Source organism: Terrapene carolina, unplaced genomic scaffold (genome assembly GCF_002925995.2).
Source record: "Terrapene carolina triunguis isolate 2854851 unplaced genomic scaffold, T_m_triunguis-2.0 Scaffold211, whole genome shotgun sequence".
Lineage (NCBI taxonomy): Eukaryota > Metazoa > Chordata > Testudines > Emydidae > Terrapene > Terrapene triunguis.
The window spans coordinates 39,525,626-39,669,804 of record NW_020664562.1 but is presented as its reverse complement, the minus strand read 5'-3'; the positions used below and the strand labels follow the sequence as shown (position 1 = coordinate 39,669,804).

Genomic DNA, 144,179 nt, shown 5'->3' with positions numbered 1-144,179 from the left:
CGCCCTAGGCAGCGGAAGGTTCCACCCCTGAAATACCGCCCCCGACAGAGGCGGCGGAAGGTCCCGCCCCCAAAATACCGACGACGATCGGGGGGGCCGAAGATCCGGCCGCCGCGGTCGCCGCCCCCCAAATGTTCGCGCCCTAGGCGACCGCCTCGGTTGCCTAATGGGTTGCGCTGGCCCTGGGACCAGCAGCAGCAGGAGATGGGGGAACACCACAGCTGCCTGTTCCATGGCATCAGCCAGAGCAGCAGCTGCCCTGCACTGCCTGGCTCCAGCTACCTGCCTCTGACCTGGCCAGGGGGCTGAGAAGCAGGTTTGCTGTCTCCTGGAGTCATCTGAATCATGGTTGTAGAGTGCTCACCCATGGGAAGTGAAAAGCGAAAGCTGTTCACTAATGCGTGGCCTTTACTAGCCAATGTAGAAAGGCATTTCTGAGCTCCACATTTTTACATGGCTCCTTTACATGGCCCACAGAGAGTAAAATATGTTGCAGGAATACAGACAGTGTCTAGAAGAGAAGGGGAAATACTTTATTGGAGACAAGGCATATAAACAGAGAACTTAAAAGAATGGATTGAGTTGACGCCCTCTGTACTTCTATGTTTCACTGAGAAAGTAAATCATCCTTGAACTTAGCTTCACCTTACATTTCACCTTTCATGTCATTGGTTTCATCTAAAGTATTAAATTCCTATGTGTTCTCTACTCTACTACTGTATGTGAATTGCCCACATAGAGATGGTAGTTGAATTTGTGTTTGTGGGTGAGATTACCCAGATATAAGGTGTAGAGGGAGAAGGAGACGTTAGAATTTGTGGGGGCAGAAAGATTAAAATGAGGGCCAGATTTGCTCGCTCCAATGAGAAATAAACAAAAAAACCCAGAGATATGGGGGAGAACGAAAAGAAAAATTGAGATCTCCATTCAGTAGCTTCCAACAGATTGGTCCTTTGGGAGGTTAGGGTTATTTTGCTCTACAGGATGAGTAGGAGTTTCAGCCTCATGGATGCTTGTATCTCTGGGATTCACCAAAGATCAGGGCCTTCGGTTAGATTGCCTTTGCTTCGTACCAGCTCTGATGCCCCATTTGTGTCCCTAAGGCCTTCCTAACAGCTCTGGGGCACCATTATGTCCCCCTGATGTGGTCCCTTCATCTGCTGTTGACCTTGGAACCCGGCCTCTCTCCACCCACAATGCAGGAACATGAACAAAACTTAATATAGTATGAGGCCCCAGGGTAATCTGGCCTTAAATTAGAATAAAAGTGTTGTGCTGTATCCTTGCAGAAAATTGGTGGTCCTCTTACATTTTCTTCATGAATCTGTGATTTGAATGTAATTTGAGTTCAATTTATAAAGGACTTAAAATATTTTTAAAATCTTTTATGAAGTTTTGATTGTAAAAAGTAGCCATTTTTCGTAACATACTCAGTATTTGTTGTGTAATAAGTAAAGATGTTGTTTAGCAGTCTGACCCCTTGCTGACATTTTCTTGCATCCTGACTTTCAGGTTGTAGCCGACACCAATATCAGTGCCATAGCTAGCCAATTAGAGAGCATGTCTGCTGGATGTAATCTTAACTCGCCTACTCTTGATTGTCATTCTGAAGATCCAGAGTAAGTATGCACTCTTTGATGTTGGAGTACTCTAGTTCAGAGTACTGGCTAAAGGATACTCAAACATTTCCGTTCCCTCGCACAGGCATGGACAGTGTGTTTGCTCTCTTCTCTTGTCATTTCAACTAATTTTTCAGCACCTTTAAAATGCTCACTATTGTCCTCTACTGGTGAGGAGTGGAACCATACCTGCCTTCATCTGGTAATTCAAGTGTGAATCTTCATGCTTTTGTTTTTGATAGATTTCCAAAAAGCACATCTCCGTAGATTTTCCAGTTGATGTGTTGTCATGATGGTTCTGCTCCTGTTTCGCAGCTTCCTCTTTGAAATGAGTTATGACAACTGCAGTTCAAAATAATCCATCATCTCGGGGATTAAACAAGAAGAGGTTTTCCGAAAGCAGGGGGATTGATATAAAAGTTCCAAATGTGCATGTATTTTGCTGAGCTTGAAGATATTCATTTATATTAAAGGGATTCTGTCTTCCATTAGCTTTTTTCATTGTATTGTTCCTTTAGTCAATAATAATAATGCTTAGCGCTAACTGTGGAAAAACAAAAAAATCACAAATATTATCTCAAATTGTTGCATGAATGAGATTTGTTCATGCCCCTCTTGTGTTCTCTTTCCATGAATGTACATCCAGCCAATCTGAACTCTCACAAATATTTGAAAAAAGGGAGTTTTCATTTGAAGTTAAGAAGTTGTGGGAACTATTTTAAGCTTGCACATGCTAATATTTGCATTGAGTGCTTGTGCACTTCTCCAGTCAAAGAGCACAAATCAGATTGTTTTGACCAACTCAGATTAGCAAAATATCAAATACTCTCAGTCCATAAAGTTTAAAAAAAAAAGTCAGATACGGAAAAAAATATTGAATATTTTTCCAAACCGTGAATCAATCTAAGAAACTGGCTTCCTGCTCACTGATATTAAGCAAGTGGAAAAACTAAATCTGTCAAATAATTTTTTCATTGTAAACTATTTATTCAGCTCCACTATTTACAAAGTGTGTTACGTCTGTAAATTACCTTGTGCTCATGAACTAGTAATGCTTCAAAACACTGGTGAGATAGAGAAGAAAACCCCATTTTTCATATGGGGAAACTGAGATATGAATGATTATGGGCCCAATACTGCATGTTACTCCGGGTTGGTGGACTTCTGAACCTGCACAGAGAAACTTTCAAAACTGGGGCCTTTGTGACTTTTTGGTCCATGCTATAAGGCTGTGATTGAGCTGAAATTAGCACTCAGGAGTTCCTGACTTCCAGTTTTATGTTCTGTCCACTAGACAACATTGCCTCTGAAGTCAGGTGATGATGTTGTGTTGCTATGAAATGATGTTGCAAATTCACTTCTCCTAAACTGGGGCAGAAGATGGACTGTCAGGGAGCAAATCTTATTTAAAAACACATAGCAATTGTGTGGGCCTTACTCCTGAATCACAGTCTGCTATTGGGGAATAATGTGCTCTTTTTGAGTCCTATTAAAGGAAGTATATAAAAAGTGAAGTCAATGGGACTCTACTTAGATTCATGGGTCCATGTTAGTGCATTCCAACATGGGATCAGAGCCATGGTTTGTGAAATTATGACAAACATCTTAAAAGGAAAATGGGTGTATCTATTTGAATCTATTTGAAAGTCTGAATCTATTTGAAAGTGTTCCTTCTACAAAAAGACTCTCACTTGATATATATTGTTCTTCTAAGTGGTATTCATTGTTTTTTCAGGGCTCCTCAGCCTAAGATTATTGCTTTGGAGAAAGGTTCTGATGGCCTGGGTTTTAGTATTGTAGGGGGATATGGAAGTCCCCATGGAGACCTGCCCATTTATGTCAAGACTATATTTGCTAAGGTATCTTTTTTTTCCTTTTTGCATATATCTTTTAAAAACCCTAAAATTAAGAACAGATAACAAGTTTAATGCAAAAGAATTGTGTCCCAAACTCATTGTCTGGGTATGTGTGATTTGATCATCACTGCCGGGACCCAAAGCTCACTATCCGCTAGCAAGGATGAGGGAAAAGCTGCTATTTTATTATACTGACATGTGGAAAGAGAGACCTTATCTGAGTAAATACATGTTACTCTGTGTATTTGGGAAATGTCTTTAAAATAATCTGTATAAGGCTTTATTTATCCGTAGGTCTCAAAGTGCTGTGCACCATAGGCGCCAACTTTTCCTGGCACCGGTGGGTGCTTGCACCCCCTCATCCTCGGCCCCGCCCCGACTCCACCTCTTCCCTGTCCTCTCCCGCCCCCGCCCCACCCCCATTCCAACCCCTTCCCCAAAGTCCCTGTCCCGACTCCGCCCCCTCCTTGCCCCTATTGGACTCCTTCCCCAAATCCCCACCCCGTCCCCGCCTCTTCCCCGCCTCCTCCCCTGAGCTCACCACGTTCCCGCTCCTCCCCCCTCCCTCCCACAGGTTCTTACGCTGCAAAACAGCTGTTTCACGGCGGCAAGCACTGGGAGGAGAAGCGGGGACGGCATGCTCAGGGGAGGAGGCGGAGGTGAGCTGGGGCGGGGTTCAGGGTGGGGAGCTGCCAGTGGGTGCAGAGCACCCACCAATTTTTCCCCGTGGGTGCTCCAGCCCCAGAGCTGTATATGCTACTTATACACTTGTGCACAGCATAGGCGCCAATTCTGTGGGTGCTCCGAGGCTGGAGCACCCACAGAGTCGGCACCTATGCTGTGCACAAGTGTATAAGTAGCATTTTACATTTGGGAAACAGTTGCAGAGAGATTAAACGTCTTGCTAAGGTCACAAAGTTAGTTGCAAAGCCAGAAGTAAAACTCAGGTCTCTGTGGTCAGACGCTCCCTCACATCCATGTTGTGGCCAACTTGGATGAGAAAAGACTCTCTTGGATGAGAAAAGGGGAAGATGCTATCAGCCTGATTCTCCATTGCCCTGCGTGTTGTGAGGTCACTTACACCAGTGCAAACTGGGTATAAAATGCTACCATATCACAACAGTAGTGTTTCACACTTTGCACTGGTGTAGATGACTTCACGAGGGGCAGGGTAATGGGGAATCAGGCCCTACGGCTTTATTAATTTTTAACTTACCTGTTTCCAACTTGGGAAGTGCTCAGCACCACCACAGCCTCCCCCTTCTCTCCTTTTTTAACTTTCAAAGTTGTAGTTCAAAAGCTTTGAAAGTGGCTGTGGGGGTTTTACCTGCTGCGCTCAGCTCTTGTTCAAGAGGAGGATTCCTGCCTGCAGCCTGACAGTCTTGCTTTCTTACAGCTAAGGTCCTGTGTAAACATGGACCGAGCCGCAGAATTTGCATCGGGCTTCAAACTTCCCTAAAGATATGGCATGCATGAATCCAAGATCTTGGTTTGGCCCATTGTAAAAATAGGGACTAGTCATGAGGTGCAGATCCCCATCCTAATTTCCCCATCACTCACTGATGTCAAGATCTGGAATTCGGGCTCAACTGAATTCTAGCCCTATTGAATTAGGAATGCTTAACAGAAAGATGTGTTAGCATAAAGTCACTTTTATAGTACAGTCTCAATGAATTAGACCAAACAGAAAAAATGGTAGGGGACCGATGTAAGGCTGCATAAATATCTGGAGGATTCCACAAACATCTCGGGCCAGTGGTTTTGTAGAGTGTTCAGGGCACTTAGAATTGATTTTCTCTTCAGTGAATCCACAAATTTCAATAGAAGACTATGGGACTAGTATTTACGTTTCAGAATGCCTTTTTGTCTTTACCTTCAAATAACCTCTTGCGTAGACTCTCTGGGCATGTTTCTAATCACTGGTTTGCTTTATACTGACTCCAAGGCCCATCAGATGCAGCCCAGATGGAGAGAAGACTGCCTTTATAAGCTTTTGGCACAAGGCCAGAAGTTTAGTGTAATTTTCCTGTCCTAAAGCCATCAATGCATTCACGAACCTTGATGTGACATACCTACTGCACAATAATACAAATGATTATTAATAATAATAAAGCCTCCTGCCTTTTATGTCATTGGGAACCTTATGCCTTCCGCAATACATTTAGTTGTTTTAGTGGAACATCTTATAGTGTTTTGCTCTGTTTTATGTAACTTTACCTACATTTTTTTTTTTTTTTGGAGGGAAAATAAAGTCCACCCTTGGCACTGAGCAAAAAATAAATAAATAAAACTAAAAGCTTCCAGGTTTCTATAAATACTTTTCTCTTTGATCTTCTATACCAGTTCAGATGCTTGGGTTAGGATTCTTCCCAATACAGAACACAGAACAGTAAAGGCCTGGTTTTCATTTGCATGGTGGTCCTGCTAGACTACTTTTGGCAGTGTAAAGGGGCTTTAAAGTGAGTGTGTATAACGGGGCCATTGTGTAAATGAGAATCGGGATCTGTAACTTTGAGGGTGTCGCTTCCCACTCATATGAGAGTCAAGCCATCTCTCAGCTTTCAGCTGTTTCTCTCTCCAGCAGGCAAAGAATACTCCCCCTAGAAGGCTGCTGCTGGAGGAGAGCAGGCCTCTGAGGCAAAACAGAAGCCCTGTGGCACACACCCTGTGCAGCTGTCTTAACAGCACACATAAGGCCCTCAGTCCCTCATCCGGTGCCCCACCTCATTATCCCAGAAAAGAAACCAGGGCCAGGTGGGGCCATCCTCCAAATCAGCCACGCATTGCTAAATCCCAGGACCGGCTCCAGGGTTTTTGCCTCCCCAAGTGGCGGAAGGCGGCACTCCGGCAGCAGCTTCTTCAGCGGGAATTCGGCGGCAGGTGCTTCCCTCCAAGAGGGCTGTTCGGCCGAATTGCTGCCGAACAGCCAGACGGGCCGCCCCAAGCACCTGCTTGCTGGGCTGGTGCCTGGAGCCAGCCCTGCTAAACCCTTCCACCTAAGGGATGGCTCAGACTCAGAAGTGGTGAGTGGGAAGGGTCTCCATGCAGAGAGCCATGACAAGATAGAAAGTCCTAGAAAGGTCCCACTGTCCTTCAAAGGACTCTGCCCCATTAAAGGAGAAGGGGTTCAGGAGCTCCCAGCCAGATTCCTACACCGAGGATTGCAATGGCTCTAGCCATCAGACTAAGGAAGAAAGGAAGTACAGCCCTCCTTCTGCTTCAAAGACTTGACCCCTTCCTTGAGGAGGAACAGATGTCCCAGAAAAGGACACAAACAGGGCAGCAAATCCCCTGTGCCCCCACCCACCCACATGCATCAAGCCTCTGCCAAATACCATCAGCATTTGCCAGCACGATACTGAGTCATGGCTGCAGGAAAGAGTTGTGGTTTAAAGCTGGTAACAAAGAGAATTAATGTTGTTGAGCAGTGTCGTGCTGTATTTTTTTTAAAGAAATTTAGAATTAAATCACATCACATTGTTTGGTCATTTTTTGTTGTTTGCAGGGAGCAGCTGCGGATGATGGCAGATTGAAGCGCGGCGATCAGATTTTAGCAGTTAATGGAGAAGCTTTGGAAGGTGTTACTCATGAGCAAGCTGTAGCTATTCTGAAATGCCAGAAAGGATCTGTAACCTTAACAGTGTTATCATGAATCTCATTGCACATGTGGAGATGAATGCAATTATTTTAAAACAGCGTAGAGCTGCTATGATAATGTACAGTCCTGAGTGAGATGAAAAACAAACTCCAGATAAAATTAGTATATTCTAATCCTATTGCCTCTATTGTTTCATTTAGTCTTATAAATGAAGCTTATTGGTCAGTGATTTTTCTACTTCTTTAATATCTTGTGGCTTCTGTTTCCTCTCAACAAGGTTAACTTAGAAAACTTTAATGAACTATATGTGTTTTACTTTAGTTAAACATCAGTTTATCCCCACCAATGGGAAATCCCTGTTACAATTGCTGAAACTGGAATTAACGCGCACACACAAAAGAGAATTTAGATCATCATCTGATGATCAGAAATAAATGCTAAGTGATTTGTCATCTCACTCATTATTTACTTATGCTAATTGTCCTTTCAAGTATGTCAGAAAACATTAATAATGTAATTAAATTACCACAGTTCCAAATGACGAAATATCCGATTCTCCTCTGGGAAAGTGTTTGTGCTCTGCACAGTAAGTTTGACAGTCAATGCTAACTTTTCATATTTATCACTCTGGATAGGTCCATGCCAGTTAGTGATTATTATTATAAATAATAAATAAAATAAATTAATTAATGGAGATATCCTATCTCCTAGAACTGGAAGGGACCTTGAAAGGTCAGCGAGTCCAGCCCCCTGCCTTCACTAGCAGGACCAAGTACTGATTTTGCCACAGATCCCTAAGTGGCCCCCTCAAGGATTGAACTCACAACTCTGGGTTTAACAGGCCCATGCTCAAACCACTGAGCTATCCCTCCCCCCGCCCCCATCATTATTGTGATGAGTCAATTTGCAGCCTTTAACATTAAAAAAAAAAAACTGGGGGAGGGGCCTGTTTTTTCAGGTCTTTCAAAATCTCCGACAGTGTTTTAAGATCTAGATGTGGCATGAGCAACATGTCTTATTCTGTTCTAATTAATTTTTTATAGAAAAAGAAATGTTCTGAAATGACCAAGATGCTCAGTACATGCATTTGTAATTGTGCTGAATTGCAGTACTAGTGTCCACAGTTAGACTTCTAAGAAGGCCAGAGTTTGCCTCCATAATGTGGTACTATAATTCAGCTAATGTGAAAGCTAGTAAGTTGTGATTCCCACTAGAGCTAAGGGCTAAATGAAGGCAGATTGAACCATTTTGCAAGTTTCCAAAAGTCTGCATGGTGTCAGCTGGTGTGGGAAAGGGACCTTTACTTATCAGAAACTACCACCCATCCAGTATCCTGGGCTTCAGATTGCTAGAACCTAGTTTTGTGCAATGCCACTAAGAGATTTAGCAAGTGAACTTGTAAAGCAAATAAGTGGTAATGCAAGTCCATGCCGTTTAATCTTTCTAACTTTGTGGAGACTGGTGGCATGCAGAAAGCACCTCAGTATGATGTAGGGCTAAGAGGGCTAATTTTTAATGATGATAATGATACAGCAAGGAAAAGTGAATTAAAAAATAGGAAAAGTATTGAAATTGGCAGCTGATTTAATTATCAATTGTGTATGAGACCTTCCTATCGGTAAATGAAACCAGGCTTCCTTTCGAAATCCTATAATTACTGTTCTTCAGTATGTTTTAGCTAAAATGTGATATTATTCTCCTGACTGTATAAAGAAAAGTATATTGAAGTGAGGTTAAAAGTGATAAAGTAGTAAGCATAGAAGAGGTGATGAGCTCTCATTAAGAATGTTGTTTTCCTTATCTCATTTAAAAATTATCTCTAAATATAACAAATCACAAAGTGCATTAACTTGTTGGAATATTTTATGGGTATTCCATAAATAGTGCCTGAAAGAGACTTATGTTTTTGAATGGATTTCATTTCCATTGTGCTGGTTGATTTATTAATATGAAGTGTTAGAGGAATCTTGTTTACAGATGCACATCAAACGTCCAGAGGTACCGAATTGAAGAACTTTTAACTACCCACCTTTGGTTTCCAGAACATCCAAGTATGCAGAAGCTAAATGCACCTAGATAACCCTTTTAGATGCACCTTGATAAAACAATGTTGCAAGGTTATGACCAAAATCTAATGACTATTCTGATCAAATAACCATTACATGCATACTTGAAAATATTGCAACATTATTCTATTAAATTTTACATGGCCATTTGTCATCTCTTATGCACATATGGTTGATATAAAAAATATAGAATTTATGGGCTGAGATTTTGCACTTCTCATTGTTCAGATTTGAGATAATATTACTGCTTCTTGTAACTTGCACTTTTTCTGTGTGCTGAGTATGTTACTGCCAAAAATTGCATTGCAACTACTTGATAAACCAGTGAACATGTGGGGAAGGCAAGTACAGTATTTAAAGGACCAATTCTAGAATTAAATTTCAATTATGCTTGTCTGGGTCGAAGTGTTCTGGTTTGTTAAAATTGTTATCTACGTCTGTGCAAGGGAAAAAAACAATGAAACTTACTGATAGTATGTTTATGTATATCAGTAAAATAAGATGTTTTATTATTTCCAAAGATTCTAAATAAAGTTCAGTTACTAAGAAGTTGTGCATATTTTTTTTTAATTTTTTTGTACTTTTAAAGAATTTCGCTTCAAGTCCATATTATGGTAAATTTTATCCCAGGGTGTAATGTTTGCTATTGACAGTAATGAGCCTCACTTACTTTCCAGTAGGAGTATGAACGTCTGTACCTATGGGACTGATCAGAGAATGTTTTGACAGGCAGTTGAGTCCATCCCCCCCAGCCAGGGCCGGTGCAAGGAAGTTTCGCACCCTAGGCGAAACTTCCACCTTGCGCCCCCAGCCCTGCGGCAGCTCCCCGCCCCCCCCCGCCCTGTGGCGCCTCCCCCCTCCCCTGCGGCAGCTCCTCACCCCAGCTCACCTCTGCTCCGCCTCCTCCCCGAGCACTCCGCCCCCGCTCTAATTCTCCTCCCCTCCCAGGCTTGTGGCGCCAAACAGCTAATTGGCGCCGCAAGCCTGGGAGGCGGGAGAAGTGGAGCGGTGACCGCGCGCTCGGGGAGGGGACGTAGGAACGCTGTAAAAAAAAAATTGGGGGCACCGCTTTTTGGTGCCCCCAAATCTTGGCGCCCTAGGCAACCACCTAGTTTGCCTTAATGGTAGCACCGGCCCTGCCCCCAGCCAATCAGATCGCTTTTGGAGTGAAACTTTGGGAGCAAGATATCTTGTGCACATCCATACTCCTTTAAAACACTAATTCCTCTGATGCAAACTATTCTAGGATGTTAACCAATTCGTTTTAAGCAGGGAAGAACCAACAAAGCAATCAGGTTGGGAATACTGGGATCCAGAGTAGTTAACAGAGTTGGGAGGGAGGGAAGTGTGAATGGAAAACAGGGTGGCCATTGCGGCAGGATATGTCAGGGTCAAAGTGGTTGATCAGCAGAAGAGCAAATTTGGCTGCAGGAAGTCTGGTTGCAGGAATTTTGCAAAAGTTTTTGGTAGTACTGCTCCCCACAGCCCCAAACCAATCCAAGGTCTTCTCCAAAAGACCCATGGCTGTGGATTGAAGATCCTCATTTGTCATGTTTTTTATTTTCATAAACGTCATGGTTTATTCACAGTTCCCTCTATAGCTTCCCCAGGCAGCCAGAGGAGTTGTAGGAGGAATGGTAAATAAACTGTGATCTGCATGACACAATCAGTGGCAGTCAGTAATTCTATTTATACTTTCTAGACTATCACCACAAAGAAAAGGGCAAGAGACTGACTCTGTATTATAAATAAAGGCTAGGATCCTCCCTTATATTTCTACTTCCCCCAATCCAGGGCAGCTTGAGCTGTATGCTTGCCAGGCCCCAAAGGAGCAAAAGATCTTGGGCTCTATCCCCTTTGTAGTTGTCAATGCCTCTGTGACCCTACAGCTCAGTATAAAGTGATGTTCTTGCAACCACACACTCATGACACTAGTTTAAAGTCTACTTCCAGACACTAGGTTAACTGGGAATAATAAAAGGATTGTGTCAGATTATACTTATACTTGAGGAAGAGCTGTAATGCCACTAAATACCTCGTAATTAATCAAATGGTGATTACCACCATGGAAGTGTCACATATAGAGCCTATTGAGGTAATATGATTATGTTGAGATGGAGCAGTTGTTATACCTTTGCCTGAAAGGACTGGAATGAATTAATTTAACATTACACATGTATAAAACTGAGCATTGGTGTATAATTCCATGATCATCTTTCTCCACAGTTTCACACTTCGTATCCATAATTTAGCTGCATGTACACTTGATTTAAAACACGGTCTTAGTCATTGTTTTCTCAGTTAGGAATATTTTGTTCTCTGATATTATGGACAATCCTGTGATATCCAGATCCTTTAAGAGAAAGACAAATAAGATCTTTTCACTGTACTGTAATGCTCTAAGCGTAAAAGGAACAAGGATCTTTTTCACTGTCTTAGACCTTGTCTAAAGACACGAGTTCTACATATAGTTTTAATATAATGTAATACTGGTATATTATTAACTCTTTGTGTGATAACGCCGAAGAGCCCCCGTTATGGACAAGGACCCCTTTGTCCTCGGCATTGTGCAAACACAGAACAAAAAGACAGTCTCTGCCCCCAAAAACGTACCATCTAAATAGCTGCAGCAATATGAGCCTTACAGTGTACTACACCTCTACCTCGATATAACGCTGTCCTCGGGAGCCAAAAAATCTTACCGCGTTATAGGTGAAACCGCGTTATATCGAACTTGCTTTGATCCACTGGAGTGCGCAGCCCCGCCCCCCGGAGCACTGCTTTACTGCGTTATATCTGAATTCGTGTTCTATCGGGCCGCGTTATATCGAGGTAGAGGTGTACTATAAAAGTGTTTAATATCAGTATAGTTTATTCCCATGCAGGGAGGCACATTTATTATCGATACAATTGCCTCCACATGCAGGGTTTTACTGGTATAAATATATTGGTTAAAAAAAATCTCACACCCCTCCAAAATAGTTACACCAATCAAAATTTGTGTGTAAACCAATGCAACTCATCTAGAGGTGCATTAGGTAGAATAAAATACACACACAGACAGACCAGAGTTCACACTTTACACAGAAACCATATTTCTTACCAGAGCTGCGGTCACTTACATAGTCTCCTCAGCAAACTGCCACAGGGTGGAGCTGGAGAAGATCATTCTCATACAGTCTTATGATTTCCCCCTCGTCCCCCCCCGCCCCCGGGTTCCTAAAGGAAATTAACTCTTTTGTTTGCTCTGTGAATGCGTCATCCTTCCAATCCTGCAAAACTGTCTCTTAGTATCTTAGATTTCCTTTACTGCAGTTTGAGATGTACTGTATGAAAGGGTGTGTGTTGGAAATAAATGACAGCATGACAATGTGAAGCCCAAACTTTCTTCTGACATTGTGGGAAATCCTCCTTGGAGGGTGTTAGCTTGAACTATATAACATAAGATCCTTTATTAAAGGCAATAAATGTTAGAAATCACAAAACATAAAGTCACCCCTCTGGCCAGTGACAGCAGATCATGGGTTGGTTTCCGGCTGAAAGAGAATCAATTACATGGAGTCTGGGTATTTTCTTACTGTAACTCAGTTATTTACAATCTGAACAAAGATGTTCACAAACATCAGAGGTATACTCCTCCTTCTAAAATGTCATCCCAAACAGATAACAGGCCAGGCTACGGAATTGTCCCACCAGATCCATGTGCTGCTGGGCCCCTGTGGTTGTAGAGCTCTGCCCTCCTATGTAGAAAGAGGCTCTGGGTGTCTAAGATTCATGCTGGGGAAAGGAGCAGAGACTGGGCAGACTCCAGGGGGTTTACACATCATCTCCTGACAGCCAGCAGAAAACATTTCCTGAAACCCCATTTTCCAAGGCCTATGACCTGGGGCAGTTCCCTGAAATGCAGGTCCAATGGAGTGCCATCGTCTCAGACCTGGGGGAGTGAGATGAAGAACCCAGGCAAGGACCACTAAGAATTGTTAAAGATCCTATGGCCCTTTTTGCAAGGGTAGGGTTATCAACACTTGTGCCCTGGCCAAATTTCAAGACAAGTAATTATATGCCACTTTCCTAAAGTCCTCCTGCAGTCTTCAAAAGCGCAGAGCCTCCACTCGGCTAGCATTGGCCTTCCGTTGATCCGCCAGGCTCGGTGATGAGTCCAGTGGCTCATTTTGCAGGAGTCATTGATCCAGACCAAGGGATGTGCCAATGTGTTGTGACGTGACAATCCAGGCTCCAGACGTGATGGGACGTGCTCGACCACAGGCTGAGTCTGCCGCCCAGGAAGAGTTACCGTGAAGTTCAGCTTCTGATGTTGAACCACAATGATAACCCCATGGAAACACAAACTCGAGCTGTTCCCCACCCCACCTCGGCCAGGTATGTGAATGTTATTCATGCCTATTTTATAGATTGCAGAGAGGATCAGGGACAAATCCTATCCCTGCCCCCTTGGGTGTGGGGGGGCCTTCTGGCACATACCACTGCATGGAGGGAGGGCAAGTACCATGCCAAGTGTACAGCATGTGCTTCAAATACTCTGTGGATCCCTCCACTCAGCAGAGCACGCAGGCTGGAGGCTGCTGCAGCCAGTCTATGACCCGGAGGGGAGGTTTTCTTACCTTTCGCTACTCTGGCTTCCCAACACCAGCTTCTAGGGCTGAGCATTAGGGAGATGGATTTGTCCCTGAGTAACTTGCCAAAGGGTTTGCAGTAGGTCTGTGGCGGAGCAAAGGAAAGGATGGGTGTCCTGTCTCCCCGTCTGTTCTGCTCCGTTCTGTTCTTTCTGAGTTCCTCTACTGTACTATTTGAGCACCTTTGGCTCAGTCCATTACCATGCTGCTTCCATCTTCAAGTCGCCAGGCTTTAAGGGGTTAAGCTGCAGAGGTTAGAAGCAAGTTTAACACTGTCCTGATTCCCCTTCCCCCATTGCACAGCTGGACAGGTGCAATGAGGAGAGGAGTTGGCATCACCTTCCTCTGAACCATCCTATTTGGGGCACTCTGTAGCAATGGTCTGATAAGGTACATTCTCAAACACTTACATAGTCTCCTCAGCAAACAGATGGTGCAATTTCCAAACCAGTTCCAATTAATTTCCAAACCAGTTCCCTTCATTAGTGGCTGTTGAGGTCATGTAGAACAGGGAAGTAATGGCTCAAACGCTAGGGAAGTCTGTGGTTTGCAGCACGACCATGCCCCCAGCACTGTCAGTCTGTGACAGGTGTGTCATATACAATCCAGGCTGTATCCACATTTGAAAAACACCCCCTTAATGACGTTCTCCGTCCTGATCTCAGCAGCAGCTATTTTCCTCCCAAATCATTTAGTGAAATTCCTTTCTATCACATTGGCCTATTATCTTAAGCTTCCCATTGAAAAGCAATTTTATTCCATGAAACTAGTCAGGCGATCATGCCCATCTGAGATGGTTTTATCTGTCCTCATAGTTATATGCTTCAGTGTTCCTGCCAGATAAGCAGAAAATCAGTACATAACTCTCCTGTTATATTGTTCCCAGAGGTCTATTATCTTTCTTGGGAAGCAGCTAAAGCTGGATGTCCATTATTTTGTGGTCAAATGGACTTTAAAAATGCTGCTATTTCTTAAGCAGAGAATAGTTTATTGAGAGGGGCTTTTCCTTCCTTTTGGCAAAAAGAAATTAACCCTCTGCTTCTTAGAATCAGGACACCTGCCAGTAATGCCACAAGTTTGCAGTGTGACTGTCTTGTCTTAGCTTCTCCTCTGAAGGTATTCATAAGTGTAGAGACAGTCTTGCTGGTTCCTCCCACTGATGTCATCCTTGGAGTTCAAAGTCTGGAATGGCAGGCTTCTAGGGTCTCTCATTATTACATATGGGGATTTACCAGGGTCAACTCTCAGTAATATTAGTCAATGGGATAGCAAAACCCTACAGTGTCATGTGCTGTGTAAGGCATAAACTGTTCCCAATCACCCTGATATCTCCAATGCCCCTGAATATCTGGTATCCCTTATGAAAAAGACACACGATGATTGCATGTGCTGAGCAGTTTGGACTGTGAACCTTAATTTTGCTCAGTTTTCCAGTTGGCCCTCATCTCCTTAATGAGCTGCTGACCCAAAACCCAATATCTGAAATGTGGAGGGGAGTGAGATCCCTTGGCCCACGCCGCTTCCCACAGCCCCCATTGGCCTGGAACGGCGAACCGCGGCCAGTGGGCGCTGCAATCGTCCAAACCTGCAGATACTGCAGGTAAATAAACCGTCCCAGCACCCCAGCAGATTTCCCTGACGGGCCGCATGCCAAAGGTTGCCGATCCGTGGTCTAAGATATTACTAAGGATTATTATGTACTGTGTCTGATTTTCATCTCATCTAACACATTGTGTAAGTCAGGAGTAGCTCCATTGAATTCAAGGAGAGACATCTGTGTAAATGGGATTAAGTAAAGATGGAATCAAGCCCAAAGACATCTTGCAAAATTATAACTGACTGTTTGTCCAAACACAGTCTTCTCCAACAGATTAGTAGGAACAGCAAGTTTTCTGTCAAAATCCAGGCCTAGCTTTTAAAAACTTAGGTTAAAAAAAGCTGACTACGCGGAAGCTACAGTGAGTTTGTCCAATATTAATGTTGTGGTCCCATGGCTTTTTCTACTGAAATTTCACTAGGTGGAGCAATAGACAAAATATTTCAGTTTTTACCTTCCATTCAATACCAGTTCTTTCTGATATATTTCCCTTTACATCTCTGTGCTCTGGGTTTGCTGTTAAAGCTCATTGATACTTCAGCTGTGTCTCTCCTAGTTGTGTAAAGGGGCTATGCAGAAAGATAGGTCATGTGATAGCTTTATCCCTTTAACCCTTTAGTTACTAGCTACAGCCCAGGTGGGAAACACCTGGGAACTGGCTAATTTCCCACAGCAAATGGCTAGCTACTGGGGTAGTGGGGTTCTCTGCCCTGGGAAGAGGAGAGGGAATCTTGCTTCTTGGAGGTGAAGTAGGATGGGAGTCTTAGGACAAAAAGCCATATACAGCCCAACTATCCTGTGCTGGGAACTCCTCCCTCCAGCCCTCACAGGAATAGGGAGGAGTAGCATAGAGAGGCAGTCATATGAAGCACTGGGGCTGACCCTGGCATGGAGACCAGGTGATTGTGTAGGGAGGCGGTGCCACAGAGGAGGCAGGTGGGATGGGGTGGGTGCTCAGCTGGTCAGATGTTGGGTAAGTGGATGGGGCATCATTTTTCCCCAGGGTGGGGAATGTAGGGGCTTCCTGTTCTTGAATGAGAGAGGCCAATGTCCTGGAACAAATTATACAGGCCGTATCCTGAGTGTGCCTAGGGTTAAGGTGCTGGGCATGGCAGACAAATCTAGCCCTGGTTGAGGCTCCTTGTTGAGATGGTTATTTGGATGCGCTGATTATGTGCATCTAGGCCACATTACAGTGCCAACTGGTGATGCTGTTGATCTCCATGATAGTCTGTCAGAGGCGCTTGCTCAGTTTAATTTCCCAGGCAAAAGATAAATCAATCCTTGCCCCTGACAGCCTAATCTCTTTCTAAACAATTAAGCTCTACTGACAGCCACAGAGCTGGGAAAATTCAGCCCGCAGATGAGACCATTTCTGCATGATAAACCACTAGGTATAAGTTTCTGCAATGCAGCTAACAGCAGCAGCAGTGGCAATGTTTTTTGGCAAACAATGGTGTGATGGATACCTGGGAGAGCTCTTGGTTTATACGAATAATGTTCACTCCTCTGTCTCCACGCCTTCACCTTATTAAAGTCAGTAGAGTCATCCCTTCCAGTGCCTGGTTCTCACACATGCATAGGGAGCTGGAAATGGAGCCCTGCCCATTGAAGTTAATGGAATGTTTCCTATTGATGTTAACGGGCTTTGGATCAGGCCCTTAGGTCCCCATACACAGGCCTTTACCAGCTGGATTCTTTACAAGGCAAGATTTTCTCCTTTTGCCTCTCCCAAGACACTTGAATCATCTAAAGGGCATCATTATTAGCAAATTATGTTCTTTCTCAATAAGGCTCTGTCTCTCTGCCAGGTTTAAGGTGACCAGAGGTCCAGATTTTATAGGGACAGTCCCGATTTTTGGGTCTTTTTCTTATATAGGTTCCTATTACCCCCCCCCCCCATCCCAATTTTTCACACTTGCTGTCTGGTTACCCTAGCCAGGTTCTCATCTCCCATTGCCAGGGTGGGGATTTATACAAAAATGGGAATTGCCTACATGAAGTTCCTAAATATAACTGAGGAGACGGTAGCTCCAGGTGTTTTTACGTTCTCACTTCCACACGTTCTTGGTGTTGGGCCAGGGTGTAATAATATGTTGTCTTTCTCAGTGCAGGCTGTTCTTAGTGATCATTTAGATGTAACCCATGGTTATTCAATGTCTCTCTACCCTCCACAAGTGTCTGGACACTAGATTTCTCACCCATGTGTATCAGCTACAGTCTTTGTACTAACAGAGCTGGTTCTTTTAACTCAAGCAATAGAGGCTTGTGGTTTTAGATCCAATAGGGTTGCCAGGTGTCCGGTTGAAAAGGGAACCTGGCAGCGACGGGTCAGCCGCAGTAACCGGTCTCCACCACTGCCAGAAGAGCAGCAGCTGCAGCTGGAGCCACATGGAGGAGCTGCTCTCTGCTCAGCTGCTGATGCCTGACTCAGAGCAGTGTCTGGCTTCCGGACCAGGCTCCAAGTGGCTAGTGCCGGAGCGGGTGGGAGGGGGGGAAATCCTGCCTGCCCCCCTTCTGCCCCAATTGCCCAGGCCCTGGCCCCTCGCTATGGGGAGGGGACTGATCCCTCTCTGCCCCCTTGCCATGGGGACCAACCCCCGTTGTATCTCACTGTGCCTCGGCTAGGGTTGCCAACTTTCTAATTTCACAAAACCTAACGCCCTAGCCCCACCCCCTTTCCCTCCTCTTCCCCGAGGCCCCGCCCCTGCTCACTACATTCCCCCTCCCTCAGTGGCTCGCTCTCCCCACCCTCACTCACTTTCACTGGGCTGGGGGAGGGGATTGGGGTGCAGGACGGGGTGAGGGCTCTAACTGGGGGTGTGGGCTCTGGGGTGGGTTCAGGGTGTAGGACGTGGCTCTGGGCTGGGAGTGCAGGCTCTGGGGTGGGGCTGGGGATGAGGGGTTCAGGGTGTGGGAGGTGGCTCTGGGCTGGGGCAGAGGGTTGGGGTGCGGTAGGGAGAGAAGGCTCTGGCTGGTGGTGCAGGCTCTGGGGTGGGGCCAGAAGGAGGGGTTTGCGGTGCAGGAGGAGGCTTGGGGGTGCTCAGGGCTGGGGCAAGGGGTTGGGGTGCGGGTTTACTTCGGATGGCTCCCAGTCAGTGGTGCAGCGGAGCTAAGGCAGGCTCCCTGCCTGTCCTGGGGCATTGCGCTGCACCCTGTAAGTGGCCAACAGGTCCAGCACCTAGGCAGGGGTGGGGGGACCAGGAGGCTCCGCACGCTGCTCTCGCCCACAGGCACCATCCCCTCAGCTCCCATTGGCCATGGTTCCCGTCCAGTGGGAGTGCGGAGCCGGTGCTCGGGGCTAGGGCAGCATGCAGAGCCCTGTGACCCCCCTGCCTAGGAGCTGGACCTGCTGGCTGCTTCCAGGGCGCAGTGTGGTGCCAGGACAGGTAGGGACTAGCCTGCCTTAAACCCGCAGCACCCCCAACCGGACTTTTAACGGCCCAGTCGCTGGTGCTGACCAGAGCCGCCAGGGTCCCTTTTTGACTGGGCATTCCGGTTGAAAATCAGACACCTGGTCATCCTAGCCTCGGCCCCACTTCCACCTCGCTGTGTCCTGATGGGGCAGGCTCCGCGTCAGCTCCTCCTGGCCCTGCAGGCAGCAGATGAGTCCCAGGAGAGGGGGAAGTGAGTGCGAGGGGCGGGGGGAGAAGAGTGAGTGACGGAGTGTGGGAGGAGAGGAGTGAGCGGGGGCAGGGCCTCAGGGGAAGAGGCGGGGCAGGGGACAGGGCAAGGGTGTTCAGTTTTCAGCAATTAGAAAGTTGGCAATTCTATATCCAGAGATCTGGCCTACAATCCCCGCTGCCACTGACCCTCCCAGATGCATCACTGTCTGTGAAGTTAGGGCCTGATTCTCCTCTCACACTGGTGTAAATGGTGGAGTGTAAGTTCTTTGAAGTCCATGGTGTTATGCTGTTGTGACACGAGAATCTGGACCTTTGCCTCTTGTTTTTAACTTTGACAAAAGTCCACAGTGTGGAAGCAGATGGAAAGTGCAGATTCTTTATTGGATAATGACAGCAAAGCCTTGTACGTGTAACAAGGCAAGTCGACAAGACTCTGAACGGGGAGTCGGGAGACCTGTATTCTATTCCCAGCTCTGCCTGCTGTGCGACTTTGGGAAAGTCACTTCACCTCTGGCTGCCTCTCTTTCCCCTCCCTTCCTTTGTCTGTCTAGTCTATTCAGCCTGTAAGCTCTTCAGGATAGAGAATGTCTCTCGCTACTTGTGTGTACAGCACCTAGCACTATGGCTGAGGCCTCTAAATACTACTGTTGTTATAGGCAGGGCTGGCAGGGTTGCCTAGTGTGCAGATTGCCCAACACTTCCTATTGTAAAATCCTGTTTTCAGTTGCTTATAACTTTGCCAAACTTTAACCGTCTGGGTTGAAATTTCCCACACCAGGTGTCTACCTCAGGCTGACTTTTTTTTTAATTATAGACAAAATGGTTCAGCTGTTTCTGAGAATGAGGTCAGAGAAAAATACATTGTTTTGCCCATGTTAAAAGATTCTAGGGACCTTCTATTTGAAAAGCTCTAGCATCCCTGTGCTTTGGAAGCAGGGACTTGGCATTTTATCAGGGAATGGCCTTTGTGCCAGGGATGTGCCTTTTGCAATCCCTCTGAAAATCCCCCCCAGATCTGGCCATGTGCTAAGCCTCTGAAAAATCTCAGTTTACATATGCCAAGAAGCGACTTCTTACAGTTTAATGGCTAAAATCTCAGAAGATTCCATCCTCACTAAGCATGCTCCAGCCCCTCACAGCTCCGAGTGCTGACTGGACTGTGCATACATCATCCCCACAGAGTTACTGAACATGCTCAAGCCCAGGGCTATGGGGATTCAGAAGGACTTTCCCTATAATGGCTGTTTAAAGCTGTCTTCCAGACCTGATCCCCATAGAAGATGACAATCTACTACTGCAAAAAGAACAGGAGTACTTGTGGCACCTTAGAGACTAACAAATTTATTAGAGCATAAGCTTTCGTGGGCTAAGCTTATGCTCTAATAAATTTGTTAGTCTCTAAGGTGCCACAAGTACTCCTGTTCTTTTTGCGGATACAGACTAACACGGCTGCTACTCTGAAACCTGTCAATCTACTACTGCTATCAGATACTCCGTTAGGTCAAGAGGCAGAAGTCTGTGTGGTGGAAAGTGAGTGACGGAGTGTGGGAGGAGAGGAGTGAGCGGGGGCGTGGCCTAGGGGGAAGAGGCGGGGCAGGGGAGGTCCCAACCCTGCTGACGACCCATGTGGGTGTCAATATGATGCCCCAAAATGGAATAGCTGTTTTGCCAGGTTTTTTTAAATTTACACACACAACCATGTTAAAAGAAGGCTGCAAAGTCAAGCACTCAAAAGTTAAGAAATCCAGCATAAAGGTTTCCTGTGTGTATGTGTTATGATACAGCCTTTAATTATACAATCACATACAGAAGTCTTTGAGTTCTCCTCCCTAGCTTCAGCCTCAGGCCAGTTCCTCAGCTGGTGAATTCCCAACAGCTCCATCAAAGTACTTGGAGCCACGCTGACTTCTATCTGCTGAGGATCTGCTTAAACAGCGATTTGAAAAGCTAAGAGGATATGGGAAGAGGTCACTTCAGGTGACCTTAGACTCATGTAGTAGATATTGCACTTAGGGTGACCAGATGTCCCGATTTTATAGGGGCAATCCCGAAATTTGGAGCTTTTTTCTTATATAGGCACCTATTACTTCCCACCCCCGTCCCGATTTTTCACACTTGCTATCTGGTCACCCTAAGTGCACTGAGGAATTTAAACTTGGATTATGGCTAATTCTACTCTTGATTACACCCAGAAAGCTAAGAGGGACTGCACAGGTGTAATTAGGGCAACAATTTGGAGAAGCAGTGCGGTCTAGTTGAGATAGTTGGTAATTGAGCTGTGGATTGGGACTCAGAAGACCTGGGGGTCTATTTCCTTTTCTTCCACTGATCTGCTATGTAACCTTGGGCAAGTCATTTCCCCTCCCATCCTTTGTCTGTCTTGTCAAGATAGATAATAAGCTCCGCAGGGCAGGGCAGGGACTATTTCTTCTGATACGTTTGTACAATCTCTGTCACCATGAAGCTTGGATCTCAACTGGAGCGTCTGGGCCCTATCCTAGTAATAATAATTACAAATCTTAGTCACTGGCAGAATTTGAACTCTCCTCCTGTCCTAATAAACATAGTTCTTCTTTGCAGAACGAAAAACTCTACAGAGAAATTAATTAAACGTTAATAGAAGTGAAATGTAATGTTTGAATTAGCCGAAGCAATGTTAGCAAATTGTTGCAAATTATTTCTTTCCCTTCGCTGCAACCTACAGTCTCTCATTGACAGTGAGGAATGTTGTTTGGTACCATGAAAAATGGGACTAGTTGTTTTGTTTATTTTCAAGTCTGAGGCCCACCATTCTTTGCATAATTTGCATTATTTTTTTAACATCCCGGGCCATTAGTTGGTGAGCACAATGCAGCCTTTTTCTGCCTTCTCTGATTCATGGAGACCGCACACGTAGACATGGACTGGAAGTTTTCATTCCTCACATATCTCCAAGATTATATCATGACAGCTCTGCAGAGCACAGCTCTTCCATTTGAATCCTCCCCCACCCTCCTTTTCTTTACTCAAAAGACCTCCTCTGCTTTTAGAGAGGGAGTCTTCTGTGATCACATTCCTGTTTGTTTCATAGACGGTGAAGATCTGGGATTATGGAGTGTATGTGTCTAAAAATTGTTCCATTCATCTCATTTATCACCTTATTACCAAAATATTAACATAATTCCAGCATGTCAGTGTCCTCAATTTGTTTGCAACTTGCAAGCAGTGAGAGGAACCATTAGTGATCATCTGTGTTTCTTCATTAAACAAGCTAGAGTAAAAACTGTGGGCCAATTCTCCCTTGCCCTGCATCTTGCGCAGATATTTGCACCAGTACAAAATCACCTAAAATGCTGCTGGATCAGAATAGGAATATCTTATAAAATTCTTACTCTGCACTGGTGTAAATGAATGCACTGGGGGACAGGGCAATGGAGAATCCAGCCCTATATGCTAGGAGATCGGACATAAAAACACCGCTCTGATGCCCAAGACAATGTCATCAATCACTTGATCTCTTAGTGCTTCCCTCGGTGGGGTTAGAACTTCAAGGGCATAAGCCTCCAATGGCCATTTTAGCAGCCACTTGGGCGGGTCTGAGGTCTGGGGGGTTGTGGGAAAGGGGATAACTGAGGAATGGGCTTGCCCCGGTGGCACCTTCTCAGCCCCAGACTCCAGGGACATCAGTGTATACTGCACCACAAATGGACTTTCTCCTCTGCTCTCGGACATCTGCTGGGGCTCACTAGTGCCCTCTGGACTGCAGCAGAGAGTGTGGGACAACCCTGGATCTTGCAGAGACATCCCACCCCCCCCTTCCTCCCCTCCCCCAGGAGCAGGGCCCCCAAGATGAGGCAGTTCTGGGTGTTGGGAGTGGTCTGGATTGTTTACAGGAAGTAATAATGCCAGCGGGGTTGGAAACTGTCTGCATAGAAAAGGCAGAAACAGGCAAACCAAATAATATCAAGGGAGTAGGCAGTGAGGCAAGGGTCACACACCTTTCGCAGGTGGGGGGATGTTCAGAGCGCACATGGGGGTATGGTGTGATAAGAAACATTTAAATAAACAAGTATCATTGGTTCAACACTGTCAAGGGAAGCCCAGTGTTAGTGCATAGGAGCACAAAGGATAATCTCTGTTACCTTCACCATCCCATCTCCTTTCACTCCTAGTGTCTGGAAACCCATGTGTTTTGTATGGTCTTTGATCACATTTTAAGCTCTGTTGGGCACATTTTCTTACATATTTACACAGCACCTAGCACAATGGGGTCCTGGACACGGTTGTGTCTGTTGCTTTTTCCACAAAAATAACAATACGAAGAGACCACACAGGCACAGCTAAGTCCTAAATAACCACATCTAGTCGATATACATAAACCTGCTGAGCCTAGCTAAGTACACGCTGCTGGTCTGACTAGTTTCAGGCAGCTTCTACCATGTGAAACACAGTCAGTGCAGCTAGAGGGCTCACAAACTATTTAAAGGCACACTACCCTGTTTCTATACACTATTACAGAGACTGTCACAATGGAAAAGGGCCAGACTGAACCCTTACTCTGAATTTTAGTGAGCACTCACTCTCACGAAACATCCCATTCATTTATATTCTTTAGATTTATAAAATAACAAGAAGAAGAGACATTGTTACTCTTGACGCATATGACATATACTTAGGAATGAACTAAACAAACCACAGAAAGAAACAGCAACCTCATAACATCTAATAACACTAAATAGCCAGGCAGCAATGGAAAAATTAACTAAATTCCTGTTTTTTCTCTATACATCAACTCTAAAAATATTTGCTTCCTCATAGCCCTCCTGAAAATATATGTTCCCTCCTAAGACAATAGCCTTAGTTGATCCACTCAGGTGAGTAAGTTCTCATGCAGCACGAGTAAAGATTCTACAATCTAGCACATAATAAACAACCCTAGAACAAGTTTCAGGCTATAGAGTCCAAGGGCCAGATTCTGGCACACATATCAACACCGAGTAGTACCTAATTCCATGTGTAGTCCCATTGATTTCAATGGGTCTGTTAGAGGAGTAGGGTATTACTCAATGTGCGTAAGGCTGTCAGAATCTGTCCTTCAGTTATTAGCATGTACTAGACACTAGTGAAACAGAGTAGCTCTGGTGAATACTAATAAATGTTTCAAAGGTCAAACTAATCCTTCACACATGAGAATGGCCAGAGGTTTCATGACAGAAGCAGTGCAAGCTCAAGTGAAATGTTTTATTAGAAACAGCATGGCTGTTTTTATTAGGCCAGACAGTAGCTGTGTTTGGTTAGGTGCAATTCGCGTGGGTGTGGGTCTAGAGGGTGCAGTGAATTATCACATTAGCTTTAAACATATGGAGACTGGTTTTAATCTCACACCAGATTGTGAGGTTTTGGTTATGGCACCAAGACACCTCAGAATTTGAAACAATTAAAAGTGGCTGGTAATATGTGCTCCAGACATGAATAGCATTGAGTCTGCAAGTCAGGATTGAGATGTATAAGCTGTGTGAGCTCAAGTCAAGCGGAGCGCCCCAGGGGTTGGTCCTGGGGCCAGTTTTGTTCAAAATCTTCATTAATGATCTGGATGATGGGATGGATTGCACCCTCAGCAAATTTGTGGATGATACTAAGCTGGGGGGAGAGGTAGATACACTGGAGGGTAGGGATAGGGTCCGGAGTGACCTAGACAAATTGGAGGATTGGGCCAAAAGAAATCTGATGAGGTTCAACAAGGACAAGTGCACATTCCTGCACTTAGGACAGAAGAGTCCCATGCACTGCAACAGGCTGGAGACTGACTGGCTAAGCAGCAATTCTGCAGAAAAAGGACCTGGGGATTACAGTGGATGAGAAGCTGGATATGAGTCAACAGTGTGCCCTTGTTACCAAGAAGGCTAATGGCATATTGCGCTGCATTAGTAGGAGCGTTGCCAGCAGATTGAGGGAAGTGATTATGCTCCTCTGTTCGGCACTGGTGAGGCCACATCTGGAGTATTGCGTCCAGTTTTGGACCCCCACTACAGAAAGGATGTGGACAAATTGGAGAGAGTCTGGCAGAGGGCAATGAAAATGATTAGGGGGCTGGAGCACATGACTTATGAGGAGAGGCTGAGGGAACTGGGCTTATTTAGTCTGCAGAAGAGAAGAGTGAGGGGGAATTTGATAGCAGCCTTCAACTACCTGAAGGGGGGTTGCAAAGAGGATGGAGCTAGGCTGTTCTCAGTAGTGGCAGATGACAGAACAAGGAGCAATGGTCTCAAGTTGCAGTGGGGGAAGTCTAGATTGGATATTAGGAAACACTATTTCACTAGGAAGGTGGTGAAGCACTGGAATGGGTTACCTAGGGAGGTGGTGGAATCTCCATCCTTAGAGGTTTTTAAGGCCTGGCTTTGGATGATTTAATTGGGGTTGGTCCTGCTTTGAGCAGGGAGTTGGACTAGATGACCTCCTGAGTTCTCTTCCAACCCTAATCTTCTATGGTTCTCCGATTCTATGATTCTAAGTCAATAATTCTATTTGTTCCTCACTGTCCTGGGCCCTAAATTCACCTGCATTGTTTTTTAAGGTATAGGTAAAGAAGAGAGTAACTAGAGAGCTTGTAGGTTTTATTATGCCATGGAGATTAATGTAGGCTTTAGTGAATAGACATGACAACATGATTTTATATGGTAGTGAAGGTGCACCTGATGAATCCACAGAACGTTATGCTCGGCTATTTGAAACCACGAGAAAGGATAGGCAGTGAGTAAATCATCTTAAAGATAGATGCATTATATACAGCTGAGTTACTTCTGTACCTTACCCTTTAGAGAAAATAAGCTCTTATATGATGGGGCCATAAATATCCTTAGATGAATTCCTTACTGTATCTTAATGGTCTCCATTTGTATTGTACAAAGCTTCTCTTCAGGGTATATTCTGTCTGTCTATGCTTAATGTAACCTATACTACACTCACCACCATGGTATTAGAGTTTATGAACCAAGGCTAACTCTTAGTTCCTTTGTGGAATTAAGATCTTTTAGGTGATTATCTATTTTAGGGTTTTGTACTGCCTACCATCCATCGTCACAGTAGCTAAGCATGAATGCATTGATTGGATGTTATCGGTATTCCAACTCTGTTTGGCTGAAGTGGGAGGGTTGTATGGTTTGGTTTATGGAATTGTGTTAAATAATCTTGACATAAGGTTTATCTAACATATTATGGTTCTGGCAATGATATGTTATCTATGTACTCCAATCAAATCTAGTAATCTAGTCTGATCTAGGCCTTTCTAATACACACATCACTGTGGTTTCTGGACACCAGATTTTAGAGTCTAGTAAATCTGTGTCCCAAAGACACTTGGCATGGAAGGGAATGATTCTTCTACTTTTTTCTCTTATATCTGTGATGATGTGGTTTGATACAGATGTTCTGAGACAGGACAATATCGTTGTCCGGGTATTGAGGATACATCATTTGCAGATCTCGTGCCCTACCTAAACCCACTTGCTTGTTTACGTATAGTGACCAAGTGATAAAATAACACCTCTGATGCATATATATTGTTGCCATTATTGTCCGTAGCCAGTCTGTTTGTATCCATAGGGACCTCCATGGGTTCTGGCTAAGGGAGGGTTCAGTGTTTTGCACAATCTAATCCTATTCAGAGGACAAAAGTGTCTCCCTGCCCTGGTCACTGGCGAGGAACTGCCTAATTTTTATAGCTATATATGGAAGTGGGCTGCCAGTAATGATGATGTCAGGGGAGTGAAATGAGCATATTTAGTCCACTGACATTTGCTTAAAGTAAAGGGCTCTTTGGCTCTCTCAGTCTAGACCATATGAGTGACCAGCCTGACTTCACTTTTTGCACCATCAGGGTGGCTGAAAGGAATTTGCTAAGCAATGCTAGTGACAGAACTATTGCACGGTAATGGGGATTTCAGCCTCCTTGCCCTGTGCTGATATAGCACAGCAAGTCATTGAAATAGCTTAGTAGGTAGGAGGAGACAATCATGACTTTAGGATATGGTGTCTGTCAATTGCACTTAAAACAAAAGTATGCTGCTTTTGTCAGTCAGTGACTGGTACCCAGTGGGGGTTCAGGAGACCGGTAGTACCTGGCTTCTTACACAGTGGCTTTGAAGCCTCAGCAGCCAGGCTGTCTCCCTAGCCACAGGGTGAAAGTAGCATTCAGCTTCTGGTTAACTCTGGCAAAAGGTGACCTAGAAATAACAGGTAAAAGATAAGCTGATATTCTGGTGAGGACAGGGCTGCCCTTGAAAAGCATTTTTGCTGTGCTTAGGGCCTGATCCCAAGCCCACTGAAGTCAACCGGTGTCTTTCCTTTGACTCAAGTAGGCTTTGGATCAGGCCCTTCATGAGGTGGATGAAAACCTGATCTTATATACCTTGGACCCTTGTGCAGTTAAATAAAGCTCTATCCAAAAATGGATTCCGGCTATTGCCTGCCCAGTGTTCACTCCTGCGCACCAGCAGAGCAATGTGCCCCAATACCGTGGCATGGGGAAGCCCTGCCTGCCTACAAACATACTGTACGACACACATTTACCAGAATATAATATGATGGCTGCCCAGCCTGGCAGCTGATCCATTATGTTGTCATCGGTATCTGGTTGCCTTTCATCAGTCACATCAGCTAATGCCCTGATGCAGCTCCACACAATTTTTCACAGTATGACATAACAAAAGAGAACTGATGGCAGAACAGAGCTTTGTCTCTGAGCGTCCCCTGGCTTAACTGATTTGCCTGTTCAAATGTGATTTTTCTAAGGAATGTTTTTAATCAATAATAATAATGGAACAGACCTGGTCCCTAATGGAAGAGAGCAAAATCTGTAACATTTTTGTGGTGAACTAGTGATGTGAGGATCAAAATAGCATTCTCAACACCCAGCTGATTTCAGCAGCAGCTTTGCCTGCATCAGGACTGCAGATGGAGCCTACGGTGAGAGTCTTCTCGCAGCTGTTCAAAGGTCACAGGCTAGACACCTCATGACTCTATTGTGAAGATTCCTTCAGTGGAAACAAGATTTAAAGAGGGGGCATTTTTATGACCAGATAGGATTTGATTCATTGCACTCTGAAGTCAATGGTAGCCTTTCCACGCATTTCAGTGGGCGATAGATCAGGTCCATAATGCAGAGAAGGCCCGGGGTTCTGTTTTAAGATACAAAGGTGGCACCATAAAGCTTTGGACCAATCCTAACCGCTACTACGAAAGCTTGGATTAAATTTCTTTTGATCATGAGACTAGTTACCTGGATGGCAAAGAAAAGCCTGTGTCACATGTGTTTGTAAGGGAGGGGCAGAGAGAAGTCGAAGCCACAAGAATTAACCCAGGCTGGTATTTCTATGATGATAAAAAACCCTGATTTTAATGAACACAACTACTTTGCAGACTGGAAGTTGGGATACAGAAACTGGCCCAACAGAACTTTCTTCTCCAAATTGTAGAAAGACCCGCGGAACAAGAAGTATATTTTAAATTTGGGGTGCCCAAGTCTGGTTGAAAAATGGTGACAAAAAGTGAAAATTTGAATCAAGATGTTAAAAATCCACGTTGCAGGCCGCTCTCCTGAGAAAGTAATTTATTATCATTAGAGAGAGAGAGAAGGGTGCAATGTGAGCACAGGCCTGGGAGCCAGGAACTCTTGCAAGCTAATCCTGGATCTGACTCCCTCTGAGGCATTGAGCATGTCACAACCTTCCTGCTTGCATTTCCCCAGCCATAAAATGAGTTGGAGGGATGTCTGAGGGGTTTGAAAGCCAAGGATGACACACTTAGGCCTTATCTAATCTTGTCAGGAAAACCATGCCCACTACAGCGCTCAAGGGACATGAAACTACAGATTTAACCATGTTTTCAAAACAGTGCCCAGATACAGCTGTGTGCATAATTGATTTTTCAGTGCACTGGCAATTCTGAAAAATAAACAAAAATCAGGTCAAACCGAACCAAAAACTTGTACAAAACTTCATCGAATTGAAAAAATCTGTTTTGGGTCAATTCACAGACACCTGGCTAGAGGCAGCCGCATTTCCTTTGTCTTTGAGAAACTGGTTTACACAAGGTTGTCTAGTAAACACATTTCAGACTTAATTTTCAACTTATGTTCATCACCTTACATATAAGGTTGCTACATACATTTCACCATCATATTAGTGACCGTCAAGTTATTAGTTTTCAAATGATACCTCAAAGGGCATATTTTCTACTAAGATTATTACAATAGTGGGTAGGGTGTGAATATAGGGGTGCATTTGGTCACAATGACAATGAATAGTCATTGGGCCCAGGAATGATTCCCAGCTAGGTGGTTAGGGCACACACCTAGTCTGTGGAAAACCCAAGTTCAAGTCCCTGCTCCAAGGCGTATGTAATTATTTATACAAAGTGGAATAGCTTCTGCAACAAAGATTGAGAGAGACCCACACCAGAATATTCCCACAGCCCAGTGGCCAGGGCGCTCTCCTGCAGCGTGGGACACCCAACTTCAAATCCCTTCTCCACATCCTGCAGAGGTGGGGAACTGAACCAGATTCCCAGAGTAGAGCTGCCCATTTGCAGATTTCCCTGCTGCCTGCAACAGAGAATCAATCATCTGGTGCTTAGTTGTTGCTCCCTGAGAGAGGAAGAGAGAGCAGGAAACAGTTGGAAGGAAGAGAAGAAACAGAAGGTAAAGGAATGAAAATAAACATGCATATTAAAGGAGCTAAAGTGCAAATCAGGAAAAAGTAAAGGTCAGTGGGGAGGGAGAGGGAGAGAGGAACAAAAATAAATAAGAAACCCAAGAGAAAACAGAGACTTGTAAAAGAAGAAAATAGCTTTAAATGGGAAAGAGATGAGAAAATCAACTGTGCGAGCACAGGAACTGCCATGCTGGCTCGGAGTGATAGTTCTATATAGGTTTTTATACTGCACTCATCATTGTAGTACCTGAATGCCTAGGTCCATATAGTTCTGTATCCTGATCTCTGAGCAGGACCGGATGGTTCAGTGAAGGGAAAGAAATAATATTTATGTACCCACCTCACCAGGTTTTGTGATGATTAAGGGCCTGATCCTGCAAAGTGCTTGAGGTTATTCAAGTTTGAAGCTGACAAGTGTTTCTAGAAGTGTATAGGATTATTATTATTATTATTATTAGAGCAACTTTCCCAAATAAATCCAAGTGCAGAAGCTGCAAAACATAATCTCTTCTATTTGGGCCCCAAAGAACATGAAGTGGGTGGTTTCAGAAACCTGTTGGGCTTGTGTAAGGGAAACGCTACATTTATTTTAAAAAGGGAACTGGATGCAGAAATGGCCTCTCACGCATGTTAATCTCTGTTCTTTTTGCAGAATGTTACCCCTATAGCCCTGTTAAAAGGCTCCTTGATGAGAGGCCATTTGGGCTTTTGGAAAATTTTGTGCCCTGAGAGTGTGGGGGGAGGGGGAATTTCCCCTGTTGCAGAACAGTAATGAAAGAAATGCTCAGTTCAAACCAGTCTCCAAGGTATGAAATACCAACTCCCGAGTACAAGGGAGGTTTAGGTGGCTGGGGTTGTTTCAGGATAAAGGGGAACAAATTACTTCTCCCTGGCCATGTAGTCAATCCACAGCCACTGCTGCACCCTGAAAGGTCTGGCAAGCTAAATGAGAGGCAGAGAGAGGTGTCCAGATACTCTGGTGAGGGGCAGGCAGTCTAAAAGCCTAAGCGAGGGAGAAATAGAGTGGAATGGGGAGTGTGAGAGAAGTATGAGGAAAGCTTCCACACAGAAAGATGGAGGAAAGGGGACAGAGATGTGGAAGAGAGGTGGTGGGAGAAGAGATGGAGAGTGGAGAAAAAAGAGAGACGTGTAAGAGTTGAAATATCCCATAAGATTCTTTTTCGTGGTTATGGACATGTAGCTCACATCACTATTGATAAGACCTGTCCTGGGATTGTACTGAGAGAAGATTCAACTTCCCGGGAACATATGGAACAATTCTTCTCACAAAGGGCGTCATATCTTTGTCAAAGTGACCCTACATTTTGCTGGAAAAAACCCCAGACATTGGTGGTGTCTACAGGAAGGCCTTTAAAATCTTATTACAGCTCGCAAACATTTCAACCTCATTTAAAAAGCAATGGTTATTGTCATATTCCCATTCTGATGCCATTTTGCAAGCCTTGCTTTGGAGTTTAGTGTGCGCTGAGATTATTATATATTTTGCCCCATGGGGGGGGCATCAAAAAGGAGAAGGTTTGCATTTGTGACTGCCCTTTCTCTTGCTCTGTGTGTGCATGTGTGAGAGAGAGTGTCTGTGTGTATTGAGGAAAGGAGGAACTTTTTTTCTTTTGTCAGCATTTGAATGTTTCTGTTTTCTTCATTGAAATTTCTAATTTAAAAACATTTAAATCAACTCTGCAGCTGGTCAAAAAGCAGGAAACATTTTTTTTTTTTAATGGTCACAAAAGTTTATTCCCATTTGTGGCAGAAATTTGAAATGAAAGGAACCAGCTCTCGTATAATTCTTCATTTGTTGTTATGAACGAGGTGGCCCACAATTAGGGATCCTGGATGCAACGCCAATCACAGAACCCACTCAGGTGAACGGCCATATACTAAAGCACTTTCCTTTGTGCCCACCAATAGGAGCACTCTAGGCCCTTTTGCAGTGCAAAGCAAGTCACATAAAGAAGTGGGGCTGACTCCTGGGGCCAAGTGTGGAGACACCACATGCAATCTGAGAGGCATTTTGGAGCTAACAGGCTTTTCCTAGGTTTCAAATTCCGTTGCTGGAACCAGACTGCATGCTGAGTAGTCAGTTCAAGTTTGGGGTGATCTGTGGAAGGAAGCAGTCTGCTTGGCTGTGAGGCTAAGAATATCTCCTTCTTTGGACAGGAGAGTGGTTCCTTATCTGGGATTCCTGCAAAAGGAGGTTGCCTGTGTGCAGCTTGTTCTTGCTGCTGTTCAGGGAGAGAGGACGGGTGCCATTTTGTAAATAAACAAATTACTCTAAGAAAATACTTGACTGGGTCACCAATTGCTGCTCCAACTGGGAAACTGACCTGCAGGGCCCTGAATTCTGGCTACCGCTCAGCCAAGGAAGAAACAGTTGTAATGGGTCAGTGGCATGAGAGAGACCAGATTCTCATCTCCCCCCACTCCCTGATTTCCATCATTTAGTGCCAGTTTCCCTAAAACAGCCTCCTTCCCCAAAGACTGTTCTGCCCGCCACCCACCCACAATTTCTCCCTCTCTCCTCACCTCTCCCCCACACCCAATACATTCTGTGCTGTTCTGGGTATGGAAAGTAACTGTAAACCATGCTTAATTAACCTGTAGGCTCTGGTTGCTATGCACTGCTCCCCAACAGGGTAAAGTAAGCCAGAATGTACTGGTGAATTTGGCCCTAAAAGTTAAAATATTTTAGGCTGATACTGCCTATCTTCAAAACATTAGAAATATCACACAGCAACATTCGCTTTGGGGTTTTTTTGTTCAGTGTTAAATCTATGACATTTAAAAAAAAATTTTAATAAGGAAATTCCCAGACAAAAAAATATATTAAAATGGAGTTAAGGTTGAAAGTACAACCTATTATTCAGGGAGAATACATGATGTTTATCCCAGAAGCAAACTTTGTAAACTGAGGAAGTACAGAATTAGTTAAAGTTACATTTTAAAATAAATTCCAACAGGTGAAGGTGTGGAAATGCACAGGTAGGGCATGCAAACAACCTTAACTCTGCCTTATATGGGCAGTGGAAAAAATATGAAAAAGAAACAAACCCTAACCACAAACACTAAAATACATAAATCGCAATTGTTTGTGTTTTGATGCTGTCACCACAGTGCTTTCCTCGCTGGGATGAACTGAGGTACAAGTGTACCACTAAAAACAAAAGAATTATAGGCTGAATTTGTACATGACACAACTCCGTTACTTTCAATGAAGTTGAGTCTTCTGACAATACTCTTGGGATGAATTTAATAAAGCAATAAAGCATTATAGTATATTTTTACTACTGTTAGCTAAATTCCTTTCTTTTATTCTCCCGTTACAGAATAATTTATTCAATGTAGTTATTGGGTAACCATACTGGGTAATACTTAATGGCAATATCTCAGGTTAAAGATAATTCAGTTCTTTGTACCCTTTCAGGTATCAGCCAGGCCTGCAAACCTCTTGGCGGTTACTCCGTCCCTTTGAGTAGTAAGCTCCAACAGTGAGGAGATAAAAAGCTTGTTTCTTGTTATTAATTAAGATTTAGGTCCTTCGGGGAGGTGACTCTTTAGTGCAGGGGTAGGCAACCTATGGCACACGTATAACAGTAACAATTCTAACTGCCTGTGTTTTGAAGAAATATCTAAAACAATGCATATTTTATGTAGCATATGTACTGAAACCTCTAGGTGCTGCAGCATGAGTTAAGGAGTTTGGCAGATTTCCCCCTGAATTCTTTTGTTTTTAGTGGTACACTCGTACCTCAGTTCATCCCAGCGAGGAGAGCATTGTGGTGATATAGTGGCAAAAGCCAATTAATTCCAGAATTTTGACTAAACCATTCAAATTCTGAAGAACTAAAGTACTTGGTTTGACACAAATGATTTACCAAATTTTATAGGCCAGTTTATATTTTTACATTAGCATTAGTTAGATTTTGGCTGCCTGACACTTTCTGTAGTTTTTTGCTAGAGGTTCAATCCAGATTTGAACTTTCCCAGAGTTCTGAGATATTCAGATGGAGGTTCAGGACCATTGTTCATTTATAACTTTGGGTTTGAATCTACTTACATATGCAGTAGCTTTTTCTTCTTTATCTATCTGCTCTTTCTTTCTAAAGCCTGACTGTGGCAGATAGATAAACTTGCCAGGCACTCGTATACTTCATACAGTGCTGTATAAATGAACAATATACCGCTACCTATTTGTTTGTGTTTGGTGGCCCTTTGTGTTCCTTTCTCATTACTCTTCTCAGTCTTTGGTGAGTTCCTATTGCAAGTCAAGGATACTCCTGTAACCTTCGCTTCTGAAAACCTCCTTTCATTTTGCTTTGGCTTCTATGGGTCTGCCTCATGGAGCATAACTGCTAGTGGTATTTGGACAACTCAGCTTATTTTTTAAATTGATTTTGTGTTTGTTTAAAACTTGAAGAGTTGGTGTAGTGTATTGATTACCTCTCAAATTCCAGGATTTGTGTTAGTAATCCTGGCATTGTTTAATCATTTTATAAGTTTCTCATCATATATCCACTGGAGACCTACTTGCCTCTAAAAAGGGACTCTGTCATTCCATTAAAATGTGTGGGAGATAATAGACTTAGAGGTTTTTCCTTGTATTCTGTAACCTATATCATTCAGTTTCCCTATCTAATTAAGACTAAAACTCACGTAAATACAAAGGGTTCACAAAAGGCCCCCTTGTACTTTAGTAAACATGGGTCTGATTCAACTCCCACTGGAGTCAAGAAGAATTTTTCCATTGACTGCAATGTGTGGTGAGGCAATGGGTGATTTCACCATAACTGCACCCCCATTTACTATCAAGAGAACTAGTTCACTAGTAAAATGTGTGATCTAATTTTCTGTCCCAGAAATGGAGAAGGAAAATAGGTATAAGAACAAATGCAGGTAAATTAAAATCTGACTTTTATTCACACATAGAGGAGATAAATTCATTTTGGGATACAGTAAAATGAGAGACAAATGTATGGGATGATGACCATACAGATTGCTTTTGATTAAGAACCATGAAAGAAATAACAAGAATTATACAGTAGATTTCAATGTGAAAACATCTGAATAATGACAAAGAACAAAGGACAGGATCCTCTTTTCCTTACTTCAACAAAACTCCCACCTAAGCCATTGAGAGTTTTGTTCGAATGAGGACAATGGGATCACGCTATCAGTCTTGGAAATGATTTTGATATGCATTGCAAATGCAAGGGAAGGGGATGGGGTGACTCAAATGAGATTTAATAATATGCTATAATGTGACTTACACATAAACCAAAAAAGATAAACCAGGATTAGGTTTTGTTTAGAAATAAAAACGAGGACGTTAGAAAAACAATACATTTTATTTGTAGTAAGTGCTACTGGATCCAGTCTCACTGACTTCATGCTGCACACAATTTGAATGGCTGTGTACAATCAGGGTCGGATTCCAGGCCCATTGAAGTCAATGGAAAGACTCTTCCAATGGAAGAAATGTAACAACAAGGCTTGTTAATTTTTTGTCTTAATGAGAATGGAAAGATGTTTGCAGGGATAGGGATTTATGACCCCATTCTGCTAGGTGCTGAGTAATTCTTGCGAGATGCTGAATTCAGTGGGAGTTGAAAATGCTCAGTATCTCACAGGATGTTCTCGGTACCCTGCAGGATGGCACCCTTTGGCTGTGACTTTCACAGAGGAAGGACCTCTGAGACATACCGTACCTGCTTTGAAAGAGGAAGGCAGATGATCTGTAATTGCTGTGCTTGGACCACTGGAATGTAGGAAAGATCTGCCTTATATATGCACTGCAGACAGTGCTGGATTCCCACCAGGGCCCAAAGGGCTGTATACTTCAAGGAGAAGCCCTAGCTCTCCTTGAGCAGGTCACTCAGACTACACAGGAAAAATCTGGCAGCTAAATTACTACACAGATTTAAATCTGCCCAGTTTGGGGGGTTCCAAAAGTTTAGCATGCTGGAAACTGAAGAACAGATGTTTGGCCAAAGGGCACTTTCTGGGTGGAACCTATTATCATCGGAAGTGGTTCTATGAATTTAAATATGCAACCTTTCAGACAGTATTAACCCATCCTTGCAGAGAAGGTTTATGCAATGATCAAGTAATTTGTCTCCTGTACTGTGTTTGGATAACCTGATACTTCACAATTGTACCTCAGCATCCTATAAATGATATATTGTATATGCCAGTGGGCCACGGTTCCTGCTTAAGTCAAATTTAATTAGAAAAAATGAGAGCCATATGGTAATTCTGAATACAAGAAAAACAATGTCTGTGTGTTTGGATCTGGCACACTCAAATATTTTCCTAGAGAATTAATTTTAATTCTTGCTTCTGAGCACATAACCACACATAAATAGGATTTGATATTTTTATATAATCCACCTGACTTGTATTTACTGCTATATATATTGAGTAAGCATTGCCTGCTAGTACATACAGAAGGTGTAATAATAAACAGTAAGATGTAAACTTGCAAGTTAAATGAGACACATTTTAAATAGTTGATTAAAAAGAACACCATTATCTAAAATTACAAAAAAAGTAAGTATTGCTTTTCTAATGTGCATTTGTTTTTTGTTCACCAACGTGACAAAATTATACTGTGAGGGGTAGATAGTGGAATTCAGTTTTAAGATCAAGATCAAGTGTGTTAATAAAAGGCAATACAATAATCTAACTCTCTGAAACAGTATTTGAGTCATTTATGGCACTATGCATGGGTTAGAACTATAAAAGCAGGCTTAATGAGGGGAATTATATATTAGGAATGTATGCAAATAGTTGACATAGTTCACTCCCTCAATAAGTATAGAAATCAGCAGTATCAGCTACAATCATTTCCATCTAAATTGGAAGCAGAGTTGTTAAAAGAATGAACCTTTTGTTATCCATTGCCCATTCCGACAAATGCTATTTTCCATTTCCTTTATTTAGCCAAAGACCGGCTCTGCTCTATGTGGGCTTGGAGGAGCTCTGCAATTTCCATGTGGGCAGATTTCAGAGCGACAGACAGAGCAGAATTACCACTCTACATGGGAAAAAAAGAAAATGAATTTACTATGCAAATCTTTCAAATAAAAATCTTACTGGACAGCTAAGGGTTAATGTCAGTGTTGAATGTGGAGAATTGCATGTGCCAGTTCTACTAATGGGAAAAGGGGTTGCATGCATTACAGTGACAAAATTGCCCATAACGTCAAAATGGCCTAATCCTTCATAGAGTCATATAGTCCAAGGCCAGAAGGATCACTAAATCATCTAGTTTGGCCTCCTATATATCACAGGCCACCAACACCACCCAGGACCCACACACTAAACCCAACAACTAAAATGAGACCAAAGCATTACAGCCCACAGGATACCAGCCTATTATGTGCCACAGGCAGAGAGTAGGAGGGACTGAAGAGGACAAGTGCTCAAGGCCCCAGCAATGACAGAGAAATGATTCAATGAGATATACTCAAATAATCCTGGCAAGCGACCCACACCCACATGTAGCAAAAGAAGGCAAAAAATAAAACCATGGTGACTGCCAATCTGACCTGGGGAAAATTCCTTCCTGACCCCATTTATGGCGAACAGTTAGGCCCTGAGCATGTGAGCAAGAACCAGCCAGCCAACCACCTGAGAGAGAGAGAATGCTCGGAGCCACCTCAGAGCCCTGGCCCTCCCTGCCCAATGTCCCATCTCCAGACGTGGTCATTCCTGATGCTTCCGAGGAAGGAGAAAATAGTATTCAAATGCCAGATGTTTCCCCCTTTTGTCTGTTTTCCTGAGAAAAGCATCGACTGTAAGGAGATGTATGTGAATCTGAACATAGTCTCTGATCACAGTATTTAGCAGGCTGCCAATCTTAGTTACCAGAGCAGCTGCTATGTACATTGGCCAAACCAGACAGTCTCTCCGCAAAAGAATAAATAGACACAAATCGGATGTCAAGAATTATAACGTTCAAAAACCAGTCGGAGAACACTTCAACCTCCCTGGACACTCAATAACAGACTTAAAAGTGGCAATTCTTCAACAACAAACATTCAAAAACAGACTCCGAGAAACTGCAGAACTGGAATTAATTTGCAAACTGGACATCGTCAAATTAGGCCTGAATAAAGACTGGAAGTGGATGAGTCACTATAAGAACTAAAAATTTTCTGCCTACTGTTACTTACACCATCTTGTCAACTGTTTGAAATGAGCCACCCTGATTACCACTACAAAAGTGATTTTTCGTTCTGTTGATAATAGCCCACTTTAATTGAATTGTCTCGACATCCCCCCACTTGGTAAGGCAACTCTCATCTTCTCATGTACTGTTATATATATCTTCCTACACTCCATGCATCTGATGAAGTGGGTTTTAGCCCATGAAAGCTTATGCCTAAATAAATTTTTTAGTCTCTAAGGTGCCACTAGTACTCCTCATTGTTTTTGTTTTTGCTGATACAGACTAAGATGGCTACCACTCTGAAACCTGCTTTATCTCAGTAGCTGACTACCCAAAATTAAGATGAGTTGTGGAGAGAGATTATAACAATCTCCACTTGTGTATGTTTATATTAAACAAAAGACATTATATTTGGTGTTCAGCTTATAGTCATGACACTGAGCTCTCCGTCCTGAAGTTGGTCAACTTGATTTATCAGCATAAGACAATTTTTGCCATCTTGCTAGGTCTAGTTAGTCTGTTTCTAATTAATTCATCATGGTAGTATCTTGCTCAGTTTTGGGTGCTGTCAGCAATGACTATTTCCCATTAAATAATGTCCAAAATAAAAAAAATTGCTGTTTATTTAGAGTGTGCTTGTATTTGTCTCCATTTGAGTGTATATGTGTAAACTACCTATTGCCACTGACTGTGCAGACACAGATTGAATACAGTCTACTGTACTAATCTCCGATAGCTAGCCCTGCCCGTACGTTCTTGTCTGCTCTTTCATCCTCCTCTGGCATCATCTTGAAACAATGCTGCTCTCTCTCTCTGAAGGCTGTGAAATTCATCCTGGATAATCAACAGTGGTTGTTGAAGAGACAGTGCATGATCCACCTCCTTACACACGAACAAAACCAATGCATACAACTACTGAGAAATTCCACACTTACAGCCACTGTATATAATTCCTCAGAAACTTCATCAGTTAGTTGGCAGCGTGGTGTGCTGCCAGCTTGCAACTGGTCTGGCTATTAAACATTTAATTGTCTTTATGTAAATAACATTGTTCAGTCCTTGTCACAGTACCGAAAGCTGTAAATGTATAAGCAATGCTTCTTTGGTGTTTCACATGAGAAATATGATAGCAAGGCACCTGGTACAAAAAAGCAGCTTTGTGATGGATTTGGATTGATTTGGGGTCTTCAGCAGGTGACTAGTTTCGCATCAACAGTCACCTTTCAGATTAAAACCTTCAAGTAACATTATAGTGCAGCACATCTTTATCCCTCACCAGCACAATCTGCTTTCTAATTAATTGCGTTAAACAGAGGGAAAGAAGCAGATACAAATCTGTAATCTTCTCGATTCCACAGGCATGGAGGAAGCTAAGTTATTGCCTCAAATGGTCTTCTTTTTTCTACGAAAATTTCCTCTACTGTTGTTTCAGTGGTTTTCACATTGCCAGATGTCCAGGTGAGATTATGATGTACACAAGCTGTAAATAACAATTTCTGCCCAGGAATTAACTGCCAGTTATTCACTCAATGGGGTTTTCAAATCTTCCTTAACTAAATAAGATAGTGATTCACATATTGTGCTGCTACTGAAGACTATACTCCCAAGGCTGAAATGAGATTTTTAAATGTGCTAATGTGATCTTTGCCAAGGCAGTAGTTTCCTTTCCAGCCAGATGAACTATCCAATTTATGAAGGGTGAAAAGGGAGGACTTGGACAATTTGATATATATTGCTGATAGGGCTTTCGTTGCAAGGCTCTCTCTTGTCAAGATCCTAAGAGCTCACTTCTGCCTTTCAGATGCATTGGTGCAACTCTCAGTCATTTAAATCAGTGTATCCAAAGGGCAGAACTGGGCCCTGATGTATTTTTCAAATCACTTCCTGTCTTGGTGACTGCTGTCTGGACATTCGTACTAAATGGCATGCTACGTGCTAGCCTATTTAAGGGATTAATGGAAAAACTCCCATTGACTTCAGTTGAGCCAGGGTTTCACCCTATATATTATTAACAGGTTTAAATACATCTTGGCAAAAATTTCAACAAGGTTGGCTTCCTGTTTATGGGTGCAACTTGCACCTACAAAATTTGTACCCATATTTTTGCACCCATAAGAGTAATCTGTGTATTTGTACCTCTAACTTGGCTGCAGGTGCACATCAGGTAGTTAGAACTGCAGCCACTCTGCAGCAGCAATGCATTGTGTTGGTTCAAAATCTCAGCTGAATATTTCACCTCTAAAAAAGCAAGGTGTGACCTATTCTCTATTAAAAATGTACCCCTTAGTGTCTGTAGGTGTGCTGTGCATAAATATTTCCCCATTGTGATTTTTTGACATGTTCATAATGCAGTGGTTCTTTCCGCTGGAGCTGAGAAGATCATTCAGAGGTACTCAACACCCACCCATTGACATCAATAGGAATTGAGAGTACTCGGGGCCACAAAGAATCAGGCCACAATGCCTAAATATTAGAGCTGATCAAAAAAAAGTAGAGAGTTTTTAATGGGAAGTGTTCATTTTGGGCAGAAATTTGAACACCAAAATATTCTGGCTGAGAACTGAAATATTTTTATTTGAAAATACTGCTCTCATGCCTTATGGGAGTTGTAGTTCAGGTGATTCAAGCTCCAATTCTTCTCTGTTGGCTGGGCTCCTTGGATGGACTACACCTCCCATGATAAATAACAGTCTACCTGCGTGGAGAGAAGTGGTGCAACATGGGACTCCCTGGCTGTGGTACGTCATGGAAGATTGTGAGGGACTAGTGTATGTCTGTATGTTAGGGTGACCAGATGTCCCGATTTTTGGAGCTTTTTCTTATATAGGCACCTATTACCCCCCACCCCTGTCCCAATTTTTCACACTTGTTATCTGGTCACCCAACTGTATGTTCCTATATCAGATTACAAACTTCATTTTGTTTTGTGAGTGCCATTTTGATTGGCTACACTTTTGCCTTTTACCCTCCATCTTCTGCTAAGACTTCCAGGGAGGTGTCATGAGAAATTCTTGCAGCTAGCAGAAGGTTAACAATCCAGGGTCATTTACTTAGATGGTCTCCCATTCAAATACATGCACCCCAAGACAATGACCTAGCTGCTGCCTGAGGAACCAGTTCAGCTAGGTGAGTTTGTAACCAAGCAATGGATCACCTGATGAGGGATTTGAAGTCACTGAGGAGACTGGGGGTGTGCGGGGACTGGAACCTTATAAAAGGAAAGCTCCCTCATTGGCTGTTACAAATGGCACGTCAGCATTCTGAGGAAGGAAATGAATTTTTCAGTTGTGACCCCCGGTAGTTAAATGGTGGGTACACTCAGTTAGTTGATTCTGATAGGTGCAGTTCTTTCAATGGCCCTGTCAAGTGGAGAATTGGACAACATTTGATTATGTGCCAAGTTTTTACATAAAACTATATGGTTATAATGAAGCTGTGGTCTATTAACATAATATTTTTCTGTGGTTTGAGCAGTGCATCATAATGCTGGAATAAAGCTCTAAGCCAGAGTGAATCTTCCTCATTATTTTCAAGATGTTTTTACACTTCTAATTATCTGGTATATGCCAATGGGGCATGTATTATCATTTGTAACCCGCTTGTTGTCTGTAACCCACAGTGACGAATGCAAAGGGCTGTATCCAGGCGTACTGAACATGTACAAAATAGGAAACATCTTGAGCTCCATGTTGCATGCGCGCAACCCAGGTGTTACTTATTATGGTATTTTAAAGAGATAAAGGCCTATGCTGGAATCATTCTCTCTCTCTCTCACGCTCTTTCATCTACCAAAACTACAGCACAGGATGCTGCTGTAGTTCAGTAGTGTTGAATGTACATGTTCACTGTATTGTACAGTGACCCCTGTCTTAAGCGAATGCTCAACAAAGTGAAAAAAGGTTTTTTTGCTTAATGGAAATGACCTCCTACAGATGCTGGAGTACAACTGTAGTTAGTACATTTGGGGATACTTCGGAGGTAGTCTATGAAGGCAGTAGCTTGTCTGGTAGGACAGGTTTCATTGCACTTCTAAGTATGCAATTGTGCAGCTTGGCTTGGAATTGAAAATTGAGTTAAAACGCGGGTTACTCATCCTCCAAATGCTTAAACTGATCCAGTCCCCTTTATTTGTGAGACAGGCAAGGCACAGAGCCAAAGCCCACTCACTAACATGTTTGATAAGGGAGATACTTTGGTTTCCAGGAGGTGTCTAGTGTCTGCTCCAGTTCTAAGGCAAGAAAGCCATATGGTTTCTTTAAATATTCACTAATTGGCTCCTGGCAGTGACTGTCTGAATATGTCTATTTTTTTTACAACCACCTGTTTCCCTTACCTTGTCCGTTAATGTAGTGTTACAACCAGGGTGAGCCAGAAGAAGCTTCGCAATCTCAGCATTGCCATGCTGACAGGCAACCATCAGTGCTGATGTTCCATTATCATCCTGCTGGTTTATGTCAGCCTTGCAAGACAACAAGGCTTTCACCATATCTCCCCTGTCATGGCTGACACCTAATATTAAGGCAGTCTGGCCTCCCTAGGAATATTGCAAGACAGACCAAACACAATGACATACCCATCAAAGAAATGTAACTTTATTTACACAATCTAAGCATTCAAATAGCATAGCAGTCTTGCTTGGAACACAGGTAGCCCTACAGCAGATGCTGTAACAAATCTGTGGCCATTTATAACTTCAGGGTTGACTGTTCTACATGTCATGGCTCCTCAGAACTTCACTGCGACAGTAAGGCTAAAACTCACATCTGATCTGCGTGCTCCAAAAGCAAAGGCCCTCTCATTGGAGCTATAGGAGATTATCCATTAGCTAGTAGCTGCATAGGGCTTATGATATGCAGGTCCAGTTCTGTCCTGTAGTCAGAGGCGATACACGTTTACACTAGCCAGCTCGGTATCATTTTGTCTGAGGTATGAAATTTGGAAGCAAATTACAATGGGAGCTCTCACCATGACTTGAGCGCTGTAGTGTGTCAAAAGCCCCTTGAAATCTGGCCCTGGCCAAACTGGCCATTTCTTTTGTTTTTATTGTCAGTGTAAATATAAAGCTATCGCTGTTTGTAACAGCAAAGTAAACTAGTGAAACCTAAAGTGAGAAGGGCCTGGTTGCCCTTTACATGAAGGTCCTTAGAATTACACTTATAACCACACGAACACTGCCTTTACACTGCCAGAGCAAAAAGAACACAAATGCCAGAGTTGTGTCAAGGAACCTTCGTGTAAACCAGAATCAGGCCCAGAAAAGTTTACACAACCATGACTAAATAATCATGTGTAGTGATATTGTTTCAAAAATAATTATTCTGTGGTGTCCTGATAGTTCACCCCTGAACAATTGCGCCTCCCCATAGTGGTTCACATTCTGGGTTTTTTTAGGTTAATTTAATTCACCTTCATTTCTGAGACTCTTATTTCAGATTTTAACCATTGTTTAGCAAGCAGTTGGGAGTCAGAAAAAGTGAATGTTTGCATCTGCAAAGTTCTGCATCCCAACTCCCACCCAATGGCAGCTGAGGGCACTTAGCTGCATGTGGCGGATGCTCAGTATAGTGAAGGATCAAGCCTTCTGAGTTTTCCTTCAAGTACTTTAATTAGCAACTGATTAATTGATTGATACTTGTACATAAAAGCATGGATTGAGAAGCAGCATTGGAACAGGCAAAGTCCAGAAGGTTTAATTCGTCACAGTGGACTGCACAGTTTGGCTGAATATGCTGCTTTAACTTTCTAAACTGGCAACTTCAATACAATACGGACACTAACACACATAATCTTGCTTCTCAATTTCATGAACATAAGAACAGCCATACTGGGTCAGACCAAAGGTCCGTCTAGCCCAGTATCCTGTCTTCCAACAGTGGCCAATGCCAGGTGCTCTAGAGGGAATGAACAGAACAGGTAATCATCAAGTGATCCATCCCGTGTCGCTAGTTCCCAGCTTCTGGCAAACAAAGGCTAGGGATATCATCCCTGCCCATCCTGGCTAATAGCCATTGATTGACCTATCCTCCATGAATTTATCCAGTTCTTTTTTGAACCCTGTTATAGTCTTGGCCTTCACAACATCCTCTGGCAAGGAATTCCACAAGTTGACTATGCGTTGTGTGAAAAAATACTTCCTTTTGTTTGTTTTAAACGTGCTGCCTATTAATTTCATTTAGTGGCCCCTAGTTCTTCTGTTATGAGAAGGAGTGAATAATACTTCCTTATTTACTTTCTCCACCCCAGTCATGATTTTATAGACCTCTATCATATCTCCCCTTAGTTGTCTCTTTTCCAAGCTGAAAAGTCCCAGTCTTATTAAACTCTCCTCAGACCGCAGCCGTTCCATACCCCTAATAATTTTTGTTGCCCTTTTCTGAACCTTTTCCAAGTCAAATGTATCTTTTTTGAGATGGGGTGACTACATCTGCACACAGTATTCAAGATGTGGGTGTACCATGGATTTATATAGAGGCAATATGATATTTTCTGTCTTATTATCCATCCCTTTCTTAATGATTCCCTACATTCTGTTCGCTTTTTTAACTGCCGCTGCACACCGAGTGGATGTTTTCAGAGAACTATCCACAATGACTCCAAGATATCTTTCTTGAGTGGTAACAGCTAATTTAGATCCCATCATTTTAGATGTATAGTTGGGATTATGTTTTCCAATGTGCATTAATTTACATTTTTCAACATTTAATTTCATTTGCCATTTTGTTGCCCAGTCACCCAGTTTTGAGAGATCCTTTTGTAGCTCTTCGCAGTCTTAACTATCTTGAGTAGTTTTGTATCATCTGCAAATTTTGCCACCTCACTGTTTACCCCTTTTTCCAGATCATTTATGAATATGTTGAATAGGACTGGGCCCAGAACAGACCCCTGGGGGGAAACCACTATTTACCTCTCTCCATTCTGAAAACTGACCATTTATTTCTACCCTTTGTCTCCTATATTTTAACCAGTTACCAATCCATGAGAGAACTTTCCCTCTTATCCCATGACTGCTTACTTTGCTTAAGAGCCTTTGGTGAGGGACCTTGTCAAAGGCTTTCTGAAAATCTAAATACACTATATCCACCAGATCCCCCTTGTCCACATGCTTGTTGACCTCCTCAAAGAATTCTAGTAGATTGGTGAGGCATGATTTCCCTTTACAAAAACTATGTTGACTATTCCCCAACAAATTATGTTCATCTATGTGTCTGAGAATTTTGTTCTTTACTATAGTTTCAAACAGTTTTCCCAGTACTGAAGTCAGGCTTACTGGCCTGTAATCGCTAGGGTCACCTCTGGAGCCCTTTTTAAAAATTGGCGTCACATTAGCTATCCTCTGGTCATTTGGTACAGAAGCTGATTTAAATGATAGGTTACAGACGACAGTTAGTAGTCCTGCAATTTCACATTTGAGTTCCTTCAGAACTCTTGGGTGAATACCATATGGTCCTGGTGACTTATTACTGTTTAGTTTATCAGTTTGTTCCAAAACCTCCTCTAATGACACCTCAATTTGGGACAGTTCCTCAGATTTGTCACCTAAAAAGAATGGCTCGGGTTTGGGAATCTCCCTCACATCCTCAACCGTGAAGACCGATGCAAAGAATTCATTTAGTTTCTCCGCAATAGCCTTATCTTCTTTGAGTGCTCCTTGAGCATCTCAATCATCAGTGGCCCGACTGATTGTTTAGCAGGCTTCCTGCTTCTGATGTACTTAAACATTTTTTTGCTATTACTTTTTTAATCTTTGGCTAGCTGTTCTTCAAATTCTTTTTTGGCCTTCCTAATGATATTTTTACACTTCATTTGCCGGAGTTTATGCTCCTTTCTATTTTCCTCATTAGGATTTAACTTCCACTTTTTAAAGGATGCCTTTTTGCCTCTCACTGCTTCTTTTAAATTGTTGTTTAGCCATGATGGCACTTTTTTGGTTCTCTTACTATGTTTTTTAATTTGGGGTATACTTTTAAGTTGAGCCTCTATTATGGTGTCTTTAAAAAGTTTCCATGCAGTTTGCAAGGATTTTACTTTTGGTGCTGTACCTTTTAATTTCTGTTTAACTAACCTCCTTGTTTTTGTGTAGTTCCCCTTTCAGAAATTAAATGCTACAGTGTTGGGCCGCTGTGGTGTTTTCCCCGCCACGGGGATGTTAAATTTAATATTATGGTCACTATTACCAAGCGCTCCAGCTATATTCACCTCTTGGATCTGATCCTGTGCTCCACTTAGGACTAAATCAAGAATTGCCTCTCCTCTTGTGGGTTACAGAACTAGCTGCTCCAAGAAGCAGTCATTTAAGGTGTCAAGAAACTTTATCTCTGCATCCCTTCCTGAGGTGATATGTACCCAGTCAGTATGGGGATAGCTGAAATCCCGCATTATTATTATTGAGTTTTTTATTTTAATAGCCTCTCTAATCACCCTGAGTATTTCACAGTCACTATCACCATCCTGGTCAGGTGGTCTGTAATATATCCCTACTACTGTATTCTTATTATTCAAGCATAGAATTACTATCCATAGAGATTCTATGGTACAGTTTGGTTCATTTAAGATTTTTACTTCATTTCTTTCACATATAGTGCCATTCCCCCAGCAGCACGACTTGTTCTGTCCTTCCAATATATTTTGTACCCTTGTATTACTGTGTTCCATGGATAATCCTCCATTCCACCAAGTTTCTGTGATGTCTATTATATCAATATCCTCATTTAATACGAGGCACTCTAGTTCGCCCATCTTATTATTTAGACTTCTAGCATTGGTATATAAGCACTTTAAAAACTTGTCACTTTTTAGCTTTTTATGCCATTACATGAGGTAATTGAATGGGCCTTTTTTTCTTTTGACTGTTTCTCATCAGATCTTACATGTATTTATCATCTTCCTTCCTCTCCTCCTTCATCATCTTCCTTCCTCTCCTCTCCTGCCTGCATTCTCTTTTTATTCCTGAAGCTTGTTCCTTTGTTGTTGTTTTGTTTTTATCAGGGGGTGTTTTGGGCTTTAAGTTTAAAGAAGTTTAAGGAATGTTAAGTGTATGTAGCCCCCCCCACACACACTCCCCCTGTAAACTCCCTCGCAAAACTCCCCTGTTCACTAGCTCCTCTGGTTGCTTAGGTGTGGGCTTTTTAAAGCCCTGGTCTTCCTGAGTAGCCCCGCCCCCTGATTAAGGGTTGATGGTGTAAGCATGTTGTAATGCTTGATTTATTCTCCCTATAAGGCTCTTTAAGGGGACATAATTATGAAGGAAATAAATTCTATCTGAGGATTATTAAACATGTTTAGTTACTCTGGCTGAATTAGCATCTAGAAGGTTCTACAATGCAGCATCTTTATAAGGCTAGCTCCCATATGCGCTGAGACTTAATTAATTACACAATAAATACATTTCAAAGTCATCTTGTTTAGCCAGATCTTTCACTCCTTTATTCAATCTGAACTCACACTGGGAGTAAGTAATAGGAATCGGACAGGTCTGATTATAATTAGGGTGGTATGAACCCTGCAGGGTTTGGCTTGTGAATGGGTTTGCCAAGTGAATCCTGTAGTTTGTGGTTGGAAGGGAACCTATCCCTATGGTTTCCATGCATCATCCAGTTCACAGATATATTCTGTATAAAAACTTAGAATCATAGAATTGTAGGACAAGAAGGGACCTCGAGAGATCATCTAGTCCAGTCCCCTGCACTCATGGTAGGACTAAGTACTATCTAGACCATCCCTGACAGGTGTTTGTCTAACCTGCTCTTAAAAATAACCGATGATGGAGATTCCACAACCTCCCTAGGCAATTTATTCCGGTGCTTAACCACCCTGACAGGAAGCTTTTCCTAGTGTCCAACCTAAACCAACCCTTGCTGCAACTTAATCCCATTGCTTCTTGTCCTATCCTCAGAGGTTCAGGAGAACAATTTTTCTCCTGCCTCCTTGTAACAACCTTTTATGTACTTGAAAACTGTTATCATGTCTCCTTTCTGTCATCTCGTCTCCAGATTAAACAAACAATTTTTTCAATCTTCCCTCATAGGTCATGTTTTCTAGACCTTTAATCATTTTTGTTGCTCTTCTCTGGACTCTCTCCAATTTGTCCACATCCTTCCTGAAATGTGGCACTCAGAACTGGACACAATACTCCAGTTGAGGCCTGATCAGCGCAGAGTAGAGCGAAAGAATTATGTCTTGTGGCTTGCTTACAACACTATTGCTAATACTCCTCCCAGAATGATGTTTGCTTTTTTTGCAATGGTGTTACACTGTTCACTCATATTTAGATTGTGATCCACTATGACCCCTAGATCCCTTTCCGCAGTACTCCTTCCTAGGCAGTCATTTCCCATTTTGTAAGTGTGCAGCTGATTGTTCCTTCTTAAGTGGAGTATTTTGCATTTGTCCTTATTGAATTTTATCCTATTTACTTCAGACCATTTCTCCTGTTTGTCCAGATCATTTTGAATGTTAATCCTATCCTCCAAAGCACTTGCAACCCCTCCCAGCTTGGTACCATCCGCAAACTTTATAAGTGCATTCTATGCCATTATCTAAATCATTGATGAAGACATTGAACAGAACTGGACCTAGAACTGATCCCTGCGGGACCCCACTCTATATGTCCTTCCAGCTTGACTGTGAATCACTGATAACTACTTTCTGGGAATGGTTTTTTCCAGCCAGTTATGCACCCACTGTATAGTAGCTCTGTCTGGGTTGTATTTCCCTAGTTTGTTTATGAGAAGGTCATGCAAGACAGCATCAAAAGCCTTACTAAAGTCAAGATACACCATATCTACCAGTTCCCCCCTATCCACAAGGCTTGTTACCCTGTCAAAGAAAGCTATTAGGTTGGTTTGACACAATTTGTTCTTGATAAATCCATGCTGACTCTTACTTATCACCTTCTTATCTTCTAGCTCTTTGCAAATTGATTGTTTAATTATTTGCTCCATTATCTTTTCAAGTCTATGTTCACTTGTACAAACAAACAGGGACTGTTGATGATTGTTATGTACCTGACTTGCCCGTATGTTTACGTTCCCTTCTTTCAACAGCTTTAAGACCACCTCCATGTCTTCATCACTTTCTGCTGATGCCAGTGGTGTGATCATCACTGCAGTATATCCAGCTTTATTTTGATGGTCCACATCACAAACACCTAAAGATGAGGGGGGAAAAGAGTCCTGAAAATCTACAGATAGTGCAGGGTTGAGTGACATAGCCAAAACACACTACACTATTTACACATGGATAATGGATACCTGTGAGGAAATTGTAGGCCATTTATGGCCAGTTGCATCATCACAGGAATCTGCTCTTTTTAACATTTTTTTTAAAACTGATCTCACATTAATATTGAGATCTGAAAGTGAGAGGCCTAGAAAGTTGAAGCTATAGCAAAGCCAGTGGTTGATGCTCACGATTTGAGATACTGATTTTTGCCCTGAGTTCAGTGGCAATCACTTTCAGGTGCATGCAAGTCAGGCAAAAAGTGCACTAAGGATCAGCTGTGGAAACTATGTGGATCACAGAGAAAATGCTAAACATCAGCTGGTCAGAAAAAAGGGAGGAAAGAGAGGAAGAATTTGAAGGAAAGAGAGAAGGAACCCAAAATGGTGGAGAAACTGAAAGTAGAGATAAAAGAGTAGTAAGAGAAACACTGGAAGAGAAGAAATAATCAAGTGGGGTATTGCAGAGCAGCGAAACAAGTGAATTAGGAGGAGACAAGCTGAGTAGAGAGAGAACGTAATTATAGCAATTATAGAAAATGTGACCATCAAAATAGAAGTGAGAGAAGTAAAAGAAAAGCAGAAAAAATAGAAAAGGAAAATATAGCAACTTGGAGATCAATCATTTTCCCGATGAAATTAATGGGAGCTTTTCTACTGTCTCCACTGAGAGCAGAACTAGGCCCTGAGAAGATCTGTAGAGAAGAAAAATGACTGTAGACTTGAAAAGGAGAGAGACCCACACTATCACGTGTGGAAGGGAAAAAAATAGAGTGCAGAGGTGGGGGAAAAGTCAGTAGATAACATGGACAAGCAAACTGAGCAAAACAGAAATAAAAAAGAGAAGCAGAGTATCAAATATGAAAAGATGTATTACTTGTAGCTAGCATTTAAGAGATGGATGCAGTAGTTCTTATTCAGGCAGGAATGACCAATGGCTTGATCAGTAGCCTAACAGAGGAGTTGTGTTTTGAGGCAAGTCTGTGAGTGACTTAGGAACTGCTCCTGCTCCCAGTGAAAAAAATGGCAAAAATCCTATTGATTTCAATGGGAGTTAAGCACCTAATTACCTTTGAGGATCTGAGCCCAAATGACTTGAAGACTGAGTAAGTTGGCTGTAAGTACAGAGTCGCTGGATGTTATGCATTGCTCCGAGCTACTTGGAATTTTGTTTCTAAGTTGGGTTATGATCATCAAGGTTATTCTGAACAAAATGGCACTCTGCCACTGCCATCATTGCTTTGTATGGGTGACATTTGCCCCAGTGCAGAGGGCCAGTTCCAGACCTATGAACCACTCGTTTAAGTTCTCAGAATAGGGCTTAAGTAGAGAAGTGAATTTCACCCAATGTGCATCCTAAATCTGATCTTCTTAGGTTGCTACTATAACCAAGTTTTACTAATGTTAGCATTACAGAGCTGATCTAGCTATGGAACAACAAGCTGGATTCTGACCCTCTTTGCTTGCACAATCTCAGGTAACTTGCCAGCAATGAATCTAGATTGTTAGTGATGAAGTGCTGACCTGAAAGAACACGGCTTGCTTTTAATATGATGTTTTAGGCTGAACTTGCAAGCGCAAGCGGTTGGAAAAATCTTCTTTTGATCTGTAAACTAAGCAGATTTGGGGTCTGATTCTGAGTTACACTGGCTCCTTCACATCACTTTGGCATAGGGTGACCAGATGTCCCAATATTAGGGGCTTTGTTTCATACAGGACCCTATTACCCACACCCGTAGGACCTTATCATCACCCTCACTAGCTGTCCCAATTTTTCACACTTGCTAACTAGTCACCCTACTTTGGCAGCCTGGGGTGTGAACACATTCAAGATAAATTTGTTTCAAAATGTGAATGAACATTCATAGTAAATATGTTTCAGTAGCTGATCTAAATAGAGATGCAGCATGCAATTTGGACTATTCTAATTCTGACACTTTTATGCACTTGACAAGTCTCCGTTCATTTTATACACAGCAAATAGGCTAATTCTATTTAGAAATGCATCAATCCTACTGTTCCAGTGTGTGCTGTTATACTCTCAGCCTTCTTATTTACTGTGCCTAAACATTTAAATATTCCCCTTTGAGCTTAGTCGCCCTGGGGTATTTTCTAAAAGAGCAGAACAAACTTCTCTCCATATTCTGGGGTTGCTTGGAAGTCTGTTAAACAATGGGTTTATAGATGTGTATGATAATATGCCATTTTCCTAACATTTAACAGATTGTCTTGCCAACCAAGAAAGGCAAAAAGCTTCATTATTCTGTCTGGAAAGTGCCTGCATTTTCTCTGATAAAATCTCAGCTGGAAGTTTAATTCTTTACAGTAGGAGCTAAAAGTTCAATAGATTAGAATGCGGTTCTTGCTGCTGAGCTAGAGATCACTATTACAATCAAAGGGTCTGATCTTGCAAACATGAACTGCGGAGCACAATGCTTACTCCTGTGATTAGTCCCACTGAAGTAAGCACTAAGGGCCAAATATTTAAATGTATTTAGGTGCCTGAAGATCCCCCCCCCCCCCAGTGGGATTTTCAAAAGCACCTAGGCACTTAATTCCGTTGAAATCCCACTAGATGTCTATCTGCATCTTCAGGCATCTAAATATCTTTAAAAATCTAGGGGCCCAATCCAACTCCTACTGAAGCCAATGGAAAGACTACCCCTGACTCCAATGTTGCTCGATCAGCCACATGCTGGGTAGTAAATTTTCCAGGATTGGGCCCTTAAATGGTGACCAGATTTTTAAATCTGAAAAAGACATTAAATGTGATTATATGAAATAATTGGCAAGTACCAACTTTTCCCTCCCACCCCAGACAAAAACAACAACAAAGCATTAGTTCCCACCTGTATCTAGTAGAAGCTTCACAATCAGAAAGTTGGAATGGGAAACACTGTAATGAAGAGCTGTATTCCCATTTCCATCCGCCAAGTTTATGATCATCTTCAGTAGCTGGGGATGAATTGCTTTGAATTCTTTGAGATAAGCTGCAACAACCTCAGGGCTGGAGGATTTCCTAGTAGAGACTCGGAACCACTCTTGGCAGACCGTGTTTAAGATGTGTCTCTAAAACACCAACATTTCACAGTCACTTTCAGGACCTTACTTTTTCAAAAAGTAATGATGCCAGTTCCCTTCGCTATTGCTCTACCCTAGGGTTGGTCCCTGGCTGGGGTTTTCACTTTGTGGCTGGCAAAGAAAACTTCACACTTATTGGCAGTGCAAAAGGGTGGTTTGTTTTAGCAAAGACAATACAAAAAAATCTTTAAAAACAGAGGTAGTTTCTCACTGGCTTTTGTTAGTTTGTTTTTAATTGAAAAATGGCCACCCTAAGGGAACTAAAGTGACTAGTTCTATATAGGAATACATGGAAAAATTTTCTCATGGGCAAGTTATCACTAGACTTTAATTCAAGCAGCATTCATATTTATTGATACATTAGTGGATACAAATAAATCTGAGCTCATCTCCTATATCCTGTTTTATGGGCCAACTAGAACAACTGTGTTATTTTTATATGATGTCATCAATCTAACAGCTTTATTAAAACATTTTACCAACTTCTCTTTACCTCCCTCCAATAAAATAATAATAATAATAATAATAATACAAATTTTATCCCAAGTACTCTATAAATCCAGGTCTAAACTGTAGCTTCTCTATTTGCCTCACGTAGGGGGAAGTGCATAACTCAACTAGCCCAGGCTGCCTGGGAAGTAAATTGTGATTCAGCCACAATCTGACTCCTGGATCCCACCGTCTCCAGGGTGGAATGTACTGTGCAGAAGTCCTATACCTAGCACTGTGTGTGTCTCCTCCATCTGGTGCAGCTGTGCGGTCCATCACGATTGGGGGGAGGGGGCTGTCCCAAGGTTCTGCACATTCCCCAACCGCTGCCTGCCCACCGGTGTGGGATGGGCTCTGTGGAGGCTACCTGCAATGCGTTGGCATAGGGCAGCAAGGGGAAGCCTTACTGACCTGTGCAGAACATAGGATGGGGCAAAATACTGGCCTCACCTATGTGTGTGTAGAACAATCAAACAGCAGCTAGAGTAGGTGAAGAAATTCTTTAGCGCTACATGTTTCTCCTCTAAGTGATTCAGCCTTTGTATGCAAAAAGGATTCAGCACTCAGTGTTCCCATTAGGCACGCTCCTGTAGAGCTTTTCTCTGTTCTACTCTTAAAAAATTACTAATAAGCAAAAGCTAATGAAGCATCATTGTCTTTCTCCTGACCAGCCCACAATCAATTAGTCAATTTGCTGTCTCTCTGAGGCTCTCGTTACAGACTATGTAGTCACATTTTTGCAAGGGATATGTGTGTCTTCTCACCCACCCACCCACCTGGAGATCTAGGGCCCTGCCTTTGCCATACCCTCAGTTGCTTGGCTACGGAAAGAGGAGGAGATGCTGGGCAAATTTTTCCCCTTCTCAGGTGCTCTGCTTGTTAAAGTTAGTACCAGATTCTCTTGCACTGAGATCTGCTTGATGCAGCAGAATGTGTGTGTACTGGGGGGGAATGCTGGAAGCCTGTTACAACTCCTGGTTCTATGCCCTGCACTGCTTCAGCCTATGCCCTGGCATAGGTTGGAGAAATGTAGTTGCCATATGTATTTTGGCAATGTTGAAGACTGCTTTGCTGCATGATCCAGCATGTGTTTAATATGCAGGATGGAGTTTTTGCATAGTTTTTGTTATTTTATTCCCCTTGCAGTCTAGAAGCAGGGAAAGATTATTTAAAGGGGGAAAGGAATTTTTATGTCAGTTTTAGTCTGGCCCAATTGAATAGAGGAAGCTTGGAAAGTTTTCTCCCTTTTTCTGTAGGTCATGAATCTAAAACCAAATCTTGGGCTGGTTTTCACTTTCAAAACCAAAACTGGACAACAGAAGTTACCTTGACCCACCTCTCCTTATAAAGCTGCCCATGGTTTGCTACAATAATTCTGCAAAGCATTGTCTGGATGGTCTAAACTCTAAATGGTTAAATGTAGCACAGACAGGGGGGTTGCATTTTAAATTCAACTGAAAAATACCAGTACCAAATGTTTGTCATTGGAGGTCCTTATTTCGGAAAGGTGTTTGCTCAATAACAGGCAGCCATCAAGGAAATCTTCTGAGGGTTTGCATCTAAAAAGGAAAACACTCTTATAAATCCATTGTAAGAGAGAACTAGTGCACTCTGAACTGGGAAGATAACTTGCAGGGTGTACCTTTAGGCCCCAATGCTGCAAACAAACAGTTATGCATATTGTTCCATTAACTTTGATAGGATTGTGGGCATAAAGTTAAGCATATGCATAAGTGTTCATAGATTGTACATGTTACATAGGCAACCAAATGTCTTTTATATTTACAAATCACCACTTTCACAAAAATTCATGCAAAAGCAATTTTATTCCTGGATCTTCCAGGAAATCCACTATAGTAACAATTAAATGTCTGTTAGGACAAAATTAGAAGATGAGAAACTTTGGATTCTGTACTAACCTGAAGAAAATATGTATCTGTTTAAAGCCGGATCAAGTGCTCACATAAGTCAATGGGAGTTTTTCCATTGACTTCAATTGACATTGCATCTGGCCCTAAACCAGTACAACATGACAGGTTGTGATGATGCGTGGATAGCTCTAGCCCCAAACCCCTTATGAAACACAAAGAGCAGAGTATGGTACAGAAATTCCCATTGATATACTGATTTTCACAATATGAATATTCTAATGTCTAGGCATGTGGTTTGAAAATTGGCATATATGGCAAATGCGCTATTGTAACATGCTTTGTGCAGAGAAAAATATAAGGACTGAAAGCCCTGTTTTAGTAATTTTAGTTTGAATTATTTCCCCATGAAAAGCACAGATCTCTCTAAAAAGTTTAATGAAATGAGAACTTAAGACAAAGCCATGGGTCCAGCAATATTATCCTACTGTATCTGCATCATTATGATAACCTAGCCACACAGGTACTGCATGACTCAGAATCAGTCATAAGAACATAAGAATGGCCATACTGGGTCAGACCAAAGGTCCATCCAGCCCAGTATCCTGTCTACCGACAGTGGCCAATGCCAGGTGCCCCAGAGGGAGTGAACCTAAAGGTAATGATCAAGTGATCTCTCTCCTGCCGACCATCACCACCCTCTGACAAACTTTGCTGCTAACAAAGTGGCTGCAGTCTTCCACTGAAACTTGGAACCAAAAATCACAATTTGCTATTGTTCATTAGTCAACATCACTAATATGTTGCATTAGTCTGTTTATCTGATTACCTGTCAGTCTTGGGTTGAATGCTAGCCATTGTTATTTCTTCCAGTTCCTGTGGCTCATTGTCTTCATGTCTAGTGCACTGGGAGACTCCAGATGAGGCATGTTTGTTTTCACGGGCAGCTTTCACCTGTCTGTGCTCTAAAGTGTCATACTTCCTCTCCATCTCGCTGTCAGAATTTCCTTCCGATGAGCTGTCTTCACAGCTAGTGTCTTCACTTGACGTTGTTTCGTAACTAATTGAGGACACCAGATATTATTCACTTTTCCTTCCCCCTCAGCAACTATAGGGCCTGTGCCAATACCCATTGAAGACACCCAATGACTCCAATGGGCTTGGATGAGGCTCATAGTGACATGCATGTTAGACACAGTAAAAATATGTCAATATAAAAGATTGGCACCAAACCAAAACCCTAGATCCAGACCCCAACTTTGAGGTTCAAATCTACTACACAGGAACTCTGGGTTCAATTTCTAGTCGTCTTGCTTCCCAGGCCAACGGGATTGCTATTGAAGCAATTTGCTGCTAAAATTAGGGATAGGGAATGTCACTCTATAGAGAATTCCCCCTGGCTAGTTTAAGAGCAGTGGTGTTAATATGTTACATGTATATGGTGCCTTTTACTCCAAAGGATCCCAAAATGTTTCACAGACTGAAGCTCAGATTCTGATATCTTTGCTTATATTGAGTGCCACCTTCCTCCACAAGTAGTTCCGTTGATTTTTATGACTACTTGTGAAATAGGTATTAGTCAGCATGAGCAAGGCTATCGGAATCTCAGTCACTGAACTGCAGTGACTTCTGGGGTAAACAACAGCACATATAAGTACAGGGAGAGAAACCCAGGATCAATTTCATAATGCATAAGTCCATGCCCATTGAGGGGAAAATATAAATCTTTCAGCATAAATAAAAATCAGCTGAAGAATTCTTCAACTGAGTCACTTCTATTGGCATTTTGTAACTGTTCCTTGGGTGATCCATTTTTTTAAATAATTATAATACTCAACTATCACTCACACACAAATAGGCATCTATTCATGGGCAAGACGTGAATTAGAACTCCTTGGTTTGTACACATATACATATTTTGTGGGTGCAACTTAACAAGCTATTTTTGAAAACTTGGCCCACGATGACATTATTAATGTATGGGACACTTTTAATTATAGTATATTCCATTTGCAGTTCATTTGGACAAATTATCCAATTATGTCTGCTGTTTGAAGCAAAAAACCTGAAGCAATATTAAGAACCGTTGGTAGACTTCAGCACATATCTGAAAAGAACACTTTCTCTTCGTAGTTTCATTCCGCTTTTCACTTATAAGCAGGGGTGAAAGTAGGTCCAGTGACTTACCGGTACGCTGGGGCCAGCTCTGGCCCCTGGAAGGGGTGGGGCCTAGGGAGGAAGAGGCGTGGCTGAGGGAGTCAGAGCCAGCCCCAGCCCACCCTGTAAGGTAAGTGCCCTCCCCCCCCTTCACAGGGATAGCAGCAGCAGCCCGGGGCTCCGGCGGGGCTCCCGCGTCTATTTAAAGGACCAGGGTGGCAGAGGCAGCTGGAGCCTCCCCCCCCCCCCAACCCCTGGGGTCCGAGGGCTATTTAAAGGGCCCAGAGCTCCCCTGCTTCTACCGCCCCAGCCCTTTAAATAGCCGCCGGAGCCCTACCCCAGGAGCCCTACCCCATGGCCGGAGTGGCGGTGGGGCTCCGGTGGCTATTTAAAGGGCTGGGGCAGTAGAAGCAGCGGGAGCCCCGGACTTTTTAAATAGCCCCCAGAGCCCCGCAGCCCTACCCCAGGGTTCCAGCAGTGGGGCTCTGGTGGCAATTTAAAGGGCCTGGGGCTCCTGCCCCTGCTGAGAGCCCCAGGCCCTTTAAATTGCCCCCGGGGAAGCCGGGCCGCCCTGGTTCGGCAAACCGGCTCTTGCCGGTACGCCGTACCGGGGTGTACTGGCTTACTTTCACCTCTGCTTATAAGGCTCATGAGATAACACTGCTATTAGATAAGGATTCATAACGGTACACATTCATGTATCAAATATATAACTTCATGATTTAAATCTTTAAGAGCATGGCTTTTGATGATTGTCTGTTTAAGCAGCAACTTTCCCCCATAACTGATCTTTAATTGATCCCAGTAAGGTGTCAATTTGCATGCAGGCAAATTTATATCTCTTCTAGAGCAAGCCCAAATGCAACCTACATTAATTTTATTCACTTAGAAAGGAGTGCTTACTTATACTTTCTTTTTAAGTGCTCCTGAAAGCTCCCAGAGTGTCGACACTGGAAACAGATGTCAATTAATCAGCAGAACAGGGGGCAAAGGGGTAAGATTCCATCGTGCTGCCCAAACAATGTGCCTCAGACCTTGCCCAGAAAGACCATTTCTAGGGTAAAATGCCATTTTGTCTCAATTCAATCCTTGGCCTCTCTGCTGAGACTCTCAACAAAGATGTTAATTCATACCAGCTTGAGCGGTATGGACTTTGGTCCACAAGAAATTCAGCTGAGTTCACGAATGCTTAACTCTTATGATGGTCATGGATTTTGCTCAGTGCAAATTAGATTAGATGTAACTGTGAAAAATTCCATATTGCAATTTCTATCTATCTTATATACTTACGGGCCCCCCGCCAACGTAGTATCAGAATGCCTCAGACTCTTTTAATGTAGTTAGCCTCACAATATCCCTGTGAGGTAGGGGAGTACTATCCCCATTTTGCAGTTGCAGAACTGAGGCAGAGAGAGACTAAGTGACTTGCCCAAGGTCACAAAGGAAACCTAAGACAGTGCAGAGAATTAAACCTGGATCCCCCAGGACCCAGGTGAATGCCTCAACAACTGGACCATCCTTCCTTTCAGTACCTGACTCATCTGCTAGTGTAGACCCTCATCCATCTCCCACTGCAATCAATTGAAGAACTTCCATTTACTTGAGCAGGAATTGGATCAGACTCTGAGTTTCCAAGTTGATGATAATGAATATATATTACATGTATTGGTCTCCGTTCAGTTCTTAGTGAACAAGTGTCCACATAATCCCCACTCCTATCACAGCACTGACTGGCACTTTTGTTGGCTGTCGTTATAGAGAGACCAAGGACTGAATAGGCATAGATAGAACTTCTTTTAGGCCAATACTGAGGCACTTTTGATGGCAGGGTGTGGCTGCCTGTGCAGTACAGACTTGATGCAAGGTCCATTGAAGTTAATGGAAAGATTCCCAATGACTTTGAGGTTTTGGATCAAGCCCTAAATGACCTGTGTGCAAAGGAATTCAGTCTTCAAGGATGTCAATCCAGTACCATTCATTATTGCTGTAAAGTGCCGACGTCCCAGTCTTTCCCATCTGGTTTTACTGCAAAGTTATTGATATTAGATTGAAGAAGGGATAAAAGAGATGACATTGCAAATGGCCTTTTAATTAAAGATTTGTGGGGAGGGGGAAATCATATTTCCTGAGAGAGACAGATGAGGATAATATTGTATGTGAAAAGGCAGTTTTATCTTCTTAACTGATGCTTACCCACCATTTACCCCAACAAACTGAAGATTCTTTTTGGTCCCATTACCTCCTGCATGGAAACCATAACCTTTCTTTTTCATGATTGATTTAAGACTTGTGGTTGGAGAGATTTCTAGCAAAATACAAAATCAGAGATTAAGAAAGTATCTATGTTGTCATAATTGTTAGTCTCAACTTTATTGTATGCCTGGAACAAACTACAGAGCATAAGCACAATTATGTCACACTTATCTAGGTATCTTGGGTTTATGTTACATGTTACCTTATGAAGGACCTTATATACCTTACAGAACTGCAGAGGCAGCTGTATATAGTCTAAATCTGGGCTGCCACCATTAAAACAAGGATGGAGATCTGACACACATCTATAAATGACTGGTAAGTATCTGCATCTTGTCCTAATATAAGTAGGCTTTACTGGTATAATAATGTTCTACTACAACTCCTTAATTAGGTCTTTTTGCACTTTGGATATTGATGTTGTCATTGAAATTCATGCATAGGGTCCTTGGTTACACTCTTAGTGTCAGCCTTCTATATAACACTATAGAAATGAATTACTGCACCTGAATTCACATCCTTTCATGTTATATTGCTTGAAACTAGAGGCCTTAGATTTAATTACACTAATACCCCCCTCTGGCAGTGTAGAGGAGACAATGTAAATGAGGATCAGGCCACAAAAGAATAAAATCTAATTTCACATGGAATATTTATTAGTTATTTATCTTAAAGGGCACAGGTCTTTTTAAATACCATGGTCCACATCCTGGTGTGAACTGGCTTAGCTCCACTGAAGTTAATGCTGATTTACACCAGATGAGGATCTGGCCCTGTGATCACTAATGAAGTGAAGAATCATAAAACCCAATTAAGAAAAGCGATGAGCAACTCTACCTGACGGACCAGTCCCTCTCAATAGCATAAGGGAACTTTGAAAAGTTCAGATTGTGTGTAAAACTTCAAGTAAAACGTCAAGTTTTACACCATGCTAAAAGATTACCTCTCTCATCTATACTTAAGGAAACACAAAGAGCCTGTTTCTGTTCTCACTGACACTGGCTCTACATTGATGTAAAACCATTGACTTCAACGGAGTTACTGCTAATTGATGCTGGTGCAAGTGAGAGGAGAATCGGCCCGGATGCGTTTAGACCTGTGCCGATGTTATTTACCCAATTGTTGATACTGCGTGTTCGAGTTCTCCTTATCTGATGGTGCTTGGGTAGAATAGGCAGATAACAGCAAGTTTAAGGAATTAACTATCTGATTCTGGATGGAACTAAGCTTCGATGCAGGGTGTTTAATAGCGCTTGCTAACTCTGGATAGCCATGCTCCAAGCACATCCACTGCTCTTGCAAAAGCTCCTGGATTTTTTTAACATATTGGCCTATGGGGTCATCTGCAGAGGAATCTTGTTGTTCTGTATGCTTTTCCTCCTCAATCAGATCTTGCTTTACATCCCCGGCAAAAACTGGTTTATTTCCACCTGGTTTATTTCCATTCGAGTCAGCTCTTCCTGTTCTTGAACAGCTTTCTCCAATCAGAGAGCTAGCAGCACAAGACTGTCTGTCATAGCTGTTTCTTTGATGTTGACAGTCATCATTGATCTGTTCATCTATCTTCAGCTCAGTGAAGCGTGGTGTAAAGACAGGAGGCTCAGTGTCAATTCCAGTTCCTTTCTGTTTGGCAAGAGATGCAGCCCCTTCCTCTCTGACACGAGTGTCAACATCTGCCAACCCCTGATCCGTATGAACAGGCATTCTTCTTAACTCCTTAGCCTGCAAGTTCACATTGTCCACTCCATAGGTACCACATCCTACAGATTCTGTAGCGACTGGAATATTAACATTGACACCCTTGTCATAGGCCTCCTTAAACGTGTTTGCTTGCATAAGTTCAGTGTTCACTGCAGCATCATGGTATTGCAGGACATTTCCATCCTGCTTGGACGGTTCAGTTTCTTTGGTGTTTTCCTGACAAAGTTTCTCTTCCAGTTGAGCTTTGGAGCTTGCCAGTATTTTAATGCTTCTCTCCTTTGCTTTGATCTCACTATCCTGCTGCTTCAGCACTACTTTGATCTGCTCAAGTTCCTCTATTTTGCTATTTAGTTGCTCCTCCAGAACAGTGATCTGTTGTTTCAGTGCTGTGATCCTGCTGGGTTCTACTGTGTCACAAAGCAAAGGTTCAAGATCTACGTTTTCCTCATTTGCTCTAGCCCAAACGCTTCTAACTTCAGTCTTCTCTGGTGCACATGGCATGATCTCACTTATGTTTAATTCTATTTCTTCACGGTTCTCATTTTCATGCATAAACTTGGGGGCATTTGATGAGATTGATTCATCCTTGACTAATTCAGGACATTTATTTGTCTCTGGTGCGTAGCATTCCTCTCCTCCACTCTCTGTAACCAGGAGCAGCTCTTGAGCTATGAAATGCTGGCTTTGATGTGGAGATTGGATTTGCATTCTCTCCCTCGGAAACTCGAAGGGTTGGGGATCCAGCTCGGGGATGGCTTTCACCTGTTGTCCCTCAGGCTGCTCATTTTTCTGGAACACCACTTTGATTTGCTCTTGCACATTCCTTGGCTCTTTGGGGAAATGTAATGTGACACGATCAGAATAGTGTGAATCCAGTAACTCCTTTGCAGGGCTAAAGGGAATTTCTGTGAAGCTCTTTCCATCACAAGGCTGAGACAGTGCAGAGGGCTGAGAAGGCTTGGAGCACTGACTTTCCTCTTCTGAACTTTTACTTGGTAGAAGTTTGGCTGGCATGCTGGAAGCCCTTAACAGCTGTGGCCTCCCTCTACAGCTGCCAGGCTCTTCTTCATGGTGGATGACCTCTGCTTGTCTGATTGTTTCTGCTAAAAGGGCCTTTTTTCTGTAACTTGGCTCCTCTGCAGTTAAAGATTGTGGTGAGTCATACGATGTGATAAGACAGGTGGTTTCTTCTGCCCCTAGTGATGCCTTCCTCTGTGCAAATGAACAGGTTGCAGTCCAGCTCTTATTGGGGGAGGAAGCGTATGCACGGGATCTATTCTCAGGCAGGCTGAAATTCCGAGGCAGTGTGCTGAACTTTGGCTGTTTGGCCTTCCTGTGAATGTGAACCCTTTTAATGGTATTTCCTTTTTCAATGTCATCCACGTATTTCAGAAAGTCCAGGTCTAAATGGAAGCCATATGGTGTTTCAACAGAATAAGGGAGACTTCTGGGTTGATCTTTATCCTCAGTGGGTTTTGATGGCTGATTGCCAGCTGAAATAAAATGAGACATTAAAATTTAAAAAATAAATTAATTAAAAAAAAATCTAACCAAGTTTGCAGCAGAAAAAAAGAGGTCAGCAATGATTTATTTTGTCTCAGCTTTATACCTCTCCCATTCATCTTCCGCTCCTCAGACCCAATCCTTGGCTGTGGCTGAGGAGACAGCATGGAGTGTGTGGACAGGGAGGGCTGGCTGTGCATTGATCCAGTCCTCTGGGGTAAGTTAGAGCAGTCTGAAGGCTGTTCTAATTTTCAGCAACTACCAATAGCCTGAAGGAGCCAAAAGGCAGCTGCAGCACAGCTGAGAATCAGGGATCTCATCAGTATGCACAAAATGCTGAAATGCCAGCCGGCTGCCTTCCTAAATCATTATGCAGTTAGCCTGCATCTACCAGGAAAGGGGAGAAGGAATGGTTTGTAGTTTGTCATTTGTAATGCTAATGTCGAGTCTGATTAGAGATATAGCCACAGAGCAACACGTGCAAATGTATAATCTTGTTTTCTGGAGCTGACTCATGTAATTGTTGCACTGGAATTTGCTAAATCATTATTTTAATTGGCAATTATGTAAATAGCAGGTTTGGTAGGCTGAGCTACAAATTTGTCTAAGTATTAAAAAGCTGCTGATGTATAATAAATCCTAATTCTAGTGTATAAGAAATCCAGCTACAAACCAGACGATAGAAACTATCCATGACAATTACATTTGGGGCTTTTTGCAAGTCAGGCAAAGAGACATTGGTTGGCCCTATGGACAAACATTGTCACCCTAGTTGTCCTTTGAAAACAAAGAATACCTCTAAAAGGCAGGGTGCTTGGCAAGTTGATAGAATGGATAGAACTAATAATAAAATCCACAGCCCGCAAAATTCATAGGCCCAAATTTTCAAACTAGTGCGGTTAAAGTTAAGCACCTAAATCCAAATTCAGGAAACAAAATAAGTGTCCTGATTTTCAAATGTGAACCCATGAAGTTGTGGTGAGTTAGGACTGCTAAGAATCTCTGAAAATCAGGCCATTGATTTAAATATGGGTATCGGTGCCTAACTGTAGTTACCCAAGACTGAAAATGTTTGAGCATTCTTCCCTTTGCCACTGCCCTTGTGAAGCAGTCTTGCAGGGGCTGATGAGAATTTGGCATAGATATAGACCCTTTCATCTCAAAGGTTTCCCAAGCCCTTTATACAAACAGCCAGGAGTGCCTCCAGCTTTTCTGCCGCCCTAGGCGGCGGAAGGTCCCACCCCGAAATGCTGCCCCCCACAGAGGCGGCGGAAGGTCCCACCACCGAAATACCGCCGCGGTCGCCGTCCCCCAAATTGTAGTGCCCTAGGCGACCGCCTAGGTCGCCTAATGGGTCGCGCCAGCCCTGCAAACAGCACCACTGAAATGCAGCCACCTCTGGGGAGGGAGCCAGCACACTGGAAATAGTGGAATGAGGAAGGAAAATTTTGTGTAAAGTGACACCAAGGCAAAGCCCTACTTCTCTTTTGAAAGGTAGAAGGGGATCATTAATGTCCATACAGAACACACAAGACCTTTGTCTTTATGATCTTATCTGAAAGCACCATACACAGTGCTTGAAACTCCACTGTAAACAATAGAACTATCATACTTATTCTCTGCTACAATAATCACAAATCAGAGCAAAACAAGAGTGCATCGTGTGTGTCTTGAACGATGCACAAACCTTGCATATTTTCATTGTTGGAAAACATGTCTCCATACAGTTAGAAGAGCATGAATTATTTACTGTATAAACAAAATACCTTGGTTTAATATTTTTTAAATGATAAAAGAGTTCCATTCAACAGTGTTTAAGTAAAAACACAACCTCCATACCATCTGCTTTCTCCATAATGTGGAATGTGGTCCAGGCTGTCAGTTAAACATCATCCAACGAGTCAATAAGACTTTGTGCACCTAAAAAAAATTAAAAGGACATTTAGACAAAGTCTCAGTGTTTATTTCAAAGCCCAAATACACCACACCCCATCCATGTGTAAGGTCTTCCATCTAGCTGTAAGAAACTCCAAAGTTAGCCAGAATGGCCACTGCTGAACAATGTGATTTTTTAAAAAACTTTTTGGTACAACAAAAGTCAGGACCTTCCGGGAGTACAGTTGACGTTAGTTACTGTTGTTGCAGTACCTTGCCTCTTACTTGAAGTATTCTGTAGCCAGATGGTGTACAGAAAACATTTTCAATAATATTTAAATCAATATTTTCTCTTCTAGTGGTAACAATTCCTGCTTCCTAGACACATCACAATGAGATGCTGCTTTAATTAGCTGTTAGCCTGAGATCTGTAATAGATGGTATATGAACTCTTTAGCCAAAATACATTGATTACTATGAGATATAGTCTGTAATTTATATACTGTGTGATATTTCATCTCCTGGTGAAAAGAGCCAGGGGTATATACAGCTACATAGAGTGGTGGCTTGTTTGGCATTTCTTTGCTTAAAGCAGCCAAAGATTCAAAACTGCTACTAAATATCTTTAACGCAAACCCCATTATTTCAGTGTGTGGTCGATCATATTAAAATAACCCTTCAGCTAAATGACTAAAACACAGTCGTGCTTCTTGCAGGAACATATAACTCCGTCTGTCTCTTCGACTCAGACTTGTCATTGTCTAGAACATGATCATCGTCCTTCAACACTCCCTCCCCCCTCATCGTCACCTGATTCTGAGTGATGGCGTATAGGACTCCAAGGATCTCAAGAGGACTGTGGATGTTGGGACTGAGGACACCCAAGCCAAGTCAGATGGGAAGCCCCTACTTCTTCTATGCCTGGTGGCTGGATTCTAACGAGGTCAAGGCAACTGGAGCTCATCAGGCAACCAAGCCCACTAGTGTATATACCAGACAGGAAAAGAAGGTCAGGGCCAGAATGGGAGGATGATTTCCCAGCTTACAGGAGGAGACTGTGGGTCCCTCGTGTTTTTTGAAGTGGGTTTGTAACCTCAAAGGGAGAACTTTCTTTAAGATCTGGGTTTGTCCCTGGAAAGAGAGGCAGGGAGGACCTGCCCAGTGCAGGCTGGAAATCCACCTTCCGCTGCTCCCAGGGCTGGAACCATGCTAGAACTATGAGAGTGCAGCCTTGCCCCCAATGCACCAAGTCTCTAATGGGGCTGAAGGCTTGAAGAGCCCTGACCTCAACTCTCATTCTGATCAACGTTGGAAAAACTCTGGTTTCAGCCTACTGCCCCGGGCCGGCCCCTCCCGAACCTCTCTGCAGCAGGCAGTCCCTCAGGGTGCCCAAACCTCTGATCTCTCACCCTTGCCTGTGCTCAAGAGAGCAGAAAAAAGGTGCATGAATTGCAAGGTCACAAGAGCCAGAAGGGAAGGAGGTAGACAACGCTGGAGAGCTGAACTACTGGGGAAATTCCCCCAGCCCCTGGCATAAGACAGACTAAGTTGTGTGGGAGAGCAAAGAGCTGCTCAATAATGTCCAGTTTCAGAAGCTGCTGAGGGTGGAGACTCACTGAATGCACACCCTAGACCAAGTGTGTGGGGGAAGGGCAGATAACTAGTCAAGAACCGCCCTCATCTCATTAGCCCTATTGGCAGAAGTGGGTGAGGAGAGGGAGATGCCGCCTGATTGTTTTCCATTTCCACAGCTGCCCTCTTCAGCACCATTGCCCAGGTATGCCCTGCCTCATTTCCCCCTCTATGTTTCCAGCTCCAGCAGTTCCTTACTCTGTGTCGGACTCCAGCATGCTCAGAATTCCACTGCCACCTGCTCAAAAGTACAAAGAAGTGCAATCAACTTAAACCCATTCCAAGCCAGCTCTGCTGACTATCCATTCATTCAGGAGCCAATTCAAATTGCTCTTCTTGGTCCACATTCCAAGCCCCTTGCTCACCTTTTAACTCTTACAGTTTCGCCTGAGGAAGGACTTCAGCATTTGGCCCATAGTATTAAAACCCTCCATGGACTTGCCCCAGCCACATTTATTGGCTTTTATCCCTCACTGTGTCAGTCATTCCACTTATCTAGTATTGATCTCTTCTCTGCCCCTCCACACAATCTCATCATGGTTGGTGCAAGAGACTTCTTCTCTGCAGCCTTCCTATGTCTGTCCACGTCTTCATTTAAAATAAAATGTTCATCTGAAACCATAGCTTGTCTTAATTCTCCATTCTTTATCCCTTAAATGCCTCTCTTCCTGTGAGATTGGTTTGAATTTTAACCTAATTTATTTCTGTTTTAATTTTTAGAAGAGCTGCCCAAAAATGGGACAGATGCTGCTGGTATGTATGTTTTAAAACATTGAAATGGAGTGCTTAAATTATAGAGCTTTCAAATAAAGACACTAGAGAAAATGAGATTAAACTGTGCTGTGTTGCCCATTTAAAATTATGAAAATATTTTTATGAAATCACAACTAACTGGTAAGAAACTTATTGCTGCATTAAACAAGTGTGGACTCTGCATCTGAGTGTGATGGAGTCTTCCAAAAGACATTACTATAAAGAAAACATTAATATGATCCCAAGGTTACTACCTTATACACAATTATAACTGAATAGTAACACAGACACCTGGCAGACTAGTAATTTGTTTACCCATCTTAATCCTGCAGAACCAGTCAAAACCACGTTTATGGTAGATTTCAACCAATACACTCCTAAGATATTCCCAGGCTAACTCCATTTTGTACATGAAAGACCGTTTCTCCTGCTTTTCCTCATGAATAAACAGCATGTGCCAAAATTAACATTAATCACTTTCTCCAATGTTTTTATTTTACTTTTCCAATTACAGTCAGTTGCACAGTGATTATGGATTCCAGCCACAATCTGACCAGTTTTATTTCACTCTTCTAGGTCATTTACAAAGAAAAAAAATCCAATCAATATGAGGTTTTTAATATCTAGATAATTAGACCTAATTGATTCATTTATGACTTGGCTTAGTTCCAACTTTCCAGTAATAAAATTGATATTATTACTTTTCTCTTTTGCCTAATCTATTTCAAAATAACCTCATAAAATGACTTCTGCATGTACCATACCAGCTTCTAGACGTACTTCAAGTGCCTCCAGTGTAGTTTGTACATGGTTTTGATGGCTAACTGCCAAAAATATGGGTCCTATTACCCCTAGTATCCAAACCAATATTCTTCCATGACTAGCTACCATGAAAACTAGATCAGAGTGAAGAATTTCATCAGAATACATGGACAAATTATCCAGTCATCTCTCACAAGAGCTTCAAACAGTCTCAAATTTGATTCTGCATTTTTTGTTTTTAACAATAAACCAAATAAGACAACACCAAAAAGATATTTAATTTTACTGAAGAAGGAACCAAACAGCAGGCAGGATGATAAAGTACAACAAGGTCTCACCACAGCCTAATGTTGTCTCTGATGGGAGACTATGGAATGAAAAATGACTCCCACATACCACTTTGATCCCTGCTCCGATACATAACTTCAGGGAAGCCTGAGTGTGAGGAGACAAAGCTGCCAGCTGGTGTGATCAGTTTTCAGATGTGCATTAGTGTTCTGGACGGAGCTCTGAGGCTTTGCAAGAGCCCGCCCAGCTATGCACAGTTCCATGGATCGCATTCTGCAGACATATCACACGTGTCCTCCTGATTCATCTTTGTCTTACACTACTAATATAACTCCACTGACTGCAGAAGAGCTACTTCTGATTTACACTGGTGCAAAAGGAGGATCTGCCCCTTAGTCTTTAAATTTAGAGAATTTAGTGCATCTGAAAGACAGGCCTGAACTCTCCTGGTTAAGACAGCTCATGCACCACAACATCAACGTGCTTGAGTCTTCACCTGGGGCCTGATTCATAGCCTACTGAAATCAATGGAAAGATTCCCATTCCATGGACTTCAAAGGGCTTTGGCTCAGGTCTCTAGAGGAGCCATTTCTGCGACTGACAAGCTAGTTTTTACTCCATCCCCACTCAGTCCTTGTCTTGTACTGTGAGCGACAAGCTCACCCCCACTCAGTGCTTGTCTCCTACTGCAACTTAGTGCTAATTTGCAGTGGATTCTTGTGTACTAGAAGCAGGAATATGCCACTGAACAGCCTTCAGATTGGTAAAGCCCTTCAGTTACTACCAACCTGGGACAGATTTGAACTAGTGCCCTAGGTCTGTATCCTGTTCTCCTCCTCTAAATCATCTAGCCCCTCATGAAAGAGTTTTCAAAGATTCTGTAAGGTTTTCTTCCCCTTTGGTAAATACCTTATCAAACACTGTCATTATGAGCCTTTAATATACACTGACAGAAAACACATTATGTATACGTTTGTTAAATTGACCCTGCCTCGGATTTTAATATTTGCAGACTTTCCCTATATCATACAATAATGGAAAACACTCAATTTTAATCCCCAGGCAGAGAGTATCTCAGCATATATAAAGCATCTTTGATTTTTAGTTTTACTACAAAGAATAGTGTTGAGGAGGATGAGTTCATATGTACATTAAAAAGACCTCTTATGAGACAAGAGCATATAGAGAAATAAACATAAAAAAGTCAAATATTTGACACAGCAACTTCCCTCCGTTCCCCCATTTGCAAGGACAATGTATTGTCTTTTTAAAAAGCCAAGTCTCAAGGAGTAATCCTTTACTGTCAGATTTAACTCTCCATTTTCTGACCCCCATTAGCAGAATAAAAAAACAACACCTAAGATCATCCTCCTGAAGGTTTTAACTTTAACTGAATTACAATAGGTGAAATTCACTCTAGGAAAGGAGTCTGCTACCACCAGTTTTACAAATGAGAAACATTTATCCCTGTGACTATAAACAAAGAGATAATTCATGCCTGGTAGATGACAGATTAACACAATCTCATTAACTATTTAAATAGATCACAACATTTATTTATTTTTTTGCCACTGGCTGTCATTTTCTCCTGCATTGCAGCAATTGCATTTAGCACTTCATTATGAAAGAAAAAGTATCATTAAAAAAGCACCTTGCCAGGTTACCTTCTCATCCTTCCATCTACAAAAAACAGAGCGGAAGAGCTTTTCCCATTCAGAAAGGTATCTTTTCACTGCTGCGAGTCAATACTTGTAGGTTCAGAGCAGCAAATGTGTGAGTTCCAGCTGTTAAAGAAGTTGGTCAGCTGATCAGTGACCTTGCTTAAAAAGCAAATACTAGTTTAACTAAACAGAGGGAGCAGAACAAAAGATGAATTCATTTTATAACAAGCTAGCACATAATTCTTACACATCCTTTCTGGAGAAAGTTAAACCCCAATCTTTAAAGTTAGTTACTTTTTCTGTAGACAGTGTATATTATCTCCCCATAAAAAACGAAATGCAAAATGTTTAGTCTACTGGGGAAATTTTTGAACAACATATGACCCTATCTGCCTTATCAAAAATAGGATTATTTAAAAGTCAGTCAATAATTAACTACACATTTCTCATTTCATCTGATGTTACTCATTAAAGAAATTCTTCCTGGCTGACATACACCTTCATTCTGAGCTTCAGTTCACATTCTGCAGCTTAGCAATTTTGAATACATTATTAATTCTGGTCAGCATTTCTCCCAACAAAAAATAAAAACAGTCCCCTTGATTAAAGGACAGAAGCTTTATTAGAAAACGCAACATGTTTCAATATTAATAATTAATTCTGCTTCAGTCCTACCATAGTGCAATGAGTTATATCAGAAATATCCTCTTAAGAATTCATGGTTTTGTCTGTGGCTCAGAGTCCTATAGTTACACCCATCAATCTGCTGTTCTGAGGAGCTGAAGATAAGGCAGCGAATCTATTTAACAGGACAAGAAAATCAGCAAAGCACCTTCTGTAATTACTGAACATGCCACTCTATTGATTCTACACTTCAATGAATTGCAGGTCATCATGTAGCAGTTGATAACTGCAGCACAGAAAGAGGACTTCTAGTACAACAAGCAGGGCCCTCTGTAGAATGCCCTGCTGATTGAAAGGAGACACATTTAAACTCTGATCACCCATCTCTTGTCGCATTTATTGTTAGTAGCAGCAGGATACAGTGGTAACAAAGGAAACTCGTAGCATTGCTGTTCCCATTGTGCTATGCTAACCAAAGGAAGGAAAGGAAGGGATCAATACGACAAGAGAAAAAGCAGTTTGTCTAAATGATGCAACATTTTACACTGGGTTTATCAATGCAAAAATAAAATTCAAACAAACATAAAACACCGACGGAATCAAATGGTCTCAAAGATAAAAGGCAAGCACAAATGAACCTCCAGGTTCTGAGGTACATTTGGAAACATTTCAAGTGAAAGGCTTGTTTCCTCACCAATCTTTGCAATGTTAAATATCACTTCTCAAGTTATAGGTAAATGGTAGTTTGTGAACTAACATAAAGCCCTGCAGTATGCAGTCATTCAGCTTCATATATTTTATGCCCAGGGCTACCACAGCTGTTGAACTGAAACCAGAAAATAGCTGCCCCTTAACACAGTAAAAATTGTGTCTTCTAGATTTTGATCTGTAGAAAACTGAAACTTCATTAGAGATTGAGCTTGCGAGTAGTTTTTAAATGGTAAATTGCCATTTTTTAATGTGCCATGCAATGATAGGGCACGGTTCCTATCACAAAAGCCCTACACAACACTTCGGGCATAGCTTATGAAATTCATCCACTTCCCAAAAGTGCCAAAACTCTTCCTGCTCTGCAAAGATAGAATTTAAAACTGTGCCAGAGAAATGAAGGGCTGGATTGTGATTTAACAATCTATGCTGAGGTGTGTAGCTGCACTGCCCCTCCAACACACCAGGGAACAAACTGTGATTCTCAGTTCATAATCTGGTTCCTCTTATTCCAGAAGGTAAATCTAGTCTATGCAAGCAGATCACGTCCCTGGCTCAGCTGTGCTGGCTGGCACAAGAAGAGTTAAGATTTCCACCTGCCCACCTGTGTGGGGAGTGGGAGTAGCAGGCCCACGCTGGGAGCCACAGTGTGTGTAGCCCACACAAGGGAGTTAGGGACACCTGACATTCCCTTGTTCCCCTGCATGATGATCTTGCCCTAAGCAAACAGAGAAGGTGGTGCTGGCTATGGCGGTTGATAATGGAACACAGAGCCTTTCACTGGTAGGTTTGAATCTATCCCATGTCAGAAATGACTGAAAGTTATGAGTGTCTGATCAACACTGAGGGATCTCTGTAAAGTAAGTTTGTGGCCTGAATCCAGGTCCTTGTTCACAAGTATTTACATCACCAAACTGGTATTAGAGCTGATGCTAATAGACCATCTCAGCAGAGAGACAAAGGATTGTTTAAGAGCGGAAACTGTATTCCTCCCTAGAGGTGAATTGCTGGGGCAGGGTTGGAAAGATTGCAATGCTGCCCACTATGCTGTACTTGGTTTGTGCCTATTCAGAGGGCTTCTTTTTCCAGAACTGTCAATCCAGCACTTTTCATAACCACAAAATTAACTAAAAAGACAGTGATAGAATAAACAGTGAACATTGCAAACAAAATGACCAGGATATTATCAGTGGCAAAGTAGATATGTTTGGGTCATAGTTTACCCAAGCAAAACTGGGCTAATTGTACTCCTTGAATTCTATTGGCATTCATGGAACATTTATAGTACTTTTGAAGGTTAGAGTGATTGCACACAGATCTTACAGATGCTGTCAGGTCAAATTTGGCTGAAAATTTAAGTTTTGTAAAAAATAAGATTACAAAAACTAAGGGCAAATATTTATATTAAATTATTCCATTATGTTAAAAATATATTTTGGATACAGTTTTAAGAAAACAAGGCAAATAAACATTCCCCTGAAGCATTTGCAACCCAAACATTGCACTTCTGCATGCGAACCAGCAACTGAAATTGTCTGGAAACAGAAACAAAAGTGAAACTTCACTGGTCCATTTGCATTGTCCAAGCAGTGAGATATGTTCACTGTTTGCACAATTAATTAAAAATAAACTAGCCACTTCAATGGCTTTGAAAATTTCACCTGTTACACTTTTCATCATTAAATCAGCACACACGATGACATTATGTTGTTGCATAGTGATAAAGTTAAGTCCTTGTATTTTTTTTTTTACAGTTCATTAATGTGGTCGGGTGTTCAAATATAACTTCTAACTGTTTGCTTATTTAATGATTACTGCAGGTTTGATGTGTCAGATTCTACTGGTTTGCTGTATTCATGTATCCTGTGATAGGGTATGCAAAGCCCACACTGAGGAAGGAGGAGTTAATAACTTTTGCGTTCAATCAGTCCTGATCTGCTGCACGTGCAGAAGTTATCTGGCCTGGCCGGAGATACCTAACAGGGCTGAACCTGGCTCAGTTGGGGTCTGATTGAGAAGGAGAGCAGATCTCTGGCTCTTATTCAAGGAGAGAGGTATGGCTGGATCTAGGAAGCTGAGGTGACCTCATGGCAGACAAGAGCCTCCTTAAAGGAAGCAAGGCAGGCCTGCAATAGGGAGCCCAAGGCAGTTGTAAAGGAAGGCAGGGGAAGTGAGTCTCCCTAGTATTCTCTGTGCTGGTGGAGAAGCTTGCCGGGAGCGGCGAAACTCCTTCAGGGTCAGGGACTGCCCTGTGAGAGGAGTAGAGAAAACTCCCCTACAGCAGAGCTAGCTGGATGATAGAAAGTACTAAGAAGCTCTGCAGGAGCCTGGAGAAAAGGCCTTGAGAATGTGATGCTGGTACATGGTATGCCCAGGAAGTGGCTGTGGGAAAGGCCTAAGATAGGGCAAGGTAGGAAGTAGTCCAGGGAGGCAGCCAGGGAGTCTGTGTACACAGGCCTTGGCCTTTTATTAAAGGGGCCCTGGACCAGATCCCAGAGGAGAGAGAGGGCCTGAGCTCCTTATTGGCCTGCTGGTGAAGGTGGTGTAGAAATTCCCCTGTCACCAGGGGTAAGGATTATTGAAATCCTCTGATACACGGAGTAAGGGCCAAAGGCCCAACATGAGGTTGGTGGGTTATTGTTTGGACTCTTTGTTAACCAGGAAGGGCCAGGAGTATACATGTACTGGCTGGAGGGCTGAGTCCCAAGAAGAGGTGGATCACCAGCAGGCCTAAATGGCCTTTTGGTGGTGGCAACTGAGGGGAAGGCCCTGCAACTCTGGGCTCGGGCCTGGCCACAAGGGAGTGCTCTAGAGGCGAGTCATACTCTTCCATAACTGTTCTGTATATAGTCATGCATTTGCCCTTTATATATGGTATATTTTCTATACTATATGTTTATATAAATAATTAATTCCAAGTATAATGTCAGACTGGGGAGGGCGGCGAGCCCGGCCGCGGCCCCGCTCTCCCCGGCCGGCCGGAGCGCCGGGGGGAGGGCGGAGAGCCCGGCCGCGGCCCCGCTCTCCCGGCCGGCCGGAGCGCCGGGAGGAGGGCGGAGAGCCCGGCCGCGGCCCCGCTCTCCCCGGCTGGCCGGAGCGCCGCCCCCCTCCAGGTGCCGCCCCAAGCATGGGCTTGGTCGGCTGGTGCCTGGAGCCGGCCCTGCTCCTATCTTCAGGAGACAGTGCTTTGATGAAGAGTGCTGGTTATTAGGGATGCATAGTAATGCAAACGCTAAGGGGAAGTGAGGATTTTTCTTGTATTGGCCATGAATATGTCTGCATAGGGAGACTGTGGCGGCATGAGATATAAATAGCTGATGTTAAAGAGAGACACTGACAGGATAGATAGATGGGAGAAATTATCCAGTGAGCTGTTCTGCAGATTTATCCCAAACAGTGCTATGGAGCACTAGAAGATCTTAGATCATCTGTCCATATATGTGGCAGCTACATGGGTTAAGGTGGCACCGGAGCAAATTTAATTCTCAGTCCTGAATGCTCTCTTTTGTGTTAGTGAGCTTGCACAGCTTGTTGGGTTAAGCCCACAGTTCTTAGCTTTTCCTACCCCATATTGGAGAAGGGAAAAGAAAGCGGCAAAATCAAATATTTCAAGGCTTTGAAGTAAGTGATGGGACCTTTACAGCTGGATTCAGTGGCAGGGGATGGCAATGAAAGGTCGGGGCGGGGGGGGGGGGGAGGGAATTTGTGGTGGCAGAAAGCCACTGCAACCTTTCCTTTGCCAAGGAATCCTAGGGGGCCCAGGAAATGGCTGGAGAAAGGAGTGGTCAGGAGTTATGCTGATTCAACACACCCACTGGAAGTCCTCCAAAGGAGCCCCATCAGTAAGTTAAACCTGCCTGCTTAATGGAGAGCAAGGAGTGGCAACACCAACTGTTCTCCCTCATAGTGAATTTCCCCTAGGGGAAGAGAGGGCCGGGCTGACACAGGGAGATGTAATTTGCACACCTCTGTGCCAAATATCTACAGGGAATCTAGCCCTTGCTGTTTAAAGTGTTACCAAAAATCTGCTCTATCCAGGCGGTCTGCTTGATTACACAATAGCCCAGCAGAGCTATTGTTACAAGTGGACATACCATGAACAAATATGGCCTCACAGGGAATATTTGTTACACGTATTTTCAATTCTGTTTGGATACACAGGAAGAAAAATAATGTGTTTTCAATCTGTTAGGTGCAGCAGAGCAAGAGAGAAGTCAGCTATGTAGTGATGGGCTCAGATGATCCAAAATATAAAACAACATGCAGTCTGGGAATGGGCAAGAACAGGTAGAGAGAGAGAGAAGAAAAGGCTTGAAATTTTAGTGTGATTAAGTAGAAAATGGCCTGGTTAAAACATATGTGGCTTGTGTGGCAGGATTTTTTGATGAAGTGAGACTTAAAGACTGGAAAATCTCTCCTGGTTCACCTATCAGTAAGTCGTCACCGTCATTATTATTACACAGCACTTTACAAAACAGGTGAGATGAGGGGATCCCCTAGTCCAAGAAGCTTACAACAATCTAAGGCCCTGATCTTGCAAATACTCATAAATGTGTCTTTACTACCATGTATAGCCCTATTGAAATCAATGGGATTACTCGGGGTAGTAGATTAAGCATGTGTTTGTGTCAGCCATATCTGGGCCCAACTAATACGATACACAGCACAACTTTCGCTGCAAGAAGGTCTGGGGAGATTAGCTTCCTAAAAGAATGAGGTAACTTCAGGGAGGTCCAGAGGCAGATTCTCCCTTTTAAAATTGCAGCAGCATAACATTGGCGCTCTGTGGCGTGCAGGAAAGCAAAGGTCCTCTTCTCTAAGTGCATGTACAGAATAAAAACATTTGCAATGAGAATCAAGTACATTACACCATCTTCCTTCTCTGGGTACTTAGTGAGACAATGTTGTCCACAGGTTAGAGGAAGGGAGTAGAACTCGGAATTCCTTGGTTCAATTCCCAATGGCTTTACTAACTTGCCAAGACCTTGGACAAATCACTTCCAGCCAGATTTTCAACAATGGGAACTCTGGTGCTCAGTCCCAATGAAAATCAGGCCCCTCTTTTCTCTGTGCCTCTGTTTAGCCATCTGCAAAGTGGCTATAACAATGTTTCCTCCATAAGGATGTTTTGAGGATGGATTGATGTTTGTAAAGTGCTTTGAGATCCTTGCATGAAAGGTGCTATGTAAGTGCAAATATTATTATGCTGATCCATTTAGAATGCTTTTTCTTCTCATTTTAAGAGCATGTTACTGGTCTATAGTTATAGTAGATAACAAGGAAAACCTTTGCAGTCTGGCTTTAAGCAAAGAGTGATGGTATGATATACTCCCCCTGTGTTAACCTATTGTATACATCATTTTCTTGACGTCAAATAGATATATAGATCTTGGGGAGCAAACTTAACTAGTTTTTTAAAAGAAAAAATCACAAAATTAGTGGATGGAGGTTGAGCAGTAGATGCAGTATATTTAAATTTTAGTTATATTTGATACAATGCCTCATGGAAGCTTACTCTCAAAATTGTGTCAAATCAACTTGGATATGAACACTGTGACTGAGAAAGAAGGAGCCATAACAAAGGGTAATTAATGCTAGATAGCAAAATATCATCTTAGGAGGTGATATCTACTGCAGAACCACAGGGGAATCTGTGTTAGGTCACTTTTACTTAATGTCTTCACTAATATTATAGGGTACAAACTGCACATTAATGGAACTTGCAGATGATACTAAATTGGAAGGAGCTGCAAACACCAGTGGAAAAAGAGAATACAGGACATGAGCCAAAGTCCATTGAAGTCAGTGGAAAGTTTCCTGTAGACTTCAGTGGGCTTTGGATCAAGCCCATAGGGAGATGAGAAATGTAGACAGAGAATAACAAATGAGATTCAATTTGAGAACATGCAAGCTGGGTAATGTTAATCCAAAGCGCACATTCAGAGGGAGGCAGAAACTCACTATCAGAAAGACAGTGGCCAATTGGAAGAATGACAAAAGTACTTGTGTGGCTGGCAGGAATGGCTTTCAAGAAAAAAAATAAAGAGTTAAATATGTCTAGATATGACAGAGGGGATAAAGTCTTGAAACTGCTTGGAAACTGAAGCTGGTACATAATGTAGCCCCTCACTTAGGCTGAAATTCACCCCTGTGCAGGGGACCAGCCCAAGAGCTATGCACTGGTTAAGTCACGCCCAATTTTAAGGATTGAATTGGTACATATTCCTTGTGCTAGACCTCTGCACGGAGTGAATTTCAGCCTAAGTCAGTGGGCTTTCACAATGAGGGCGAGGGCATCAGTGCTTTAGGAGTTGCTGGTTGCCTGTGAATTTAATCTTGAAAGGGTTTGGGATCTGATTACATCAGATACTGCCCCTCTCTCTATGAGCCACATATCCACAGTTGCAACCAGTGAAAAGGTCTGAGCTGGACTTCCCTAGTTACGAATGGGTGGGAGCTTCTGACTGAAGGCCCCTCAACTGTCATTCCCTTGCCCCCTTAGTGCACTAGCGCCTTGTTAACTTTCTATACATACTATGAGCTCATCTTTTTCTCCCGAGCACTCAGGGTATGTCTACGCTGCCATTAAAAACCCGGGGCTGGCCAGTGCCAGCTGACTTGGGCTCGCAGGGCTCAGGCTCCGGGGCTGTTTAATTGTAGCATATACGTTTGGGCTCAGGCTGAGACCAGGCTGCAGACTGAGCCCAAACATCTACACTGCAGTTAAATAGCCCTGTGGCGTGAGCAGCATGGGCCAGCTGTGGGTTTTTAATTGCCGTGTGGCCATACCCTAGGGACAGGCTGTCTGGGGATATGTTTTATCTGAAGCGTGGGGGTAGGGTGGGTGTTTACAGATGAGCGGTTCACTATTTATTGTGTTCATGGCATAAACACAGAAGTTAGATAAACATAAAATACTTGTTCTGGAAGATTGCAACGTAACACTGCTTTAGTTTGTAAAATCCAGAACCTAATACACAAGAGCCAAAAACGGAGAGACAAAGCAGGCTGCTCCCTAAGGCAGTGAGCCACAGCTCAACCTACCTTGCTCTAGGATGGCTTTTTGCAGGTTGACTGCTCCTGAATACTCAGCCTGCATGCTTCCCTACAGAGCCCCCTAGCACACAAGCAGGGCCAGGAAACACCTGCCAGCTTAAAGTGATAGCTTGTAACTTTAACACCGTTTTCAATACATCACATTAATCACTCTGCAATATTGACATTGTAAGCTCCTCTCACCACCAGTGCCAGACCATGGGATGGGGGCACCTGCTATGTAACATCCTTTAGACATTGAAAGAAATGATCTAATTAATATTTGAAGGGTGTGAACTCCAGGGAGATCTGGGAGTTCATTATAAAGGTATAACCAAGAGTGATGGAATGAAATTAAGAAAGGGAAACATTAGGCTGAGCTTTCTGACAGTGAGCTCAGTTAGTCCATTGATTAATCTTCATTCCACTTCATTGCCATGTTTAAAATTAGGCTGACTGTATTAGGGAATGTACAGCAGGGATAGGGTGACCAGACAGCAAGTGTGAAAAATCGGGACAGGGGGTGTGTGGGGGGGGTAATAGGAGCCTATATAAGAAAAAGACCCAAAAATCAGGACTCTCCCTATAAAATCGGGACATTTGGTCACCCTAAGCAGGGAACATACCCGCACAGTCAGGGAAAGTGGGCTACTTGTCCAAATAGGCCAAATTCAGCCCTGGTGCAAGAGGACACAGCTTCATCGCTTGAGGCTTCCCTGAGGTTCGTCTGTCTCACTCAGGCATCTGAACTGTCCTAGGAGCCTCAAGAATTGGAGAGAACAAATGTGGCAGTAAAGGCTCCTTGAGATCCTCAGTCAAGTGCAGCTCCGGCAGACTAAAGGACCTAGAGTCAAGGACTCGCAGAACCATTAGATTAGTAGCCAACTGTGTTGAACACCAGATGACTATTAGACCCCAATAAATGTGGCTTCAGTAGGTGTATGCACAAGAGACAGGAGCGGCGCCAGGGTTTGTGGCGCCCTAGGCGGGGGTCCTTCCGCGCTCCCAGTCGTCGTTGGCAATTCTGCGGCGGGGGGGGGGTCCTTCTGCGCTCCCGGTCTTCGGGGCACTTCGGTGGCGGATCCCGGAGCGAGTGAAGGATCCGCCGCAGAATTGCCGCCAAAATGCCGCCTCCTCCCAAATCCTGCTGCCCTAGGTGACCGCCTAGGTCGCCTAAATGGAAGCGCCGGCCCTGACAAGAGATAATGACTTGGCAAATTTAACTCAGACAAATCTGGCTGCTGAGTAACTACCCCAAAATTACTTAATCAATTAAAGGAATTGTTTTCAAAATAATGTGTCAAACTCTCAAGGAGTCTTTAAGTGTTTAAATAGCCATTTAATGAGATGGCAGTAAAAGTTATGCAGATATTAATTTTACTAAAACTGCTTATTGCTGTTTGTTAAATATAGTTAATGCTCTGTCAACATTTCCATTAAAAAGACAAGTTCAAGGCAAGACACATCCTATCTAGAGACTTCCCTTTTATGACTTGCCAGGGTAAGAAAAAATCATTCAGACTCTTCCTCTAAAACCTCTTTGACAAGTGACCGCTAATCTCTTCTGGCCATGAATCAGGTAGTGTTATAAAAGCAGGGTTGGCAATTCTTGTAATTTTTATTGAATCGGGCAATATGTGGTGTGTTCCTTAAAGTCCCAGCTCCTGGCTTCATGTGACTATATGAATCTCATGGTTGCAGAAAAAAGTTTGAACATGTGAACCTAAATACTTCAAAACCAGAAGGCAAATAAAAATAACCTAATGCTAATATTTCATTATTATTAAGCCAATCTCATGAGTTTTTGGAAGCCTGACTCATGGTTTTTGAACATTCAGACATGGCAATACAATGAAGCTAGAAGCGCCAGGTTATTCTTCATCTCTTCTGACTGCTTGCCTCTGTTTTTCTAGTTACTGTACATGCTGGAACAAAGATCCTCATCATGCAGGCTTTGGAGACTGGGCCTAGCACCATCTCAGTACAACCACCACCATCATCATTGACACACCCACTGCAAAGAAACCAAGTTGGTGGCTTCTCCAAGTACACAAGGTTGTCTGCAACTTGGCCAGACCTTAATGCTCCGAGGCCTTTCTGAGGAGGTTTCCATGCTCAGGTAAGAACACAGGATCAGGGGTTGTGCTGGAGTTTGTGGTGGAATGGAGTCTGTAGCTGCTGTTAAACAGGAAGGAGGTGAATCTAAGATACACCCTGAAGGGAGAGCCACTTTTGCCTGAGTTGATTTGGAAAGAGCCTGATGGCCCACCTTGAGGGATGGAAAGAAGTCTTGGAGCAGTGTCTAATTTCTTAAGAAACAACAGACACCCAGTGGATGCTGGACACCTAACTCCCCTCTGAGCCTTTGAAAATCTCCCACTCTGTGTCTCACCTGCTCTCTCTCTGCTGTCTCATTTGCTGGGTATAGGGCAACTAAGTTTTTTTTTCTCAGGCAGTAGCAGTGGTCAGGGAGCTGGTGTGATTCTCACACAGACCCTCCTGTGTGCCCCAGCTCTGGGCATGGAACTTGACAGATAGCCCACACCTTCGCTTGGGGGGCAAGCTTGCTGCAGAGAGACTTTGGAGGACAGGGAGCCCAGGCAATGGGAAGAGAAGAGGCGGAGGGAGGCACTTGGGACACCAAGAACTACTTATACTACCCCCTGGCAAAAGAGGCCCAAGGATTAATTGCAGGTAGAAGACAGGCAGAAACTAGGAAGATGTACGCTCTTCGCTAAGCTGCATGGGTGGAGTGAAGCCCTTTTGATGATTCCCTGGACCGCTATTTCTTTTACTTTTTTAACAACCCTATCACCCCTGCCTTCTCCCGTCTGCCACAGGAGTTAATGCTCATTTCAGTTCCCTCCAGCTCTCTGACCTTTAATAGCTTGCGGGTCTGTCTACACTAAGGAAACTCTATGTTGGCACAGCTACGCTGGCATAGCAAGAGTGTAGATGCAGCCTGCACTGACAGAGGGGGGTTTTCTATTGGCATAGTACCACTGCATCCCAGAACAAAGCACTCTTCTATTGATATAGCTGCATCTACGCTGGGGATCATATCAGTGTAGCTACGTCAGACTTTTCAGTGTAGATCTGCCCTTGGACATCCTCAGCAGTTGGGCGTGAGGGAGAGACAGCAAGGTACTGTGCTCAGACCCTCAGGGAACAGCCCCTTCATTCTTCCTGTGGGCTGGTCTGCACTTGAAAGTCATATCTGCATAGCTACGCCGAAATAACCCCCAGAGTAGGTGCAGCTGTGTCGACAGAAGAGTGCTTCCATCAGGGTAGCTAATGTCGTTCGAGGATGTGATGTTTCTGCATCTACAGAAAAACCCCTTCTGTCTGCATAGGCTCTGTCTACATTACGGGGCTCTGCTGGTATAGCCTCTGTAATGTAGACATACTCTGTGATTAAATAAGGGTTCCCAGCTCACTGGCCATTAGCAGTGCCCATCACCACAGCTAATGATTATAAAGGATCCTTTTGTGCAGAACAACCAAATTTTGGGGGGCTTTTGAACCTCCATCGACGTGCAATATCCAATGTGTTCCACTTTATTCCACAGTTGCATGAGGTGAAAAGAACAGGACTTGGCTCACTGTGTAAACCCTCTGCTCACAGTCCATACCACTTGCCTATATAAAAGCTTGCACACATAGCAAATTTTGCAATGTTGGAGGTCTGTGTTAGAATGTGATCATTCTCCCAGCTCTGATGGATCTGTTTGGTCTTGTCTGTGTAGATGGAACCTAACTATTTTCATAGCCCTGTAAAAACCTAGGACCTAACTCCAGGCTCAGTTACATCTAATGTTTTTCCCAAATTGTGATATGTGATAACGTTAGAATCATGGAGACACACACAACAGGTAATTTAATGCGAGAAGGTTTTAGAAATAAGGGCAGCTCCTCAGTTGTGAGTAGGCAGCAGGGTGAAAGTGGCAGGAATCCTGCTCTGCAAAGCTCAGGTTCTGCTCTGTTACACCATTGTAAAGCAGGTGTAACTTCATTTACTCCAGCTTTTTCACCAGTGTAACTGAGAGCAGGATTTAGCCACAAGCAGGCAGGCCTCTGACTGCTCACAAGAATAAGGGCTGGTCTACACCCAGCCGCTAGTTTGGCGGCTGGGGATCGAAGTTCTGGGTTCGACTTATCGCGTCTGGTCTGGACGCGATAAGTCGAACCAGGAAGTGCTCGCCGTCGACTGCGGTACTCCAGCTCGGCGAGAGGAGTACCGCGGAGTCGATGGGGAGCCTGCCTGCCGCGTGTGGACCGCGTCTGAACCGCGGTAAGTTCGAAGTAAGGTATGTCGACTTCAGCTACGTTATTCACGTAGCTGAAGTTGCGTACCTTACTTTGACTTGGGGGGTTAGTGTAGACCAGGCCTAAGACTGGCAAGGAGGTGTGCAAACTTCTCTAGTCAGCCATGCTCACAACTATCCTAGCTTAGTGAATGATGGGTGCTCACCTTCCTGCTGGGATTTTAACTCAGTTGTGACCCGCATCCTGGAGGGGAATTGTAGCTCTTTTTAAGGTACCAGGTGGACACTTTTGCTTTAAGCTTTATTTTTTGTAGTGGTAGTGTAGTTTTATAATACAACCTCTGAGCATCCTGAAAGGCTCACTACCCTTTCTTCCTCCTGCAGCGAAGAAGGCAAGAATGACTCTGCAGCACTGAGTTCTCACAAATTACTGACCATACAGGAGGTTTTACTACTTGCACCCATCCACTCTGCCATACAGTTCAGGGAAAAGGGAGCTGAATCAGATGGAGAATAAGAGCAGATGCATGTTTTCACCTGTTAGCTGAGACATCAAATGGGCCAGACAAGCAAATAAGAGGCATCACAATTCAGGCTTTTTGTGTTTTGATGGGACTTGCGTAACAAGTTGAGTTATGTAAACCCATGAGAAATTGTGACAGAAATGTCAGATCCTTCTGCTTACAACACAGATGTTGAGCTTTAGAAAAATTACATCTAGCTACGGAAAGGAATCTAGGATTGATAAGCATATAACAAGTGTAGTCTGAAAAGTTATCTCAGGACAGGCATAAGAGCCAGGAATTCTAATACTAGCCCTGACACTGACTGCCTGTTTGGCTGTGGGCAACTCACCTAACTACTCTGCTTCAGTTTCCCTATCTAAGAGGTGGCTGAGAGTACTTCCCTATTGTGCTTCCCAGGGATATTGCGAAGATTCATTAGCTAATGTTTATACAGTGTTTGTTCTAAGTCTTAGGCCTGGTCTACACTTGGGGGGGAATCGATCTAAGTTATGCAACTTCAGCTACGTGAATAACGTAGCTGAAGTCGACGTACTTCGATCTACTTACCACGGTGTCTTCACTGTGGTAGGTCGACTGCTGATATTCCCCCGTCGACTCCACCTACACTTCTCGCTCCGGTGGAGTACTGGAGTTGACGGGAGAGCGATCGGCAGTCGATTTATCGCGTCTTCACTAGACATGATAAATCGACCCCCGCTGGATCGATCACTCCGGAGGTAAGTGTAGACATGCCCACACTGTATATCAACAACTAAATAGTGACTTCTGTATAAAGGCTAACAGTGCCAGCCCACAGGGCTACCTGCCTCCCCATGACTATATAGCAGCATTTCTGCAATGAGCCATTTGGCACTGATTCCTAGGGTTTTGAAAAGTTTATGGATTCTGCCAATTTTACAAAATGAGATTTTTTCCCCCAAAATAAATCCCCTATTTACCAGAGGCGTGTCACAATTATTTCTTACTTCCATTTTTGCCCCTTTACCATCTCTTTGGGCTGACAGATACAAAAGCAGGGCGGTCACTACAGGGACGAGTCCTGAACTTGCTGAGCTGATGGCAAAGCTCTCGTTGACATCCAAGGGACTAGGATTTGGCAGACTTCCATCCCCAAAGCCACCTTGCAGTCTTACATTCAAAGTTGATAAAATAAAAAGCAACGTATTTAGTGTATTTAAAATGGGCAAAGTTATTTTTTTCTCCTTGTACTGGTATTTTTATTATTGCACAGCTGGGCTTGTAGCGTATGTCCAAGGACATCTCAGTCATGTGTTGTATGGCCTGACATTCCACTGGCTAAGGAAATGGCTTCTGGTGCTTTCATGGAATGTAGACTTTGTCCTTTTTATAAGGAGATCATCAGCACGCACCTTGTCGTTCATCTATGGCAATTTTTGAACCTGATTCTGCTCTCATAGTGGTGTAAATCAGAAGAACCTCCATTGAAGCCAATGGAATTACAGTGGTTTAAAATTGGTGTCAGATCAGAATGAGGCTCACGGACTCTAGTTGGTCTTGCACATTATTACACTGATTAATGGCCTAAGTCATTCAGAAATATGTGCAACATTCACTTTACACTGCAGTTTACAGATTGCCTTTTCAGAAGATGTGCACACTTTTCTGATTCATTAACTGCATTCAGTCCAGTACAGAACTGATTGCACTTCTCCATCATGTACCCAAAATGTGGACAAGTTCACAGTCTAGGTTAAAGATATCAGCTGCCATGTTTAACTGAGAGTTTAAAAGTTATACAGTATTTGCTGAAATCTGTATCATGCTGTTCAAGAACAATGAAGTGTCATAGCAACTATGCTGTCATATGGTGCGCTCAGTGGGGAAAAAACATTAACACAAAATGTCCACTTGGAACTTGTCAGGCCAAATTCATCCCTGGTGATTTTCCAAAGCCTTCCCTGCAGTCCTAGCAAACATGGATTTGGCCATAATGCTTTGAAATAAAATGTTACTTGAAAAATATTTGGTGGGCTTGTTCCAGGAGCATGACCTGAACTAGTAGCTTAGTGGTAAAGATTGAGTGAATGAGCTTTATTAATATAACATCATGCATTTTGTAGGATCCCGGTGTATTTTGTAAATTAAACAATATGCAGGGATCAAACGACCCATCAGTCAGATGTAACCATTTCTGGGAAAGCAGAGTCTGTTATATTATATTTCTGTCCTCAAATGTACATACTAGCATTAGACTCTATGGGCCATATTTTAAGTACCCACTCGTGGACCAAATTTTAAAAGTGCTTGACTTCCATATGAGCACTCAGCAGTTCCCAGTGTGATGCTGTTTTTTTTTTTTAAATCTGGCGGTGTATGTTTGCTGACTTTATTGAAGGAAGGATCACAGAGCAAAATGGAATAATTTTGCAACATACGGGCTCTATTATTTATTTTTATTATAGTGGGGCCTAGAAACCCTAACTGAGATCAGGGTTCCATTGTGCTAGGCACTATGTAGTAAAAGAAAATGCGTGCTCTGAAAAGCTTACAAGCCCAAGGTCCCCTGCCCCCCAATTCCTTTTGTGGAGGTGAATCAAGTCCCATGTAGTCAGAGTATCTATATTACAACACCTGATCTCTACTGCGAGCACTTCCACCTTCTTCTAATACAGCATGTATTCCCTATTTCTGGAGGCATCACAACAGAATGGATCAAACAGCGGTCTGCTCTGGTGTTGCAACACTGTTTGTACATTTTATTTCTAATGTCCAGATACCACTATAACTACCAATTGGCCTGGCAGAGAGATGGGGTATCGCTGACAGACCTCAGTTGTCAGGGGGCAGCATTGAACCTGAGATCTTTGGAGCTAAATGCATCAGCCTGAATTTCATGAGCTAAAAACTACCTGCCTATTAGCCAAGGCTATAGCAGACACATCAATCTCTAGATAAAAACAATGAGGAGATGCAGGCATAAATATTTATGTAATTTTCACTCCATGCATTTTAAGAAGTGGTTTTTTTACTCACAAAAGCTTATGCCCAAATAAATCTGTTAGTCTTTAGGTGCCACCGGACTCCTCGTTGTTTTTGTGGATACAGACTAACATGGCTACCCTCTGAATCTCTAGATGGTCTAAGCAGGGCTGCCCAGAGGATTCAGGGGGCCTGGGGGCAAAGCAATTTCAGGGGCCCCTTCCATAAAAAAAAGTTGCAATATTATAGAATACTATATTCTCGTGGGGGCCCCTCCGGGGCCAGGAGCCTGGGGCAAATTGCCCCACTTGCCCCCCCCCCTCTGGGCGGCCCTGGGTCTAAGTGCCTCTAGAGGGGGACAGAACACCACACCAAACAGGCATGGGTTACAGTGGCACTGAATGATATCCACTACAGTACGAGGGACTGAATCTGATTTCACTTACACCAGTTTACACTTTGTGACTCAAGTGACTTCAGTGGAGTACTGCAGGTTTACACCAGTGTATGTGAGATTGTATAATTTGGCAATCAGACCTGTATAAATTTTGCCTTAGTGCTGTAACAGGTCACAAATTGAAAGTCTTGTTTATAAGAAGGCAATTTACCACTGGGCTCACCAGCTCCTGGCAGGGCTGCGACTTGAGACCTATTACCAGTGAGAAAATGTAATAAATCTTGTGATGAGAGAAATTGCACTGTTCTCACTTTACTACAAAAAAACAAAACAAAACAAAAACCCACCACCCCGGGCATAAGTATTGCATAGTGACACAGAAGTAGGTCCATGAGCCGTGAGCTCCAAGCCCCAGTGCCCTGCAGGGCAGAAGCTAGGAGCCCCAGCGCCCCATGGAGCAGAAGCCCTGAACTCCGGCACCATGCGGGGATAACGGTGGGAGCCCGGAGCCCCAGACCCCTGTGGGGCTGAAATCCTGAGCTCCAGTGCCCTGCTGGGAGCCTGGAGCCCCAAAGCTGGGAGTCTGGAGCCCCAGGCCCCACGAGACTAAAGTCCAGAGCCCACGGAGAGGTAGAGCCCGGGTAAAGTTACACTCTGAGTACCTATGAGGATGGGTAGGGGTGTATTACATCCTGAGTACCCATGAGAGAGGTTTAGGGATGGAATCTTAAATTGTGCAGATACCATGAGCCCCAGTACCCCACGGGGCAGAAAGGTCAAGCCCCCCCACACATACCCTGCAGGGCTAAAGTTGGGAGTCCTGAGCCCCAGCACCTGATGGGGCAGAAGCTCCAAGCCCCACCACCCTGCAGGACTAAAGCTGGGAACCTGAGCCCCCGTGTAATGACCTGACACTGTCAGGTAATTAAGCCAAACTTCTAGGTTTTGTCATTTTGAAAATAGCAATAGCAATATTTTTCATTAATTTGTTTGCAACCCAAACACTGCAGCACTGTGCTGGTGCATGAGAACCTGAAAGTGAAATTGACTAGAAACAAAAATGAAAATGTCTAGTCTATTTTCCTTTTCCAAGATGAATGAAATTTTAAAAAGGAATCAGGAAAAAACATCAAAAACAAATTAAATGTTAAACTATTTTTACTGGGCACACAGGCCAGGGGAGATATTTCCCTTTTAAAAGTATATGTTTTAACCTGAGATGGCACTTTTATAATCTATGTAGTTTTCTTTACTCTTTGCAAATGTTACTAGTGTTGATTTGTTTAGTGCTCATACTGTTCTGGATGTTCTACCCCAGGGGTTCTCAATGTTTTTCTTTCTGAGGGCCCCGCAACATGCTATAAACATTCCAGTGCTGGAGGAGGCATAGAGACAGGGTTCCTGGATCCAGGTGCAGGGGGGGCTCCAGTCTCTGAGCTTCAATCTTAGGAGGGGGAGAGCCTGAGGGCTTCTTCTCCATGGGGCTGGAGGTCCAGAGCTTCTTTAGCCCCATTAGACTGGGGGACTTGGGGCTTCTGCAGCACCAGGTGCCAGAGTTTGGGGTTTGTGCCCCACGGGACACCACTGCTCAGGGCTCTCAGCTTTAGCCCTGCAGGGCAGAGGGGCTCGGAGCTCCAGGTTTTAGCCCTGCGGGGCTCTGGGCTCCTGGCATTAGCAGCTCAGGGCTTCTGCCCCTCTGGGCACTGGGGCTCAGGGCTCCTGGCTAGTACCCTGTGGGTGCTGGGCCTCAGGGCTTGTGGCACCCCTGAAATGGGGGGCTATGCCCCCCCCAGTTGAGAACTGCTATTCTATGGTATTATACAGTGCTTGATTCGCTGTGTAAATGAGGGAGTAACTCCGCTGAACCTAATGGGATAAAACCAGGATGAGTGGAAAATCAAGCCCATTCTCTGCCCCAAGAACTTGCAATGAATGTCACAAACAGTCGGGGGAGGGGGGGCATTTAGCGGGGTTTTTCCTTCTCTTCTCTCCCCCTGCTATTGATAGGTTCGTTTTTGTGGCCTTCCCAGCCTGAATGACTCTCACATGGAGCATGATAAGCAAAGTATTTGTAAGAGTTCACGTTCCTGGCCGGTTCCGCTCAGAAGATGAGTCTCCCCCAGCTAGCCTGGCTTCCTTGGAGTACAAGCACTAGACAGTCCAAGGGCGAGGAGTAACCCGATGTCACAAAGGGAGAATCTCCCCGGGAAACAAACCACCCTGGCTCAGCAAAAGCCCCCGGCCCAGCCGACTCCAGCCAGTTCCCGGCCATTTCAAAGGGAGAGCTGCGCCTTGTGGCTTGCAGCTGTCGGCAATCGCTTTTCCTGGCTGCCCCAGCCGGCTGTTGTTTCCAGCTGTGGTGGGGGTGGGGCAGATATTTACTCCCCCCCCCCCCCCCCGCCGCTGTAACAATAGATGGCAGAACTGCCTGCAGCAAACAGCTGGCGTCTAACTGCCTAGTCAAGCACGGGGCTGCTTGGCCCGGCTCGGCTCGGCTCGGCAGCTGCTATTATCCTAACCGTGCCTGATCTCGCCCCCAAACTGCAGCTCTGGGGCTGGGCCGTCCCGGGAAGGGCGATCAGGTCCCCGGGCGCTCTCCGGCCGGAGGGGCAGAGATGCTGATGGAGCCCTTGGGCTCTTTTGTCCCCCCCCGTCCGAGCCCCGGACTCCAGGAGAGATTGTGCTGGAGACAAAGGCGGCGCCACAGCTGGCGGCCGGGACGCAGCGGAGGGGGAAGCGCCGCGCTGACAAAGGAGCGAAGTTTCTTTACCTTGGGAGGTGTCTTTAGTTCCTGCCTGGCTCGTCCGAATCCATCAGCTGCTCTCAGGCCGCCTCTGGGCTGGCAGCACCTTCCCCCCGCACTGGGCTGCGTGTGCTGCAGCTCCCCGCCTCCAGCTGCCACTGCCCGGGGCTGAGTGAGGGGGGATGCCCCCGGAGACAGCCCTGGCTTCAGAGGCAAGGCTCGGTGCCTTCGCCAGGACTTTCTGAGCCTCCCTTGCTGTACGGAGAGCTGGCCGATCCGCACAGTGCCCACAATCCTCTGGCTGGTAGAAAGCTCTCCCACTGCTTTGCCTCTCGGGATTTCAGGGCGGCTTCAGCATTTCATGCGACCCTCTCGCTTATCTCAGTGCGTGTCAGTGTCAATGAAAGAAAATAGAAAAGAAAGGGCTTAAAATATTGGATTCGCTGCATAATGACTAGACTCCTAACACCTAGTAGTTACCTGGTGCTTTGCCGTCTCCAAGCCTTATGCTGCTCATCCATCAATCTTGTAACCCCCTTTATGGTTTATAAATGTATTAATAACAAGAAGACTGAAATCTATGGTCTGATTTCTACCAAATACTGGGGGGGGGGGGGCAGGAACTCCAGCACTTTCTGAGGTCTTTAAGGTCTACACAAGTGTTCTAATGCAGCACACGCCTTTTGATTAGATTCAGGGAGCCAAATTCTGCTTTCAGACTGGTTTAAAGTCATTCTGTTGAGGTCAGTGGAATGACTGTATTTGAATCTTTGTAATGGAGTATAGCATTGAGCTATGGCATTGAATTCAGCAGTCACAGAAGCAGTGGTGTATATTAATTTACACATGAGGTGTAAGAGGGTTAAAGTAATAATAATACTTCAGTCTTATACAGTACTGTGCTCTGTTCATCCATCCATCTCAAAGTGAACCCAAAGTTGAGCATCATTCGTTATCCACATTTTAGACAGGGATGCTGAGGTCTTACCTAATTTCACACAGAAGCTCAGTAGCAGAGGCAAGAACAGACCCTGGCTCTCCTAATTTCCAGACCAGTGTCTTATCCATGGGTCCCCACTACCACTTGCACCCCAATGCCATTCAGTGAGTGTGCGACAAAAATCAACAGAGGGTCCTGTGGCACCTTTAAGACTAACAGAAGTATTGGAGGATAAGCTTTCGTGGGTGAATGCCCACTTCATCAGACGTCTGATGAAGTGGACATTCACCCACGAAAGCTTATGCTTCAATACTTCTGTTAGTCTTAAAGGTGCCACAGGACCCTCTGTTGCTTTTTACAGATTCAGACTAACACGGCTACCCCTCTGATACTGCGACAAAAATGTAACTTACATACCAGGGGACAGAAGAGGAGTGTAGCAGGAAAAACAATGAATGGGGTTGGGAAGACCCAGGTGTAATAGCTGATTCCCCTCACATACACCTTACCAATGAAATTACACCAGTGATGAATATGGCCCCTGGTGTTAAATGATCTGGAGTAGGAAAAGATGGGTTATATATATATATATAGACAGACAGACATATCTCATAGAGCTGGAAGGGACCCTGAAGGTCATTGAGTTCAGCCCCCTGCCTTCACTAGCAGGACCAAGTACTGATTTTTGCCCCAGATCCCTAAGTGGCCCCCTCAAGGACTGAACTCACAACCCTGGGTTTAGCAGGCCAATGCTCAAACCACTAAGCTATCCCTCCCCTAGGTTAATAATAACCAACATCGTATAACTGACCTTTTTTCCCAAGGGTATGTCAAGCCTGAATGTCTACACTGCAGTTTTATAGCCCCTTCGCCCGAGCCCTGCGAGCCTGATTCAGCGGACATGGGCGAGCCATGGGCGTTTTATTGCACTGTGCAGACATTCCCCAGGTGACCCTTTAAAGTCCTGTACTGCAGTGTTGCACTACAGAGTGTAGTACATATTTCCAGCTATTGTTTGGTTTGGGTTTTAATTAGAATTACTAGGCTATACTGATGATAAATATAATCAACTAGCTAATATGTCAGAGAGGGAACATTCGAAATAAACGGTTATACTGTAGTTTTGTTACAGTTCTCTGGAAACACATCTAATCCTGTTTGCACATGTAAAAGCAAGGTGCCACTGGGAATGAATGTCCATGCCCACACTGGCTTGTTAGTTCCTCTTTGGCATCCTTAAGCTTCTTCTTTCGTACACATCACAATATCTAGATTGTTCAGCCATCTAACTGCTGCATCATTGAGGGTAGCAAGGTATTGCCTTCCACCCTCTAATCATCTAATTGAGCACACCTCCGCCACATGTTTGACCATTTGCATTGCTGCCCTGCAGTCACACTGTGAAGATGGAACTAAGCAAAATGTCTTCATTATGGCAGCTGCTCTGGCTGTTCCAATCGGCAGCCTACTAACCCACATCCAGGATCTGCATCCCAGGTTGCAAACAGGTGGATGTAAGTTAGCCAGGGCTTCTGAAATTCATTAGCATGTCAGTCTCTCTATCCCAGAATTGCTACCAGGACATAGCTGTTGGCCTTGTTATGCTGTTATTCACCTAAGATTGGTGCTGGGCCAGCAGTCCTGGACATGAGGGCATGAATGGCTGCTGCAAAAGGATGTCACAAAGTCAGTCATAGCAAGTCAGCAGGAAGTGCAGGTGTAGGTATTTTCTTCTGGCGACAAGCAGAGCTTCTTGGAGGACGTGTCCGCTGCTTGTTTGAATCTATTGGACCCATTGTGAGCCTTGGGTGTAGCAAGTTGTTTTAATCTGCCATAGGATGGCATCTCATTGAAGTTTTGGGGGAATGATATGAGCCAACACTTCTAAATTAGATGGTAATGAGGGGTAATAAGGCGACTACTAATGATAAGGGTGGCTGTGTTCGACTTTGAATCAACTAGATGTGTGTGCCGATTTCTGCTCCTAACTGCTGCGTGATATCCCACTGGGGCATCAGGACTGAGGTTTGTAAAGCATTTGCCTCAGCTCCCCAGGAGGTTCCTGCTAGCATCTGGATCAAGGCAGTGTGGGAGGTGGTCATTTTCTTTGTGTTCTAGATGGGACTGGTATGCTAGACTGTGGCCAAGTTTGACTCCTAAGTAAGTGAGAAATGGCTGGAAAGGGAGTGGACAATCCTCAGTGCAGACTGTAAGCGGTGGATTGGCCAGACAATTGTTTAGATAGAAGGTTGTGGCAACTATCTGAGACTCTCTTAACTTAAGTCTCCACTGACAAAGGTAAGAGGACAGAGCATTCATGTCTTGACTGGGTGACCCTTCAATAGTATGTAGATCAGGGGTAGGCAACCTATGGCATGCGTGCCAAAGGCGGCACGTGAGCTGATTTTCAGTGGCACTTACACTGCCCGGGTCCTGGCCACTGGTCCGGGGGGCTCTGCATTTTAATTTAATTTTAAATGAAGCTTCTTAAACATTTTAAAACCTTATTTACTTTACATACAACAATAGTTTAGTTATATATTATAGACTTATAGAAAGAGACCTTCTAAAAACCTTAAATGTATTACTAGCACGCAAAACTTCTGAAAGGTTGCCGACCCCTGATGTAGATCATCACCCACATCAGCAAGACAGATGCTATCCACGTATATGTACTTATCAGCTGTAGTTGTTGGAAGGTCATAAGTCTATGTGTTGAAAAGGAGATTAGCTAGAAAGGAGAATGTTACAGAGATGCCTAAGCAGGCTGATTCTATCTCCAACTTACTAGATAAAGCTCCGATTTGTTATCTTTTCTTTGGTGAACGTACATGGGCTTATAGGGGATCTGCAACAACTCAGCAGTTGCTTGGTGACCCGCTAGGACAGACCAGACTTGTCTTTAGATCTAAAATTGCCTGTGGGCACTTCATTGTGGTTTTGAAACGATCCTTCAGTTGGCCTTGATTGTACAGTGCCGTTTTCAATCCCACATTAAACTGCATCTGATTTTCTGAAATAGCATCATGCCAAGGTGTGATACAGAGGCCCATGGTGCCAGTTGGCAAAGGATTCACTGTTCTTTACAAGCAACTTACATCTCAGGTCTGACAAACCCACTACATCTAATATTCCGTTTTCATGGTATTTATCCATAAAATGTAGCATGTGAGGTCTGTACTGAAATCTTGTAACTTATCAATACTCATAATCATTGCAAGATGTATGTGTGACGTTGTGCAGTCTATATGGTTTTATAAAAACTTGATAATAAGTCAATATAATGTAACTGGGATAGTTTTAGAGAAAATACGGTAATAAGTGAATATAACGTAACTGGGATATACTTCGTGCAAAAGGTCTCTTGTAAGGTATCATTACAAAGCTCATCATCTACTGAGTGTGATCATCCTATTTGTATAAATGTACCACTCTTGTATCTAAAACTAGAAATATAAAATATAACTCTGAGGGCCTATTGTAATTATGTAAAGTGTGGGCCATTAACGATGGTTTGAAATCTTGATGACTCCCATTAACAAGGACCATTGTCTGCAGATGGCTGTATTTACCTGTGAGTCTTCCTGTATATGTGTGTGCTGGCAAGTGAGTAATGAAGTCTTGCAGTGACATGTGATCATGTCACCTGAACTGGAATCCATCTTTAACCTGGTGCTTTTCCAGTGAGGGGGGGTGGAAACCCAGAGGGACAAAGGGTTCCCGCCTTATGCAAAAGATATATAAAGGGGTGGAACAGAACAAAGGGGAGAGAGGAGCCATCATGAAGAATCCCCTAGCTACCACCTGAGCTGGAACAAGAGCTGTACCAGGGGAAAGAATTGTGCCCAGGCCTGGAAGGTGTCCAGTCTGAGAAAAAAACTTACTGAAGCATCTCTGAGGGTGAGATTATCTGTATTTAGTTTGATTAGACATAGATTTGCGCATTTTATTTTATTTTGCTTGGTGACTTACTTTGTTCTGTCTGTTACTACTTGGAACCACTTAAATCCTACTGTCTGTATTTAATAAAATCACTTTTTATTTAGTAATTTACTCAGAGTATGTATTAATACCTGGGGGAGCAAACAACTGTGCATATCTCTCTATCAGTGTTATAGAGGGTGAACAATTTATGAGTTTGCCCTGCATAAGCTTTATGCAGGGTAAAACGGATTTATCTGGGTTTAGACCCCATTGGGAGTTGGGCATCTGAGTGCTAAAGACAAGCACATTTCTGGGAGCTGTTTTCAGGTAAACTTGCAGCTTTGGGACAAGTGATTCAGACCCTGGGTCTGTGTTGGAGCAGACTGGAGTGTCTCGCTCAGCAAGACAGGGTGCTGGAGTCCTGAGCTGGCAGGGAAAACAGAAGCAGGGGTAGTCTTGGCACATCAGGTGGCAGCTCCCAAGGGGGTTTCTGTGATCCAACCCGTCACAGTATGCATGGGTAATAAGTAACAAATAATGTAATTATATTGGAGTAAAAGTAGTCACCAGGGAATCTCATGTCTCAGTGATGGTCCATTCGAGCAGGAGGGAGTTGTCATCTCTGCCTGGTTAGCTGGTGATGTAATGCAAGGCTTGGTTGTCTACCCTTGCCCCACCTCTGAACACTCAATGGAAAACCATCAAGGACACATGCAAACAATTGAGATGATGTGGAGATAAAAAGGAACATTATAACAGACCAGGGATCGCCCTGTCTGTGAATGAAGACAAAAGACTGATTCAGTATATGACAGGATGGAGAAAGACACTCTGCATCCATTCACTGAGGAGACATCTTGTTGAGTGTGGGTGTTTCATGAAAGATTGGATTCTGGCTCCTGTGAAGCCAGCCAGCTTTGCAAAAAGACTGAACTTTGGGGTGGAAAATCTACTTTATTAGCTGGAAAAGGTAACAATAAGGGTAGGCGCTAGTTTGCATTTTATTATTTTGTTTTATATTGTAACCATTTGTTTCCATCATTCTCTCTTGTTTCTAGTGGAACATCTCTTTTTTCTAAATAAACATCCTTTAGTTTTATTGTCAGTGCTCACAAGCTCACAAGTGTGTTATACAGGAGCAGTGGTTTACAGTAAAACTGGTAAACTGGCTACGTTGTTCCTTTGGGAGACAAGGATCTGGGATTTCTGTGAGTAGTTGGGATTGGGGCTGGATATCACAGGGGAACTTTTCAAGGGGACTCAGGGACTGGGGTGCATCAAGTGCAAAGCAAAGACAGTGCTGGCATAGCCCAGAGAAGAGTGCTTGAGTGGCTGGTAGACTGGTGGTGCTAGGGAGCTAACACCCAGCTACCACAAGCAAGACTCCCTCACTCTGGAGGCAGGGGTAACAAGGTAGCTCCTCTCACAAAGGTGTAGCATGAATTTTCATACTTGAAGGAAATACCAAATCAGATCACTGTGGTTAGTATATTGCACACTGTAAAGGCCACATTATGGTCTTGATCCTTCAAGTCCTTCTGTCATGCACAGCAGGAAGCCCAAGGTTGTTGCCTTTCAGGACAAATGTGTGTGTGAGCATCAGTGAGGTTAAGCACTCGGCTTAGTTCTCCTCACTGAATGTAAGTTAGCCTCATGCCCCCTTTGTGTCCATTCTCGTATTCTCACAGGGTAAAGAAGGGGAGGAATGTGGGTGCAGAATGGAGCTGCCTTAAAAGACATGACCTTAAGTGCCATTCTCAGCATCCCAATGAGGCACTGAGATGCTACTTCTGCTCCTAGGCATTTGGTGGCCGCACAGCAGCGGACTCATTAATGCCAGATCCGGTTCTGCTCATCAGTCTTCCCTTGCCCTGATTCATGCAGTACTCTGCCCCTGCACTGTGCAAGCTCAAGTGCTAGGTGAGAAAAATGATCCCTCCTCATTTGTTTCTGTGTAATAAACTCTTTATGGGCAAAACCCAAAGGAGCTGTTTCTGGTAGCTTAGCTATTTTTATAAGATGTTACACAAGTGTTTGCTTCTGTGCTCAGCAGCTGCAGCCCCGGCATCACTTCAGTCATATGTTGTCTCCTGGACATACATTGCAATGTGAATTGTTATTAACAAATAAGGCTGCCCGTGGCTCTGATAACAAGGCAATAATGCGTCTGAATGAACAACCAATTAGACTAAAACCTCAGTAGCTTATTCAGAGAAGGGAAAGGTATCGACAGCAGACATATTGGCTTTCATGCTTTTTTATCACCATTATTTGAGTAAAACAGAAACAGTATAAGAGGTTTTGAACTTCATGGAAAATAATAAAATTGGTCAAACTCAGGGAATAAATTTGATAGGAAACGATGGAAAAGGTAATGTTAATCCAGGCAGATGGAAGAAGCAATGGGGTAGTGGTGTTTTTAAAGTGGAAATATATTGCCCTGGACTGTTTTAAGGTATTATACCTCTAGATGACTGTAACCCATTATAGGGAACTTGTGTGTGTTTGTACTCATGTCCTGTCGTTGTCCACAGATCTGGGAAACGGAGAAATTGGAATTGTTCAGTGAAGATTTTTCCCTCTCATCATTCAGAGCTGGAAAAAGGTGAGCAGGTTGAGCTCTTGAAATACAAAGTGGGCCACATTCTCGGCATACCTACACACTTCCTCCTTTACATCCATTCAGGCCTTGATTCATTGAAATCTATGAGAATCTTGTCTTTCTACTGACTTCAGTAGACTTCCGTTCAGATACATAAAGAAGTAAAGAAATTAGTTAACAGAATTGTATTTCGCTTCTGCTATGTCAGAGGCTAGTATAGCAATGTAATACAGCCAACCTTTGGCCTTTTGACTAAGAGACCAGTCTCTCTGGAATCAGTGAAACCAGACTGCTAATTCCACAGAGTTGTACCTGCTTATGCAAAAAGTTAATTTGGCCCTCTGTCTGGTAGGGGAGAAACAACCCTGCTGCTCAGAGCCACCAGCCACTGTCACAGAAATAGAAAGGAAAAAGAAAAATGAGGATGGTTTAGAAATACAGCTAACGCAAGAAATAAAGAAAAACAAAGTGTGACCTGTCCTGTATATTAAAACCTGTCAACATTTAAAACAAGGCTCCTGTTGTCAAGGGGCTAAGTTTTCATAAAGGCAATCCTCACAGCAGCAGTAAGCAGCTCTCCTGTCTATCTGATGTGTAAATAGAATTCTTCAGGGTATTATATTTGGCTGACCATCATGATATTCAGCAAATATACAATGTGGGGAGCTGGGTTAAAAGTCCAAAAGTGGGTGGAGGTGTCATTAAAAGAGAGAAACTGCCTTGAACAACAGAGTTAAATGGATCAGACTCAGACATACGTTTTGTTTTTCAAAAGGAGAAGTACAATTGAAGCTATGCACAAGTGCTTTAGTTTGCACGCCATGGCAAATGGCTAGAGCTGCAAGAGACCTGGAACAGCATTGCAAGACGAGTAATCTGTCTGTAGGGAATAACTGTTCTCGATGAATTTCAATGTATTTGGTCTCAACAGGCTCTTCTTCAATCTAAGTGATTTGAGTCTATCTGTTCTGACACCTTCCTTCCCTCTCCCCCCCCCCCCACCTTAAACTAATATTTAATGTGGACAATGTGAGGAAAATCCCGTTCACATTTTAAGTTTTGAGCTCCCTCACATCTTTTATGTAGAGAGACCTACATGATCTTGATGTATTCACTGTAATGAGATTACCTTTCAAGACTCCAAGGACATAAAGAAATTAGTTGTGTTTAGTGACCTTATGCAGCAATAGCTTCATCTTTTGGGCACTGACATTTATTCTTCTTATTTGACACATGTACAGCTAGACTCTGACCTCTGTCCCATACTGAAGGCTCTCTGTCTGCCTCTATCTTTCTCTTCCTCTCCATGTCCTCTAAAGTGTTCGGTCATATTAAGACTTTCAAAGTTCCTTGCACAGTCAAACGGAGGGGATAGGGTTTGAGCATTGGCCTGCTAAACCCAGGGTTGTGAATTCAATCCTTGAAGGGGCCATTTAGGGATCTGGGGCAAAAATCTGTCTGGGGATTGGTCCTGCTTTGAGCAGGGGGTTGGACTACATGACCTCTTGAGGTCCCTTCCAACCCTGGTATTCTATGATTCATACTTAAAACCTGTTTACTACAAGCCACCACCCAGTTGCATATATTCTGCCCTTGGGCCAGGTGTTGGCCAATTCCAATGTTGGACTCGCTCAATTCTTGGATGGGAGACTGCTGAGGAAAACATAGATGCTGCAGTAATGGTGGTGATTCAGTAGGTGGCCCTCTTTCCTCGGAGTCCATGTTGAGTCAGTGCACCAATACAGTATTAGGGAGCACTCACAAATCTGTCTTCTGACTGTGTTGAAAAACTGAAGTCCAGACCATAAACATCTCAGAGCACTATAAAAGGAAAAGAAGTGTGGTTAAACTGCAGCTAAATTCCAACTTGGATAATTATATGTTGCCTACACTAACCCCACCACTAATCTGCAGTATTCCACCCTGGTGGTGGCTGCATTTCAGTAGTCAGTGATATGAACCCTACATAAATAATCTGTAGAGTATTTTGGAATGAAAGATGCTACATACATGAAAAAAATATCATTATGCTGTTGTGATAATGTGAGGGAGCTGTATATGTACAACTTACGAATTCTGGTTGTCCTTATGATCTCTATGTATAACTTCAACCCTCCATGTGTAGTAAACTAGCCATGGTCTGACAAGGATTCTGTCACATATCATACACCTTGTATGGAAGAAGCTATAGAGAAAACAAAAGAAATCTATTCTCCTCTGTCAGGACAATGGGTATGCTGAGGAGGGTGACTGAGCTGGAAGAATCCAGGTATTTTAGGTGACTTGCAGAGCATGGAATTTCCCTAGAAGTTGAACAAAGAGACTGTTAAAAACATGGAGAGACTCAGAGAGAGGGGGAACAAAAGGGACAGACTTTAGGAGGAAGTTGGGGCCTGTTTTCTGAGGACCAACTGAAGCTGAAGGAAACTGACTGTAGAGGTCAGAGAGAGACTCCATGATTCAGAGAAGTCATGAACTGGAGAAGTGCAGGGTTGCCAGGCATCCAGTTTTCAGCCGGAACGACAGGTCGAAAAGGGATCTTGGTGGTTCCTGTCAGCGTTGCTGACTGGGCCGTTAAAAGTGCGGTCGGTGGTGCAGCGGGGCTAAGGCAGGCTTCCTGCCTTCCCAGGTTCTGCGCAGCTCCTGGAAGCGGCTGGCATATCCCCACGGCTCCTAGGCAGAGGGGTGATCATGGAAGCTCTGCATGCTTCCCCTGCACCCAGCGCCGGTTCCGCAGCTCCCATTGGCTAGGAACCGCACCCAATGGGAGCTGTGGGGGCAGCACCTGCGGGCGCAGGCAGCGCACAGAGCCCCTGGCTACTCTGCCTAGGAGCCAGACATGCTGGCCACTTCCAGGAGCCACACGGAGCCAGGGGAGGCAGGGCCTTAGCCCTGCTGCGCCGCTGACCGGGAGCTACCTGAGGTATGTGCCAGCCAGCTGGAGCCCGCACCCTGCACCCCCTCCTGCACCCCAACCCCCTGCCCCAGGTCAGAACCCCCTCCCGCACCCTAACTCCCTCTCAGAGCCCAACCCCCTGCCCCAGCCCTGAGCCCCCTCCTGCACCCTTTCCCCTGCCCCAGTCCCAAGTCCCCTCCCGGAGCCTACACCCCCTCCCGCATCCCAAACCCCTGCCCCAGCCCTGAGCCCCCTTCTGCACCTCAAACCCCTCATCCCCAGCCCCACCCCAGAGCCCATACTCCCAGCCAGAGCCCACACCCCCTCCTGCACCCCAACCCCCTGCCCCAGCCCAGTGAAAGTAAGTGAGTGAGGGTGGGGGAGAGCAAGTGACGGAGGGATGGGGGATGGAGTGAGTGTGGGCAGGGCCCAGGAGAAGGGGCGGGAAAGGGGCGGGGCCTCAGGGCAGAGGTGTTCCATTTTGTGCGATTAGAAAGTTGGCAACCCTAGAGAAGTGCGATCCAGCAAAGTGGACCTGGATCCTTAAATGACACTGTCCAAATCATGCTCCAGAATGGTGGCCAGGTATTTGTAAGCAGGTATGTAGTAAAGTGATTCTCAAGGGATTAACTGGGTTACTCATAGTATTACTCCCTTACTTCCTGTTTAGGTAGTGGGTGCCCCCACACTTTGTTTGTTATGTAGTTGAATAAAGCAGCACATTCCCATCATGCAGTACTGTTTCTTGTGTACTGAACAGTCCCTTTACAAAAGGTGTTTCTTGTTTTGCTTAGATCAGTATAGCTCTTGTGCTATCTAATGAGTAATTGTTTTAGAAACCCTATGTAAATCTTGGGACTGGTCGTCTTAACTATCATGTGAACCTGAAGAGCTAAACTGTATGTAGTATGTTACTGAGGAGTTGACCGGTTTCAAGATAGTTCCTGAAGAGTTTATATACAGAAATGAGGTAACAACTTTCTACTACTTGGTGTGGCTGCAGCCTGCTACTGCTCTGTCCTGGGCTTCTTTGTTTCTGCCCCAGGAGGCAGTGTGTCTCAGGAAATCAAAGTCTGCAGAGTGTACAGGAACTGTGGCATCTCTCTACTTCCTGGAGGACTTACTCTACTGTACATTTTCCTTTTTTTAGATCCCTTTTTTAAATTTCCGGACTTAACTAAAACACCATTAAACTATCAAACTATTGCAAATACAGCAACTGACTTAAACACAACCCAAACATGTCTCGATCAGTCTCTTAAGGCATTTCAGCAACCTTCCCATTCTGCTGTATTGCAAACCCTTTTTTGTCTGAAACACACTATTCAGTCTCTTAGTCAATAACAGGGTCAGTTTGTAGATTGCTTTCAGCTTGTATGGCTGCTCTCACTTCACTCGTCTTGGGTAAGTTGTCAGGTATCTTGAGCAGATGCTTACAATTCCTTCATAAGATTTTGCCTTTATCTGCAATCACCAAGTATGAGCAAGGTGCTTCTTCTTTGATCACTGTAGCTTTCACTGTCCAGTGCCAAATGCCCACTGAATCTTTGCTTTTAACTGTGGAAGATGTCCTGCTCCTTTACTGTAGTATGTTGTGTGACTATACTTTCCCAGTCTTTTCCTTACTACCACACCCTCATCAGTCATCCTTTGGTTTTTGTCCCATACCTGGTAATCAAGCATTTATATGCAGGCTTGGAAGATTTATATCAGTAAACGTCTATTTCACTGGACACACACAAACTGGTGAAAAAATATTTCCATTAATAATTATCCAAATAAACAGACAACCTGAGAAAAATGCTGCTTGAGAACTTATTAAAGTTTGATTTAGAACTATTTATTTGTATATATTGACATGTGATGTTGACAAGTTGTGCTTTAATGGTTACAAAGCTTTAATTTTTTGAATCGCAACATCTAGTGCCATTAATTGTTGTCTGAGTCCCCCATAATTTCCTGTGAAAAATTAAATAAACATGTTAAAAGCATAAAACCCATAATTTTGTACAACTTTGGAAGAATTAAAATTGATAAAAATAGAAAAAATGTTTAAAAATAAACACTGATATTATGTGTTAAAATTATATTTAAAAAATTGAATTCGGCCAAGCCTATCTGTACATCTGTCGTAGAGGCTGGATTCTCAGGGCTGATGGCAGGGTGACGTGCATTGCTGTACAGCCATTGCAATTGCCCTGTACAGCCATTTCAGTGTTTCCTCGCTCATTGGGCTTTCCACCACATTGTCTGTTGAGAAATCTGGTGTCAAGCTAAGCCCTGTATTATGAACAGGAACAATGTATAGCAGTGAGGTCACAAAACTTTCTGCTGCTCTGTGTTCCTGCAGCCTGTGACTGTCCTGAGCTGGGCTTCTTCTGCGGTTCAAATGCTGCCCCAGCAGGAAGTGTATCCCGGGAAATCAAAGACAGCATCTAGAGTGTACAGGAAGTGTGATATCTCTGCACATCCTGGAGGTCTTTCTTACTCAATAGCACACTGTAAACCAGTTGGCACTCTGGGAAAGCATGTGCATAAGCAGCTGGGGAGCTTGAAGGAGGTGTCATGAGTCTCAGGGCCTAGGCAATTGGACTGTGGGGTCTCAGCTCTCAGAAGGGGTTGAGAGTAATAGGATCTGCACCCTGAGAGTGTGCCCTGAAAGCCAGAGGCAATGTCTGGACTCTGCTAAGACTCAGGGAAGCTTAAAAGCAGATGGGTCCAGTATGTGGGACCCACACAGCGGTGTGGTGAGTGTGCAGAAGGGAGAACTTGAGCAGGGCTGTGACAGCTGTGGAAGGTTGGATTTTGTTTGTTTTTAACTTATGAATCCATCCTGCCCCATTAAAGATGAACAGGAAAATAGTTACCGTCTGTAAGAGTGAGTGTCTAAAGTCAGAATACAGCCTCAAACCTTCATTAGTCTAGGGAACAGTGAGTGGAGTCTCTTGCTTTCACCCTTTGATCTCCCTCCATCCAGAAAGATCCAGGATTCATACCAGACAGGCTCAGACAGGCATCTATTATATGTATCAGACTTCTGCTATCTGTGTAGCACATTTTTGGGGAGACAGGATACTTTTTCATCCCTGGATGAGATTTTTCAGGAGGGTTTTGTTAGCACCTGCTCCTCTGCCTACCTTGACAATTTCAGTAGCTGGTGGAATGATAGGTAAGGGTGTCTGTCAGCAGGGGAGGACATGTTGTGTCCCTAAATTAATCTTTCAGGTTGGTGGTGGTAGAGGAAATGAGGCAGTCATAGAAGGCCAGCTAACTAGAGAAGTTGTAAGTACATGCTCAGAGAGGATATTTACATAGCAGGAGTCCCAATATAGTGGTTCAATCTCTGCCTATGCCTGGACTCATCCCTTGAAAGCCTCTTTCGTTACAGGGTGGCACTTTTGAGAACACTTTTTTCAAAATCTTTAATGGTGACAAAGAATAATGGTTGATTTCCACTTCTGGCTGACTGTGTGAGGGGAGAGAAAAGACACTGGCTGCAAGATGAATTTCTGAATGCCCTTCCTTCCCAGAACTAGACTGAGCTTGAACTATTCACCTACACAAGGGGTGAGTAAGAGTGATAACACCCATTATATCACTCTAGAACTACCCTGTGTCCAGGCACGCAGGAGAAGTAACTTGCCTTCTGGAGGAGGTGAGCAGAGAGGAACACAGGGGGTCTTGGCGCCACCCCCACTTGCTGGCCAGAGTAGGGGAGGGGGAATAGTGATTTACTGCTGGTTTAGCAGGGTAGCAAGGAATTGCTTCATAGGCAAGTCTTTGCTGGCTCCCATGGCTACTCCTGCAGTGAAGCAGGCTAAGCACTATCCCTTGTTCAAGGCTATGCCTAAAGTCACAATGGAGCCCTAAATACTGTTAGTGAACATGTGCAGGTTTGGCAACAGATATCCAGGGGATTGCATGTTTGGCAATCCTCTGTGAATGCTCTTAAACTTTAGTTTCTTTTTAGGATTAATTTAGGACTCCAAATAATTCCCAAGATTTGTGTATTTAAAAGCTGAGAAGTAGGGAGCCGGTGTCTTTACCAGACATATACACGATATATAATGAAGCATGTTCATTTCTCTTGTTTGAATTTGCCCAGCTGCAAAGATGTAAAATTCCAACGAATAAAATTCTTCTTCAGATATGATCCTTTTTAATGCAGAGAATTACTGCTCAGGCAAAGTTTGCCCACTGAACTTACAGAAGTTTATGATAAAGTATGGGGGACATTTTGCTGCCTATCTACATGGAAAACTATGTTTAAAAACTTTCAGAGCTATAGATGAGTATTTATTTGCCAAACCATAGATGCTTAAAACTGATCATGAAGCCAGACAGCCTCTTTTTAATAAAAAAAAAAAAAAAAAAAAAATCCCTCCACTGCAAGAGTTATTGGGTGAAATTCTATGGCCTCTAACGCAGGAAGTCAAACTAGATCATAATGATCTCTTCAGTCCTTAAAATCTATTAATCTGATCCTTGCATTATAGTTGGTCCCAGGGCAATCATTTCAGTTTTAAAGTAAATATTCTTTAAGGGTGACAGGAAGAGACGGGGGAAAATATTTGTGCCCTCTTTTGCTTCTTTACAATCTCTCAAGACTTGATGGGTGGTCTTTAAAAGATCGACTTTGTTTTTTTTACATTAGAATTTTCAGGAGGATTAGGTCTTGTCTTCCTCATTTTAGCCGGAGGACTCGTTGGAGGCCTCAGTAATGGTGGTCACCCTTTAAAAGTTTCTTCCATTTTGAAAGATTCTAACGGTGTGAAGACATTTTCTGTACTTAAAATGAGGAATACCACGGGAACTAGGAACATTCCTTGAAACTGAACAAACTTTTCAAGTGTGACCACTGTATGTGGCGTATGAGCTTCTCAGCCCTTCTTGAAAGCGCAGGGTGTTGAATCCTTAATGGTATTTTTTCTTCCGACTGTTTCTCAGATAGTTAAGGTAGGTTAACAAAAGACAAACAAAAAACAAAGTGTTGAGCATTCTGAATAAAAATAACTTCCCTTCTGAATTAATTAGGTTATACTTACATGATATCTTTGATGTCGTCATCCTGTCAAAGTAATCCAGGAAAAATAGGGTAGATAAAACCTGAATTTCTAATACAGAAAAGAAACTAACTAATTAAACTTGTGTGGGTTCTTTTCTTGTATCATAAAGAACCCTGTGTGGACAGATGAGCTAGAAACGTGTCAGAACTGCAAAGCTCAGAACCAGATCTGAACCTGCCCATAGCTTTGAGGATGTTCAGATCTGGGTTTTCATGTTTTGGCTTGGGCTGATCTCACAAGGGTCCAGAGCGATTCCCTGCCCAGGACTGGGACCAGCCCTGGCCACGCTGCCGACTCAGCCTGGCAGATCCAGTCACCTCCCAGCAGGGCCGGTGAGTGCGGCCAGGAGGCAGGGCATGGGGGAGTGGGTCTCTGGGAGGTTAGTGGGGGGATACTGGGCTGTGAGGGGGTAGGTGATGTTGGGCAGTGGGGCAGGTCAGTGTGTGTTGGGGTGCTAGGCAGTGGGGGGTCTATGTGGGGAGCTGTGTAGTTGTGATGGTGGGGCTGTGGGGAAGGGCACTGGGCAGTGGGGGAGATCTGTGTGTTGGGGCGCTAGGGAATGGGGGTTCTGTGGGGTGCTTAGCAGTTGTGGTGGGGCTGTGGGGTGGTGCTGGGCAGTTGTGGTGGGGCACTGGGCAGGGGGGCACTAGGCAGGGGTGGTGAAGTGCAGGGCGCTGTGAATTTGTGGTGGGGAGTGTGGGGGGGCACTGGGTACAGCAGGTCCGGGGGACGGGGGCTGTGTGGTGTGGCATGGTCCTGCCCCCAAGGGGAAGGGACACGCTGGCAGAACAGGGACGGACAGGCCAGTGTGTGTCTGGCGACTGCCAGTTTGTAAACAGTGCCCTCGCACTGGGCTGGGCAGAGCAAGGCCGCCCCCGCCATGCCATGCCCCACTCCTCCTGGCTGGCCCCTCGCTCCGGGGACTGACCTCCTCATGCCATACTCCATTGCCCCCATGGGGGCCCACAAATATGTTTGGCGCCAGGCCCACAAAAGGTTAATCCAGCCCTGCTCTTTAGGGCCTCCCATCCTCACCAGACCGGGATTAGGGTTGCGCTGCTGAGGCAGAGCATGCTGCTGCGCATTCAGTGCCACCCTTGACTACAACTCAAAATGGTGTCTAAGAAGATTTTAGTATAGTGCACCTATTGACCCAGGAGGCTGTATCCACCCCTGCATGTTACAATATAGGTCATGACTGGGATGCTGCTGCAAATTGTCCCAGTGTGCCTGTCATGATCCAGGCTGCAACATGATCCCTAACATGGGTCTACAACCCTGTTACTCAGTCACTACAAACAAAAAGATTATATGAGAAACAGCCACCCCTAACTGTGCCACACCAATAGATGCTGCTATAGACTGACCTGTAGTGCAGATGAGGTCTCTGAGACTAAGAAAAGGGAGAAGGAAGCAGATGATACATGTTAAAACTTCAGAAATCAAATGGACACGAGAAAACTGAATGTTCCATACCACAACTTGTCCTGTGCTCCTTTTGTGATGCCCAAGTAATTTAAAGTACTTTTTTTGTAATGTTTGTTAACTTTAAACATTCTGTTTGTGAATCTGTATCACGTTCGAAACATTTAAACAAACAAGCACAAAAATGTGAGCTTGCCTGCCAAATAAATGTGCCCCGGCCAGCTTTGCTGAAAAAGTCACTGTGGCTTTGCAAACATAAGCAGGATAGGATAGTGCTTATAGTGCAGTCAGAGAATTGCTGCAGAGCTATCTGCAATTCAAGTGCCTGTTTATAGGTTCTAACTCGAAGGGAAAAAAAAGAAAATTCATATTTTAGGACAAAAAGAATTCCTGTAAAGCAGAATTGTCCTTTTTCCATCAAATTCCCTTTGATTGTCTTCCTTTCTGTTCTTGTTTTCTGGCTGCAGTTTTGTTCTCTGAAACGCTTAGTGCTGCGTATTAAGTTTTATTAGACTGCATGTTTCCACCCTAAAAATAGAACAAAGGACTAAGCAGTGCACAATAAACAGAAATGGCTAGTTGATATTTACATTTTTAATCAACAGCTGCTTTGTGTAACTCATGTTGAAACTGACATGTAGACACAACAAACAACTGAGCTTCTTTGTTTCAAAACACACAGTGGATGGAAGTAGCTTAACCATCTAGATCAGGGGTTCTCAAACTGGGGGTCGGGACCCCTCAGGGGGTCACAAGATTATTACATGGGGGGGTCACAAGCTGTCAGCCTCCACCCCAAACCCCGCTTTGCCTTCAGCATTTATAATGGTGTTAAATATATAAAAACTTGTTTTTAATTTATAAGGGGGATCGCACTCAGAGGCTTGGTATGTGAAAGGGGTCACCAGTACAAAAGTCTGAGAACCCCTGATCTAGATTGTTATATTTTTCCCATACACCAGGAATAAAGCATGTATTTCTCTGTGTAGATTGCTTTAATTTCAGAGTAAGGGAAACAGCAAACAAATAAGGAATAAATACGAAGGACCAAATCTTCAGTCATCATTCCAGACTTTTTGGTCCTCTTCTTAGAAAGACAGCTATGGATTTCCCTTGCTTATGGGAATCTTCAACAGACTTGGGTGCCTAAAATTAGGCAACGAAATCAATATTTAAGCAGATAAATAAGTGGCTTGACTTTCAAAGGCGCTGAATTTTGTTTCAGTGATTATACTTACAACTGAATGGGCAGCTCCCTATCCGTTTGAGAAAGTTCAAGCAAGCGTATGTGTGCATTTATTTGATTCTGAGCTCAGGCATCAAACCAGTCTCTCTCTTTTGTTTTTTTAACAGGATACGCTGAAAATGGTGTTAATATAACATTATGGCAGAAGGCCACAGAGCACAACATTAAAATGAACACCACATGCAGTAATACATAATACAACATGTACACCAGAGGGATGAATTACAGTCACTGTGGGAATCCCATAGCTTTGAGTTTCCTGATTTTTGTGATTATGGTCCATCAAGTGATGACATTGATCCATCATGTCTGGTACCCTGCCTTCAGTGATGTATCAGAGTGAGATGAACAACTCCCATTATACCCTAGCCAACTGAGCAATGCCATATTGGACCCAATTCTGCAAGTTGCTGAGTACCTAACAGGAAGTTTCAACAACTCATGAAATTGGACCCATTGTTTTTGTGGATAAATGCCTAGGAATTCTCTAAATCCTTTTCACAAAATTGTTCTGTTGTGGTGAGGTGTTTTTTAAAAATTCTCCTGGCACTACTATAGTTTCTAATTAGTGACAGGCCCAAGCCACTAAATTTGTGGCTATTCGTATCCATAATAGATACTGGATACATTACAGGAGCGCTCTAGAAATTTGACATCTGTACATATGTAAATAGGTGCCGGTAGATGGTACTCAAGAACATGCAGCATAGCTCCTGGGTTGTGTAGGTTTTAATTTGATCCCATTTCTACTTCATAAATTCAGATGTTGCTTGGTCAGATGTTGTTCCATAATACTGGATTATTGGCAGAGACAGGAAAGTAATTTACCTGAAATGTGGCAAGCAGCCATGAAATAGGGCACCTGGCTTTTCATTTGAATTCTAACACATTATGGAAAACTACACTTCCTGTCGGAGCAGGGAATCTCAGGGGCCATGTGTTTCCTTGAACTGCGCTTTGACTCCTAATTATGAAAGAAAACATGCCTGCAGTCAGTGAGAGAGAGAGCAAACACAACACTCTAAGACCACTTACATAATGTGATCCTTGCTCCAGTGTTATGTGTAGGCTTCAGAGGCAACCCAATGAAAAACATTCTGTTGGCTCCAACGGAGGACCCATTTTATATCTGGCATAGATTTCTCAGTGTACAGAACCATGTACACATACAATGTTACAATCTTATGCATTTATCTACCTATTATGTGTGTAATTATATCTATACAACTTTCTTATGTGTAACAGATACATATACAATTATAGGAAGTTCATATAGCACATCCAACTGTGTTTCCCCCATGTTAAAAGAGAAACTAGAGCTCTGAGGCTACCCCATGAGTTACCTGGAGCTGTAGATTTCAGTCTTAAAAACAAAAAAACTCTGTGGTACAGGAGGGGCACATTTCAAAATCTCAGGCTGTTACTGAGATACTCATCCAAAGTAGCCAGGCCTCCATTCTGAAGTTTGCTTTTTTGAAACTAAAACAAAAAGGAGTTTGTTGCATTGCTCACAATGGTAGTTTTGAAGCTTGGGTAACTGTAATAATTTCCAATGTATTCATTGGTCATTTCCTGTTTTTCCTGAAGTCTGTTTTTTTTTTAACTGCTCTAACTAAAGCTTTGTAAACAATGAAAGGATTTTAAGTGGCTAACAAGCCAAAATTTTAGATAACTTTTCAGAACGATATAATGGGCCTAGTTAGGGTTGCCAATTTTGGTTGGATGTATTCTTGGAGGTTTCATCACATGACATAATCTTTAATTTCTGGAGATTCCAGGACAATCCTGGAGAGCTGGCAAACCTAGGCCTGGTGTAACTTCTTTGACTTCATTAGGTCAAGCATGGCTGAAGCAAGCATTATCCTACAGTCTTATGCTCTTTGACATACTCCCCAGAGTCTCTCTACTCCCTCATTAGCAGTTCTGCACTTTTCCAAAGAGGGAAGATCCAACACCTGTCATGGGACAATGCCTCTATTGTTGCATCTTGCAGCCATGGCTCCTTTTGTTGAGGTCATGTCAAATCTCATAGTTAACGACCCATCAATATCTCTGAGAAGAGAACTAGAGCATCCCCTCCCCCCAAATTTGGCTTTTTTTTTAACGTCAGAGGTGACTGTATTTCAGTTTTGGGTGAATTGATTCTACATATACCTTCATTGAGGTGATATTAAAAGACTAAGGGATTGCACACTTTATAGCTTGTGTAGACTGAATTTATTGCACACACCAGGTGCTCCTTGCATCCCTCCATTTCCCCCCGCCCTCCACACTCCCTTTGTGCCACCCTCCCATCCCCCTCTATTTCCGGGGCTCCCTGCAATTCCCCCTTCCGGGGTTCTATGTGTCTCACATTCCCCCTCTTCCCACAGTTGGGTCCACAATTCTCTGACGCATGCCAGCAGTTTCAATACCAAAGGCTCCCAGTCTCCCCTCACCCCCACAGCCAGGGATTCTGTGTTCATGTTCTCTTTCCCATCCTCCCTACCATTATTCTTCTTTCTGTCTGGAAGATAAGTCATTGATGGCTGCCGTCAACCAGTTGTTTGATCTAAAGACAATTGCAGAAGCGCTTGAAACTGTGTCTGTACTAAAGAGCTGGCAGTGGCTTCCTGTGTCCTCCGTTTTCCCTCTTTTGATTTTCTAATTTCCCCCAAATCAAGAGCATTCTTCTGTCCGTTGATGCCTACAACATTTTCTGAAGTTTTAGAATTGATCAGATGCAGCGTTCAAAAGTTATCACATTAAATACATACAAACACAGAAATGCCATCGAATTGACTTCAAGGTCTTTACACAGATGGCCAATAAATAAATGGTTACAAAGTGCTTTGAGATCCAGGGAATATAAAAGTGGATGTACCAGTGTAAGCATCAAGTGTTAATATATCTCTGAATCTGAGGAGAACCCAAGCTGTTAGAAGTGGGGAAAGTCAGGTTCTTCTTCTGTTCTAGTCACTGGGAGTGGCTAAGGGGATTGGGCAGGATGTTTCATTCCCCCTTCAATCTGCTTATGAATGGTAGAGTTTGCATGAAATGGGAGTCCCCAAAAGAGTGGAATCCTGAGGTTTCGCTGATTTTGCCAGTATTTAAAGCCAGTGCTGTTTTGAAGTTTATGTTCAATATTCTCATCTTGTGCCAATGGCTGTGGCCCCTCCTGATAGAAGGTATTTGATCAATCCTCAGAAGCCAAATTGATTTTGTAAATGTAAACAGTTCAGGGATACAAGAGCATTTTGCAACCGTTCCTGCTGTGAGGTCCCTATGTCTGGGTCTGAGATGGGGGTGGGGAGGTTAATGAAAGAGCATATTGTCTATGTACAATTCCCACAATGTCCACAAAATTCACAGAATGCTTTTGACAATGCAGGAAACCTTATAGATTTATATGCCTAATGCTGATATAGCCCAGGAGATTTTAAATTGATCATTTTTCTATAATGTATATAACTCAACAAGTAAAGGTTGCAGAGCTCTTTCCTGAAGGGGCTAGTATTCTGTAATGGAGACTCCCTCCAGGACTCTACAAATCCCACCCTCCCGGGAAGCTGTGCTTTTCAGCCACTGCATATGGTTATTTCTGGCTCTGTCTATAGAGGTTTTTAGTTTCCTAGTGCAGCTATTTTCACAACATATGGCTACAAATCTTATCACATCAGGAGTGGTTTAATCTCTCACATCTGAGTGTTTCTGAATGGTATGTATGTATGCAAGTACTGCTCCTTAAACACTGCTCTTGTACTGCCAGGGAGCCAGGCTTAGGAGGCTTCTAGACACCTCTCCATTATGTGCTTTGTTAAACCTCAATATATACTTAATGCGTGTAACCCTTCTGCCAGGTGAAGCCAACAGCAACAAGGGCCGGGTTCAGTATCTAGGGGTTCCTTTTCAACAATACAACAAAAAACCGGCTCAAGCCCCCACCCAGTGACCTGGGACAATTACACACACCCCTTGTGCGCCTCTAAGAGGCAATATTTCCCCTCTCGCAAGCACAGGGTCTGAGTGTAGCAAAAACTTTTAATAAAAGGAGGGAATTAACTCAGCATTAATTTGGGAAAACACGGCAACTAGGGCTCATAAACACAAACCATGAGCAAAAGATCCACCCCCAAGTAAGTTGGGCAGTGTCCTTTTTCCTTCAGGGTCTTAAGTCCAGCAACCCAAAAGTCTCTTTAACGTGCCCATCCCTTCTCTGTACCCCACTCACAGTTGCTGTCCTTGGCCATTGCAGCCCCAGAGTTCAGAGGTACATCCGCAGAGTTCACCTCCCACCCTGTGTGGAAGGCGGGGGTGGGGGGAGAGAAGGAGGCATCATACACGCTGCACTATTCTGGCACTTGCTCGTCACCATTGCCACGCCTCTGCGGGGCTCTGCTCTGGCTTTCTCCACCAGCCATCCTGCTAGCCGCTTGCCACACCACTCCACCAGCAGCCGCCCTGCCAGCCGCCTGCCACACCTCTCCACCAGCTGCCCTGGGTAGATATTAAAAGGAAAGTTTAAAGATAATTCAACCAGAATGTCCTATAATTTGCTTTGACCTTCTCTTTAGGAGCTGGAGGGACTAATTTATGAGGAAAGATTAAAAGAATTAAATATGTATGGCTTGGTCAAAATAATGCTAAGGGGAATAGGATAATAATCTGCAAGTATTTGAAAGGGGAGGAATTATTTAGGACTGTCAGAGGGCTATAAATAATCAGATGAAATTACATGAGGAAAATGTAAGATACATTTCAAGAAAAAGTCCCTTACATTGAGATCTATTAGACTGCAGAATAGATTAATCAAGGGATCATATGGAAGCCACATCGCTTGAGCGTGTTTAAAGCTAGACAGAGCATTGGGGGATAAACTGCAGGGAACAACCTTGTTTTAGCAGGGTGCAGACTCCGTAAAATGGGTATTTTCTGTTTGACTTATTTGATTTGTTGATCACATTTGAGGGGCTGGAAATCTGGATAAACATGATTTTTCTTGTGATCATTTCTCCTAGGGGAGCTGAGATTACTGCAACTGATCTGGTTATTTATCTCAATTAACAAAATAAAACAATAAACCCTATGATGGGGCGCACTTGCCCCGCACTGGGGCGGTTACTGCGAGGGTTAACGCTACTCTCTAGGCTGAGGAGGCCATGCCCCCTCGGCCCTGCTGGGCATGCTCTGGCTGGAGACTAGGTATAAAGGGGAGGAGCTCGGTGACAGCTGAAGAGGGAGGATGCATGCTGCAAACTCCAGCCCGGGAATCGTGGAAGTCCCAGATGGCAGAAACCAGGGACGCTGAGACTCTGGAGGATGCCCAAGGAGTGATGGAGCTGCTGGGAGCCGCACAGACCGAGGAGCCCAGAGGCCTTGGAGATGCCAGGACCACTGCACCGGGAACAGAGTAGGCAGTAGGTCAGGGGGACTAGATATTGTGCCGAGTGGTGTCAGCATGTTTTGGGCAGATTGCCCGCTGACCGGTGGTGGGCATACTTGCCACTGACAGGGCCCTGAACAGGGACCTGGTGGAGCAGGGAGGGCCCGGGTCCCCCTACCTGGCTGCTACTCACCCTGGGGTGGTGGCTCACTTCCCTAATAGGCCACACCGCCCTACCGAAGGGGCAGTTATACTGACTCTAGCCATTGGGCCATGCAGCCCTGAGAGAGGGCAGCCCTACTGACAGGCCACTAGGCCACGCAGCCCTATGGAAGGGGCAGTTATACTGACTCTAGCCATTGGGCAACACAGCCCTGAGAGAGGGCAGCCCTACTGACTCTGGCCGCTAGGCCACACCGCCTTGCTGAGCCAGGTGGCCACACTGACTCTCACCACTAGGGTATACACTCCGGCCGAACTGGGTAGCCATACTGACTCGGGCCCTTTGGTCCAACAGCCCTGTGGGAAGGGGCCATCACCCTGACTCTGGCCATCGGGCCACACAAACTTGAGAGAGAGTGGCCATATTGACTTTTACCACTAGGCCATGCTACTCCAGGACAAGGGGTGGTTGTAAAGACACAGCTGCAGGGAAGTAATTATCCTCACCCCGCCCCAAGAGGGGATGGGGCACACGTGCCCCACAACAAACCCCCAAACATGTATACATACAATTGTATACACTTTTAGTCTATGCAAAAGTACCCTGTACTATTTCCTCTCTCCTTTTCGTTTGTGTCACCCAACTACTGCATTTTATCTTAAGCTAAGGCCCTGAGCCTGCAAACATTTAACCACAAAAGTAACCCCACTGAAGGCATTGGCCCTACTCACATGCTTAAGCTTAACTAAAGCTTAACTTTAAACACACAAGTGTTTTCAGGATTGGGATCTAAGATTGTAAGCTCTTTGGGGAGGGACTGTTTTATTGTATGTCTGTAGAGTGCCTAGGACAATGTGGCCCTGACCTGATTGGCTCTAAGTGATGCTGTAATGTTGTAATACAAATAATTAGTAGTCTAAATCAATCATAACATTTGGCAGTTTCATAGAAGTTGTTATATCAATAAATTTCTTCACCTCACTGTTACCTGCATAATCAGAGTAAGGATTTTTTATTCAGAGTAACAGATACTGAATTCCCTACCGATAAATGCAAAGGTTACTCCTTCTTCATGTAGTTAACAAACCACTGGTTTTAGTTAATGTGGCTGTAAACCATCAGCCACACATCTTTCATTTTAACTTGTTAGCTTTTTAAAGATTTGATCAAAGCCCCATCGTTGCTATTCATCAGTTCTGTGGAAGCAGGAAAGTGTCTGTTAACAGCTTCTGCTTTTCTAGCCCTGTATCTTTTCCTTTGATGTGTCAAAACATCATGATGTTGATATAAAACCTGGAAAACATTACAAACTTTTCACAGAAGATTAAAAAAAAAATCCTATGAAATCTATTGCAGACACTGCAACTGGCATCAAACATGCTCTTCTCTAAGATATATGGCAGCAAATTAAGTGCCTGATCTACAAAGGTGCTGGGGTGCCATATCTCTCTTTGACTACAGTGGGAGTGCTAGGGACTCAGCATCCAAAATCACAGGGTGATATCTCATGTACAAGGATCCAGAATAAGGCCTATACACCACTTAAGTGGTGCACAGCCCTTTCAATGTCATGCTGCTCACACTTTCAATAGACTGCAATAACCTCTTCTGTTATATTCTGAAGGGGTGGGGCATGCATTGCATCATCCCTGAAAACAGCTTTTCATTATCCCTTTTCCAGGCGGAGGCAGGGACAGGTTTGTTTTAGCCAAAACAATGACTTTAACTCCTCCTGAGATACTCCCTTGTGTAAATGGTGTCATGGAGTACTGTATCCATGCCAAACACAAGCCCAGCCCGAGCAAAGGGACTCATTCCTTGGAAATATATTCCAAACTGTTACTGATTCAAGGTGCAAACACATGCAGAACTCTGTGCGGTCTCAATGATTACTCCACTGTCCTGCTACCGCGGACTTGTTTCTCCACTGCCTTCCAGCTTCCCACACAAGGAGTTCCTCAGTTGGCCGCTTACATTGGCAGCACAAAGCAGACTTAATGGAACCCCGATTACTGAACGACCAAGAAATGGTACTGCTTTGTCACCACCCACCTGGGCTGGGTTTGATTTTACTTGTTGCTTTATATGAAGGGACCTACATGGGATTAAATGTGTGTGTATTTTAACTGCTATGAACTTAGTGCAAGATTTTTCAATGTGAGCTAGATGCCTAAATCCCATTGAATGTCAATCGGAGTTAGGCACTTTCTGCGTAGGAGTTTTTGTAAATCCTACTAGGTGTTTGTCTGCATCTTTAGGCACCTAAATACCTTTGTAAATCTGGCCCTTGGTTCTTTAGCTTAAAGGGGTATATGTGCGCAGTGGTGCTCAAGCTCATGCAGAAATTCAAACTTTACCCTCTTACTATAGTTATATGTAAAGCAAATTTGTACAACAGTTCTGTTATTACTCCTACAATATATAGTGCTAGAACCATAATTCAAGGATACAAACTCCATTCAGGGATACTGAACTATAATAACAATTTACTCATATAACAAATTACATAAATCCAGAAATATTACAAAAACCTTTTCAAACTTAAATTGATGTACCAACTCTATACAGTATAACAATCATTTTAAGGTAATGCAAATAATAATTAATAATACTTGAGACAGATATGACAATGCCCTGGATAAATCTTGTAGGATTAAGATAAACATTACTGAATTAAGTTCAACACCTTTGAGAGCCACTATATTCAAAATGCAATTGTTTATGTGTTGTGAGATTGTATGTAACTTTGGGGATGCTAATGTCATTCTTCTGGTTATCGGCCCTTTTTAGCCACCCCTCTGGAGAGGTTCAAACTAAATCCTCCAGGGATCAAGAGACAAAGAAAGGATTTTGGGATAAATAGCCTGATTTTAAACAGGCTCAGGGCTTTCTTCCTGATCCCCCAAGCGGACAGGAGCTATGGTCTATGGCGGGCCCCAACCTTCAAGAAGGGCTGGAAGGACTTGGTCTACTGATATCCCATAAGACTGGGTGCTTGTTATGAGCTGAAGCTATGAACTTGAACCCACAAGGAAACTCCTTGTTCATCTTCGAGTGCTTGTTCATGTCCACTCCACTCAGCTGTGTGCGCACACACATGCATGGCAGCATTCATTGGGTTGGCCTGGGCGCCCCCTGGAGTCGCGCCTTCATGGTGCTCAATATAGAGCCCTGCTGACCTGCCACCTCCTCAGTTCCTTCTTACTGCCAGTGACGGTTAGCTGGAACGTCCCATAGCTCTTGCTTTAGCAAGCGCCTCTGTCCGTTTTGTTTGTTTATAGTTCTTCTGTGGTTAGTAGTAGTAGTAGTTTTATAGTTAGTTTAGAGACTCTGTACCCGGAGCCGTTGTATGCCATGGTCCCCGGGGTTCAAAAAGTGTGAGGTTTGCGCCAAGCGCATGCCAAAAAGTGACCCACACACCACATGTTTAAGATGCCTAGATGAGGGTCACCAAAAGGACCATTGCAGAATCTGCTGCGAGTTTCGCCCCAGAACTTTGAAAGAGAGGGAGCAGCGGCTCAAAGTTCTGCTTATGGAGACAGCTGTTTGCCCCCATTCAGACCCGGGACCAGTGATCCCACACCCAGCACCCCCTCCTTGGTGCGGAGCGCCCCGGCACCGTCATCCCAGGAACCGGTGCCGAGAGTCTTGCACAGAGTCCTTTCTCGGCACCGTCATGGCTCCTCCTGCATCCATTCGGTGGGTAGGCACCAGTTGCAATCGCTGGTGCCTCAGAAGAAAAAGAAGCCAGAGAGTGATCATTCTCCCCCTGCCAAAACTAAAGAGCTGATGACTGTGAGAGCCCAGTTGGGCCACAGCACCACATCGCCTGTGAGGGTCGTGTTGACTCCTGCCCTGGAGGTGCAGTTGAGTCCAGGCCCACCCTGCTTGCTGGAACCTATGAGTCAGCAGCTGCAACTCCCATCAACCCCGGAGGTGTTTGAGGCGGCTCAGGACTTATTACGCCAAACAGCGCCGTTCTCACCTCCGAGGAGGGATGAACCACTGGCACTGACAGCACCAGCCCGCCCCACAGTACAATCAAGAGGGAAGCCGGCCATGTTGTCCAGGCGCTCGCCTTTTCCACAGCACCCTCCGCCACCAGTAGCCCCAGAACCAGAGCCCAGTTGGTCCCCTAGCTTCTGACGCTCGGCGCCTCACAGCACAGCTCCTCTGTGGTCTTCTTTTTCTGAGACCTTGGAGTCGGAGTCCGACTCCTATCGCTCCGGCAGAAGTAGGAGCAGGAGATCCAGGTCGCGGCAGGAGAGATGAGCCTACCTGGCAACGTGGCTGCCGCAGTGGCAGAACCCGACACAGTGGCTCTTCTGGACGCCCTGGCCCTTCCATCAAAGCCAGGGACAGAGCCAGGGGTTGTGCTCGGCATCAACATCTGTAGCTTTGGCTACCTTCGTGCAACCTTCTGCTCCTCATGGACCTGCAGCTCCGGTGCTCTCTGGTCAGCCGTTTCCTGAAAGGTCTCGACAGGCTATATCCGCATGTCCAACAGCCGGTCCCAGCCTGGGACCTTAATCTGGTCCTTTCCAGACTGACGGGGCAGCCTTCGAACCACTGGCGACATGCTCCCTGCTCTACCTATCGTACAAGGTGGTGTTTCTGGTAGCGATAACTTCAGCCAGGAGGGCGTCTGAGCTCAAGGTCCTAACATCAGAGCCTTCTTACACCGTGTTCTATAAGGACAAAGTTCAGCTCAGGCCACACCCAGCTTTCCTCTCGAAGGTTGTTTCCCAATTTCACATCAACCAGGACATCTTCCTCCTAGTCTTCTATCCTAAGCCACACTCAAGTGGCAGGGAGCAGAAGCTTCACTCATTGGATGTCCGCAGAGCGCTAACCTTCTACATCGAGAGAACAAAGCCGTTCCAAAAGTCAATTCAACTGTTTGTGGCTATGACAGACAGGATGAAAGGTCTTCCAGTCTCCTCCCAATGAATTTCTTCGTGGATCACGTCCTGCATCCGGGAATACTACACCCTGGCAGGAGCACCTGCCCCTCCGCTCACAGCGTGCTCCACCAGGGCGCAGGTTCCCACCCAGGAAAATATGTAGAGCGCCGACATGGTCCTCCATACATGTTTTCATTGCGCATTATGCAGTTACCCAGCAGGCCAGAGACGATGCAGCCTTTGGTAGAGCAGTGCTCCAATCAGTGCATAACTCCAACCCAGCCTCCAGAACTTAGGCTTGGGAGTCACCTGATTGGAATGGACATGAACAAGCACTCGAAGAAGAAAAAACAGTTATTCACCTTCTAGTAACTGTTGTTCTTCGAGATGTGTTGTTCATGTCCATTCCAATACCCACCCTCCTACCCCTCTGTTGGAGTAGCCGGCAAGAAGGAACTGAGATGGTGGCGTGTCGGCGTGACTCCAGGGGGCGACCAGGCAAACACAACGGATGCTGCTATGGGAAAAATCTTAAGGCTGCCGTGCGCGTGCACACATCTGACTGGAATGGACATGAACAACACATCTCGAAGAACAACAGTTACGAGAAGGTGAGTAACTGTTTTTTAGGGTTGGGTTGATCTTGGGTAAGCTTATTAGCATGTGAATAGGTTCTTTGATTGTTTTTAATATGGCTTCTCTGTAGTGCTTTTAACTTAAGAATAAAATAGGCTTGCAAAGAAAGTGCTGTATGGCAAAGTATAACTAAGGCTGCGATTTAGTCACGGAAGTCATGGAATCCATGACTTCTGAAGACCTCCATGACTTCAGCCAGTGCCGACTGGGAGCTGCAGGGTCCCCTGCCACCTGCAGAGGCCAGAAGCGGCTGGGTACCCTTGCTGATCACCCCCCGAGCTCCTGGCGGTGCAGGAGGAACCCCACAGCTTGGAGCTGCCAACGGAGGGGGGACCCTGGAGCTCCGAGTCCCCATGGGTGGGAGGGGGCCCCTGGAGCTCCCAGCCCATCCACAGCTGCCCAGGTTCCCCATTTTGTCACAGATATTTTGTCACAGTAAAAGTCAGGGACAGGTTACGGACTTCCATGAATTTTTCATTATTGCTTGTGACCTGTCCATGACTTTTACTAAAAATATCCGTGACAAAATCTTAGCCTTACGTATAACTATTGGCAATTACTCTGTTTATTAGGCTCTGAAGAGACAGCAAGTAGTCCTGGTTAGGCACATTGTCCCTGCAGGGAATAACACAGTGAAGTTAGGGAACTGTTCAGCCTGGAGAGACACTGGTCAGAAGGAAAAGAGATGTGTGTCTCCATGCACGAGAGGTGAGGGCCTGGGGAGCTTGAAGCCTGAGACTGGGTGCCCTTGCTGTACTGGGGGAGTACAGGTGCAGTTGCCCTGAACTGAGACAGTACTATCCCTAAAATGCTGTCCCCTCTTAGGTGAAACATGGTAGCTCTTTAACAGCGAAGAGCAACATTAAACAGACGGATGCAGGAAGTGAAAAATAATATATGGAAATGACATTACAAGGGGAACATCAGGGAGGTAAAATGTAATTATTTAAATTGGAATTTGGCCAAGATACTGTCACTAATGCAGCAACTCTTTTGAAAAATACTGTGGATCTTTAATAAGCATGTATAGTTGGGCTTTAGGTTGCCTTATCCAAAAGACAGCATAGTAGCCCCAGTACAATACTGGAGCATTGTTTCATAAATGACAAAGGGAGGAAGGCCACCTACTGAATCACCCTTTGAGTTTTTCTTTTAACCTTTCTATTTAAGTAGTAAGTAGGCCCAAAGATAAATTCTGATGAGATCACAAGGCTTACAATTGTGCACTGCTTAAACCTGTTATGAAACCAATTTCACCTGATTATACTTTATTGAATATTTTTAGAATGTTCTTTCTAAAGGAATTTTCCAACTAAGCCACACATGTAGTAGCAACAGACATCTGCATCTGTATTCAATAGGCTTTTAACTTGATGTGCATAGCTGTTGCACCAACCCCCAAAAATTGTGCGCATCAAAGGAGGTTTCTTAGCTTCCATTGGATAAAAAAATAAATCTCGAGAAAAATGTTGACATTTGTGACAATATTAAATTATGCACCATCATGGTATATGGATTTAATGTATCTGTTTCATATTTAGTAAGAAATATTTACTATAGCAATATCTCCTTCATATGGTGTATCCCATCTCTCTCCGTATAAATCCTGTCTATGAAAAGGAGCTGTGAAAAATAGAAGACCTTATATGGAGTAAATAAAGAGCAATTTACAGACAAATGATGAATCTGTGAGATATGGAAGACATCCTAAGGGTAAAAAAAAATCCTCATAATTCATATCAAGTGAAGCCACAAGTGAAATATGGAGGCCTTTCATCATAAATAGAATGATTCTATGTTCCACAGATGTTCACTTTGTCATGTCTATTTGAAAGATTTAAAATGTTTCATTCTTTTGTATTAAAATATGACAGAATTCTATCGTTTCAGGTTGAGCAGAGCTGTTTGTGTGAGTAGAGAACATCTCCTGCTGAAGTCATAGGGGACCTTCTACAATCTGCTTTGCCTCGTTCCCAGAGGGTAAAAAATATATATTCCAAAACTCCTTATTAGTTTGATATTCAGTCAAAGATTTTTCTTTAACAATGGAAAGATATGATTAGTCTAGAACGAAAAGTTTTGCTGTACATAGAAAGGGTACTTTGTAAAATTCCAGATAAAACAAAAACAAGGCGGGTTGAAACAGCCTGCTGAGTCTGCAGCTATAATGTACATTGTACGTTCTGGCTTCAAACCCTCATCAGAAGTAAATGAGGCTTTGTCTACACTTCAAAAGGTTTGCTGGTATAGGTATACTGGTAGAGCTATACTAAGCAAAACCTTCCTAGTGCAGACAGCTCATAGTGGCAGAACCAGTTCCCCAAACAAAAAAAGCTATACTGTCAAAAGGATTTTCTATCTGTATAACTGTGTCTACAGTAGGGCTTTTGTCAGCATAGCTATGTAGGTTAGGGTGTGATTTTTTTTCTCTTACACTCCTAACAGACAAAGCTATGCCAGTAAAACTTTCCAGTGTAGACCAGCCCCCAGTAAGGACAGTAGTGACTGCACTGATTCCAGATAAGCAAAATGGCTGCAATGCAGTTATTTTAATATGTTTAGTAAATTGGGTTGAGTCCTGACACATTTCATCCCCAACACATATACCTGTGCTTGTGTGCAAGTCATACCAGGCAGGGACAATGCATGGGTTAGTAAAGGATGATGAGCAAATCCCATGTAGCCATTACTCTACTCGTCATCCTGCTTGCATGGAAAAGTAGTATACAAGTGGCCTGTGGCAGGGGATGTGCCTGGAGTTATGGCAAAACCTTAAGATGTACACACTTTGTAGTTTCAGGAGACTGTTTCTTTAATTTTGTAATTAAAATTCATTAATTCCCTTAAACTGGGATACCGACCTTTTAAACTAGATGTACCCCTACACTGAAAAGTGTAAATGCAGTATTTATACTTGGCTTAAAAAGTATCAAAATCCAGAAAGGAATTACAATAATCTCTTAAATTTAGTTATTAATTCAAATAAGCCTAAATTAAATTGAAGCAGCAAACTATGGGGGAGTGGGGGGAATTAAGTCTGTCTGGTTGCACAGAAACTCCATCCAAAGCTCCTCACCAGGCTATTGTTACAAAGTTTACAACAATCAGAACCTGCTCATTTCATGTTTATTCTCAGAAGGCACAAGTCAGTGTTAGCTGCTTATTGGAAATACTAATTTTACAAGTTAACTCTTTAATATATGTCACAAACCCCAGAGTGGGTGTATACTGTAATTAGACCAAAAGGTATTTTACTTTAACAGAAAAAGACATTTTTAATGTAACAATATTTCAGATAAAATATTAAATGTTTTTATAACAAAACAGATGCAAATATTCATTAAAATTGCAATACTTAGAACACATACAGCACTTTTCACTTTCAAAGTGCTTTACAAACATTTACCAAATAATTCCTCACAACACCCTTGTGAGGAAGGTATTACGCACCATTTTACAGGTGAGGAAATTGGCAGTGTGTGACTTGCTCAAGACACAAGAGGGGGAATCTGTAAACCATAAAACTAGAACTCAGGAATTCTTGGCTTCCAATCCTGTGCTCAGACCATACATCTCAATACAGTTGTTACTTTAAATTTTGTATAAGAACACCAAAAAAGTTGTTCTAATAAGAGGTAGCCTCCATATAATGGTTTGGGTACAACAGGATGTGCAGAGGTTTTGCCTTATTTTTAAGTTTGGTGCAGCAGCAAGAACCAGTGTAAATAACACTACATTTCCCCATTCAAGAACTGACCAAACATAGGTTTAATTAATTTATGAGATTATTATCATCATTAACTATTTATATTGCAATAGCACTTGGGACACCATTCATGGATCAGAGACTCACTGTGCTAGGAACTGTGAACAAATCCTCAAAAGGTGAACCCTTTAAACTTTTTCTTTCTTCTTGCTAATATAATATAATCTGTTCAGATCAAGAAAAAAGCCTTTAGATCTAGTACTTGCGTATTTCAACTACTCAGGTAAAAGAAATGAAATAAAATTAAAATGTTGGCACTTAGTGTCCAAAGAAGAATGTATATTTCAAAGTACTTTTGGGAATTGTTCCTTGACACAAAACATTATTTGGACCTGATATTTGATGTAAGTTTTCTTTTTATTGTTTTGTCTATTTTAAATGTGATGTTACCTCCAGAAATACATAAAATAAAAAACATGAAAAAAATTGAGCCTGGATTAAGATAATTCAAAACTGGCTATTTAGCAATTTCTTTTCAATAATATAAACTGAATGAAAGCAAACATTTCTAACTACAAGACCATGAATTCTCTACTCTTGATTTTTTTTTTTTTCTTTAACAGTCCAATTTTACTTGTTTCAGTTTTCCTGTAAAGGTCACGTGCAAAGGGAAAAATAGGGTTGTGCCCTTTTTTGCGATAAAGGCTTGAATTTTTTTTCTGCTTTTTTTTTTTTCTTTCCATAAGCCTTAAAGGGATGTCAATTCTTATTTCCTTTTTGGTGGTGGACTTCTTGGATGACTCAGATTTGTATCCTCAGACAATAATTGAATGGGTAGGGGTATTAAATCTTTCCAAAAGTCTCCCAAGTATTTGAAATAGGTGTAAACATCAAAAAACCAAACCCACAATTTTAAGCAGTCGGGATAACCATGTCCTGTCTACTAATAAGATTTCATTTCCTTTGGTCATGTCCACACAGTGAGTTAGCATGCAGCAAGCCAAAGAGCGAATCTACAATGCATCAACTTGCTGTGTAATGTCCTGTGTGGACACTTGTACAGTTTAGCGAAGATCCTGGAGTGTGGGTTAGCAACTATGCTTTCAAACAGTAGTATGCTAATCCACACTCCAGGACTTTCACCGTGCTATACTGTTTGTAAGGGTGTCCACATGGGACTTTGTTGTGCTGCAAGCTGATGCGCTGTAGATTCCCACCTTGGCTTGCCCTGCAATAACTCGCCACATATATGAGCCTTTTCTACCGTTGTCATAATCATACTAGTTCCTCCGCTGTCCATGGAGTCTGTCACAAAGTCTAGATTTCTAAAGTAAAAACAAGAAGGAAAATATTTTCAAAGAGAATCTCCACAGAACTTTCAGAGCTGCTGCTCTAGAAATCAGAAAGAGGAAAAAAGGGCACAAACCTCTTTTTCCCTTGTCACATCACCTTTAAAGTAAAACTACAAGAAACAACTAAAATTTGACTTTTGTTTAAAAAAAAATAATCAGGTAAAGCAGAAGCAAGGGTATGGGTGAAATGTTTGAGGGGGAAAAAAGATGAGGGCTCTGGCCTACTTTCCATGTGCTGATTTGAACTACACATTGTGGGTACCACCTAGTGGAGACAGGGAGGATTCTTCATCTTGCATTCTTTATTACCTTTATCCCTGCTACTTACAACAGGGGGCTTCCCGCCCAAAGGCAATGCTCCGCCTCCCAGACCAGAGTCACCTTGACTTGAGAGGGCGAGCATGCACCTGAGCTGGTTCTCAGTCCCTTTGCAACTAGGAATGTAAATATCGGTTACAAACGTTAACCGGTTAAATGATTACAATGATATAGTTTAATTGGTTAACTGTTAACCAAGGTCGCTGCGGCTGGGCTGGCGCAGCCGGGGCTGGGTTCCGCCGGCCTGGCGCAGCCGGAGCCGGGACCCCTCTGGCCAATCGTTCAGGTCCGGTTAACCGATAAACCTAATGCGTTGGTTAAACGTTTACATCCCTATTTGCAACCCACGTATTCGCGGTTGGAGTTTAATCCGGAGTCTCTCGTGGATTGGTTTTTGAAAGCCCAGGCGAGTGGTGACGTGGGACTCTCAGCTTCCAGGTGCCCAGGCTCAAGCGGTTTCTCGCAGCTGGCTGCAGGGAAAAGCTTGAGCGCAGGGCCGAACCCGCGCGGGCTACCCAACGAGCTCCTCGTGCTGGCTGAGCCCGGGGCAGGCTCTCGGGGGGGATGGCAGCCGCATCGGCCGGGGCGCCCAGGCCAGATTCCCTCAGCGATGCTGCTCAGTTTACGCTACTTCTTTCCAAAGCTCGCCCTGCCCCAGCCACGGGGCTGCCAGGCCGCATCGCCCACAGCTGGGGCTGGCCTCGGTGCTCGGGCCGTTGCAGCTCCCCGGACGATGGGGACCGCGGGGGAACTGCTGCCCGCAGGGCGCGGGGACAACCGACTGGGCCTGCGCCCCATACGCCACCCCCGCTCCGCCCTATGCCTCCCTGGCCGCAACCCCCAAGGTCTCACTCCGAGAGCCGTTATGTTACCCGGGTCTATTTGAACAGCATCATAGGAATAATCGGCTCGCGCAAGACGCTGATTGGTTGATCGTCTCGCGCTGTTATTGGCGGAGGCGGCAAAAGGTGGGTGGGGTTGAGTCGGTGTGACAGGACCTACTTACTTTCCTTGGAAAGGGAGGGGGGCAGGCATCCATGTACGATGGTTTAACCCGTCCCATCCCCTTCCTAGGCTCGAGCCCTCTGGCCAGGCCTCTACCGCCGCACGCGCGCGCCCCGCCAGGACCCCGCGGGCTGGCCAATACATTGCCTGAGTCTAGGAGACAGACAGTTGTGCTGGGGTTCCTAGCGCGCCCCGTAATGCGGCCTAGCGCGCCTACAAGATTTTTGTGAGGAGACGAAGCTCTGTTGGCCGCTGCTACCCTTTCAGTCCCGAGGGGCCTGGAGGGATTTCTCTGCTGGCGTTTGCTCAGGAAGGCCGCACACGCCCTGGCGCGAGGGGGCAGGTGTCGGGTCCTGGGGCTAGGGAAAACCCGCCAACTTTCCCGTTGTGGGGAGCGCGGGACTGGGGCGCCCTGTAGTCTCCATAGCAACCAGGGAGGGTGATTCTAGGAGAGCGTGCCCCCTCCCGGCGGCACCGGGGCCAAGCGAAGATGTAGCGGGTGAGGAGACGCGGCGCCGGCAGGGACCCTCCCCCCAGGAGTCAGGGGACTCACCCCATCCCTTGCGGGTCAGGAGCGGGGGGAGAGGGCGCCTCCGCTCACTCTGGGGCCGGTGGAGTTTGGGGGTTTCCCCTCCCGCCTCAAGTGCCTGGGGACCCTGTGATTCCTTCCCGGGGACACGCTCCAGCAGCTCTTGCGGTCGCGGTCACCCTCCCCGGGGGAGCGGGAATGGCTGGACTAAAGGGCTTAGTCTGCTTTAGTCTCACTAACTGCTGCGCCAGGGGCCCCGTGGGTATCAAGTGGCGCGGGGGGGCGGCCGCCTTCCCGCGTCGGGACCAAACCCCGCTGCGGGCTCGGGTTGTGAGTGCTCGCAGAAGGTGCTATCGTTGGGCGGGCTTCCCCGCCACGGTACCCCCAACAGCCCTGCTCTCCAGCGCGGGTCAGGCAGGCTCCAGCCCATTCATCCCTTGGCCTCTCTGCTGGAAACGCCACACGGGCAGCAGGTGGTGCACATCGTGTCTGCAGGGAGGTGGGCCCGATCTTCTACACTAGACTGAAACGTCAGCGCAGCCCCTTTCAGGCAGGCCCCTGGACACAGCCAGGGGAGACGACCTGGTTTTGGTCATTACCAACCCCCGCCTAGAGTCAGAGTGCTGAAGGTGAAACGGCTCTTGCCCAGTCCTCTGAGCCACGCGGGCCACTAGAAAGTACTGTCATGAACTTTTATTGCCTGCATGGCCGCTTCCCATAATAAAAGTAAATGTAACATGTATTTGACAGGTGTTACTGCCGATTGCAGCTTTCTGTCTAGGGTGATCTTATTCCCCGACCCCATTATTTGTGAGTGAGGGAAAAATGCCAGGTGTATTACCGACTGATGCTACTGGGCTTTTGAGAGGTAGCCCGTCAAAGAAAAACAGACTTTCCCTGAAGCTTTTCCAAAAAAAGGAAACGAAAAGAGCACTGGATTTTACAGATTCACAAGAAAATGAACAAAAGAGTTCAGAATACAGAGGCTCAGAAATGTATGTAAGAGTTTAAGATTTTCTGATTATAACCTGGTCAATGCTAAACATTCTAAGAAGTATTTTTATTTTATATGAGAAATAGTTTGTTTAATAATGGACAAGTGGGAGTAAAAACATCTTAATAAATGGATGTCTTATCAACCTGGCTCTTGAAAACTAAACTGTTCTGCTTGCTGCACTGCTCCAATAGAGAATACATTTCACAAAGCATGTTATAATGGAATGCTTGAGTCAGTTTCATCTAACTGAACTGCTTTTGGTACTTGAAACCTGTTTTTCTGAAATTTAAGAAAATGAGAGGTGACTGAGTTTACACTTATTATGGATGTTAACCTTCCTTGTAGAATGTTTAACTTGTGGAGAATGTGATCAATACACTAAGCTAACAGAGGATACTTATTCAGATTTATGTCCCAAATTATTTAAAAAAAATAAATATTCTGGCTTTACAGAATTTGCAAACCACAAACCTGTTTTTCAAAATGAGATTTAAGTGAGTCTTAGTGCCTGGGAAAGGTTCTGGATTTTAAAGTCCCATTTCTAGTACTTGTACAAGCATCGGCAGTTCCAGTACTAGCTTTCTTCCATTACATTTCACCAGTGTCCCTCAATGAGGCTTCCAGCTCACTTCATACCAGGTAATGAAGAGGGTTAGATGGGAAAAGGAGAATTACTCAAGCACATTAAATTACAAATGCACTGATGACCATTTAAGCCTTTGTTTTATTACACCAATACAATGTGTTACCAGTCTAATGCTTCTACACTAGCTTTTGGTTGCTTCTCTACATAATGGACTGAGTCTTGCCCTTGGGTTTGTGTGCAGGAATTTCTGTGATGATAATCTTTTGGCGATGGGAGGGGGAAGGTTAGAATGGAAAGTATACACTGTGGCATTTTTTGCTTAGTGCTGCAGTAACTAAGTCTATGAATAACTCAAATGTTATAGAAAAACTTGTAGGGGTTTTTCCATATTGGTTTGAAGGACTTCAGAAAAAACTGTCTGACCAGGTGTAGCACATAGCACATAGGCGCCCTACCAAATTCATGGTCCATTTTGTTCAATTTCACAGTCATAGGATTTTAAAAATAATAAATTTCATGATCTCAGTTATTTAAATCTGAAATTTCATGGTGTTGTAACTGTAGGGGTCCTGACCCAAAAGGGGGCTGTGGTGGGGGGGTTTGCAAGGTAATTGTAGGGGGGTCATGGCACTGTCCCCCTTATTCCTGCATTGCTGCTGTTGGCGGCACTGCCTTCAGAACTGGGCAGGCGGAGAGCAGCAGCTGCTGGCTGGGAGTCCAGCTCTGAAGGCAGTGCCGCCAACCGCAGCGCGGAAGTAAGAATGACATGGTATGGTATTGCCACCCTTACTTCTGTGCTGCTGCTGGTGGGGTGCTGCCTTCAGAGCTGGGTGCCTAGCCACCGCTCTCCGGCCACTCAGCTCTGAAGGCAGCGCAGAAATAATGGTGGCAATTCTGTGACCCTCCTACAATATTCTTGCAAACCCCCCACCCCCACCATGCCCTTTGGGTTGGGATCTCCAATTTGAGAAACACTGGTGTCCCATGTGAAATCTGTGTAATATAGGGTAAAAGTACACAAAACACCAGCTTTCACGGGGAGACCAGACTTCACGGTCCATGATGCGTTTTTCATGGCTGTGAATTTGGTAGGGCCCTACACATGGGTATTGTACTATTCCTGGAATATCTGTATGCTTATTGCAAACCTTTTTGCATAAATTCCTAGAAAATACTGTTTCTGTTGAGTGGTTCCATCTTTGAGCAAACAGCATAGCATGAGCTTCAAAAACTGATAGTTTTGGTACCATCTATGATCTATTGACAGTATAAAAAGATTAATTTTATATAGTAGTATAAGGGCCAGATTTTTAAAGGTATTTAGGTACCTAACTCCCTTTAAAAATCCAGCCCCAAGTGTTAAAAGATGTTTTGTAAGAAGTTAATGATGTGAAGGACAAACACTTCAGAAGGTCAAGATGTATATGCATGTCTTCTAAGATTAAAAAAAAAAAAGTCTTGCTTTCTATTACATACTCTCTTCTCTGTTTAATAGTGATCAGGTTGTTCCTGCAGCACAGCCTCCTTCACCCATTAGTTGCGAGAAAAAAGACAACATGCTGCCTTTTGTAGGCTTGAACAATCTTGGCAATACTTGTTACCTTAACAGCATACTTCAGGTAAATTCATATTTTGGGGATTGGAAAAGATATTTGCGTTGTCGTTAAACCTTTTATACAAACACTTTAGACTCCTAATTTGACAAAGTATTGGGTAAAAACGGGATTGAAGGGAGATACCACACACTCAAGGCAGCCAATGGTGCACATATATCTATACCTACTCCTGCTCACTTGCAGGAGTAATTGTTTTATAAAGAAATTACTGCGTTGCCCTAAAGGTTTGCTCCCAGGATTGGGCATGAGTTGGCCTTGTTCTCTGACCACACCACTTTCCTCGTTTTGCGTCATTGTGCCAAGTTAGGTGCACGTGTGGAGGCAGAACTTGGTGATGTAAATCCCTTTGTATTCTGCAGAGGGATGCAGATTGCCCTTTAATTTAATAAAGCAGAGTTCCATCCAACACTAAGGGTACGTCTACACTTACTTCCTGGTTCGGCGGCAGGCAATCGATCCCGGAAGTGCTCGCCGTCGACGCCGGTACTCCAGCTCGGCGAGAGGAGTACGCGGCATCGACGGGGGAGCCTGCCTGCCGCGTCTGGACCCGCGGTAAGTTCGGACTAAGGTACTTCGAATTCAGCTACGTTGTTAACGTAGCTGAATTTGCGTACCTTAGTCCGAAGAGGGGGGTTAGTATGGACCAGGCCTAATAGTTGGAATATTCTAAGGGATGTTATCAAGTAGTTGAAACTCACGATTTTATTATTTTTGTTTCCCAATTTATGAAATTAAAAAAATAACTAATTTGAATCTCTTTTAAAACTGAAGCACTCCCTGGCAACGTTGGAAACTCAATATCTTTGCACTAGTGCAGGAAACCAGAAAGACAAACTGCTGACTAGTCATTTCTCTACACAAGTGTAAAAAGTGTAGTAAAGTGAAAAAATAAACAGTGTAAGTGATGGAAATGAAACAGCTGTTTAGTTTACTTTTCCGTCGTTCATGTTAACTGACTTATCTTCTTCTATCCCTTTAATCACTTGGGTGGAATTTTCAAGTGTCTAAGGGAGTCAGTTGCCCAATTCTTATTAAATTTTGAAGCTTTTAAAATCACTGGAAGTTGGACATCTGACTCCCTTTGGCGTTTTAAGTATTATGAGTGAGATTTTTCAAATTTCCACCTTAGTTTTAGTTAGTGGAGATAACTATATAAATAGTCAGAGATTCAAAAGTAAGCTTTCCACTACAGCTCTACATTCCTGAATATCAGCAGTATTTACTCTCATTGTACTGTAAAATGAGTGTTGAGTGGCAGGGAGAAGCTTAACTTTTGGATGGTCTCGGTTAAATTATTGGACTGAAATTTGGTAGACAAGGTTCCCTGATCTGCAACAGACTTCCAGTGGATGTTGGATTGAGCACCTAATCTTTCTTCCTCAATTCCTTACCTGTAAAGTGGAGATAGGAAAGAATTATCTCACAAGGACTTTGAGAGGATAAATTCATTAATGTTTGAGGTATTACAGTATTTATGACCTCCATTTCCTCAAATGCCACAGTGATGAGAGCCACATAAGTACCTAGGTAGAATTTCTTTACTCTTGTGCTTAAGTTTTTAACATCAATATTATATTAATATTGTTTTTAAATTGTACTCTACCTATATTTGCACAGCCTGGGCCATCGAGGTTTCTGCATCCTGGCGTGCTGTACGACAACCTAGGAGATGCAGAAGCAGATCGTGGCCTATGTGCATGGACTTTTAATGTTAGTTTTAACTTTAATTTCATGTACAACTTTTGCTCACTTTAAATTTTTTTTTCTTGTTTTATACTGCTGCTGCTAGGTGTTATATTTTTGCCCTGGCTTTAAAACTGGAGTGAAACACTTATTTAACATTATTTCAAAGAAGAGAGAAATGTTAAAGGATGAAGGAGAACAAAAGTCAGACAAGGTAAATTTTATATGTATCATTTGATCTTTCTTTAGCTGTAATTATGCAAGTAAGTGCAGAATAAATTCAACGGTCATATCTTGGAATATGTAGGAGCACACAGTAAAGAGCTTTTTTTAACTTCCTGTTGAAGAAAATTTACCTTTATTATAGTGGAATCATTTTTGACTCATTTACAACTTATAACACTGCCCTTCAAAGTTATTTCTGGAAGGTTTATAAGTAAGACTGCAAGTCTTCCATGAACATCGCAGATTCCGTGACTTCTGCAACTGCAGGGGTTGACCCTGGGCCGCCCCCTCGCCCTGGAGCGGCAGCGGGGCCCCGGGCTGCCCCCTCACCCTGGAGTCGTGGCGGGGCCTCAGGCCGACCCCCGCCCCAAGAGTTATTTTGAGGATAGAATATCCGGTGGGATCTATTGGTCTTTCATATATAGCTTCCTGCAGGCAAAGAAGCAATATATTTAATGTTTCAAGAAGCACCTGCTTCCATCCCCTTAACTGATAGAAATGCTGGCAATGACTGACAGAAAAGGGATAAAGGAGGCAGGGGAAAAAACCTTCAACTGTTGTATTCAGAGGAAAAAGCTCAACTATTGTCTTTTCTTTTATGATTACAGGGAAGTTGTAAAGAAGATCCTTTGGCAAGTTATGAACTAATCTGCAGTTTGCATTCCTTGATTCTTTCAGTGGAACAGCTTCAGGCCAGCTTTCTATTAAATCCAGAAAAATATACAGATGAACTTGCTACTCAGCCAAGAAGGCTACTAAACACACTTAGGTATAAATAATCTTAAATGTCAGAATTTTCACTGAAATTTGAGCTGATTCTAATTTGTGTATTACAATCTTAAGAAAACATTGGGGATTGATGTTCTTAAATTTGATACACTAGCATAGGAAATGTGTTTCTTTTTCCACATTCCATGCAGGGGATTGCATCAGTTCTGCTGCTCAGAAGAATTCTCTAGCAGCCACATAGTGAAACTGATATAATCCCAGTCAATTTTACTGTGGGAAGATGGCCCAAGATAAAATTTGTGCATCTACTGTTTCAGCTTTCTCTTGTGGTATCAAGGTTTAGAGCTAAGATTACAGGCCTTGATCCTGTAAGGTTCTGAGTACTTTGGCCCAGATCCAGCAAAGCATTTAAATACGTTTATGTCACTCGAACTACACAAATGCTTTAATTTAAGTATGTGCTTAAGTGCTTTGCTGGATCAGGGCTAAAGTGCTCAGCACCTTGCAGGATTCAGCCTGTGAAATGGCCATTTGCCCCCAGCTTCCTTTCCATGGCTACTTGTGGTACATGGACCTTCTCTTCAGGCCTGGACTTTTTACCCAAACATCCCTAATTTTGAATCTTAAATCATATTATAGTTAGCTACTTAGTAAACAGTCTGCAGTGTTGCACCTCTAATTTTTTATTCTTAATCCAGTGCAGAATCGTTCTTAAAACTGTGCTCTGCTTTTTGTCAATTGTAGCACTTAATGGGGATGGGCATTATTAAATAATTGAGGTAAACTGGTGGTATTTATTGATAATACACCTGGACATCGATCTTGTGGTATTGTTCTATCACAGAAAGGCAGTGTCTAGCAAATAGAGAGGGGACACAAGGAGTTAGGACATGTGGGTTCTATGTCAGACTGCCTCCAAATTATGACATTGGTCAAGTCAATTCACTTCTTTGACCTCAGCTTTCTCATGTGTAAAATATCCAGAAACATTTATTGCACATGGATATTGTGAGGTTGTGCCTGTATTTATATATAGTCTTTCAGTTGAGAACATGAAAGTGTTTTACAAAGTAATACATCTGTATCAATCCTTTAGTATTAGTTTCTTAATGTCTATTGTAAAATGTAGTCTTATGTTCCAATATTTTCATCCTTTTGTGATTAACACAGAAGTGCTACACAATTTTGGGTTAGTTCCTGAAATGATCAAATCCTTCCTCTTTGACTCTTCTTGTGCTTCCATCCTAGTCTGTGGACTCTCACTGCCAGGCATAAATTAAAAATATAAAATCTACATAGGAGTTCCATTGTAACACAATAACTGATCACATGTGGTAGTCTCCAGATGTATCATTTCAAAACTATATAACACTTCCCTTTTTCTCTATAGAGAACTTAACCCTATGTATGAAGGATATCTGCAACATGATGCCCAGGAAGTATTGCAGTGTATCCTAGGAAACATCCAGGAAACGTGTCAGATATTGAAGAAGGAAGAATTGAAAAATATGCCAGTGGAAGAGCCTATAGCTCATTTGGAGGAGAAGTCTAATCAAAATACTGAAAGCAATGGCATTAACAGCCCTGGTGAGGAAAATGACTATGCAACAAGCAGTCATACTGCAGAGGAGTCTGAAGACAAACTATCCAAAGGAAATGGGAAAAGGAAAAGTGATGCTGAGAGTGGGAATGCAAAGAAAAAATCTAAAGTATCCAAGGAGCATAATGCAGTAGAGGAAAATCAGAGACAGACCAGGTCAAAGAGGAAAGCAACAGTGGAGAAACTAGAAAATCACACAGATGCCACTGCTAAGTATTCTATTGAAAATGAGATTGCAAAGCCAACACAGAAGAAATCACGACTTAGATTAAACTGGTTTAAGTCTTCAGGCAAACAGCCCAGCATTCTGTCTAAATTCTGTAGTGTGGGAAAGCTAGCAAACAACTTGGGATCCAAAGAGCAGATGAAAGAAACTGATGGCTGTGAGATTGAAGAGGCATCTGTAAAGTGTGAAAATGGTAATATAAAAGAATATTTTGAACCTGCATCCCCTGTGGAAAGTGCTGGTGAAAAAGGAATTGAAAAACCACTACAAGGAGGTTAGTAAAAAATGTGTGGGCTTAATGTAAACACAATAGGACTAAGAAACAAATACACCTGGGAAGTTAGTGCTCAAATACCATAGTGAGGATTTGAAATCTATTTTTCCTTAAATGGAAAATTTCTACACCCAATGTAATCACATATATATAATATAAAAATACCTGACATACAGATATGTCTAAGATATATAATAATAATTAGAAATTAGAGTGTGAGCAGAAAACAAGGCTCATTGTAGTAATGCAGTGTAAAAGGGTTAGAAGAATGCCAAATTTATACTCGTATTACCTCTTGCTAATTTATAATGTAGAATGTGGGTTGTGGACTTTGAAAAGTCCACAAGTGTTTATGTTCCTCACAAGAGAATTATTTATCATTAAGGTTAATGCCAACATATACATAATCCATTAATGATACAAAACAAATTACCCAAGATGAGACATTTTCAATAAAGGATAAATCTAAAATCTAATCTTAAAATAAAATTTGAAAAATTTGAGTGTTCCAAGATCAAGATTTTTTTTTTTTTCATATGTTTTATTCAATACCCAATTTATTATGTGCTTGTTTTTATGGTCTGTTAAATATTATAATACAAATTAAGGAATTTGAATATCTAAAACTGAGACCATGTCTGTTGTGCAGAATGCCAGTTCAGAAAGAATAGTACCAATAACTGTCCTTAATGTACTACTGTGAATAAGAACTTTTTGTTAATATAAACAATCTATTATGTAACTTTTTCTAGGTTCAGAGTTAGCTGTTTTTGAATTAGTGGAGAAACTGTTCCAGGGTCAGTTGGTATTGAGAACACGATGTTTGGAGTGTGAATGTTTTACTGAAAGAAGAGAAGACTTTCAGGACATCAGTGTGCCAGTACAAGAAGATGAACTTTCTAAATCAGAAGAGAGTTCTGAAAGTAAGTAACAGTAAAGGGTCACAGTGTGCATATCTGATTAATATATTTATAGTTTTGGGATCGGAGGGAGGGAGATGTGCCCTTGGTGTTTATAAAGGAATGTTACTAGAAATTGCCTTTGGTCCTGGCCACGTCAATATTTTGTTATGATTTTCTTTAGAATTGGAAACCATAACCTTGATAACATGGATGGATCCCAAAAAGCATTAAAAAAGTTACTTTAAATTCACTCTCCTAATATGATACAAGTGCTTGCAATCCTTTTATTCATTTGAATGGACACTATCAACTTGAAAGAGCATTTCTATCTGATTTTTTTTTTTTTTTGCCTAATGTAGTTATAACTAACACCTCAGAGTAAAATGTTAGATGCACAAAACAAGCTGAAAAAAAAATATTTCTCTAACTGACCTTGATGTGTGTAGTCAATTTTAGTTCCTTTCTCACAATTGATCAGTTTGATGATGATGATGATCTTGGGCCTACCCTTTCTCCCTTGTTGAAAAAATCCTTATAAGCAGCAGGGAAGTAGAAAACCCCATATCTAGCCCTTTGAGAAAAAACAAGATATATACTGTTTGAAGCATGCTCAGAAATTTTTTTTAAGTTTCAGTTTGAAAATGTAAGTTGTCATTGTTCCTTTAGAGTGTCACCATGATACTATGCATTTTATATTTGTGTACTTTTGTCTCTCAGATCATATTGTTGTTTCGTGTATGGTGTCCCTAAGGCTATTTCACACGTATTGATGATTTATATTTGTTTTATGTGAATTTTCCAAAACTGATGCACATGTATTAACACACTAAAATTATTTCAAAGTTGTAAAAACTGATTTTAAAAAATTCTAAATTCAGGATAGTAAAGAAAAGATTGTTTTAACTCCTAATGATATAATTTGGAGGAGATTTTACTATTCCTGACTTCCTATTACATTAGGTGGGGAAAGATGAAAATATTCATCTTGAATTAAAATAGATTACACCTAATTCCAATTAAGTTTTCTTTTTTAAAGATTTAAAACACCACTGCAGATGTTGCCACTGAAGTGTTTTTTTTTGTTTGTTTGTTTTTTAAATCTGGTTTAAAGCTGTCAGTGCAAACCAGACATGACGGGGAAGAAGAACTTGCTGGTTATTTTGGAAACCTACCTACCTTTTTAAAAGGGGCCAAATTCTGCTCTTAGATACACATCCACTGACTTCCCTAGGAATTGTGTGAGTTGTGCACTTGTCTTATCTCAGCCTTTGAAGATTTTGTTTAAATCTGAAACAAAGCAGCATACCAACTATTTTTCAATCTGAGTTAATCTACATCCTGGCTGGTATCTCTCATTTTTGCACTTCCTGAGATTCAATGAGCAGAGATGACTTACTTATCTTGGTTTACAGTCTATTTGGTGCATTTTTAATATTCTTAACTTTAATACTAGTTCTTGCAAGTGTCTTAACTTTTATAGCTCTGTTTTAAAATTCTTGTGGTATATATTGGAAATGTGTATATAACTGTGTATCTGTAAATGTAATAATTCTCTTTTGTAGTTTCTCCAGAGCCAAAAACAGAAATGAAGACCCTAAAATGGGCAATTTCACAGTTTGCATCAGTAGAGAGGATTGTGGGAGAGGATAAATACTTCTGTGAAAACTGTCATCATTACACAGAAGCAGAACGCAGTCTTTTATTTGATAAAATGCCTGAAGTTATAACAGTTCACTTGAAGTGCTTTGCGGCTAATGGCTTAGAGTGAGTATTGCAGATAAACTATATTAAGAAACAGTGCTGCTGGAAGAGAAACCTTGCCAAAACAGATGCAAATGTTTAAATTACAAAACTTGTTTGTAAACTGAATTTAACTTTGAAACATCACTTGTGAAAACAGAGGAATACAAGTAGTTTATTAGCTGTTTAGCACAGGCTCTTCCTATTTTAGCAAGCCACTAAAGAATTTTCTCAGTGTTAGATTTTTACCATGTTTTGTAATACCCTTGTGAAAGCTGGGGAAAATATTCTCAACATCTCATGCCAACATTTTTGTTTTCTTATATTCCTAATGGAGCTTTTAAAAATTAAGATATTTTTTTTTTAATTTTTTTAAAAAAGAAAAACTTGTTAATATCAACTATGGGGATAGATTAACTACTTCAGGATAACTAGTTAGTTAAAGGAGCTACAGAGCATAAAACTGGATTTGGCAACTGTAGATGGTAGAGATTTTGTCACTGAGTAGAGGATATTTTAGAAAGAAAATACTGGAGATTAGCCTCCCACGTTCACAACACATTTTTAAGGTATACCAAATTTAGACCATAGTAATTTGACTATGCCTTTGACTTTAACACTCCACTACATTAATTTAGTTACTATAAGTGCCATTTATGTCAGTGCCTGTAGCTGAGCATTGGCAATATGCTCCTATACTACGTAAATCTTTATTTTGCTGAAAAGGTTACCGTGCCTAATTTCAGTATCTACTTTTTCTTCCAAATTTATGAATGTGAACAAAAATATTCTAGCAAATAGAAATGAATATGAATAGTACAATAGCAGTACACATCTGAGAATTGGCTACAGCAACATACTTAATACAATTGTTTTAGGAGCAAGTTGGAAAAGCACATGAGCAAGTCACAATAGCACTATTCAGATCTCTGTAGAGAAATACCCGTAAGGTGACAGAAGGCCACATCTGAATACATTTTCATTATATTGTAAAATGTATTAAGAAGGTTATTTTTTGTAATCATCATCCAACTAATACATTAGAAATTAATGATCTAACTTTACTATTTGAGCTCACTTACAGTTTTTCATATGTTGAAACAACATATGCAGATTTGATCTGGCTTTCCAGCCTTCCCAGTATTATAAATGACAAGTGATTACTTTCCTGCCACCTGCATCATTTCCTCAGGAAGCAGTAAATGGACAAACTGTGCTTATTGACTCAATATTCCACCACTTTACTTCAGTCCCAGAACATGTTCCATCTTCCTGCCACTCAATACTGCACAGAATCAGAATTCAAGATATTAAATGAAATTACCCAAAGTTACAACTTCACTTACTGATTTAGGATGTTTTAGAGGTCCAGCATCTGTTAGAAGCTTCCTGTGTGACCTTGAGCAAGTCACTTAATTTCTCAGGGCTTTAGTCCCTATCTATAAAATGGGGATAATACTTTCATTCAAGATGTATTTTGAAACTTAATTAATATTTATAAAGTGCTTGGGGAATCCAGGTGGAAGGTGCTAGGAGTAGCACAAAACATGACTTGACAAATGAGTGGTGCTAGGATACACTGTAAACAGTTACTGATAGCAACTTTATGTACAGATATTTATAGCCAATATAAATGTCTGTTTGTAAAATAACCACATTTTCAAAGGGTTATGTTACAATATTTTGTCTGGTAATCTTCTAAGCTCCTAAATAATGAATTTCTCCCAAGTGCCCTTGAGTGCTGTAGTAATCTTTAGCTTTCTGGAGCTGTAGAAATGAAAATCCGATCACAAAATAAAAAAACTAATTGATAGAATTAGAGCAGAATTCTAATGAAGGTACCTCAGTCGTCGTCTTTATTGCCTCCTCTTCAGTAGACCATTCGAGTTATAAAATGTTTACCTTGCATTCTTGTACATATTCCTTGATATGCAAACTAATTTTAGGCATTTCTTTGTTTTGTTTTAATTAATATTCTGAGTCAGATGGAAGAGCCCATACATTTCTGATCCTTCTGCAAGCAATTCAAAAATAAAACTATAGGGGGTTCCTGTCACAGGGACCCTCAGTTTGTTTATAAGCTTAAACAACACTTTGTCTTCCTTGAGGATTTCTTTAATAATTTCCAGGTTACACAGCTGTTTTCCAAATGTCCTATCTTTTTTTCTTCTGTCCTGGTGATCTTCAGATCCTCACTCAAAAATATTCACACTTCCATCCAGGCCAGTGATGCTATTTTGAACTGAATCCAGTCTCCCCATTTTCCCTTTGAACCATCTTGAATGTTTTCTGCAAAGGTATCATCAGCCAAAGTGCAAGGAAGTAAGAACAGAAAGATCAAACTTAATACTGGAGTCAGGAATGCAGCTGAAACTGTCTGGAAAGCTTATTCTAAGGTTCCACTTTTTGGTTTCAGCATTTTAACTTGGAATAGCAGTACTATATCTAAATCACTAGGCTTGAAGGAACAAAAGACACCTGCATAACAAACAAGAACTGCCAAAGACAGTGAGCCAAAACACTGTCTTAGGTCACACCCATTGTGAGCCTGACTGGTTTATACATGAGAAAGTCCGCTCCTTTCTAATCTGACTGGAAGAAAAAAATAGGACAAGAAGAGTGAAAGCTGAGCAATTGAGAGAAGGGATTTTTAATCACTGTTTAAAATTTTGGATTTTTGGTTAACATCTAGTTAGTGCCAATAATTGAGTAATGTTTTGGAGAAAGGAAATCTTTGTTAAAGATTCAGTTTCACCCCTCCAGTTAAGTTGTGTGTTAATACACATCCTTTGAGTCCCCCAATAATTTTTCTAGTGATACTGGGGAAGACCAGAATTGACATTCCTATTATTTATAAAACAAGCAGAAAAGTTTTTTTGTTGTTGTTTTTTAAGTCCAAGCTTTTTAAGTGTCTATACATTGGAGTAGCAGAAAAAGGCTAGAAACTTTTTTTTTTTTTTAAACCATCATTTGTAGGTCACACAGAAAAATGTGAAATGATCCAATAATCTAACTTTACCATTTTTCTTTCAAAGGTTTGATTGTTATGGTGGACTGTCAAAGATAAATACTCCCTTATTGACACCTCTTAAATTGTCACTAGAAGAATGGAGCACAAAGTCTACTAATGATACCTATGGATTATTTGCAGTAGTAATGCACAGTGGCATTACAATTAGCAGTGGACACTACACGGCTTCTGTCAAAATTACAGATCTTAATAGTCTAGAATTAGACAAGGGCAATTTCATCACTGACCAGATGTATGAAGTGATTAAGCCAGAACCACTGAATGAGGAGGAAGCAAGAGCTGTTGCTGAAGATTATGATGATGGTGAAGTCTCTTTTAGAGTCAATGGAAATGCACACTCAAGTAAAACTTTGAGCAAAAAGAATATGGAAGCTGTTGGACTTCTCGGAGGACAAAAAAGTAAGTCTGACTGTGACTTGTACAACAACAAAGCAACTAACCCTGAAAAGGTTGTTAATACACTAACTGAAAATAAAAATTTTGAGTCTACCAGTACTAATGGGATCTTGGAGTTTAATAAAAGTACTGAAAATGGTGATCAAAATGGTATAGCTTTCAGTGGACTAGAAAACAAAGCTTTGTATGTGTTACAAAGCTTGAAGGAATATGAGGGAAAGTGGTTGCTTTTTGATGATTCTGAAGTGAAGGTTACAGAGGAAAAGGACTTTCTGAATTCTCTCTCCCCTACATCGTCATCTACATCAACTCCTTACCTTTTGTTTTATAAGAAAATTGTAGAGTGATACCGTATTTTGTAAATATTACAGATTTGCATACACCTGTTGATAGATGTGCTTTTTGCATCAAGATTACCTTGATGTAACAGCTGTTTGTCTTTTGAAGCTACTGGATGAGATTATTATAGATCTTACAATTCTGTGTAAACAGCACAATTTGAATTAACAAACCATGTCATAGAACTTAAACTCCTACTAGAACTTCTGTACTGCGGACTAGTGATGTCACCTAGGAATACAAATTTGTATAGATTCTTAAAAGATGTCCAAAAATACAGTAGCGGCTTTTAAATAACTAGTTCTGTTACACCTGACTTGCGTATTATTAGCTTTTTAAAAAAAATAAAGTTATTTGTATTCACATTCTGGAGTAAATTTATATTAACTAGTAAAACTCATCAGAGGTTGTGTATTTTTGTAACACTGGAAGCAATATTTCATATCTAGTCTTTGGGGCATCAGTACAGGGCACAAAGTACGGCTATAGCTTAGTGATGACCTTCTTCTTCCCCCGCAAATATCTTTGCTGTGGTGTTCAAAGTACAAAAACAAACGGGGTCTTGTTAACTCATTTAATGTACTGGAAGGAGTGGTACAGCATCTTAAACTTTAACTTAATAGTGGATGTGATGCATACTAAGATTCTTTATATTGCAGGTATTAACTGATTCCCGTTCATACAGATTTGAATGAGCTAACCTGCATCTGTTTTGCATAGGTGTTAAGTGGACAAAGTGTAAATATGTGTGATATTGTAGGTATATCAGATGTATTTGTGGGAGAAAGAAAGCAATTCAAATTGCTCATCTGTATGCAGTGTAATAAAATATTTTGTACTTTAAAAGCCCTTTGCATATCTGTTTGGGTGGATTAAGAATTCAGATGTGATCTTATTACCTTAATAGGCTAATTTGTACTGAAACATGGGAAAACTAAAGCATTGGCTTGATCGTGAGTGTGTGTGTGTACACAGATGTATGAAATTAATGCCTATCATTTTATGTTTTTATTTTGTCTGAGATGAATAGATCAGATTATGTGTGGGAGCTTCTATTGCTCTGGCATTACTCTCTCTTCAATCGGTGGGGGATAGTAGGGCACAAACACATCCTGCTTCTTTGATCTTTCCTGGAGGAATAAATGTTAACTAAAATTGCTTAGTTCTGGCTTTTACAATAACAAGATAATGACACTGGACAAAATTTAAACCCTTATGTGAACAGCATTTCTGATCCATCTCTTCAATAAGTTTTAAGGCCTACAGTAATTCATATGTTAAACTGTCAATAGTCAAAGGAGTTTACCAATAAACCTTAGGCAAAAGGAAAATAATTTGTCCCAATTAGGACTAGGGTGTTTGCCTGCAAATTCAAAGGCAAAGATTATTTTGAATAGGTGCTAGAAGTCACTTAAGGTAAGATCCTGCTGTTGTTACTCTGCATAGTACCTTACTGCCTGGATAGTTCACTGCTTTTAGTAGTTGATCCATAACTGTGTTTTTAAGTTAAGCAAAAGAAAAGCCATGTAACTGATGTACTATAGTATGCATGCTCTACCTTAACTCTTCAGAACATGCCTGTCATAGGCAAGGGGGAGGTGACTGATAGACTTCTACTTTAGTAAGCTTAATATAGGGTGACCAGATGTCCCGATTTTATAGGGACAGTCCCGATTTTTGGGTCTTTCTTATATAGGCTATTACCCCCCACCCCCGTCCCGATTTTTCACACTTGCTGTCTGGTCACCCTAGCTTAATATGAGGAGAAGTTTAAAGGGCATTGCTTAATCAGATGAGTTCAGTGAGCACACATCACTTCCTGAAGGATGTAGCTCACATTAACTCCTGGTTTACCTAAGTTAATACTGTACTTTTCAGTGTAGGTGTAAATGCACACCTAAAGGCAAGGCTACATTTTGGATCTTCTCTTGCTCACACATTGCTGATTAGTTTCCACCACTCAAACACAATGAATATAAAAGCCTAATAAAAATGGTTACCTATGTCTCGTAACAGTTGTTGTTCGAAATGTATTGCTCATGTCCATTCAAATAGGTGTGTGTGTGTGCGCACGCCGCATGCATGATGATCGGAAGGTTTTTCCCCTAGCGGTACCTGTTGGGTTGGCTGTGGAGACCCCTGGAGTGGCGCCTTCATGGCGGTATATATAGGTCCCTGCCGACCCACCGCTTTCTCAGTTCCTGCTTGCCGGAATACTCTGATAGAGGGGAGGCGGGTGAAATTTGGAATGGACATGAGCAACACATCTCAAAGAACAACAGTTACGAGAGGTAGGTAAGTTTTTTCTTCTTCGAGTGATTGCTCATGTACATTCCAATAGGTGACTTCCAAGCAGTTTCCCTGTGGGAGGGGTCAGAATTCACTTGGTTGCTGAGTGCAGGACTGCCCTGCCAAAGATTGCATCGTCCCTTGCCTGTTGAGTAATGGCGTAATGCAGGGGTGGGCAAACTTTTTGGCCCGAGGGCCACATTGGGGTTGCAAAACTGTATGGAGGGCCAGGTAGGGAAGGCTGCGCCTCCCCAAACAGCCTGGCCCCTGACCCCTATCCGATCCCTCCCACTTCCCACCCCCTGACTGCCCTCCTCAGAACTCCTGACTCATCCAACCCCCCTGCTCCTTGTCCCCTAACTGCCCCCTCCGGGGACCCCATCCCCTATCCAACCTCCCTGGCCTCTGACTGCCCTGACCCCTATCCACACCCCTGCCAGGACTCCCACGCTTATCCAACCCCCTGCCCGTGTCCCCTGACCGCCCCCCCCAGAATCTCTGCCCCATCCAACCTCCCCCGATCCCCATCCCCTGGGACCTCCTGCCCCTTATCTAACCCCCCGACCTCAGCCCCCTTACCATGCCGCTCAGAGCAGCATGTTTGGCTGCCACAACACCCGGCCACAGCCAGACACGCTGCCACGCTGCCCTGCAGGAGTGCGCAGCCCTGCCACCCAGAGAACTGCCCACGTGGCGGTGTGGCTGAAGGGGAGGGGCTGGGGGCTAGCCTCCTTGGCTGGGAGCTCAAGGGCTGGGCTGTAGTTTGCCCACCTCTGGCGTGGTGTGACGTGAAGGTGTGGATGGAAAACCATGTTACTGCCTTGCATATGTCCTGGATAGGGACCTGCGCCAAGAATGCTACGGACAATGGTTGCACTCTTGTGGAGTGTGCCGTAAGCGGAGAAGCTGGAATTTTAGCCAGATCATAGCACGTCCTGATACAGCACGTGATCCATGATGAAATGCACTGGGACGAGATCGGGAGCTCCTTCATCCTTTCTGCGATTGCAATAAAGAGCTGTGGTGACTTACAAAATGGCTTTGTGCACTCAATGTAGAATGCTAGGGCACACATAACATCCAGGAAATGGTACATGCGCTCTCTGTTACTGGCATGAGGCTTAGGGAAGAACACCGGTAAAAATATGTCCTGGTTCACATGAAACTGGGAGACTACCGTTGGTAGAAACGCAGGGTGAGGGCATATCTGCACCTTGTCTTTATAAAAGACCGTATGTGGGGCTCGGAAGTCAGCGCTCTGAGCTTGGATACCCTTCTGGCCGAGGCTATGGCCCCCAGAAAGACCACCTTCCAGGAAAGGTAGGACAGAGGGCAAGTTTTCATGGGCTCAAAAGGGGGCCCCATGAGCAAGGACAGGACCAGGTTGATGTCCCACTAGGGCAGGGCTCTCAAATGACCACAAGGGCCATGTGAGGGCTAGTTCATTGGCCTGAGGGCCGCATCACTGACACCCGCCCCCTCACTGCCCCCAGCCCTGCCCCCACTCCACCCCTTCCATGAGGCCCAGCCTCTTCCCACCCCTTCCCTGCCCCCATTCCAACCCCAACGCCGCCCCTCCCTGCCCCTAGAGAGTGCATGAGGTGTTTGGCAGGGGCTCAGGGCAGGGAGTTGGGATGCAGGCAGGGGGCTCAGGGTGAAGAAGGGGTGTGGGATGCAGCAGGGGGCTCAGGGCAGGGGATTGGGGTGTGGTCTGTCCACTGAGAGGTTCAACAGCATGGTGAACCAGCGCTGGTGGGGCCATGCTGGTGCTATGAGGCTCAAGGAAGCCCTGTCCCGGTGAGTCTTGAGGACTTTGTGTATGAGAGGGAAGGGCGGGAATGCATACAGCAGGTGACTTGTCCATGAAAGTTGAAAGGCGTCGGCGATGGAGCTTGGGCTGTGGTTCAGGAAAGAGCAGAACCGCTGGCACTTCCTTTTGTTCCGCGTCGCAAACAGGTGTATCGAGTGGGCGATGCAGAAGTCCCACAGCTTGAGGGTTTCCTGGCACAGGGGAGAGGAGCAAGCACCACCCTGGTTGTTTATACAGAACATTGCTGCAGTGTTGTCCATCAGCACCGATACACAGGCACCCTGCAGGCGGACCTGGACGCTTGACATACCAGAAGAACCGCCCTCAGCTCCCTTACATTGATATGCAGCAATAGTTCTGCGTGGAACCATTGGCCTTGGGTTCTGATATTGCCCAGGTGCACTCCCCACCTGTAGCCACCATTGGAGAGACTCGAGGATGCAAGGGAGGAGGGTAACTATCGTGTCCAGTGGGTCCCTACCCGGCCTGTGCACCCACGCCAACCATGCCTGGAGGGGCTAACGGTGTAACCTGGTGTGCTGGACCACGTATGTGCAGGCTGCCATATGCCCCAATAGTTTCATGAAATTTCTGGCAGTGGTTGTGGGGAATCGGCGAAGGTTTATATAATGTCCGTGAGTGCTTGGAAGCACAGCTCGGGCAGGAACGCCCTGGCCTGGGTTGAGTCCAAGAGAGCTCCTATTAATTCTATTCTCTGTGTCCGGGCTAGTGTGGAGTTGGGCATATTCAATATGAGGCCCAGCCTGTGGAATGTGGCCCTGGCCAGAGACACATGCTCTGCAGTCTGTTCTTGCGACTCGGCCTTGATGAGCCAATGTATGGGAATACTTGCACCTGACATTTGCGGAAGAAGACTGCCATACACTTGGTGAATACCCGGGGGGCTGCTGAGAGCCCAAATGGGAGCACCCTGAACTGGTAGTGCTCACTGCTGACCCCGAAGCGAAGAAAACATCTGTGGGCCGGGATAATGGATATATGGAAGTGTGCATCTTTCAAGTCGAGTGCAGCGTACCAGTCCCCCGGATCCAGGGAAGGAATGATGGCGGCTAGAGAAGTCATACAAAATTTCACTTTCCCTATGAACGTGTTGAGGTCTCGCAGATCTAGGATAGGCCGGAGCCCATCATTGGCCTTGGGGATGTGGAAATAGCGGGAGTAGAACCCCTTGCCCCTGAACTCCTGAGGAACCTCCTTTATTGCCCCTAGAGCGAGGAGCGATTGCACCTCCTGCAGAAGGAGTTGTTCATGAGAAGGGTCCCTGAAGGGGGAAAGAAAAGGGGGGTGGGAG

The 144,179-nt window shown here is 43.4% G+C and overlaps 3 protein-coding genes across 5 annotated transcripts in view; 2 read left to right on the top strand and 1 right to left on the bottom strand.

Moving 5' to 3' along the window:
- The window catches only part of LOC112115930 (inaD-like protein), a 206,818-nt gene extending 199,033 nt beyond the window's left edge, over positions 1-7,785 (top strand). The window contains exons 44-46 of the mRNA XM_024213156.2: positions 1,513-1,619; positions 3,355-3,478; positions 6,981-7,785. Of these exons, the coding sequence (XP_024068924.2) occupies positions 1,513-1,619; positions 3,355-3,478; positions 6,981-7,127 (378 nt within the window). The 3' untranslated portion in view covers positions 7,128-7,785. The remainder of the gene's footprint in view (positions 1-1,512; positions 1,620-3,354; positions 3,479-6,980) is intronic.
- A 27,653-nt stretch (positions 7,786-35,438) lies between these two features.
- Positions 35,439-88,434, bottom strand: LOC113407385 (KN motif and ankyrin repeat domain-containing protein 4-like). 2 transcript variants are annotated; one of them, XM_026655821.1, is made up of 10 exons: positions 88,378-88,434; positions 63,980-64,060; positions 60,052-62,130; positions 58,877-58,988; positions 55,356-55,586; positions 54,130-54,217; positions 51,938-52,157; positions 48,876-49,018; positions 42,206-42,406; positions 35,439-36,735 (listed from the first exon to the last, which is right to left on the bottom strand). In XM_026655821.1, the coding sequence occupies exons 2-10, from the start codon at positions 63,993-63,995 to the stop codon at positions 36,634-36,636; spliced, it is 3,192 nt and encodes a 1,063-aa protein (XP_026511606.1). In that variant the 5' UTR covers positions 63,996-64,060; positions 88,378-88,434; the 3' UTR covers positions 35,439-36,633. The 2 variants fall into 2 exon arrangements, with proteins under 2 accessions (XP_026511606.1, XP_026511605.1); XM_026655820.1 differs by lacking the exon at positions 88,378-88,434 and adding an exon at positions 69,115-69,151.
- Positions 88,435-124,080: 35,646 nt separating this feature from the next.
- LOC112115927 (ubiquitin carboxyl-terminal hydrolase 1) lies at positions 124,081-139,614 on the top strand. Of its 2 annotated transcripts, none has more exons than XM_024213152.3 (9): positions 124,081-124,121; positions 125,175-125,419; positions 127,503-127,626; positions 129,413-129,520; positions 130,140-130,300; positions 131,651-132,360; positions 133,113-133,283; positions 134,825-135,026; positions 138,038-139,614. In XM_024213152.3, the coding sequence occupies exons 2-9, from the start codon at positions 125,250-125,252 to the stop codon at positions 138,774-138,776; spliced, it is 2,385 nt and encodes a 794-aa protein (XP_024068920.2). In that variant the 5' UTR covers positions 124,081-124,121; positions 125,175-125,249; the 3' UTR covers positions 138,777-139,614. The 2 variants fall into 2 exon arrangements, with proteins under 2 accessions (XP_024068920.2, XP_024068919.2); XM_024213151.3 differs by lacking the exon at positions 124,081-124,121 and adding an exon at positions 124,254-124,394.
- Positions 139,615-144,179: the final 4,565 nt, after the last annotated feature.

Excerpts from the sequence above, each read along its gene's own strand:
- LOC112115927 (XM_024213152.3), top strand. The coding sequence starts at position 125,250 with ATGCCAGGTGTATTACCGACTGATGCTACTGGGCTTTTGAGAGGTAGC. Across the intron at positions 129,521-130,139 it reads GAGAACAAAAGTCAGACAAG|GGAAGTTGTAAAGAAGATCC; the intron begins GTAAATTTTATA and ends TTATGATTACAG. Across the intron at positions 135,027-138,037 it reads TTTGCGGCTAATGGCTTAGA|GTTTGATTGTTATGGTGGAC; the intron begins GTGAGTATTGCA and ends TTTCTTTCAAAG.
- LOC113407385 (XM_026655821.1), bottom strand. Across the intron at positions 54,218-55,355 it reads ATTCAACCCAAGACTGACAG|ATGCAAACCCTCAGAAGATT; the intron begins GTAATCAGATAA and ends TTTCCTTTTTAG. Across the intron at positions 52,158-54,129 it reads CCTCCAATGACAAACATTTG|AGACACATCTTAAACACGGT; the intron begins GTACTGGTATTT and ends TTGGTGTTTTAG.